The sequence below is a fragment of the Melopsittacus undulatus genome, chromosome 4 (genome assembly GCF_012275295.1).
Source record: "Melopsittacus undulatus isolate bMelUnd1 chromosome 4, bMelUnd1.mat.Z, whole genome shotgun sequence".
Classification (NCBI taxonomy): domain Eukaryota; kingdom Metazoa; phylum Chordata; class Aves; order Psittaciformes; family Psittaculidae; genus Melopsittacus; species Melopsittacus undulatus.
Genome location: NC_047530.1, coordinates 93820365 through 93964543, shown reverse-complemented (window position 1 = coordinate 93964543; position 144179 = coordinate 93820365). Strand labels below are relative to the sequence as shown.

Here is a 144179-nt window from a genome sequence, read left to right as displayed (position 1 = left end):
TTGTGAAAGAGAATGAGAAGTTACTCAGATATATGCTTTCACTGCTGGCATCAACAGCAGAGTATAATTGTATTTACACAGCTGGGCTTAGAGCAGCTGACATCTAACCTGTAGAAGATACACTATAGATACTGTCCTCTACTAGCATCAGGTCCAGTTATCTATACACCATAGAATGCAGACAGCATCACCCTTTATTTACAAAGAATTGAGGGAAAAGAAAGCCAACAACAACAATAAAACAAAACCCCCAAACCAACCAAACAAAACACCAAGACAAATAAACAAAAAACAACAACCAAACAAAAACCAGATAAAAAGATGCCTTTTAAGAACAAAGAGGAAAGTCCATTATACAGAAACTAAAACAACAACCACAACCCCATTAATAATTTCTCCAGGGCAAAACTTCAGAGAGCTTTCATTATATGGATCACAGAGAGCAAAGGCAAAAAGTGTTTTAAGACAAAGCTTAATATTTCAGGTTTTGATACTCTCAGTAGATTCTTCAGGGAACTCTCTAGTTAATGGGCTATTAAGTAATACAATCAACCAAAATGAGGAAGAAAAATGGTAGAAAATTTTAATTTCACTGCCTTCTGAAAAGATGCATTTTCAGGCCTACATTAAATAAAAAGACTGAGGAGTGAAATTATGAATTTTGTCATATTCTTCTGAGGTTTCAACTATTGTTTCCAAGGAAACATAAAACTAATAATAACAATAAAAGTAAATAATCTATAGCTCAGAGCTAGGAACAGCAAAAATAATGGCAGCTTGTTTTGCCCCACATAATGTAAGAGCAGCTTCACCAGCAGCCAGAAGAGAGCAGGAGGAGATAGGTGGAAGAACAGATGACTGAACCTGACAACTGAGAAAGCAAAATAATTTAATGTGGTGAAAAATATGGCTGGTATAGAGATGAAATGATAAGACAGATCATCATTCAGACAGACAAGTGATCAACAGGTGAAAACCAGAGTAGATACAAAGAGCTGGCTTTAGTACAGATGAGAAGTAACCACAATCAGAGTATATCTTGGAGTATGAATAGTTTGCAATAGTATGGTATTAGAGATGAAGTCATGGTTGACATATTAGTTCATTTCCACATCACTTCTGTTGCAGCCTGGTCTAAACCCACCATGGCTAATTAACATGTCAAATGATGTTCTGTTGTGATAAAGCAGGCCTTCAAAACAGTAACTCACATCACAGATCCCAACTTCACAGCCAGCTTCGTTACATTCTGCATGAACATAGCTACTAGATAGTGTCCATTTTCCCCACAACAGAAACTTTATTCACCTCACCCCAAGTAGCATACAGAAGCAGAACACCCCCCTTAATTTCTCAGGGAAGATAGCCAGAAGTCTGGTGGAAAAAAAAAAAAAAAAAAAAGAAAAAAAAAATCTTTCTGGTGTATTGGTCAGAAAAACTTCCCACAACAGCTTCCTATTAACTCAGAGTAATTACTCAAGCAAGTTTTGGCACCAGTGCTTTACTTACCTTTGATAGTACTAATCCACTGCCTACTGTAGCATTTTGCACTCTATTTTCCAGTTTTTGTGTCTTGTGGTCAATTTTTCCTTGAGAGAGTCATATCAAAGAGTTAACTATTCTTGCAAGGATTTAAGATTTAAAATAATGAGATGTGTAGGAGGGCGCTGAAAAGAAAGGAGTCTGGAACAGCAACATGACAAATGACTTAGAAGATCTCAGTGGAATTGATACTTTATAACTTACTAAAAATAGGTACCAGACAACAACTTATTTTTAATGTTAACTTTTATAGATATGTACAAACATGGAAGTTATGTGTTGTGATGTTCTTATGACTTATTTGAGTCACAAAGCTCTTTAGAAAGTATTTTAGAATAAGCTAAAAGGACAAAATAAAAGATTATTCACGTATGACGATAATAATTCTGCATATTGTCTCTTCATCTTATTATCTTCTACATAAAAATGAAGCAGAGGTGGTTAAAAATTTCTGATAAGGTTAAAAATGGAAAACATTGACAAAGTGGCAAAATGCTGAAATTTTTCCATGCAGAGTTCCACTTTCTCATGTCAGTAGCATCATATCACCATAGTCTTCTGAAAGCACATTAGCAGCATAGAAGCAGTGTGAAAGGCCAAAGCTTACCTTGGGAAAGGTATAACAAATTACCTACTTGTTCAAGGAGACCACCAATAACAAGATGGTTTGCAAAACTTCTAGTAACATCTTGAAGGACTAGAGCCCCGCTTTCACCCTGCTTTCTTTATTCACTCAGGTCAACCAAGACTCAAGATGCCAATAAATAACTACTGTCTCCTGACTGGGATTAACATGGCTATCCCTTTTCAGGGCAATGAAACAATGGATTTTAAAGGTTAGTTTCAGACTGATTAAACATAGGATTGTGAATAATGCACAGTCCAGAAAAGACTGGATATAAATTGGAGAAGACAGAATAGAAATTCCGGGCCAAGAGAAAATTGAACCATCATGTTATAAATAGATACTACTTTGCTGAGAGATGCACTTGCTCAACAGGGCTAAAATCCAGAGTTATGGTAGTAAGTTACTTCATTGGCACATGAGTTGAGCTAATATGTTATAAAATTATACAGAACACCCTCCACAGGTAAAGAAGTTGCATATCACTGCAGAGACCCTCTGCTAGAGATGTCTAGAGCCCAAAGGCTTGTAAGACTGCACCCTGTGCATGCTACTGGCACACAAAGAAACATTGCCTCATACATACAGCTGTCCCAGGTTTAAGAATGCCTGAAAATAACAGGGCTTGATGCTGGGGAAAAGGACATCCAAGAGAATGAGCTCTGGACACCAAGAGGTGTCATGAGATCATCATTTTACCTAGGTGTACAGTCCCAGCCTTTCAGGTCCTTCACATTCTACCATTTCATTACTTTCTCCTGAAGTACAGAAGATCTTAAGCAGAAGTCCCTGAGGATAGGAGATGGAGCTATTACTGGTATGAAAGAAAAAAGAAGGATCTTATTTCCTCACTCATTTTAAGACCAAAATTTCACTTAGTTTACAATTAAAAGAACCTTCCCAAATAAGACTTAGTTGAAGTTCTGTGATGATTAAATTTAAAATTAGAAAAAACATTTTATAAGCTGCTCCTGTGCAAAACTGCCATTATAGCCATATTCCCAGTTCTATTGAGACTTAATTTTTTACTTTAGCAATTTTAATGAAACACACTTTTTTTTTCCATATTCACTTAAACTGATATATTATAGAGTACAAAGCAGTAAATTTGTAAATTTTTAATTTTACTTTACATCATTATGTTAATGTAAATGAAGTGCAGTTCAGTAGTGTTGCTTACACAGAATTCATCAGGCAACATAAGACCATTTGGGATGAAGAGACCCCAAGGATGAACTGAAGTTTTTCCTGACCTGCAGACCAGACACATGCAGAACTAATAAAAACTCCAATCTGTGATTTTTGAGAACTTTATTCTGAGGCATAAACAGCCTCAGATGTGAAAAATATCGGAGGCATTGCACCTTAAAAGACAGCAGGACTAGTCTCTTGGCAGAGAGGCACAGGGCTGCTGCAGTGGTGGGAAGAATTGCACTGGTGGATCATCAGATATTCTGTAGCTATTGAAAGTTCACTGTATTTCATACAGGTATAACTGCAATACATGATAGACTTCCACCCCCTGAGGATCACCTATGACATACATGGACATAATACAGGTGATGGGAAGATCTTCAGCAACAAAGCAGAGCTGAATGGTTCCAAGCAGGTAATTTACATACAGGGCATAGTCAAAGCAGAAAAAATAGTGCGCTTCAATCAGCAATATAAAGGGAACATGCATTGTAAAAACATGTATTACCAACCTTTCAAGCAAAATATAACAGCTTATATTTAATTACTTATATTTTCATATTATAAAACTTGAGTACTTGGTATTAAAAATACACATATGCACATGTACACTCTGCTCTAGCAGGCTGTCCTGTTCTGCATTTGAGAAGCTACAATGGTATAAAGCACAGCAGCAGTTTTTTCCCCTTTCACCTCAGTGAAACTCTCCCCCAAACATATTTTCTTGCTCACTTTAAATATGATTTTTTTTTTCTGAAGAGCTCAAGTTTGGCTTAAATAGCTCAAGTAAACAAAGCCTTCACAGCAGCACTGCCAGAGCTTTTCCCCCCTCACCCCAGACCCAACAGCCTGTTGCACCTACACAAAAGACTAGAGTGCCAAGCCCTTCCTAGGAGCACTAGGAGGGCTTCTTTTGCCTCCTACTCCTACCTCACACAGCTGATAAAAGTTTATAGCTTTTTCTCCAGCTACATTGCAAATGGTGCTAGCAGTTGAAATGAGAGCTCTGAAACAAGGGGAACACAAAAATCATAAAATGGAATATATAAACATTTAGAATTAGTTTTAAGCAATGTTAAGTTTGATGACTTTGTGACAGTAGCAATGAAAAATTACTGAGGTGCATGGTACATAGAAAAAAAAAATAGAGTACAGCTAGAGAACATACAGGCACAAAATAAATTATTATAGTTGATGTAGTTTTAAGAAAAACAGTCTAGAAGAACAGGACACAAGGATAAGGAGTATCTGGGAATAGAGGGTGTCCAGGATGGGCTGCAGTTAAACTAACTGATAAGTAGGAGGTTAGGAGGATTATTATGTCTCTGGTGCTAACAAACCAATTAAACCAGTATAAGCATCTACTGTGCGCGCTTCAAAGGCTACCAAGATGATTGTTGGAAGAAGTAAACAACCCTCAGAGACCACCACCACACTTTTGTATGCATGCGGGGAACTTTCTGGAAAATAACATAATCAATACGTAGCCTCATGAATATGTATGTATGCCCAGGGACTATAGAAGGATGGGTTGTGTAGCAATAGACCCACGTTGGGAGGAGCTATCCCCTGCATCTGCCAGCGCCGCAATAAAGAAGACCTGCTTGTCAGCTTGAAAACTTTGTTGGCAAGTTTGTTCCTGGAGTTTTCTCCAAATCAGCTCTTAGGTAGTACTGATTTACAGACAAAAAGAGTCAAAAAAGGGGTTACTGATATGAATCTGAGCAGCTACATCCCAAGAGGAAATGCAATCAATATAACTCCACTTCCTAAACTTAATTAGACTAATTTTGTGTTTAGTAAGAATTTTTTAAAAAACACCTGCTTAATTCTCTAACCAACCTGAGCAAAACCATATGTTTATTAAATTCATACATGCAATATCCAGAAATTTATAATAAGGATGATCTGTCTGCTTCCACCCTACCAGCACTTGAAGGCACCTAAATGTTTCCACCTTTAGCCCATCAGCATTTTAAGGACTCCTGTCATGCAGTTAAGTGCCTATGCATATGGGCATCCAGATGAAGTAAAGACAACATAGGCAGAAAGATCAAGCTAACAATGTAAAAAACCAAAACAAACCCATAAATGCTTATTTTAAGAGATAACTAGAAGTATAAATAAATATGTAGCAACAGTAGGGTCAAATATCATTTAGAATCAGAACTGTGAATACTGCAGTTACCTAGGCAACATCTGCTTCTTTTTCTGTTTAGGTTTTCAACCATATAAAGGGATAAAAAAAGTAACTGAGGGTTTTCTGAAATTATTCAGATGTCTTTAATGGAAGCCATAATATACATGTGTGTATATATATGAAGTATTGTCCTGAAGGACAGATGTCAGATTTTATACACAAAAATGTGCATTTTAAAAACTTAAAACACTCCTTCACAAATTAAGAATAACAAAAGAACTTTAAAGCACCTGAAGTCAATGCCTAGGACAAAATACTCAAACTGTCTTCAATGCAGTGAGTAACATTTAAATGATTTATGTCTTGAATAACTAAAGCCAGTTCATGAATCAGGTCTACTTCTTCTCGGCATTTTAGATTTCTCCAAAACCAAAAAAAAAAATAAATAAAAACCAAAACAAACCAAGAAACAAAATTACTGCATCATGAAAATCTTTAAAGAGCATCCAAGAGCATGGCAGGTTGGCAAAGCTTCGAAATCCAGTAGGGTATACACTGAAATATTTCAGAGTTAATGAATCGGTCAAATCAACCACCTTTTGTAACTTATGTAATGAAGTATTCTACACAGAGAAATTCTATGACTGAATTTGGTTTCCTTCAACAGCAATATTTATTTCCATTAAAATCTTTAAGCTTAAAAGAAAGTGTTCAAAGGCAAATTTGTACCCAGGAAGACAGATTACTGCATTAACTGAAATTCACTAATTTGCTCTTGCTCAAAATGAGAAAGAGTAGTTATCAGATTGGAGCAAAGAACAAAATGACATTTCTGAGACATTAATCTTTATGAGATGTTAAATTACTTGTAAAAATCTCAAGAACAACAAAGGAATTAGACTTATTTTCTCAAGAAATGAGAGTGACTGAGCTAATTGGATCATGTAACATACTGAGAACGTAATTCTGGTAAGTCTGGTGAGTTAATCAGTGAGGTGCAGTAAGGAGAACTGTCTTGCATGGACAAACAACAAAACTAGAAAATACTATTTTTTTTCTGTCATCTGTTAATTTTGCCCATTTCATTTTGAACTTGGTCTTGAGCAATACCTTGTGATCCTGAAGAGCATATGAACAGGATAGCGCATGGGCTTCTAGAGCAAGGTGAAAGGATTTCACTGCATAAATTAATAGGAAAATAACCCTAGTTACGTGGAAAACAGAAGCAGCTAACTCCATATTGATATTAAAAATCCAAAACAAAACAGAACAAAAAGCCACACCACCCTTCATTTATACCTATACTGGTGATATCATCCTGTTTGTATAATCACTGCACATATCCTAAATCCAGGATGATCAATTTCTTGTCTGGCTGCACTTCTAAACCTTAATTATTCATAACATCTATTAGAGGCTATCGAAGTCTTCCCCCAAACACTATGAAGTGGTTTTATTTTGCTGTTATGAAGAGTTGACATTTGTCCTTTTCATCTTTTTGATAAGTGCAAATTATGGGTTTGAAATTGGCTTGTAATTATTTTCAGTAGTCCTGTTCCACTGTTTGCTGGTTATTGATCAACAACTTTTCTAGGTTATTAATTTTTTTTCATAGTAAGAGTTTAAAAAATTCTTTCCTTGCTAGGTCTGTTTGTTGTGAGGAGAAGATGCTTAATGAATTGTCTCAAGAAAACAGTGTCAAATGTTGAAATAACAGCAGCCACAGCAATGAGAGTTCTGTTTCCAAAAAAATGGTGGCTTTAACAATTGTTTTAATGGCACATTAGAGGGAAAAGGATACTGGAGGAGAGTGGAGAGATGAGGTGGAGGGAGCAACCTTCCCTAGGCCAGAAGCCTATACAGAAGGAAGCATGAACCAAGTGGTGAAGGTACCCATCTGCCCTCATCCCTCTCCATCTACAGGTGCACTGCATCAGCTGACAGCACATCAAAACCACTACAAACATAGCAATGTCTGAAGATAGACACTTAGCACCTTTATTAGCCTTAATTTTCTTGCTACTCAGATTCATCATCTAAAGCTAAGCCACACTGGTCTTGAAGAGTTCTGCTAAACCACCAGCCTCCACTGTTACTTCCAAAGAAAACACAGTGCTTCATCTTGGCTAATCTGTTAACATTTCAGAGATGCAAGTTTTGTCTATACAGACCAAACATCCAGCACCTGAACTGCAGCTGCACCTAAAATGCATAGTGCTTATGTATAAAATTTTCCAGCCCTCAAGAATGAGAGGACAGCACCCGGGACCAGCCAGGCATAACCAAGACAGCTACAGCGCAGTGTAGTCATAGTATAAGACTGTATTATTGACAGAATATGGAGGAGAGAAATTGTCAGCTCCTTCCATTTAAGGTGGGAGTATGCATGAGCAAGGTGGGATATTTAAAAATCACATAAAAAAAAAATCACAGCATAGTCACAGTTGTAGTTTAATGGACACAACAATGATTTAATGGATGTATTTTCTTACAGGTGTACAAGATCTTCCATTTTACAGCACTTTCCCTTGCAAAATGCTTAGACAAACAGCTCTATTAACTCAAAATTAAGGCTACCAAATGATATTTAGTACTGTTCCAGGATGCTTAAATTAAGCAGTATTCAAGTAGAAATATTATATTTCCCTTTAAACTCCAGTCCCTTTAAACCATATCCAAGAGCATTTCTATTGCCCACCTCCTTCTATCCATGGAAATAAGCCTCTGTACAATAAGCTTCATAATCGTGTTGATTCACAATGCCATCAGCCCACGTTACACTAATGCTTCCTGATTACCCATCATTACATTTGAGGTCCTACTGATCTGTATTTTTACCACTGAAGAAGATCTACAGGAGGCTCACCTCCACATCTCAGCAGCAAGGACTTGCAGCTAGTGCTTAAGCAAGACATCCTGTGTCTTCTCAGATGTCAAGCACACAAGCACCAAAACATTAAATTTCATTTTATCCAAGTTTCACAGCACTGCCATATAGCTCAAACCAATCTGGTAACACAGTTACACTCTATACAATTTCCTGCATGCATCCTGTTCGGCTGCCACCAGCTTTAGAGGGCATAGGTAAAGTTGGTTGAGTCCCTGTATGCCTCAGGGATTTCAAATATTTTATTCTTGCTGAAACTGATATCATAAATAAATACAAGGTTCTACAAAACAACTTTTACTACATTTAATGACACAGCTAAGGCAGATTTAGTCAAGCAGCAAAGCCTTTTGCACACACATGTACAACCTGCAGGCAAAAACATCTTTGTCAAATCCAGCTCTCTCCCTTCATGTGGGGGCAGGGATTTCAGGAAACACATGTACAGCTCTTGTCCATATTTCTTTCTTTTTGTACCACTTAATGTCTCAGCAGGTTTTGCTTTAGCCACCTCCTTAAAGTATCATCCATGGGTGTCATGATGGAAACACAGCTAATTAAGTTCAGATTCCGAATAGAAATACCTAATTTCATACTGGCAGGGGTAATACTAACAGAAACCAGACCTACAGAAAGCAATTGTGGCTTATTTGGCATAGCTGACTTACAGGTAGAACTGTCCTTTTTCCCAGCCTGCCCAAAGTTTTAATTCTAGCTCTTAGCTGTTTGTACTTTTGCAATTCAGCTCTTATGGCACTTTATCAGAAAGGTGGCAGAGGAGACATAGATGGAGAGGTGGCATAGCTTTCATGTTATGTGTTTCAGCTATCACCTTCAGGATTGCAGACTATCACATTTCAAGGAAACCATTGTTACTCCCCTCTTGAGCTGTTTGCAGTAGGTCAAAGGAATTACAAAATTAAACAGGTTTGACAGAAATCTTGAAAGACCACCACATGAAATCACCTATGGATCCTCCAGTTCCCCACGTCATTTACACTTCATGCAACTGTCTCAAAAACATTTCTCCCAAGTGTTTGTTTCAAGCATGGCCCTACATCTTGTTGTTCTAAAGACAGTCTTTATATAAGCAAGCTGGTGCAGTAATTTGCTCAAATTCACCACAAGCTGCTTGAGCAAACCTCAGGGTCAGCCCTCATGTAGGCAGCCCATTGTTCAGCCTCACCTGATCCACCTGTGTAACATCAGGCCAGACAGCCAGCCCATAACCTCTCCTAATTTCTACATTCAAGCCCTTAGAAGCACAGGCACAACAAAAAGCTATAAAACCTCCATCATTTCATGCCACTTTTACCTTGCCTGCAGCACTAACAAAAGTTTCTGCCATTGAAAAGAAACTAATAGTCACTACATCAAATTCATCATCACACAAAAAAAGAATGACCTCACAACCCTGTGCATCAATCTGACTGTGGCTGAACATCACAGTTTGACACTAAAACTTTGCTGTGCTAAATGACAGCTTTGATTATTTCACAGAATGGTTTGGGCTGGAAAGGACCTTAAACATCATCCAGTTCCAACACCCCTGCCACAGGCAGGGACACCTTCCACAGGACCAGGTTGTTCAAAGCCCGATCCAACCTGACCTTGAGCAGTGCCAGGGATGGGAGAGCCACAGCTTCTATGGGAAGCTCATGCTGGGGCCTCATCACCCTCACAGTGAAGAATTTCTTCCTGATATCTGGGCTAAATCTCACCTCATTCAGTTTAAGGCTATTCCTCCTTGTCCTATCCCTACCCACCCCTGTAAAAATTCCCTCTTCAAATTTCTTATAGGTCCCTTTTATGCCTGGAAGGTTGCTATAAGATCTCCCCTGAGCCTTCTCTTCTCCAGGCTTAACAACCCCAACTCTCTCAGCCTGTATTCATAGGAGAGCTGCTCCAGCCCTCTAAGCATATTCATGCTTCCTCAAGACTCTTTCCAAAAAATCTACATCCTTCTTTGTGTCTGTTGTGGTTTAAACCAAGTCCGCACAGCTCATTCACTCACTCCCCCCCTTGCTCCCCCAACTCCTGGAGAGTTAGGAAGGAGAATCCAAAGAATGTAGCCCCCACAGATTGAGATAAGAATGGTTTAATAACTAAGGTATAACATAAATCACTACTGCTACTACTACTACGAACAATAGTGATACAGCCAATAACAAGTGAAGAGAATACAACACCTCACCAGCCACCGACCCATAACTCACCCCACCCTGCCTGATCGAGCACCGACCAATACCTCCTCCATCCCCCCAGAGCTCCAGCCCTTCCTGGTCTCTCCCGGCTACATCCTGGGTATGACGTGCTATGGTATAGAATACCTCTTTGGCTAGCCTGGGTCAGGTGTCCTGTCTCTCCTTCCTCCCGGCTTCCCCTCCTCCCTGGCAGAGCATGAGCTCAGAAAAGGCCTTGGACAAACCAAATATTTGAGCAGTAACTCAAAACATACTTGCTATCAGCAAACATTCTCAGCCCGAAAGTCAAAACACAGCACTGCACCAGGTACCAAGAAGGAGAAAAAAATGACTGCTACTGTTCAAACCAGGACAGTGTCTAAAGATTAAAATGCAAAACATTTGGTAGTCACTTAAAACCATAGGGCTTAATTTCTGAATTTATAGTCAAGACTGGGAGATTTTTGAATAATACAGAATTAATCCTTGAAATTAACTAGTGTTCTGAATAGAAATACTGCAAAGTTATTGGAGGGGGTGGAAGGAAACAACTGTAAACACATGTGCAACGTGCAGGCAACTTGAGAGTAAGGCTGCAAAAAGTCACATTTTTCACATTAAAATACAACATGTCTGAATTTTATTTAGGATGACCACACAACTGGTTTCCACCTACAATTATATGAGAAGAGGCAAACAAAAGAGTTCTGTTTAATATTTAGTGAAATTCATATCCTTTTATGTCTTAACAGTGCCATAACATTCACTTACACATTTATAACTTTGCTTGCTGATATACAGACAAAACCAACATATTGCACTTGTGAAAACCCAAAGATTAACACAAGCTTAATGGAGTTCTCGGTCAAGTATTCACCTTCACAGCACTGAACATGCAGCTCAACAAACTAGGCAAATCAGTAGATCTTTTTATTGCTGCAGAAATAACTATTCTTTAAAACCACTCAGTTCAGATCTTATGTAAGCAGAGCACTCTTTGAAGTGAAATAAAGTTTCACAAAACACAGGCTAAATAAAGATCAGAGAACCTGGAAAATCTTTGGTATTTTTATCTCTTTCTGAGCCACAGAAGATAAAGCCTACATCAGAAGTAACTTCAATAACTTCCCAGACAAACAGCAGAAACACTTTACAGATTAGCAAAAATATTAACCTCTCAAGAAAAAGAATATTAAGTAAAAGATGTAAAAAAGAAAATAAGCACCCAATTCCTACCTACAGAGGACTGAAGCTGCACCCATTCATTCGATCCCTTCAGCAGGCAGAGTCCCAGACTTGTGCTCTGTAGTGCAAACCTCCATCAGCACCTGCTCCTCAGAGTTTTCCACCCTGCGTACCAGAGAGCAGACACAGCAATGTCATTCTGCCCAAACCCAGAAGAGCAATCTACCTACTGATTTCAGCTGTCCTTAATATGTCTCAGATAGGTTATCATTACCAATGCCTGAACAACACAGGCATCAAAGAAACCCTTCAGAGACACCTGCGAATTCTCACACCTTTAATGAATTTACCACAGTAAATACATCTGCTGAGAGTCCATAAGTAGTAGCAGTTTAGTTCACTGTTTATGTGCTAGAAGAATTCATATTTGCCTTTATATCTGTGATGTGAAAGACTTTTTCAACTTTACAGTTTTGCACTTTAAAACATGTAAACAGAAAGACTTCAAAATCACACCTTAATCTCTAAATAAGCTGCACTTTCATGTAGTTGAGCTGTTTTGTCAAAGCTGAAACATTTTGTTCCCATATTGATGCAGCATTTTATTGAATAAAGTATTTCTGAACCAAAACAAAATAAAACCCTCACCCCAAACTCAAGGTGTTTCTTCCCAAAAAGGTCAATTGAACAAACTGCATCTACCGTAAGTTTTCCATCCTTCAGCTGGTTCTTTGTGAGAAGGTTTTGCCAGCTCACCACAGTTTGGAGGGGAAGGCAGTGCAGGTCCCAGCATAATATTGTTAAGTTTTATTATACATCTTAGGAAGATATTTTGTCTCAAGACCAGAAAAGTCTATAGGTCTCAGCTTGTAATGCTCACACCCTTATCTCATGCAATTGCATAGATTGCATGGCAGACAGGATGCATTTAGAACGAAGAAATAAGAATCCCAGGGAAATTTATACCATGTAGTTTCTCTACCTGAACTTTGGCAAAGTTCAGCTTTAGAACCAAGGTTTGGAATTGCTTATATTGATAACAATATGCATATTGTTACAATTAACCCTTAAGAATAAGTCCTGTGCCACATCTTGCCATTTAAGGGATTGCCAGAAATGGTGGGAAAAGATATGTCAGTTCCTGACACTGATTCAAAACTGGTTCTACTGAAAAAGCTAGAAGCAGAACTAAAACTAGAAAATCATTCAGTTTATATTACTCCATGTCTTACCAGCCATGGGACAGAAGAGGGAGAGTCTGTCTTTAGCAGTGATAAGGCACTTGCTTCATTTAGTATTTCAAACACGTTTCACATAACACAAACCTCCTCAAAGTACAATTTCACACTTTTCTGTGAGCAAACAGACGATATTTATGTAATTTAAACTCCTCTAACCAATCACTTATTCTTACTAACATGGTATGAGATTTGATAGTCTTATTTTATTCATGACTGCTGCTTGTCTGCATATCCCATACTGTTACTCAAGTCTAGAGATCTGCCATGAAACACTTTTTCCTGATACCAATTGACTTTCACTAACCAATCTCCTAATCTATGTTGCCCTCAAGATGTGGACAAATAGCCAAAGCTGAAAACTCATAAGAAACTGCATCTGTCCCTCTTCCAAGCATTGCCCCATACACTCATAGCACAGTACCAAAGATTAACCTTTCCAGCTCTACAGTTTGTAGTGTTCTGGCAGGTTTAAAAGAGACATCTTACACTTTCATGTAAAGCATGGAGTTCACAGACTATCCCTCAGAAGAATTTCAATTCCCGCTTTACAGAAAATCAAAGCCTGAACTGATGGGTAGGTAATGTGCACGGCTCTTTCATAAACTGTGTACATGCATTAGAAGAAACTTTTAGTGTCTTAGGTTCTCTTTAAAAGCAAACTCTGTTAGTCAGCTGTAATTCACACCTACCAGATGTTCATCATCTTGGTCCTAAAGAATCCATCCTACTGAATTTCTACTGAACATTTCTAGTTCTCATATACTTCAAATTGTGGTGTGCAATTTTTGTTTTATTCGTTAGTTCAAAAGACAGATTTTGTTTTCATTTCTTAATTTTTTATCACAAACTAATAAAATCCTGTAAATTTTAAGTAATTCTTTTGAATCGAAGGTTTAGCATTGTTCAGCAAAAGCCTGATACTGAAACAAAAAGTAGTTCATCTGTGTCTATTGCCATTAAATTGCCATTAAATTAAATCTTGCCCACATGAACTCCTCAGTGAGAAAGACTGATAAGTAACTACTCAGAGCTCTGAGCATGGCACATCAGTAGCTCTAAGAAGGAAGCCATCTAGGGTGAGACTAGGGAAGTCTTACCTTCAGCTATGGTAAAAGCTATGGTAAAGCCACACCTTGCTTTCCTGAATTAAATAATCTCTAAATGTTCACACAAACTTGCTGAAGCATTTAATTCATGATGGCAAGGTTATAGTATAGACACGTATAGCAAGATTTTGTAGCTACTTTTTATGTAAATATTTCTAATGTAAGCCACTATTTGAGCTAATATATAGTCTAATGAGTTTGAAACCCATTTACTGCATTAAGAAAAAAGCTGTATAGATATCATATTACCAAAACACTGTTTATTCAAGTATTAATTGCAATGATAAGTTTTCATACGATTTACTGTGTTGTGACTTTCATCAGTATGGATTACCTGGTAAGGAAGAGATCATCCTGCAGTCTTTTCCTCTCTCTCCTCTTCATGAAACCTGTGAAGATGGAATAACCATGACATGTCTACCTATGTATTAAACAGTTAAGATGTGGACACATGCACATAGTACAGTTGTATAAAGTTTTATCTCTTCAGGAGACCAAGAAAAAAACAGCCATCATCTGCTGCTTCAGGTTGCAGAGATCACCTTCCTACAGCTGATCTTTGTCATGACTGCATCCCAGAAGAGCTGAGGGTAACTCCTGCAGCACCAAAGAAATCCATCTTCTAGAAAGGCAGATGTGTAAATCACTCAGCAGGCGAATAAATGTGACTTCCACCATCACCACATGCCCAGCTGCTGAATGCTAGGCTGCCGGCTTGCTCTACGAGCATGTTTTTAAATTTTGAGCCCAAGGAAAGTTCAGGAGTGGTCCCTGAGCAGGTGCCCTGCATGTATTGCCAGGGGTTTTAGATGTCAGTAGAAATGCATGGATACATTGACTTGCAAATAGGGGATCTTTCCACACTTCACACTACTGAAGGAAACAAGGATTTTATTATTTCCTAGGCAGGCATCAACACATTTTATGGTGTTTATTCCTTCTGATGAAAATATTTTAAAATATTCTTTATTCAAAAAGGCAAACAGAGCTTTCAGGCAAAGGCAGAGGGGGAAAAAACTTGAGAAAATGTAAGCTGTGAATAGTTTCATTTTCAGGAAATTTTAGCAATTTGAGGCATCTCTGGAGTTGTCTGGACATACTTGCTGAAAGCTTTGCCTTTCTTTCTGTCAGTGTATTCACATCTTGTCTTGCAGTACTCCCCACTCACAACCCCACTACCTCCTGCAAGCAGACATTCAGGCACAAATCACATTGTAAGAAACAGCAGCAGAGTCCAAACCATTTTCCTTTGGCACCTAATTCAAACAGAAGCTGACAGCTCATTCCCAGAGGTGAGATGCTCTGAATAAGCTCACATCTGCAAACCCAATTATTTTAAAAACTTACTCCACCATCAGTGAAAGCCACCTGCCAACGGTAATTAATACTTATTGATATATATTAGTAGTAAATAAGGGATAGATTAACCATCTCATAACCTGGAAACACAGGCCATTGCCCTATTCTTGCTGGCACTTCTATGACAAAAGTCCTTTTAGGACATTTTTTTCCTTCTTCTTTGTACTTTTATATAAAAAGAAGCCCTCCCCCCCCAAAAAAAAAATCTAACAGAAAGCTTAGGTTTTAGTCTTGCAGTTTCTTTAGGGAGAGGCAGAAATGTACCAGATATTTCAGTGCAGCCCTTTTGTAATTTATCAATCTCTGCAAGCATTGCTGACCCACTTCAGCCCTTTCGAGAACAGGCAGCATTTTGTGAAGTATTACAATTCACTGTACTTGTTTCAGATAAACACATAACAAAGAAAATTAAAAAGATAAAAATCTGAGAGTGGCATCTGAAGCCAAAGAAAGAAGCACTAAATGAAGGTGGGAAATTTACTAGAACCTTGTTAAAAAGTCTCCCCTCTTCTTCTTCTTCCATAGGAAGGGAATCATACCAATATTGCACTCAAACTGTTCTTCAGCCACAGTAAAAGCTCAGCCTCTTATTAAAAAAACCCAGACATTTCATAGCTGCCTAAAAACTTTTCAAAGGAAGTCAAGATCAGTTGAGATAAAGAAATGTGAGCACTTCCATCCATGCTTTCCACCATTTCCCAGAATACCAAAGTCTGGTTCTCCTTTTACCTGGTAAAATAGTCCTGGACTAGTTCCTATTTGCCCTTGCTTAAGCAAAGAGTCTGTCAGGGCACTCCAACAGTCCCTGCAAGCCTTGACCAGCCTCCACCAGGACTGCCTCCCACACCATGCGGTTGGGTGGGACCTGTCCCAGGATTAACAGAATGTCCCTCAAGTCCCCAGCCCTTGCCACACCCTGACAGATCTAGAGGGGGAAAGAGAAAGACATCACACTGTTCTAAGAAAGAAAATGGTAATGAAAGTGGGAGGGCCCATAAACTTGCTCCCAAGTGTTCCCTTGGACAAGGCACAACACAAATCAGATTCTGCAGAAACACAGCTGGTTCTGTGTCTGCAGCTTGATTTTCATCACATTTCCATAGGTGTTGCACCAGAGGATATGCCTCTATTTACCCCAAGGAGAGCAGTAAAACTGCAAGGGCAGCTGGCATTGCTTTTCTAACTTTAACATTCCCATTCCCAGCTCTCTTTTAGACACCTTTTTTTGCTGAGTCTGTGATATGTTTCATGACATAAAGATCCTACTCTAACAACATCACGAAGTGATAAGACATTTGCCCTCAGGTTCACAGCTGTCAGGTGAACAGTGATGATGATTTAAATGGGAGAAGACATAAACTGATAGAAAAAGTTTACTGGGTGTTCAAATTTGTTAATCTTACTGTCAAGGAATACATTCAGTCTACAATCAGTAAGTTACCTGGTGAGTGACAAGAACTGGGAGTATCACTAGCCCTGATAATTTCATACCAGAAGTGGAAAGCAGTGTTAAAAAGGGGCTCTTCAGAAAGCAGAGTATTTACAAAAGAGCACCCCTGGATACCTGCCTGTTGTCCTCTGTCAATGACATTTCAAACCATTGAACATATGCAGCCACTAAGCTGGGAAGGTAATTCTTACTGTGGTTCAAAGGGTTGATCTACATGAAGACATGGGGGTGATCTTCATGACCTGCACACTATCCTAGCCACCACTGTGTCCATCTACCTGCTCCTTCTCACCCCCACCTCTCCCAGTGAGCATTTGAACCATTCTTGCAAAGTGGAATAAAACTCCATAGAACAAAGTGAGAAGGGCATGTCAGTTAGGTCTGGGTTGGTTAGAAACGGAGAAAACTAGTGAACCCATGACCACTGGTAAAGAGTTAACTAAGGTGATCTGGGCCAGATGATCTCCACTGGTGCCTCTTATTTTGTAATTCTAGCCTTTAGTTTCCTTGGTTTTATTAAATATGATCCCAAATCAAGATGTTCTGGTTTACATCAAGCAAAATGTTATGTTATATGCAGAATAATGCAGAGGTTTGTTTATTTCAGAATCAGTAAGCTCAAAACTGATCTTAGCAAGGTGTTTTCCCTAATTTGGCTCCTACATTTTCATCACATCAATAACCATGTTATTCTTGCAATCTCAGTTCATTCACAAAGATATTCTCCATGAGTGTTCTGCTCAATTAAAAATAACTCTGCATAGTAATTTGCCTAAACTCAAGCAAGTATGTGACTGAATCAAGGCCTAAATGGACAAACAGGGTGATGTTCAGAACTGGCTTGGCATAATACAGTCAAGCTACACAAAAAAGAAGAGAGGAAGAGATTTGTATCTTCATCCTCTTCTTATATATAAATATAAATGTAAAACTATTTATAATTAAAAGCCAAAAAGTTTTTGAAATATATTTATTTTAAAAGACAATTTTGTTAATTGCAGATTTCTTTAAATAGTGAAGACTTTATATAGACAGTTTATAATATAGTTATTAACTATAATAGTTATAGAGATAAACTGATTTACATGAGAAATTACCTTTTTTTAGTAGCACTTCCCAAAACTGCTTGGGTTTATTATAAAATTAAGTCCCTATGAACATTATACCTAGTTATACCTTGACTGCAGCAGGGAACAGACACCTGGCATCTTTCTGGTTGTAAGAATGTGCTTCCAAACACATTGTTATCTACCTGGTAACAGCTGCTACTTCACACACGCTCAATGCATCCTTCATTCAAACTACAGTTCTTAATATACAGAGAATTACTTAGGAGAACCTTACCACCCAATGCTTAGTGTACTTGTCAATGCAGCTAAGCCTGGGTTTTCTAGACAAAATAAAATACAAAAATAATAGCAGTGTATCATGGGATTTTAAACTAGATGCTGGTTTGTATAAGAAAGATGCAGAAGCAGAGAGTAGAAATTTGAATGAGGCAGAGAAGACAAGCACAGAAAGTGAAGCTGCGAGTAGTCCACGACAGATGGATGCTGAATAATTGTAGAATTGTAGGATTGAAAGAGTTAGAAGAGCTTCTTTATTGATAGATCTGCCTGCCAGTTCAGACTATTTCCCTATGTATAGGTAGGCACTTCAAATTCAAACTGGAAAGGAAGTTCAAGGCCCTTTACAAAAAGACCTACAAGCTAAAAACAGCAGAATAATAAAAACAGCTAAAATTGCTTGTTAATGCAGTACAGTATTTACAGTATTTAATTGAACTCAAAACATTGTTTTACTAAAACATATTTTCTGGAAAGGCCTGACGACATAAGCAGGGAGCTTATATATTCCCAGAGTGATATGATAGATTACTTGAACCTTTTAAGTCTAAAAATGGATGTCAGTTTCCCATTTCAACTGGTTTTGGCTCTGTCCTCCTAAATATTGATTCAGGTCTTGCATTTTTCATTAAGTTCAACATACCATATCATGATGTCTGATATGCAACCCTGCCAAGGTATTCAGAGGCACTAAATTTCAGAAGCCGTATTCCCTTCTTGTAAGTGTGACCTTGCATGCATTGCTGCTAGGTGCTGGAATTTGCAGCTAAAACACATTTCAGCTGAATGGGCTCAGCTTAGCTCTGATTTACCTCTGAAAGCAGCAACCTAAAACTTTGTCAAAGATTTCATGTACCTTTGTTTTTTATAAAAAACACTGAGCTGTATCATACCTAACACTTGTTTTTACAGTTTCATTGGAAACACTGCTGTTTATCACTGATTTTCAGCTAACAAGGTGTCCTGGGTTCAGCAGTAGCAGTCATTTTTTTCTCTTTCTTAGTAGCTGGTGCAGTGCTGTGTTTTTGACTTTCAGCCTGGGAACAGTGCTGATATCATCGATGTTTTTAGTTACTGCTCAAATGTTTGGTCTGACCAAAGACTTTCTGAGCCTCATGCTCTGCCGGTGAGGAGGGGAAGCTGGGAGGAAGCAGAGACAGGACACCTGACCCAAGCTAATCAAACAAGTGTTCCACACCACAGCAGGTCATGTTGTGTATGTAACTGAGAGTTACCCAGAAGGGTTGCTGCACTGCTGGGGGGGAGGGGGGGGGGTGTGTATTATCGGTTGGCAGGTGGTGAAGTGTTGTATTCTCTTAATTTGTTATTTCCTTTATCATTATTATTATTGGTGGTAGCAGTAGTGGTTTGTTTTATACCTTAGTTACTGGGCTGCTCTTAACCTGTGGGAGCTACATTCTTTCAATTCTCCTTCCCATCCCTCTGGGAGCTGGGGAGATAAAAGAAGTGGGGGAGTGAGCGAGTGAAACTGCGTGGCTGACAGAGTTTAAACCACAACACAAGGACTTTTGGGGATCTGTCAGACCATATACTATTTCTCCTAGGCTTTGATACTACAATGCTATTTCATTTTGGGTGGGTGGGTTTGAGTTTATTTTATTTGAAAAGTGACACAGTGAAGTCCCCGGATACTTAGAAATTGCTAGAATGCCTTTGAGAAACATTACTGAATAATATCTGTTTACAGTCCATAAGAGAAAGTCTTCTTCTCAGGATGTTCTCTCACATAAAAGCATGTGGGTGTATTATGATGTCGCAAAATGCACAAACAAGGGGCATCTATAAACTCCCTCCTTAAAACACTTAGCATTTAAATGCTTCTACCACTTGAACTGCTGCTTAGGACTGAAATTATCATGTGAGTCCTGCAGGCACTCTAACAGAGGACTTTTCACTTGATTATTTGAGTTTCATGACAAAGGAAAACTAATCAGTGCAAAGAGATACAGTTGAATCACTGTGCCTAACACACCAGCTCAAAAATCAGTGAGATTTAGCCAAACATGGTGAGATCAGGCTGCTGTGGGAGAGATTAGACTTTAACACTGTGAGATACCAAGCATGGGAACCCAGGGCTGGAGCACATCTATAGGAAAGGAATCACATTGCTTCACAAACAAACTAGGGTAGCTTTATTTGATATGATAAAGCTCTGATATCCCTGTTTGAAACGTAGTTTGAGAGACTGTCTATCAACTGTAAAGAGAAACTGCTGGTTGATCAGAGACTGAATTCAGATAAATTTTCCTCTAATAGGAGAATTTGTTTTGTAATCACATATCAAATGATATCAGATAAAAGATGCAAACTGTTTTGGTAAATTGCCACCATGTTTCCCCTATATTTGGTAGATTAGAGTATTAAGAAGTATTATACTCCTCCAAAACAGGTGATAATTTCTCAGTGTTCAGGATGGAGTCAAGAGCCTTCTACACCCTCAGCCATGCTAGGGCTTCAGCAGGAGAAGGTACATCACCTCCCCATGTGGAAAGGTGTAAGCAGCACACAGGACACCTACTATTTTGTTCATTTCCTCATTGACAGGAGTTGTACAGACTTTCTGTGCCCTTCAGAGAAAGACACACAGCAACAGGTTAAAATCTTCAAGGGCTCAGTGCAAAAAATACAGAATAAGCCTGATGGAATGTCTTCTACAAATCCCCTAATACTCAAGGTACTATTTGAAGAGAGTCAACAAAGCCAGTTTCACACTATGGAGAAAAATCATGCACTCTTTGAGCCTGCAAACAGCCATTCTTTTTCATTAAAAGTCTATCTAAAGCTCCTTGTATTTGTATTTGGTTTGAATTGTACTTTGTCTGTTTAAATTGAATGCTTAATTCTCTGGTCCCCGTTTCCAACAGCACCAAGACCCTGTTAGAAGTAGAGACAACAATGAGCAGGGCACCTTGGAGTGAATGAAAGAACTTTTGGCTTTGGCCAAACACTCCATAGTTCTGGTAGCAAGGCCAGCAGAAGTCTGCATGAGCAATACCATACAGCATTCACTTTTTCTCTCCCACAGGTGTGGCAGATTCAAATCTAATTATTTTCCAGGAAAAAAAAATAGCTACACGTGAAACTACAGCTGTAAGACCAACTCAGCTCCAAAATTCTCAAATTCCGTAATAAAATGTGAAGTACCAGAAAATGGAAATTTCAGGGGTTACCATAAAAAAAACAACAAACAAAAACCAACTAAACAAAAAAAAACCTAAACCAAACCAATAAAAAACAAAACAAAAAAGAACTAAGTTTGGAAAAAATCTGTAATTTTCAGACTCAATGTAAATTATAACACACAGTCATGCAGTTACAGCTACTTCCTAATCATCTGCAGCTGACTGAGTTCAGGCTGCTTCTTCCTATCCTCCATGACATAGAGGGAAACACTCCTGAAGATCCAATTATTCCATACAGTGTAGCAGCTCTAATTAAGATGAAGCTTCATCTGTGCTCTGGATTGTTTAAAAGATTTGTGAGCAACTGGCTTAACTGAGAACAGCTGTAAAATTATGCTAACAAACCAGCCAGAGCAGATTTGGCAACTGTAATAGAATTTGGAGTTTAAGTCTTTTTCTTTCCAAATGCACAAACATGTACATTTAAGTTCACATCTTTTTTCATGCTGAAATATTCTGAGATGTAAAAATGAGTTTCATAAAATCTGAATTTAAAGAAAGTTCCAAAAACCTACTCTTAAATGGCCTCAGATTAACTCCTTTTGACACATCAATATTTTACAAGAATCCTTTCTTCCAGTCACTAATGGAAATCAGGACGCTCAATTCTTTGAAGGAGAAATTTTGGCTTAGGGTTGGGATTCTCCTAAATTTTTCAAAGAAAACCTCATATGGCACCTATAGCAGTTCCATCATAGTATCATAGAATAGTTAGGGTTGGAAAGGACCTTAAGATCATCTAGTTCCAACCTCCCTGCCATGGGCAGGGACACCTCACACTAAACCATATCACCCAAGGCTTCATCCAACCTAGCCTTGAACACTGCCAGGGATGGAGCATTCACAACCTCCCTGGGCAACCCATTCCAGTACCTCACCACCCTAACAGTAAAGAATTTCTTCCTTAATCTAAATTTCCCCTGTTTAAGTTTTAACCCATTACCCTTTGTTCTGTCATTACAGCCCCTAATGAACAGTCCCTCCCCAGCACCCTTATAGGCCCCCTTCAGATACTGGAAGGCTGCTATGAGGTCTCCATGCAGCCTTCTCTTCTCCAGGCTGAACAGCCCCAACTTTCTCAGCCTGTCTTCATATGGGAGGTGCTCCAGTCCCCTGATCATCCTCATGGCCCTCCTCTGGACTTGTTCCAACAGTTCCATGTCCTTTTTATGTTGAGGACACCAGAACTGAACACAATACTCCAAGTGAGGTCTCATGAGAGCAGAGTAAAGGGCAGGATCACCTCCTTCGCCCTGCTGGTCATGCTTCTTTTGATGCAGCCCAGAATACGGTTGGCTTTCTGGGCTGCAAGCGCACACAGAAGCTGGCTCATGTTAAACTCCTAATCAACTAACACCCCCAAGTCCTTCTCCGCAGGACTACCATGAATTTCCTTTTTGCCCAACCTGTAGCTCTGCCTGGGATTGCTCCAACCCAGGTGTAGGACCTTGCACTTGGCATGGTTAAACTTCATGAGGTTGGCATCAGCCCACCTCACAAGCGTGTCAAGGTCCCTCTGGATGGCATTCCTTCCCTCTAGGGTAACAACAGAACCACACAGCTTGGTGTCATTGGCAAACTTGCTGAGGGCGCACTCAATCCCACTGTTCATGTCACCAACAAAGATTTTGGACAAGACCGGTCCCAAAACCGATGCCAGAGGGACATCACTCGTTACTGGTCTCCAGCCAGACATTGAGCCACTGACCACAACTCTTTGCATGTGGCCATCCCACCAGTTTTTATCCACCAAGTGGTCCAACTATCAAATTTATGTCTCTCCAATTTAGAGACAAGGATGATGTATGGGACAAGTGTTGATCGCTTTGCACAAGTCCAGGTAGATGACATCAACTGCTCTACCCCTGTCCATCAGCTCTGTAGCCCCATCATAGAAGGCCACCAAATCAGTCAGTCAGGATTTCCCTTAGTGAAGCCATGCTGGCTGTCACCAAGCACCTTGTTGCCATCTTCTAAAAGAAAGATTAAATGGACTGAGATGGAGGTAGAGTGTATGATCTTTTCTGGAGTACTTCTGCTTGCAGAGTTAAGATAAGCAACCAAGGTCCACATTATGGGAAGTTGTTTGACCCATGTGAGCCTTCAATTTAGCATTGCTCCTTGGATGTTAATATATTTGCCTTTTAAGCCATAAACTCAGCAAGCCAATAAACCAGCATCTGGGTAGAATAGGTAGTACTTGGCTTAACCTCGGAGTAAGGCCATAGTAAGACACTTCAGCTGTCCTTTCCACTGCTTCAGCTACCTGTTGGTACAACCAACTAGAAGCAAAACCTGAAAACAGGTAGAAAAAGGAGCATATCTGTTCATCCCTAAACACTATAATAGAACAACTCTTCATGACACTGTTATCAGGCAGCGTCAGCAGGAGCTTCCTTGCTTTGTTTGCACTTTCAAATACCTCAACTAAAGCAAAAACTGCATTGGAAGGAAAGATTTTTCTTTGCAGAGTTTGGTGCAATTTCTCCTTCCTTCTGTATTGTTGTGAATAAGGTAGCTCAGGAGACAGGTCTTGATTTATGGTCAGTATAAATCAAAGAAGGGGCCATTTAAGGGCTGCACACAAACTAGTTCGTCTGTGGTTCCCTAGAGAGTTTGCTAAACACTAGAAGATTAGCAGTTCTCACTTGCTGCAGTGACAAGAAAGAGCCTTCAGCACTGATAAATATTGAGAGGCTATCAGCTGCTGACTGCTTGCTGTGTTTCCACAGAACTACAGGATCCAAGAGGGACACAAGCTTAAACTATATATAACCTGGGATTTCAACAAGCTGCAGGGACCGAGCAAGCCGCAAGTTTCAGAATTCTGGGAGACTTCTCACCAAAACAGAATTATAAAGGGCAGTACAAACACTGCATTTTCACAATAAGGTGCCTGAAGAATATCTTCTTTAGCACAAATCTACAGTTCCCACCTGTTCATAGTTATATTTCTATGTATATAGTGTTTCTGTAGACTTATGAATACACCACTGCTTACCTGAAGAATGTCAGAGCAGATGCTATTGTCTTCCTTCACCCCAGAAACAGTTAGAGGGTATCAGCTGTTCCGATTAAGACAGGAGCACATTAGCTGTCAGAAACATTAACTTTATTAACCATTTCAGCACTGAGCACTTTTTTGTCATCCAGTTAGAAGCGTTGACCATAATTCCAACTCTCTATTCATAACTGCTGAGACATCAAAGGCAAAACCTGTCACCTACCAGCAAGAAATTAAGAATGAAAATTTTACAAAAATGTTTCAGTTTTTACATGAAACTGACTGAAATTCTTGCATGAGTCAACTCAGATATCCAGATAGAGACACAGAGACAGGAAAATAAACACAGAGATAAAAATTAAGCTGGGAAAAGGGCACAGGCCTAATAACTTTCCAAGGTAATGCTCTTTCCATTATCTTCAATATACCTGATCCACGCTAAGAGGAGGCTAGCAACACTGCAGAGGGGAGTATTAGTTTTCACAACAAACATGGCTAGTACAGGGTAATCCCCACATTCTTCCGACTCTCTGGCTCTTTCATCCTCCTTAGATTTGAGGCCATTTGCTCCCTCACCAGACTAGGTAAGTGTGGTTAGATGTGCCTCTGCTGCTGACCATAATAGCTTTTTGAAACTGCAGCTTTAGCTCAGAAGCAGAGCTCAGTACTAATAAACAGGAAAAAATATCTTAACCTTCTTCCCCTCTGCTGCTGGCTAAGCCTCTTTGTTCTCTTATATCACATGTGGGGCCCTGTCACCAGCTGATCCTGCCCACTAAATCAGCAGAAAGCCATGTAACAGTGCCCACAGCAGACTATTAGTCAAAGCATCTTGAACCTCAGGCGTGACAAATCCAAGATTTGCTTTACAGGAGCACACTACAGCTGCTCAGAAACATCCATAGCCCACGGTACGTCCTGTTTGAAAGCAGAGATGGGAAGTTTGTAATGCTCTCCCATCACTCATCTTCAGCTGAAGCTATTCATTGAAGTGGAATCTTGTGGACCAACACTTTGACATTTGTAAGACAAGTGACCAGAACTACAATTAATAAACTTGTTCTGTCCTAGAAGAGTCTGGAGACAGCATATCTGAGAACTGATTTTTTTTTTAATGAAAAAAATCCTTTAGTTTTATCTTGCTTATATAGTTTATATTGGAAAGCTATGGCTGGAACACATCTTGCAACAATTCTTTTTTATTCTCTCTACAGAGCAAAATTATGCTCTGGTTTACACACAGAAAAATCCACCTCTTGATCAAAAGAATTATGTTCATTTATAGATTTTATTTACTGTTATGTATCCCTGGAGAGCCTGGAATCTTATTGCTAAAAACAAATGAATATTACTTTCTTAGATTTTCCTTGCAAGCACATAAATCTCATTCCATGTAGCAAATATTTTCCTCTAGAGAAAACACATTTAAGCTTCCTTTGAGATTACAGAAGCTCTGTTAAAGCAAGAAGCTATTCTATCACATCCAAAAATGACATCTAAGTCTATCCCACACCCCTGTGGAGTGGCCAATGCTTCCCATGCCCTCTGAGTTTAGCCAGAGCCCCTGATGCATCACAGGGCAAGACATCACCTGGAAGGTGAGACCCTGCCCCTACCTACACTTTATAGCCCACAGTGTTAGGTAAGGGATTACAGTACCCTGTGAAGAAAGATGCCGGCAGTCACCTCCAAATCTATTAGCAAGTGCCAGTAACAAGCTGCTAACAGCTCATAATGTCACCAAATAATTCAATGCTTTAGGAGTTTTTGTTTGACCAGTGTCCACAGAATGGTAGCTTTTTGTTGTTTTAGCAAACTCTGTCAAAGATTTCTTACTTTTCATTCATAACCCACAGGATGCATCTCCCACACGAAGCTAAATTCTCTTTGCAGGCAAATTTCCATTGAAGCCAACACAGCCATGTACAAGAGCATTTATAGACGGGTTTTGGCACACTTCAGTTACCAGTCAGTCAGGGCAGCTTGAATAATACAGCAGCTAATACAGACATTTTATTTATCACACAAGCAATTTGTTCCAATTCAATTTACAAATTATATCACCTTCCATGCTGGAATAGGACACTGACAAAAAAGTATGTATAATGATGTAGTCTTCTCTTTCTGCTTTAATCCTTAGCATATGTCTTTGAATTGCAGCATTGGAAAACAAAGCTGTGAGGTATGAAAAAAAATAATTCCATTATCTAAAGTTTTAAAATTGATGCATTCTCGTATCAGTATTCTCTGCAAAGCCAGTGTGCCAGTCTCATATCCAAGTACCTGATGTTCTGCACTGTCTCAGTTCTGAATGTGGTTTGGGGGTTTGTCCATCACTGCATCTGTCATGAGCTGTTCCAAATCATCTGTAGTTCACCTTACTATCACATATACTCACATTTCAACTGCCTTAATTCATGCAAGAAAAACTGACAGCAAGCAAGAGAAAAACATGTCAAAAGAAAGATAGAGTAAAAGGTAGTTTTGCAGTTCTCTGCCCACCATTAATTTAATTCACTGTTGTCCCTCTGGTAATAAATTAATTCCATTTCAGCCATTTAAATGTGGATGTTAAAAAAAAAGAAATCTTTTAGTGACTCACAGCATCTGGAATCTGATTTATTATTTAAAGAGTAAGATTTTGTTAATTAATAAAATTCAAAACATCTGAAATTTTTTCCATCAAGAAGATCATAGAATCATACAGGTTGGAAAAGACCTTTAAGATTGAGTCCAACTGAAAACCCGCCACTGCCAAGTCCACCACTAAACTATGTTCTTCCCTGGACAGCCTGTTCCAATGCTTGACAACCCTTTTGGTGAACAACCTAATCCTCCCTTAGCACAACAAGAGACTGTCACTTCCACCAGCAAAAACCTGGTACCAGTTCTAAATCTAAGACTAGTCCAGATGAACAATTTGCAGACAGTGGATTCAGCAATGCTGACAGGCAAATCTCCCCACATGCTGAAACAGATTCCTTAATGCTGTTCCATCAGCTATTTGGAAATACTTGTTTTGTGAATTTCTGTAAATATAAAACCACTACTGCTCATGTCTTTAAAATCTTAGTGCAAGAAACAGGCCTTTACTGTCAGCACTAAGATAAGGTAACATTCAATGAGACAAGCTATCTGAAGATCCAGCTTCTGCTCCCCGCATCCAAGACTGGCAAACAGACCTCAAGATCCTACTGCTAGAAGCACAACTCCAGACACAAAGTCAAGAGCTATTACTATAGTCAAATTCAGAAGTAGTTGCACACTCCTATCAAGCTATAAAGCCACAACAAGGTATAGTCATGCCTGTGACTAGGTCAGGCACTGCATCCTTGAAGTCCACAGACAAGTTGCTCAGGTGGTTTTGACTATGAGGAAGAATGAGAGTCAACCTGAATAAAATAGCACATAGCACACCACTTTTAATATCTAGGAAAGGGACAACAAATGGAGTGCTGGACATTAGAAAAATATATAAACATCAAGACTTAAAAGTTAACTGTAAAAATGACAGAAGAAGCAAAACAGAAGCCAGAAGAATGAAAAGCAATGAGAGAGAGTAGATAGCAATACTTCTAGAAGGTGTTCAAAAGAGATAATATTTAATGCAAAATATAAACTTTATTAGAACATTCTTGGCTAGATTGAAGAGCCCTGGTTTTCCCCTAACTTCATCTGTTCACTGGAGAGGTTAGAGTCCATAACCATACCAGTTAGTGTCCATCTTACTTTTTATCTGTAGAGCATTGAACTACAAACAACTTATTTTCACAGTGGCTTTAACATTAAAGCAATGCAGGGATGAGGAAGGTAATTTCATGAGGTTTTTGAACTTTTTTCCCAAGTAAAAATGAAATTTCAATGTCTTTGTGATGTATATTATAAATGTGTTTGAATCAAGCAGAACATTTCATTTCTGTAAATTACAAATTATAAGCAAATATATGTCTTACAAAAGGCATATATATCTTCTACTGGAACATAGATTTCTCCCTCCCACAACATTGAAATGCTTAAGTTATGAAGCACTTAGTATTTTGGCAATAACTGTATAACAGAAATATCTTCTTTCATCAGTTATTTTTATTTCATTAGCAAATAGGAGCAACTCCTTAAATGAAATTCACCTTCAGGGTTTTTCTTTGAAAAGCTGTTATGAGAGAGCGAAGAGACTGACTGTACTTGCTACTTCATCTTTTTTATTACTCATTTGCATCACTAAAGTCTGACTATATTTATGAAGTTTAATTTACAAGGAAGGAAAAACTTGCATTCGTGTGAGATTGTCCAAGAGATTTCCTGCTGGGAACTCAGTGTTCCAGCTTGGTTCAAGCAGCATCTGAAGGAATAAGCACTTCACTGGGCCTGTTTTACGTAAGAAGCTTAGCAGTCAATATTAGTAATGAGAGCATCTACCTAATTATCTTAACATTATTAATAAATGCTGGAGGAAATTAATGCCACACGGCATTTCACACATTGATATCATATGCTTAAGATGATGACATAAATTAAGCTCAAAGCATTTTCTCCAGAGTTTACTTCAAAATGAATGAAACCTGGTTTGAAAAACAGGGATTACCCAAATTTATTACCTGGAAAGCTACCTGTTCCAGCTGCTAAAGTACTCGGAAAGACAGACATCCAAAACATCTCACATGTTGACTTTTCACAAAGAAATCACTTCCTTGATTTCAGAATTATTCCAACCACTAAGAGTAAACACTAAGAGTAAACCAGCCAAGACTCTCTCTTAGCGGCTGTGGAGGGCCTAGTGCTCTGAAAGCTGCCTACCAGGTAATTTATGCTTCTTACGGGGAGAGCATAAACAGGTGACTGGAAAGTAGACTTTCTCCTGACCTCCCATCACAGACAAGGAAAGATAGACTAAAGATAGAGAAGCCAGAATATGTCCAAGTAAAGCATTTCCTGGAACTTTCTTTCTGTGTGTTTTCCTAGAAGGAATGCATCTTATTTGCATACCTGCACAAGCCTCGAAGTCAATGACAATAGATTAAGGCCTGTGACAATCCTCCCTGCCAGGGGAGGAATAAGTGACTTTTCCAAATTCCTGTGAACACAGAAGTGTACCTATAAAACCACTTTCCTTAGTAATTCTGTCATAGCCTTTATTTCATCACCTACCTATGCTCAAAGCCACAAGATTGCTCCAAAGCCACTTTTCCGGTGGTTTCCTGTTACAGAAGCAGCATGCTGTTTTTGTGGGAACCAAAGGCTCTTATCAGCATCTTAAATCTCAGACACAAAGATACAGATAAAACCTGTCCAAATGTGCATGGGTCATCAAGCTGGAGCTTATTGTGAAAGGGAGGGTATCAACCTGTGCAGCAGCATCTCAGCTACCACTGAAACTTATCAGTTCCCACAGATGGTCACAAAACCTTCCAATAAGGAAATACTCAGATCATGATTGCAATAGCTGTTTCAACTGAGGAATTTGTGACTTCGTGTGTGTGGAGCAAAGTCTGAGACCTCCAAACACCTCCCACATTTAGAAATCAAATAGCAGTTTTGATTTTCAAATTTTCCAATTTTTCTTAAAAATTATTTTCAGGTCACTGAAATCAGTGACATGGTATAAATTTCATCAAAAACATGAAAAGTAACATCATGTTAAATGCTGAGCAGCAGATGTAACTAGCAGTGAGTGCAGGTAATTTCATTCCATTATCACTGGACAATAGGGAGCTCAGAGATTTGCAGAAGCCACAAGCCAGCTAGTGCATCTACTCCTTAGCTTGTTGTTATACGGTCATCCAGAGCCCAGCCATAGGCACAATGCTATAGCATCCCAGAGAGAGAAGAGCCAGTACAGTCTAGCTTGCTAGGAATACCTAGTAGGAAGAGAGCTGTGCTGAAAAGAAGTTGTGTAGTAATAATGTCTCTCTTGCCCTCATCACCCCACAAAGCCTCAGCTCATATAGAAATCACTGACAACATGGTGTTTTAAAAATGTTAATGGCTTTCTAAGATACCCCATTAAGTCCCAGTGGTTAAATATCAGAGTTGTCAAAGTGATAAAATTGCTATGCTAAATGTTTCAATTATTTATTTTTAGGTGAAGCAACTTATTGTCCCTGCCTGCTGTGCATTATGAAAACTCACACAAATAAGTCTGAGACTCACCAAACACTGTGACATTTTATAAAAGGTCAATTTTGTAGCAGGAAAGCACAAGATCAGCACAATAAATATATCATTACTGTAAAAAGCAGCATAATATATACTGGGTGGGTTTTTTGTGCACTGAAAGCTGGCAATTAGACAATCGTTGTTATGATAAAAATGCTGTTTAAAAATAAAACCCAGTGCTTCTGTAATGTAATTGTGCATTATAAGGTATTTGATACAGATGAAGGCTCTCATATCTTATTTACCCCTACTTGCTTCTGCCTCTAATGTCACATGGTCAATAACCTGCACATTTCTGGAATGCAAATATTTGCTCAAGTAATTTGCATATTGCAGCTCACCAGCATCATTTTAATGGCCTCACAGATAATTTCAAGCTATAGTGTTTCATTTTACAACGTGGTCCTGAACAATCCTGCTGTCAATAGGAAGCATTTGCCCAGGTCTTGTTAACAGTGGAAGGAGATAACAATTTTTATCTGATTGAATTAATGCTGGCTAGGTACTTTTACCTTCCATGTTAAGATTTTTCCCCTTTCCCATGTAATCCTAAAACCAAAACCAATATAAGTAATATGGGATAAATATAGTACACACATTACCCTGCGGACCAAGAGGTTACACGCATCCCCTCAGAGTAAAATAAAATTTTGAAAACTGTTTTCTGCCAAAGTTCAAACAGTATTATCTTGTAACTGTGGTATGTGGAACAACTAAAAACTGGTAAGGACAATGATTTCAAATGCATCTGCTTCCATAAACTCCTTGTTTAGACACTTGTGTAGTAGCTGCCAGTCTCTCCTGGAAGTCATGTATGTTGTGTTCCTCTCCAGATCAGTACTGACTTGCAGGTTGGTGCTCACATGCAGCTATATCTGCCAGTCACCAAGCAGTTAAACTGCCAAATTTCAAGTTTTTAATGAGGTAATGAAATATAAATGCATAATTTCTGTGATTTTTTTCACCAATAATTTGCTCCGGAACACAAACTTGGATATCATAGGTCTACAAGCCAGGAAAAAAAGCTTAGTTGTAGAGCAGCAAATACTATAATTCTGACTCCAGAAAATGAAACTAAATTCTACTCAGATGTATTGTCAACTGTTTTCGAGGTAATTCACTCCTGTCACTCTCACACACTCATGCCAGCTTCCTTCCACGCTTCTATCTTTTGAGCAATCAATAGGAGATTGCATGGGGACATGCTGCCAGCCAAGAACATTTCAACTAGCTTGTCTGGCTACACCTGGAGTTTTAAAAGCCACTGAGGGGAGAATTAATATTTGGGATTTTGCACAGAGCCTGTGCAATTATTTCTGGTGTTGCTTTGAGGCATTGAGACATGTCAAAACAAACACTATTTAAGGGCTATTGATGACAGATGACATCTAAATCTTCCTTGATTAATAATGCACACAAAATTAGCCAGCTAGCTTTATTCAAGCCTGTAGTCAGAACTATCCACTTTATATGAGGCCTCCAAGACAAAGTATACCTGACTATGAGGTACTTTAAGGAAATCTAAAATACATATGCTGTTTAATATACTGATTTTATCTCTGTATGCTGCCTTTCCTTTATCCAGTTTAAGTCAAAATTTTCTACTCTCTCCTATCTGACATGAAACAGCAATGATGCATGAAATCAGCAATTTCTCTATGATTAAAATGACTCCTGTTTAAGAGCAAAGCACACTTAAAACAATTGAAAATGAACTGAAAGAGGTGCAAGCTCATTTTGCCTAAGTCTTCTAGTTATTTAACTAACTGGAAAAGTCAGTATTTTGGTTCAATTCAAAAAACCTGTCTGTATTCCCAGAGCAGAGTTTCAGAATTCATCTTTCAGCAGCAACCCAAGAATGAATGTAGGCCTCAGTGCACAGCAGGAAAGGTACAATTTGGCATTTCGTGTTGTAAAGTAAGCCACAGCTTGCTTCATAGAATAGTCATTATTCTCATAAATTATCAAAAAAATAAATCAATGTTATAGCACTTAGAGCAAAATGCATTCTAAGTCCCTATGGCAGAATAATGGTTTTGTTTAATGTCAGCATCTCAGGAGTGAGGTGAGGGAAGGATGAGGAAGTCCAACTTCATCCATCAGTGCAAAGAGCTATAAATATTTGGAAACAGCTCTTGAAATCAAGCTCTTCCTTCACAAATCTGATCTTATACTCTTAAGTCTTGGAGGAACCCCAGCTCTGACTAGTAAATTTTTCAATGGGACTATCCTTTATCTTTGTTGGAAAAGAAAAACACACTCTTGTCGAAAGTTAGTGTGCACAAATTTAGGAACAATTTACAGTAGACATCAGTGCATATAAACCAATACTACTTCTCAGAATCCTGATCTGAGAAACAAAACCATCTGTGACGGCTAGATGCTGATTGCTCCTGTGCATGGGTAACATCACTGTAGCAGGAAAAAAGATCTGGAAAATTAGGATTCTTCCAAGAGAATAGTCCAGCAATGGTCCGTTCTGAACTTTTTAGGAAGCTTGGCTAAATGAGATGAAAAGTGGATTAGTTTAAAAAGAAGTAAAACCCGCCCCTCCAAGCCTAGCAGCTGAAATCCGCAGTGGCGAGACTAGTGATCTCGGGCAGTGTCCCAGCGCCATCTCCTGGGAGTTTTGCTGGTGCTAGCAACACACATTAACTGGCTTTGTTTCAAGCATGTTTCACTAAAGCGCGTTCATTTTTCTTCTCTCACAGCACTAATCAAGTTTCAAGAACGTTCAAGTACTTGCAGCATTTACGGAAAAATCACCCCCACAATATTCTGCTCCCTTTTCTCACTTCAAGTCCTGAGTTACCCTCAATTCATGAGCTGTCTGATCAAATAGTGCCACTCTTCCTCTTTGTTTAGTTTTGCCAAAGAGAAAAGCTTGACTTATATGAAGGTCACATTTTCCTTCCAGAAGCCTTCATTAGGTCTGTAGTTGGATTGTCATGAGGATGACAAAAGAAAGCTCACCCCAGATTACCTGAAGTTAAGGAAGGAATAGTCTTTTCAAGATGAGCATTAACCATTGGAAAAGTTGTGTTAGCTTGACACAAGTACAAAGGCTATTTTCTAAGAATTATGCCTTGCAGCATGACACATTCAAAATGAACTATTCAAAGACAACAGTGATGCTGTACAAGGCAGTTTGCTGTATTCAGGTATTACACCAGAAATAGAACTGCTTCATATTACAAGTCTCCTTCCTCATGTAGGAAAACAGCACACCAGAAAAGCAAAACCATATCTTAAAAAAAAGGAGGCCATGTCTTAGAAGTCTGTTATTAAAGTTATAAGGATCCAAAGCTTATTCTCTTGGTGAAAAGAAAGCTTCATTTTTAAGTATCAGAAGTTTTCAATGTATACAATAGATCGATAAAGAATAAGGTTGCCCTCTTCCTGAATCTAGTTCAGAAACTAGATTTATTCAAATCTGGAGGGAGGACTGGAGCACAAAACAGTGGAAGTCACTGTGCTTATCCCCAACAAATTTTCCTTTGTGGGATCTGAATATCTTAGGACATCTGTACTGCATGACCCAATTTCCTATATAGAAATTCTTACCCCCTTCAGCCAGTGATGCACAGTAATACATGCATCACACCTTCCTACAGCCAAGTTCTGAAGAGAACATGGACAATTTCAGTATTACCAGATATCTTCATTTCAAAACATAGACAAAATTTCCATTAAATGGTGCTTATCTTAGTCTTTGCTAGGTAAAGAATTGACATCTCCATTAACAGACAAAAAACACTCTCTGCTCTGCAACTTAATTGATGAACCTTACACTAAAGCATAAGGTAAAATAAATGGAAGATATGCTCAGATTTGAGTTAGCTATGGTACTTATCAGGAAGAATCAGAAGGCAAAAGGCCATGAGGTCCTAAAATACCTTTTTGCTTTGTTCTCCAGAGGAGCTGATAAAAGAACAATACAGAGCTAGCCCCAATCTTAACTAGGAGGACAAAAAAAAAAAAGAGATATTCCCATTACTCCATTCTTTCTGAAGAAGTGAAAGTGAATATGCTCCTTTCTTGAATTATTTTTTTATTCCCTTTCTGCTCAGGAAATAACTGGAAAACCTGACATGGAGAAAGGAGATACACAAAGTATGACCCATTCTCTAGGCTGTCAGCGTATATAGGCTCAAATTTCAACTGTAGGAAGTACAAAAATCACAGTCCTTTGATCAAAACAAAAGGGAACGTGCTTTATTTCTGTATTAAAAATTTGTAACCATGGAGTTTGATGACCAAGCCTACACCTACTAAGGAAGTTAATTCAGTATGGCTCTTCCAAATGCAAAGGCTAATTTAAGGACAAAAAAATCGAACAAGTTAAATTTCATGCATACGTACATAGCTACTCTCGTGCTCAGGTTATAAAGACACCCATTCAAATGGCTCCCAGAAAAAAGTTTTCATATAGCCTTCAGATAGCTCAAGCAACACTGACTAAATTTTAGTAAACGGAAAAGCTCAGAAAATTGGCAATACAGGTTAAGTGCAGTAGCATTCCTAAATGTCAGTGACTTAACTATACTGAGATTCTACTTCCTAGTTAGCTGCACAGATAAATTGTAATTTACAGAGTAATCAAAGTAATTTTGTCACTTAGTTAACCATGAAATCAGGAAGAAGCACATATTACTTGAAACTATGAAATTTATATTTGATAAGGAGAAGAAACACTATCAATCTAGTAGCAATCTCAGTTACATCAAATAGCTGAAGATATTTTCTATTACTTTCCACACATTTAGATCAATAAAGAAATCAGACAAACAAGTAAATCAGTGCTCTTCTAATCCTCCATTTACCTTGCATGTTTTCTTGTTAAATAAAAGCTGTAAGGCCATTTGATGATTTAATGATAAGCAATCAACCTGTCATTCAAGGCAACATGATAGCATATGAATTTCACTGTAGGCAAGTGCAAAGTTGTACACAATGGAAGGATCAATCCAGCTGAACAGGCACATGCTGATGGGTTCTAAAATTAACTGACTATTCAGAAAAAAACAAGTTAAGGGTCAAGACTGAAGCTGACTGAAAAAGAACATCTGCTAAAAATGGGAAAAAAACAAGACAAAATGTTAAGTCAAAGAATAAATATCCCAGGTACTCTCCCATTGTTTGAGACTGTTTTATCACAGAAGCACATGATGGTTCGGGTTGGAAGGGATCTTACGGATCAGCTAGCTCCAATCTTCCTGCAATGGCCAGGGTCACCTTCACCTTGCACATTTCCTGCCTCCAGCTATAAAAGACTTCCGTAAAATGAACAACTTGCATCTACATCAGGTAACAATCTTCACTGGTGTGTTCTAGAGCCCTGAAACAGATCAGTCCAGGTATCTGGACTACAGATAGCAGAAGACAGAAGATCTGGAGAAAGACAAAGTATTCAAAGTATAAAATACTACCTGTGAAGAGATATTAAGTGGCATTGTATTTATTTTTATTTTAAAATTATCTGACCATACCTGGATTTTATATTTTACTATTAGAATGAAAAGAGGGAAGAAAGAAAATGGCAATACCAAACATGAGCTAATGAAAAGGAAATCTGAGTTCACACTCAAACAGAAGATGAAACGAAAAGTTGAAGAAATGGAAGAGGTGAAAGATTTGTGAATCAGGCTCACTTTGTCACTGTCAAGTTAGAAAAAAAAAAAACAAACCATCAATTTTTCTTTAAGGACAAGACATGGAAGAGTGTAAGGGTACAACTCCATTTCAGTCAAGAAACTAGATAAACAACTTAGTATGAGAATCTGGTCTTGCAAATCAGGATCTACAGAACTGAACTATGCATTATCCTTACAATGAGGCATTTCATGCTCAGACAGTCTACTGGAGAAGACTAAAGAAAGCCATATACAAGTTTTGATATGTAGTCATACTCCAATTGTAGATATACTGGCCACCTGAAAAAGCAACCATTTCACACAGGCATAGTACTTCCTGCACAATGGGTAAATTATGAACACTTCCAAAGACAACATTCCTAAAAAAAAAATTTAAAAAAAAAAAAATGGCCTCAGACACAAGCTTTCTTGAACAGCATTTCAGTTTTAATGACGTCAAAAAAACATCAGAACAATTCTATACATCTATATACACACTTCAGAGCATAATGAAATATCAATTACTTCCTATGTACAATCAACTGAAATAATACAACGGAAATATGACCTAACAAGGAAATACAAACATGCTGCTGGGAGATTATTTAGCTTGTTTTGATCGAAGCCGTCGCTTGATGATTAGATGATCGCTTTCCTTCTCTTTTTGTTCTATAAGGATCTGAAAGAGATTATATTTCAAAGGTTACTCAGCATTTCTTCAGAGAAAAATTACACACACTTCTAGACCCATGTAATCAACAATCTGTTTTTTCCCCAGAAGTTCTTTTCAGAATGAAATTTCCCTATTGGTTTTTAGCCAGAGGTCTCCAGTACAGAAAAACTCTTTTATTGCATCAGAATAAGCGACAAATACCAGGGACATACAAAACCTGTTTTTTTGTTTCTTTTTGCTGAAACAAATACTAAAGTCCAAAGCAAAATGTGATCTGAAAGCAGCTCTCACTTCTAAACTCTAATACTCATTTTGCAAAACACAAAGTTTTCAGAAAACATTTTTATCTTAATTTCCTTTAGCAACTTCTGATTTCCTGGGATTTGGTCTGTCACTTTTACTTCCAAGCTTCTTAGCTTCTTTTGCTTTCTCTCATTTTCTTCATCCTCATGTGAAAAACATTTTAGTTTCTGCTGTATCCATTGATACAATTTACAGAAAATTCAATAGCATATCTCACTATGGGCAATCATAGTTACTGTCAAAACCATCTATGTGGATTTCAGAAGTCATAAATCAAACCCTGGCCTAGAAGACCTGTTCTAGGCTGGCTTAGGGCAACACAATTTAAGCACACACAGAAGGCTATCTCAACTGTGCTTTGAAAAGCATGGATGTACCATCATCCTACAGTAACCTAAATATCAGCTGGGCATAAGTGGAATTGAAAGTTACCTTTGGTGCTCACTTGCCCTGCAAAGTTAATTGTAGTTGCAGACTTTTATAGCTTTAGTGTTTCAATTATGTTACTTCAAATCTATGGACAGGTGAGAAAAAGTAAAACAGCAGAGAGAAGACGCCAAAAGCAATGGCTAGGTAGAATCAAGAAATAAATCAGTATTCTCAAACTTTTTCTGCAACTTGATTAGACCTTCAGATTTGCTCTGTCCCCCTAATAGCGTATTTTAAATCACATTTCCAGAAGTAGATCACAGTGGACAGAACAGTAACCTGTATTCACTTACTGAAGAAGCAGGGATATCTAGAGGGCAAGAAATGTCTGTTGAATACAGCTTTCTCTTAGCTCGTTTTGGCTTCAGCTCATTTTCTTTTATGATTTCTGGTTCTGCAGAATTAGGAGAGCTTATTGTTGCAATCAGCTTCTTTGCTAGATGAAAATATTTAAACATAAATCAATGTCTTATTGTGTTTGTAAACCTCAAACCTAATGAACAAAGCAAGCTTTATTAAAAACAATTTAAAAATTAAAGATATTGTCTGCAGTTTAAATATAAAAATTCAGATGTGGTATTTGACTATCACAGTTTTCTGTGGCTCAAAAAAGTTTTCCATAGCTTGGGGTGCAAAAGCTTTAATTTGCTATTTAAATGTGTCCTTTAAAATCAGTTAGAATTCAGATTTCACTGGAAAAATAAACAATTCAAAGGAAGTTGAACAACAGGCTTAATACTTCTTTGTGCTGATAGGAGCACAGGCTAGTCAATTTTCTCTATATAGTTCTGTAGTTTTACCAAGGCAGGACTAGCTCTATAAAGAGATAACTGTATGCATATTATGAGCTAGAAAAGAAAGACATCCTGAACAATAGCAAGTTACATAAAAGAGAAAAAATATAGGACATCATAATAAAGGTTACAAATTAGACCTCATTTGCCCAGATTAAGTATTTTCAGGGTGAAATTTTGAGTAACCTGAATTTGGCTTACATGGATGACAGTGTTGTCCTCATGGAGCCAAATCTGACAAGCCTGGAATGTTTTAAAAATCCCAGTATCGTCATCTAGACTGTCTTACAGCAGGTAAGATGTACTCCGTGGCAAGTCAAGTTTTTCAGTTGGTATAAAGATCTTAATTTTAACCACCCACACTGAATAATGACTGATCTTGTTTTAACCAAACAATTGCACATTTTAGAATTTAACACAGGCAATTCCTTTTGCCCACTGCTAATTTTATTTTTGTTTTAAACACGCTAAATCAGAATTCATGTTCTAATATAGGAAAGAATAACATGTTCTTTAGTAGAAAGTCCCAGCAGTTAATCTTCCCAAGTCTATGCTTAAACTTTTATTCATTAGTGAAATCCATTAATCGTTTCATAGTCAGCTTATTGAAGTCTTCCAAATATTTTCATAAGACACCAGCTTTTAGGTTCTGTAGAACTAATTTTTTCTCCCACATATGTACATAAAAAAAAGCATTAATACAGTTTCCAAAGAAACAAAGTGGTGGGGAGGTGGGGTGTGGGTGAGGAGGGATCACTTATAGAACAAGCTTAGATTCAGAATCTGGATTCAGCTTTTTTCCTTTAGAGCAGCAGCACAAGTTCCTGAAAGTGCCCTTAATTGTTTTACTGTAAGCAAAACCGAAGTAACTCCAACATGTTGAGCTTAACAGTTATGTCTTTTATGATTAATTTATATGCATATATTCCATCCTGCATCCTTTCATTGCATCCAGTTTACCTTTCACAACCTAAACTTTATAATCATGTAGTCTTGGCAATAAAGACAGCCTTTTCTGCTCTGCAAGGTTGAATATAGCAGGCCCCAGTTTAGACTTCTTTATTTCATCAGGAAAACAGCAACTTGATGAAGCAGACTTACCATTTAACAGTATATGTATTAATAGGTTACAGTAGAAAAAAGCTATTCTGCAATGCCCAGAGAATATGCAATCAGACTTATTTGTTCTGTACAAACCTTTAGACTGAATAATAGTAGGAGAACTTTGGAAGAAATCTCCAATTTTTTGTAGTGTTCCATCTTTCTTTTTAGCCGAGTTCTTACTTGAAGTGGTTTCTTGCTTTCTTAAGGGGTATGGTTTTCTAAGCTGTATAGTAGACGTCTGTACAGAAATAAAATAGCATTGCTAAGTTGCAAATTGACTTATCTTAAAGTTTAATTCCGTTTTATTTTACCTTGGTGTTATTTTCAAATTGATATTTTGAGCTTTCCTACTGACACCTCTGTTTATTGTACTAATGATACTACCACAGCAAAAAACATAAACAGCCTTATTTTATACCCAGAATTAAAAAACATTGTCAAAGTTTAAGGGCATGAGAAATATAAAAAACGATTTCTTAAAAAAAATTGATTCAAAGTTGTAGGCAATTTCATTAGACCAGCTGTTCTAGTTATAACTAAAACAAGAGAAAACTGGTGGGGAAAATGAATCTACTATCCATCCTCTGAACCCACCCAGTTTACTACTAGTGCCTAAAATAATCTTTACAATTTTCATGCATATAGATGAAATAAACCTTGCTTTTACTTCAAAGGTATTGCCTATAACATCATGTATATTAACAGGATGTTCAATATGAAAGCACATTCCCTATGAATGATTGTATAGTGCGGCTAGTACACATTCCTGGCAAATACAGACTTACTCTTTTTGGTCAGCTTATTGAGTTTAGGAAGACAACATGTTTAGAATCCTACTCAAGTACATAGATACAGATAAGATACTTCTGCGTATGTCTGCTCCTTTCACAAGTCCACCTTTACAGAAAAGGCTAAACTAACATCAAAAATAGAATAAAATCAAACCGTTTTCTTGTTGCTTGTAGAAGGCGAGTTAGTCATAGCAGGTTTTGCATTTTTTTTGTTCTCACATTTCACAAAATCCTAAGAAAATAAATATGACAAATTTTACCCAGGATTCTTCTGAAAAAAGCAACAATTATTTATATTATAGAAGCAGTCACTGTTTAAATACTGTGACTAACAGTAGGGAGCCACTGGCTAACACTGGATAGAATTATTCAAATTAATTAAATGCTAAACAGACTTGTGGAAGGGAACTAGAAATACCTGTGGTCAAAACATTCAGACATTATTTTCTCCCTTCCATTGTTTCCTATACTTCTGGCTTTAAGACATTTGAGAAGCAAATACACAAATTTAAGTTAACTCAATAAATCTAAATGAAAATTCAAATTCACAGTGACAATTACAAAAACACGTCAGCGACATAGACAGCTTAACATGACAGTGTTAAGCTGTCATTAAAAGATGGCTTTTATGTCGTTAATTAGTGCCAAGAGATTTCAGGTAACCAACAGCCATACCAACTGATAACAGTGTCAGAAGAGAAAGAGAATTGCGTTCTTTAGCTAATTATAGAATCTCAGCAAAAGATGTGGGTTTTTAAAAACCAAACCCAAACCCCAAAAAATTCCAACCCCAAACTATACCACCTCTTAAAAAACAAAACAAAACAAAACAAAAACGAAGGGAGATGAGCAATACGTGGTTGAGCACCACAGGTTTCCCACCAGCCCTTACAGTTTTACTGCTGACAACATGCTTTTCTGTTTGAGACAATTTAAAAAACAAATTGTGTCTTCAGTAGCCTTGTGACAGTTAAAAGTTGCTGAATCCTTTTATAATCTATTTAGCATAACAAATTATATTTAAGAGTCATATTTGGGTGAACAGAACAGCAGCAAGATACTTTTAAATTTAGTTTCATGTTATTGAAAAATTACTTTGTCAAATGTTCTCCCATAAGGATATGAACACAAACTACACTGAAAGAATTTAAATGAGTAGGTAAAACAATCTTCTCTAAAAACACGAAGGTCCTCTCCAACCTTAACTATTGTATGATTCTATAACTACATTAGATTAAATATGGAAGAAAGTGGTCTTGAAACTTTGAAATGCATTGATTAAGCTCACAGACTTAACTTGTAATTGACCGTTAGAGGGGTTTATAATTGACATCAAAAATTGTCTAAACCAAAAGAAAAATTCTATAGAATTGGTCCACAATCCCACATACATCACAGCTGGAGGCAGAAGCAAATAGTACTTGTAGGGAGAGAGAAATGTAAAAGGTGAAGAAAAAGTGTAAATCAGAGACAAGGGGACAGAGTCTGGATAAACTGAAGTCTATCACCTTATACATCACAGGCCAGAGATTTATTCACTTGGTAGGGGGAAGGACAGAATGATGTTTGAAGAACCTTAAATATACTCTACATATATCTTTTGGGTCTCAGTGAGAATCAGAAGAATAGGATTTTAAGAAATTATTAGAGTACTAGAGAAAAGCTGCACAACATAGTATGCCAGTTGGTCTAGATCATACCTCATCCATCTCTTCACTTTTTCTTTTCTTTCTTGGTTTGAGCATTTTAACTGTAACTGGTATGGTGCTACCCTGGTGTTTCACCTCCATCTTACTGGGTTGCAAAGGTGTGAACTGGATTTCCATCTCTGGTTTTGGAAACCGACTAGTTTTTCCATTTTCTGTAGACACTTCAGATGAGTCAAGGACAATTTCAGAATGGTCCTGCAAGCATAGGAACATTTTACGAAAACAAGCTTTAAAACAACTATGACTTAAATGCTATAATACATATCCTTCTCCAGTGGATTGCAAAGCAAGCATTCCTTTTTCTAGTGGTCAGCTTTTGGAATATTTCTAATAAAAACGAAGAAATCTACCTCAACTACAACAGAATTTACCTCTTATTTTCTAAAATTTTTTTGTCAAATTTTAAAAAGTTAACATTTCCATACATGATCACAGAACTTAGTCTTCCTTGCTGAACTCAGCCTAATACTTTGTTTGCAAGTCATTTTCCTCAGGGACAGACCAGCTAGTCACAGTTTCCATAGCCAGCAGTAGTAGCATTGACACGATTTTACTCATTTTAACTCTGCTGCTTCTTAGGAGCTAAGCAGTAATAGGAGCTTGAGAGAAAAGCAGTCTTTCTCTAGCTTGTTTTCAGGCAGGTTTCCCTTCCCCTTCTACACTTACAGAAGTTAATTGTGTAAGTAACAAGGTTCGACTGATTCAAGCCAAATTCAACTGATCAGGACTTCCTCACTCTGCTTAATAATTAGTCACTTCATAAGCCTCAGCAATAGGTAAGTTTTCAAGAACACATGGTTCAGGTCAGATATAGTCACATGATTATGTCACACAACTTTTATTGCTACCAAGAGCAACAAAACTAGGTGATCTGATCATCAAGAAAGATTTACAGAAAAAAAAAACAAACAAAAATCAAATAAACAAAAAAGCCATGAAAAAAACAACCCCAAAACCTTTTAGAAGGTCACCATTAGGGCAACAGGAAACAGGACATTTTGAATCACTAAAATCTATTCACCCTAAGAGATTATAAGAAATGCCCTGCTGGATCTCAGCAGCACTCCATCTTGTTCAATATTCTGCCTCTCGCAGTGGCAAAGGGAGATGCTGTTATTGAGGGATAAGATGGGTTATCCCAGCCACATTGTCATCTGTTCTCTCCATATTCATCCAGCACTCTCAGTTGTTGCATTAGAGGGGTCAAATGATATACCTCTGCTTAATCCTCAGAGTACCCATTTGTGAATATATTTATGGATCTCAAATACAAGTTTCTCTATTCCCTGCTGATAGTACCTATCTTCAGAAGATCATTAGTGGCTTCAGATGGGAATAAGTTATTTTATTTTATTTGTTTAAATTCTCTTATTAGTTTCACCAGCAGCTGCCCAATTCTTGCAGGATTTTAGGAAAGACCGCTCTGGCTTTTGTTTACCCACCACAACCATGATTTCGTAAACCTCAGCTCCATAACTCTCCAGTAGCCTTAACCTCTCCTAATCAGAGTGCTATCTTCTTAGCCTCTTCTTAAATGGCAAGAGGCATATACCCTTAAATGCTTTAGTTTTATTTCCTTATCGTCAAAATGTTTCCCAGGAATTATTTGACTTCTCCCCCCAAAACTTCACCCCATGCACTTCCACACAAACAGAAGTTTCTCACATGATAATCCTCCTAGACACCACCGCTTACCCATAGGAACAAGTATTGTCTCTACTTCCTCGAGGTAAATGTCAGCACCAACTGTTCACAACAATTCTTCAATAACTATTTTAATAGCAAAAAAATAAAATATTTATGGTGCTCTCTTACCTGCTATTACAAAGCTGTGTAAAGCAGTAACCTTTCTGAGAACTACTCTGTCCTCCCTCATTCATCACAAGCTTTATCTATATGGCACTAGCTGAACTGATGAACTAGCAAGAAACTAGCCAGTCTTACTTGGCAGTAGATGGAAAAGAGATGTATTTTGTCATTCAGTCCAGCTCTGCAGCAAGGGGAGAAATGCATGTTCTAGCAGCCAGGGGAGGGATTGCTAGCAAATCCACTTTCAGCCCTGTTCACTATTAATTAGCAATAGAGCCACACAGCATTAATTCAGTTTAGCAGAACTATATCATTAAATAGTGTTCAAGTTAACACACAAGGGTTCAATCAGAATTGGAAGCCTCAGTAGAGTTGCAAGCCTTTCAATTTTTCCTTCCAGAAATATGTAAAGTTGATATTTTCTTTGTGTAAACTTCAAATATTGTTTTGGTTTTGTGTGGGATGCAAGATACTGTTTTGTTCTTCTGAACCATCATATAGGTTGGAAGCTCCTATTACAGAAATACTACAGAAACATCTCTATTACCACAGTATAGGCAATATCACAAAAGTTTTGAGCTGAAATTTACTTAGCATAATCAAACTGAAATGGCACTACAATGTCTTCAAATCTCTAGAACCTGGATTAGTTAACTAGTTTTCCCCTCAGGTATGTAAATTCTATAACATGTCAAAAGATAGTATTCTATTAATGTAGGTACCCTATTTCTGATAGCAAAAGCTGGAGACAAAGAATGAACAAGAACTCAGAACTGAAGATAAAGTATGAAAAACTATGAACAGTAAGTTTTGTCAGATTCTCAATATATGCTTCAGCAACATTGACAAAACAAAAGTTATTAAAAACTTATAATTAGTACATACTTTCCATAAAAAAAAAAACCTACCTCTTTGTTTACAGACTGATCTATTTCCTCTTCTCCTTCAGGTAAAGTTATTTTTGCTATAGGTGGAAGACTTTCATGGTTAATCTGCTGTTTCAGTTTCTTTATAAAGTCATCTTTCTCAGCCAGCTGTTTCCTTAGTTCTTCTATATCAGTTTCGTTATCCTAAAAACCACAGCAAAAAATGCCACAAATTGCAGGATTGCCAAAAGAAAACATATACACAAGCATCATTATTCGGAAGTATCAATTTCAGAACTGCAAGCTAAACCAGTCAGCTATTCAACAAAAAGATGACAATTTCATGTATGAGTGGTCACTGTTTAAAGTGAAGGGAAGTCATGTAACACCTGGGGAAGATAAAATGCAAATTTTTATTTTACTCTACTTATGTGGAGTTATAAATAGTTCACCTCCCATTTGTTCATTAAGTCCCTGGGGCTGCGAAAAAAGCAGCAGCTATGATAATTGTTTCAGATCTCCAGTCCAACTTTACAATCAAAAGATTAAAGAGACTTTAAATAAACCACTAAATGTTTTGAAACTTTGGTTACTGGTACAAATTCAGTTTCAAACAAAGTTTCTATTTTCAATGAGCTGCTAACGGCTTCAAGATGACAATAAGAAAAAATAGAGCCAAAACACAAAAAGTATTGTGTATTGCAGAATTAATGAATAACAAAGAAACAAAGAAAAAAATTCCCACAAGAACAAGAGAGAGAACCTTTCCCAAATTCTTTAGCGCAGCCTGTTTCAGTTCTGCTATTTCCTTATCTTTTTCTGTGGTGTTAGAAACCAAAGTCTTGAGCTGTATTTCCAAAGCTTCTACTAATTTATCTCTTTCTTCACGCCACTTTTGAAGACTGTTGTCCTTTTCTACCAGCTGTGCAGCAGCAAGTCTTTCCTAAATGGTGAAAAGAAATAGATTAGAATTGAACACCAGTTCTACACACTATCTGAACTGCTCTGATAGTTTGGTTTCACATAGTATTACTATTTTACAGCCTGAGTAAACTTGAAAGCCTATATTGATCTTACAAAGCTCGCATAAAACTATTCTTAAAAAAGACATACAAAAGCAGACTATGCTTCAATTAGAAAATCTGCATCTATATTTATACTCTTTGTTAGTAATAAAATCAGAGTGAGCAAGCCTCAGGCAAACAAAGTCACAGATAATATTGAAGTATTCTTAAGCTCCTAATACCCTCTTGTATTGATTGCAGGTCCAGAAAGTCATTGCCAACTATATCTGGATGCAAAAACAGTTTTAGATTGGTTAGATTCATTTAATAATTTTATATACTCAAGAACTACAACCATGATGCAGACTGGTGGACAGGCAAGGTATTTACCTTGCTATTAACTCTCAGTTGAAAGTGATACAGGAGCAAACCCACTAGCATTTTAACCTGGTATTTTTACTCTAAATCTCAAAAGAAGATTTTTTTTAACTTATGCTTTTAGGAAAAAGCCAAACAATCCTGTTTTTCAAAATATGTTTTCTTAGCTTTAATTAAGCAGCAATTCATGTAAGTGTAGGTTACTGATACGTGTTTTACACAAAAAAATAAAGTTTGAAGAATTCAGTGAGGTGGTGATAGGATAGAAAGGAACAGGCGTGTTAACTTTCATTACATATTATGCTTTTTCATTTTGTGACCCTCCTATTCTTCCCTTTTCTTAACAAGATGGCCTCATCGAGGCTTTGCCATGTGATAAAGTGAGAGGATTTTGACAAAGGTCAGCTACCCTCAAGCATCCACACTGTTAACACTTCACATGAGATTTGCTCTGTACTAAAGACACTAGAGGATTCAATACACTAAGACCTTCAGTTACTTACAATTTCTGCTTGTTGCTTTATGTGGTGCTCTCTTTCCTCCTCAAATTTTCTCATTTCTCTGTTGCGAAGCATCTCAGCTTCTTTTACTTGATGTATGAGTGTCATTTTCTCCTCCAGCCACTTCTTTCTATCAGTTTGATACTTTGCCTCATTTTCCTATTTTAATTAAACCAGAAATAAAACCATAAGTAGAGATTAAGGAAAAAAAAACCCACAAAACCTCAAAATCCAGATTACCATTAAACAGATCTCTTTCAAAAAGTTAAAAATCCTAACACAGTTTTACTCCAGCATATTCCCAAGTGTAAGTATTACATTCTCATATGTTCCTCTGTATTGGAAAAAAAAAAATGAACAATTTTCAGCATGTTTTACTCAGACTGACACATCTTCATGGAAAATTGTTTTTCCTCATCTAAAAATGTGCTGAGTGAGCACACTGTAGAAGTTGCACCAGAAGTAAAAAGACTCTTTTAACTTACAAATTCCCAATCTTTTATGCTGCCTTGCAGGACATGTTAGAAAACTTCTATTTCAAGACTGAAAGGCAAAGAATACAGTACAGTTCGAATGGTAGGCAGAGATAGGGCATACCAAGGAACATCGCCTTCAATCCACAGCAACCTTGCCGCCTTTCCTATCACAATCAAATCTCTTGTCAGACATTCACCTACATAAAAATGGAAAGCACCCGAACAGCTGCTTATGGGGGAGGAGGGAAATCTCCTCCCTAATCCACTGAGAATAAGGTTAAATCTTCAGGCTAACAAGAAGGGGTTACAGGTCATACAGCAAGAGCAAGATCTTGAAAGACTTTGATTTAGTTGCCAAAGTAACTGACAGGAAAGTGGTTTGGAATAGCTATCCGAAGTTAGATTAGCTAAGACAATTGTAAGAGAAGCCTAGCTATAGAAGGACATCTATGGTAGCATAATATAGGGAAGAGTGCAGTTCATTACGGGGCAGTGATGCCATATGTTACAAAGATATTGCATCCAGACTTTGCTGTGCTGGTGCACACCAGCTTATAGAGCTTTCCTTTACTAGTGTAATAACTTGCCATATGAAGCCCTAGCTCTTGAAGACAGTGACAGAAAAAAAAGTAGATTCCTAAATGAAAGTTATGGCTTTAAAACTAAGTATGAATTACATGACCATATTTTACCTTCAGTTCTTTTTGCAGCTTCGTTATTTCCTCATTTTCACTTATGTTTTTCTCCTCATGTTTGCTCATCTTTTGCTGCCAGTCATTATTGCTCTGGTTATTCAGCTCTCTAAATTTCTGCTTCCACACTTCCAGTTCTAGTCAGTACACAAAATGAAGTTATATAATATATAGTTTAAATGCATATTTGAGCACATTCACATCCTTATTCTAAAGTTACATGGATTTATCAGCTGTGACTGCAAAGGGACAACAGAGCCTTTAACTGTTAGAAGTTTGTTATGTACTACATAAAATTAATGCCTAAATAGCAGTCAACAAATAAAACCATAAATTTAAGGCATCTAATCACAATAGATCCAATATAATTTTGCCTCCCTGCTCCCTTTCCATAGATTACCCAAAACTAATCTGTTGGTCTCTTCTAGTTTGGCTTCAATCACTTCTTCTTGTTCAATCTGCGTCTGTTCTTGTTCTTCTAATGTCATCCGCATATCTTCAATTATTTTTTCCTTTGCACACAGATCTGAAGGTTTGAAAAATATTTACAGATGAGCCGTATCATGTTTCAACCTAGTTCAGGTCAGCTGTCCCAGCTGTGCTCCCTCCCAGCTTCTTGTGCTCCTTGTGACTAACTGAGCATGAGAAACCACTACTTAACACACTGATGTTTTAATTGTTGCTTTCAACATCAATCTTAAACTAAAAGCCAAACAGCATTGTATGAGATACTAGGAAGACAATTAATTATATCCCAACAGAAAACCAGGACAAGCCCTCTTCTTGTTCCCACTATTCTCTCCCAACGGGCCTTTATTAAAAGCCATTTCCCTGTTCCCCAAGATCAAAAGCTCTATTAGAAACAGTGCAACTCTACTGAACTATATGAATCCAAAATTCTTAAGTGATTCTCATGAACTTGATTTAGGCAAGCATTTCAGTTTAACATCAGACTGTGGCTTGTATTAATGGGAAACTAATAACTGTATAACTGCTAGATGCCTGTCAAGCCTGCAGAAACTGTTACTGTGCTAGTTAGTGTTTCAGTGTTCCAATTTGTTAAAATGGCTAATAAATACCAACATTTAATAAGCTGACACATATCAGCAAATTCACACTTTCTGAGCTCATATTTCTTAATCTGAGACTGACTGCTTTCAAATGTACCTGCAAATAATGCCTTAATAATATTTAGTTCTTGACTGTATAATTTTAATTCAGCCCTGTTTGAAGTTCCTAATTTTTTTTAAATATAAATATACAAAACTGTTCCAAGTTCATTAACAACATGAAAACTCATTACGTTGCCATTCCACACGAAAGGGAGGAAGTAATAAAACCAGCTTTTTCTGACCTTTACATGTTTTCTCATACTGTTTGGATATTTCTTCCAGCTTCTCATTATTCAACTGCTCCTAAAGCATTTAAGAAAAACAGTCCAGCATTAATTTTTTATGTGGTGTTAAGGAGCATTCAAGTTGATTAAAACCCAAAAAAGTTTAGAGGAAAACATTACTACTAACATATCTGTCACTAATCAGAATATCTGCAGGTATTGTGTGTAATAATTAGTCAGATTATTTAAAAACAATTTGACAGTGTCATGCAGTGAGAAATTCTGTAAGCATCTTTTATCCACCTATTAAAATTAATTTCAAACTGGCTACTCTTAGCTTTACCTCAGTTTCTGGAAGCTTTCTCCTGCTGCTTGTCCCATTTAAATTCATCAAAAAAAAAACCTAAGAATAGTAAAAAAAAAAAAACACCAACCTTTTTGAGTTGCAGAATTGTGCGCTGTTTGATGTCCATTTCTTCACTAAGCTGGTTTTTAATTTTCTGAAGTTCACTAACCTTGTTCCTCAGTGATTTCTCCTCAGATCGCATTGTACCCACCTGTAACAATGCACAAAGACATCAAGGAATGCTGGCATTTTGTATAAGCCTTTTACAACCTTTGCAATTTACATAAATAACTTTTAATTAAGAGTTAAATATTTGCAAAAAAGCTAAATTTCAGGGGCAAGGGGTTAAAAACAAAAACAAAAGAAACAAAACAAAAAAGACCTACAAGGAAATAACCTAATCAACCTACAAATTCATTTCCTTGCTATTTCTCAAACAAGGGATTATACACTGAAAGTTGAGTAGAAATAGATCCTCAAATTATAGGCTGCTGGGGAAGACATTCATACTTCAAGTCTTAATTTTCAAGCCCAACTTTTGTAATAGTCTTTTGGATTTTAAGTTCTTGTAATATCCCATGAGGTTCTAAGAAACCCTGCTGCTTGATAAGCAAATACTAACAATTAACAAAGTGATTCCATGTTTTCATTTCTTCTCCACACCTTAATAGGAAACGCAATTCAAATTTTTAAAAGTTCCTTTTTCTGAATAATCCATCTCCTCCTTCCAGGTATCAGTGTTTTATCCCTGAAACATCAGTCTTTGAAGTCAGAGCAAATAAGATAAGGCTACTGTTGTCAAAAGGATTATAAACTACTTGGCCATAACCAGATTAGCCATAGTTTTTACAAACCTTTTTAAAAGACATTAACAAAATTTACATCCCCCTTCAGTATCTGTATTAATCTGTGTTTTTTACATCTGGTAGTATCTTTAGTTTACAACTTCAATGGCAATCTAATTTAAGATTCACTGTTATGCTAAATGTATCACTTGAAACAGCTTTATTATTAACCACGTAACATTCATAGCTTGAAATTTGTGGAAACAGGTTTTAATAACAGAACCACAAACAAATTTGAAGAAACATTAGGCCTCTATTACCAACCTCTTCTTGTACTTGCTGAATTTGTTTCTTGGCATCAGAAAATTTCTCTCTCAAATCTGTATATTCTTCCTTTTTCCTCTGCAAGTCTTCTTTCAAACTCCGTACAAGGGCAGAACTTTCAGAAAGATCTTTACGTAGCCTTGTGTTCAAAATTAAGAGACATAAATGACATTAGGCTCTATACTGTTTTTATTCATTAAAATAAAAAAAAATCTTAGATCTATCAGATAGATGCCAAGCCTTACAACTTTACTTTTGGATTTCAGCTTATTATATGATCCTGAAGTAATAAACTGATCAGATTCATATCTGAACACTGAAATTTATTTTTAAGCAGACCAGAGCAACCATTTTTATCATTAGGTGTTCTTACAAAGAAAAGGAACAAGGTTAATATGAAGTTTAAACTTGATACCTACATTCCAGACCTTGTAAGGACCAAAATATGTAAAAATAAGAAAATAGAAAAAACAATAACATTACAACAAGTACTGCTATTACAAGGGCTACAAAATAATTAAGAAGTTTGATGAGTTCATTTTTAAATTATCATATTTATTTTTAAGTTTACAGTAAGACACCTTGGATTTTCACTTTAAAACTAACAGAAGGTTTTTCAGATTCTATAACTGATGATACAAAACAAGGACACACAACAGGAGGAACACCTTTCAATGTGGGGGATCCCCAGACTTTCATGTTAAGTTGTGCATCAGAGTATATGCTACAAGCTACAACTACAAGTATGGCACAAACGAAACCCTAGTAAGGAGAAGGGCTACATAACATCTTGAAGCTATTTTTTCTTACAATTGCCTTAGCACATAGCAAATGCAGTCTGTCAGATACATTTAATCTCTTATTTCTTAAAGATTTAAAAAGTAGAAGGGGCTGGGGAAAGTTCTATCCTTCTAAACCTGTTATTTCTTCAAGTTTTTATAGACTCTCTTCACCTAGAATAGCTATAACCAAAACCAGCTGTTTACTCCCTAAGCTCTTTAACTTTCTTCTTTTCCTTTTTAACATTCAGTCCTTTCCAAAGAAAACATTACCTGCTTTTAGACAAGTTACAGGATATAATATTAAACTATATGTTATTTCCTACAGTAAGGGTATGCAATATAACAATCTTAGAGATCCCCAAAGAATTCTTTATTTCCTTGCATGCTCCTGTTTCCCCTTGCAGTAGTTCCACATTGTATATTCTTTCATAAATATGCATCTAAATAAACAGGTGAGGAAAACATAAGCAGCAGAATATGCAACTGTAAAATTCAAGTAGTATATTAAAACTTCTTAAGCAGTTTGTTTTAAAAAGTTGATAAACATGCAAGTGTTATGTCAAAATAAACTGATGTTCACAGAAAGTAGCTTTGAGTCTGTTCTCAAAGGTCTAGAAGTTCTCAGTATTTACTTACAATTCTATAGTTTGTATTTGCTCATCCTCATTTTTCTCTTTCTCCTGAAGACTGTGTTTCATATTCTCCAAACTGTTCATCAACTGCACAATTTCCTCCTTCAGATTTACTTCTTTATCATTTAGTTCTTTAATGGTTAGGTCTGAATTGGCACATTTCTCTTGCAGAGCTACTGTATTAATTTCTAGATTTAAAATAATAGATTCTTTTTCTTTGAGTACTTTTTCTAATTTTTCTATGCTGTCATCTTTAGCTTTAAAAGCTTCCAGCAGGCATTCAAGCTCTCTTATTTTTTCCTTGTAGGTGGTAACTTCCTCCTCGAACTCAGCAATTACTCTGCGATCTTCTGCAGCCTGTTTTTCAAAATCCTGTGTTTTCTTCTGAATTTGTTCTTCTAACTGACTCATAAGTTCTCTTTCCTTTGAGGACTGATGATCTTGATTTGCAATTTCATTTAATTTTATTTTCAGTTGATTATTACAATTCTCAGAGTCATCAAGTCCTTTCTTTAAGTCTTCAACTTGTTGAAGTAGTTCTTGAATCCGCTGACTTTTTTGTGAAGAAACCCGTATAATATTTTTGCATTCTTCCCAAATGCTTTCAACACTGCTGTGAAAGGAGCCCTCCCATCTCTGATCTTCTGTAGAAGCAGTTTGGGACTGCATGCATACAGAACTCACTTGAGCTCCCTCTAGTTCACATTTTTGAAACTCTAATGAAGCTTTTAGATTAACAAAATCAATATCCACAGCATAAGACTCAGCTAGTGAGTGAGATTTATACAACTCATCTACTTTGGACAGCACTGCTTTAATTTGTGACAATTTATCAATTAACTTTTGTTTTGCACTTTCTACTTCGTTATTTAGCTGAATGATCTTTTCTTCTTGTTCCCTATTTATAGCTTTCTGTTTGTGCAATTCAGAAGCAATCACCTGATAATCAGCTTGACACTGCTGAAGTTCTTCACTTAAGCCAAAAGCCCTTTCTTCAGAAGCAGAAAGCTTGAGATGCAAGTTTGACATCTGCTCGCTAAACTCTTTTTTATTCTTTTCTTCAAGTGCAGCTAGCTGACCTTCCAAGGTTTCAGTTCTTTCCCTCAGTGTAAGTATTTCTGCAAGGTTTTCAGAAGTATTTGCTTGCAAATATTCAGTTCTCTTTTGCTCTAGAGTGTCATGTTCCCAACTCTCCTTTGTATCTCCTAAACAAGAAAAAAAATACAGGTCAGGTTGCTTAAATACAGGTAGTACAAGTCACTAGCAATACCAGATGGCAATTACTATACAGAAAGCAGTCACTACCTGAAAGCCACACCCTTATAGAATGGTTGAGGTTGGAAAGGACCTTAAGATCATCGAGTTCCAACCCCAGCGCCATGGGCAGCGAAACCTCACCCTAGACCGTATCACCCAAGACTGCCCAACCTAGCTTTGAACATTGTCAGGGATAGAGTATTTACCCATACCAATGGACATTTTGGTCTTGAAGTAGTTAAATCCCTCAGAATAATTTAAAATGCAACAAGTGCCCATTAAGCTTCTAGAAAGTTTGCAGCAGGAGAAATCTTAATACTTTTCCATGGCTCTATTCCAGCCTCCTACTCTGCACCACTAGTAGAAAGGCCCTTCTAGTTTTACTGATACATAGTGATACCTGTGAGCTACATGCCATTCACAGTCATATCTAGTTTCCACCTTCGCCAGTTCAGCAATGTCTCTAATACAACCAGCAACCACACATATCATGCTTAGAAGAGCTATGTCATATACATTTCTGAGAAGTTTCATTCATACATTCATTTTAAAAGTTCATACATTCATTTTAAAAGTTAAGCTAAAAATCCAGCATGAGTTTTTGTTTTTTTTTTTTTTTTTTTTGCTTTGTGGTGGGACCTTCTTCTCTTTTCAATTGGTTTCTAAACAACATATAAGGATAACTATATGCATGCACCTAATATCTTGCATGTAAAGTTCTCACAGAAAGATGGGTGAAATGTTCCACCCCAACCCCAGGTTTTCATAAATATTTTATTAGCTTAAGCCAAGTTCCCCCCCGCCCCCAAGTAATGAGCAATTCTAACTAAAATAACAGACATTTCATCACCTTCAAAATCAACTCCAGCTATGCTTCACACAAGCATTTTAGAATCCAGCAGTGTCCAATCAGTAGCATACATTCTATGTCTTAGTATTAAAATCAAACCTGACAGGGCGTTCTTGCAAGTATTGTAACTACAGAAAGGTGGAATTTGGCTGTCATGTTACCTTGGAAGCATTAAGTAAATAGGCACCGCACAGAAGCATCCTCCAAGCAGATCCAACAAGTCTTGTAGATTTAGCAACAAAAAGGCATACTGAAAACATTAGCAACAGTGTTCTCCATCTCAAATGAGATGGATTTCTGATTTCAGGTTTGTTGTTGTTTTTTTTTTTTTTTAATTATTTTTAGAGTGATCAAATTCCACCGGACATTTTTCCTTCATGCTTTTCTGTACTTTTCCTTTTCTATTCTAGTTAGACATATATCAAGTGCTCCTGCCAGGTCAGACACAACAGCAGCTTTACTTTGGCTTGTAAAGCCATGCTTTTGAATCCTATAAGATGAAAAATTCTGGGTGGGGAGATAATTTTCTTCCTATCCAAATGGTACATATTTTCACATTGAACATGAGTTTTACATAGTTCACCCTAAAAGGGAAAGGTGCCAAGGTACCTTAAGGTAAGTTTTGTGATGTAAGGTGGCAAGATGAAAAAAGTGGCAGATCATAGCCCAACACCTACAGTGAGTAGGGTATGATCATTCACAATAAGATTCAGAAATTATTTAGATGCATGGTATTGACAATCACATCCATGCAACAAAGTAAAATACTAGTGCAAGAAAACACGACATTTAGTCCAGAAAGTTTTTATGTAGGAAGTACTTAAAAAGAAAAAGCCCCACTCCAAAATATGGAAGGCAAGTTTTAAAGAAGAGTACAAAACCAGAAAGTTCAAAACAAGATAAAATTTATGTACTCTCAAAGTAAACTTCAGTCTTAGGCCATTAGCCTAAGTCTAGCTGCACAAATTGTTCTACTGTACATTTCACAAGAATGGTTAAATGTGAGCATATATTAATGAATGTCACAATTTTGGAGCTTCAAACAACTCAGTTTTAAAATCAGATGCCTTCTATTCTCAACACCCACAAAAGAAACATATTTAACATGACTGAATAGCCTGTTCTTCCCAACAGAAGAATCTCAGTGCGTATATTAATTGGCATTGATAGCCAATTTTTTGTTTTGAGTACGATCCCTTTTCTATTTTTGTTTAGATAAGCTTCAGTCATGATAAACCTACTAATATCTAGTATATCAACAAGTCTAGATGAGTGTCAGTTCCCACCCTTATATAGATGGCACCATCAAATGGCAATGCTATAATCTGATATTCATCCTAATCAAAGATAACAGAGCTGCATCTGGTACAGAGACAGAAGCTTTCTGTAAGTGTGACATTTATACATCTTCAAATAAAAGAGACTTCAAATGACAAATGCCCTAATGCATCACACACCATCAGTTGACATAGCCTAATATTTTACCGCCTTTTTCTAATGTTGTTAGGTCCAGCCACTTCCTACAGACCTTCCCCGACATAGAACAATTGGGATTGTTGGAAGAATATGGGACAGTATAACTCTGCTTAACCATTTCAGTATCTGTGTGTGGAAATATTAGCTATTAGCTTGTCTAATCATTTCTGGAATCTGAGAATCATCTGCCTCTCCTACCTTCTAGGGCAGAAAATACTAAAAGTTTATTACCCACTGCATGAAATGCTTTTTCCGTAAACTTAAACTAATCTTCCACTCAATAGTGTTCCCTTGTCCTTTCACTGCAGGGTGTGATACATGACAGTCCAGCATTTGGTTTACTCACTATCTGTATCCACAGATTTCTGTGAGCATGTGAATTTAACAAGTCTCCTTTTAACATGTTTTATCTCCTCTTTACAGACTTAAATGTTTTCTGTTTCCTATTTGTTTAAGTCTTATTTCTATTTTTCTATCCTATCCTCCCCTGGAACATTTTCTTGCTTGCATCTATTCTGCAGGAGGAAGGCAAGAAAGCAAGGGACAAAAAAAGGAAGACACTTCATTCTGCTTTTGTATGTACTTTTCCATAATTCTGAGAAACTGAAAGCCAGGTATGCCATCAAGTCACTTAGATGCAGGCAAATCTTACATATACCATTTGTACAAGATCTGTCCCATAGCTCAAATCTCACTGATTAATAGACCTTAATGAAATAGATAATTTAAGTGCAGTGTTCTTTTAAGTTTCACTCTTACCCTTAAAGGTCTTCCACTGTAGCTAGTTTATTCACCTCATTCTACGAGAACTAGTAAGCTCACAGATGAAGGAAGGAAAGTGAGAAGATTGAAGTGCAAACATGTGAGCTGCACAAAATATGTTATCTGTGGACTTGAAATAATTTTTACTTCCATTTAAGTAGAAAGTTTCTCTACTTTGCCAGCACTGTCACAGTGACGAAAGCTGGTATGTTCACAGCATGCATTCATAACGAAACAAAGTTTAACAGCTGTATGACTGAAAACAGTCATTAACAGACCCCTTTGATGATTGCTTAGAATATTTTAAAACAACTTGAGTGGGAGCTGCTACTCTGCCAGAAGTCCATCAAGAGCAAGTTCTGCACAAAACCAGCTGTTAAGAAATTTAAGAACTACAACTGAGTGCGCAAGTCCATAAACAGATGAGGAAAAGCAGAAGTCTAAAAACTAACTTTTATTTTAAACATTTAGGAGTGCACAGTATAGGATCTGCTGCAAGACAGATGAAATTTACACAAGTTACTTCCATTTACAGTTTAATATAGTAGATTTTCTCTTCATAATGCAATGTTTATGCTTCACAGCTTTTAGTTTCTGCTCTGGAATACTAATCAAGTTTTTTTGGGAGGCCCCCTCTTGAGCGATGGTAAAAATTGTACCTTTCTTTGTAGGTGGCTCTTCTTCCAGAGTAGGCCTATTTTCAAAGCAGCGTTTTCTTCCCACTTCCAACACAGTATCTTCACAATCCTTGAACTGACTGCTTTCAATCACCTGGTTAGAGTTCTTTTCTGCCATTCTTTTAAGGCTACTTACAGTGTTGTTCTGTGTTAAAATAAAAATTACTTTTAAGTTTTACAAAGTAAGCAATTAAAAAGCTTATTAATCTTTTATAACCAAGAATTTTCACAAAATTATCTAATATGTTTAGGGGTTGTGAGAGAACCCTAATGGTTACTTAAAACAAAAGCAGGTATGCTTTCAGATATAATGCAAAGCATTGTGCTTGTCTGAAGTACAGAAGCATAGCAAGAAACTAGGAAAGTACAAAATGCAAGACTTGCGTGTAAGAGGATTTTACTTCTTATCTAAAGCAGTGTCCAGTGTCAAAAGAAAATTCCTAATTCGTACAAATGGCAAATAGTCAGCTCTGTAAGTTCATCACTTCCTTGTCATACTTGGTAGTTGGAAGTTTTAACAGCTTTCATTCAGCAAAGCCACATACCATTTTTTATTTATCATGACAGATCTGCTGCAACTTAAAAGCCCAGTTAGACTGCACATTTGATTAACAATGAAGTTTTACTTTTAAGATGACAGAAGTAACAAGCCATGCTGGTTGCCAAGGACCAATTATTCATCTTAAAGTACTACCAAGAAAAAAGAAAAAAAAAAGGAAAAAAAAAGAAAAAAGAGAAAAGGGGAAATCTATGCAGGCATAAGGTTTGTGGTCATTTTAAGTTTTATGCCACACACTCTCCAGAAGCACTGGACAGATTGGAGTTATCAAAACTCTTGCACTCAGAACATTCACACTTTTGAAAAGTTAAGTTGCTGTGGGGCAGGAAACAGAGCAGGAGATTAAGTATATCAAAGCCTTAAGTCTACAGTGGAAGACAGAAATAGGTCAGAGCCCTGGCTAAGTTTAATTTGAAGGGTTCTCAGAACTACTTCAGGTTACTGGACATCATGCTCAAAAAAAAAAAAAAAAACTAACCAAAAACCCAAGAACCCTAAATGCAGGTATTGATGAGGTTTTTTTTGTTTATTTGTTTAAAAACCAGCATACATTTAGCCAAGCTAGTCTTTTGATACTCAGCAGGTGGTAGTAGACTAGCCAGTTGCAAGCTTTATTAACCATATCAAAAGCAGAGATGTCCTGGCCAACCACTCCCAGTTAAAACTCAGCTCAACATATTCATGTCTTCCCTTTAAAAGGGTCTGTGCATGGTGGGGGTGATGGTGGGAGAAACATACCATTTTTTCCTTACTAATTTAAGCAATCACTATCCTTCTCACATTATTAACTTCTTGACTTAAATAAAATTTGACTTTTTACTGCAGCAAAACCTCCTTTTTTTTCCTCTTCCATTCAGGCAAAAGTAAGGACAGTGACATAATCCCTCCATTCCTACTGTTTAAGTCCTCCAACTTTCACTTTTGTTTCCCCACCCACCTTTTCTTTAGGGTGGCTTTTCTAAGTCTCATCTCCAGCTGCCCAATAACTCCAGACCACTGCTTTTGAAAGTTCCATTTCTCCACACTCCCCACCCCCACACACATTTCACTGTCACTTTACTTTCAATGCCAACTTATCTGCTACCATTCAAGCAAGCAACAATTCCTTACAGAAAAAAATCAGTTTTCTAAAAGTTAAACCAGTTTTAAGATAGATTTACATCTTTGCATAAGGAAAATTGAGACGTCCAAGACTTACATAGTCTTTTACAGTTTCTTCTAAAAGGGAAATTAAATCTTGTAGTCTCATAATAGCATCATCTTTTTGTTCCACTATGTCCATTAGTTCTTGAATCCTTTTATTCTGTGTATTCATTTTCTTGAAAATGAAAAAAACAGTATTTCGGTGTTAAATTTTAACTACTTGGAAGCAATATCAGTTATAACAGAATTTTAAGCTACTGGAATTCTGTATTAAACCACATCATTTTGCACAAGTTTTTTCTTGAGATAGTTACCTCGGATGCTTCTTTAAGCTGCTCAGATGACTCAGCTAATTTTATCATCTGTGTTTCAATGTCTGTAACAAGAAAAGACTGTATCAAATAAGCAGCCAATATGCCATTTATTAGTCTATCTTTTCAGGTCTTGTGATAACTCAGTAGCTTTTGAATAAATTTATTTATTTCAATGTTGACATCTACTCATAAGACATTTTGGAAGTAGATTTTTTTTAAACAGAATTGAGCCTTGCAACCCATGTAAAATACAGATCATGCCAAGAGACTCCTGGTGAAACTGTATTATAAAGGTATTGTTACTTTTTCCTCTATGAACGTTCCACAGGGTAGCCAAAAACTGTGCATCAGCAGAATGTAAAGTGCTGGCACTACAATATCATGAAATCAAGATTCAATTTTGTTTTATCCCACGATTCAGAAGCCTGCAATAGATAAAATTAAGTTGTCTTAAAAATAGAATAACCAAGACCTGTGGAATTGCTCAAACTGAACATACATAAAACAACTGCTTACCACCTTGATACATATGATTTGGTTCCAAAATCCTGCTTAACTAGATCATTTGTTCTACTCAGAATCATAGAATAGCTAGGGTTGGAAAGGACCTTAAAATCATCAAGTTCCAGCTCCCCTGCCATGGGCAGGGACACCTCACACTAAACCATGTCACCATGTCACAAGGCTCTGTCCAACCTGGCCTTGAACACCGCCAGGGATGCAGCAGTCAGTAGTCAGTCCTTTCTTTTTTTTCTGCTTTTCACATCACAGTTACACCCAGCTCACCCTTGCTTTTCTTTGCCAGCTCTCCTTCAGCTTTGATTAGTTCCTTGGTTTTCATTGTCAGCTCTTCTTTGGTCTTAGTTAGCTCAGTGGTAGTTTTTCCCAGTTCTTTTTCAAGCCAAGCTATAGCTTTCTGTGGGTCCTCTAGACTCTCAATGTACTTCTGTGCCTCTTCTGCTTGCTGTTTGATATCTGCAATATCATCCTGCACAGAAGCAATAATGCCTTCAAGATCAGTGTAGGTACCTGGCTGAATGCTATGGTGTTCATCCTGAAAGAAAATTTATACCCATTTAGAAATATCAAATAATTACCCAATAGTCATTATTTCTACAGAAAAATCGGAAGACCATTATGAATTCAAACATATAAGTACAGTTAATTCCCGTTTCAAAACCATCATGTGGTTTTATCTGTTTTGATTGCCAGTTTTTGTCTACCTTTATACACAACTCGGCAGTATCAAGTCATAACTATTCTGACTTTTTAAAACAGCTAATGACCCACCACATTTCTTTTTACATCACCAAAAAAGCATCTCTTCCAAACTTTGTGCAAAAGCAGGTATTATTTTTTTTTACCTGAGAACATTGACTAAATACAGCAAGAGAACAGTTTTAGTAGGAATACATCTGAAATTTTCATATATTAGTAAAAGTTTGTACTGATTTATCAAATTAAGCTGTGCTTAAAACATTGACTACATCTTTCCTCTTCACAGCTTTTAGGGTTTTTTTGGTAGTTTTGAAGATGAAGGATACAAAGGATAAAGAATAAAAAGAATACCTTTGGTAGTGGTGGTTGTTTTTTTTGGTTTTGTGGTTTGATATGGATTTCTTTTTGGGGGGTGTTTTTGTTTATTTTGTTTGGTTTTCTGGGTGGGGGGAATGGGGGGCAGCTGGTTTTTGTTTTGTGGTGTGGGTTTTTTGTTGTTGTTGTTTCTTGGTTTAAAAACACAAAGTGTTCCAAACAAGAGCCACTCTCAAGTTGAGAGTCTAGCTATCACCTCAGTGTATACTCAGTTCTTATTGCCTCAGTTGTAGCTACAACAGCCTTAAGAGAAAAAAAAAAGTCTGAGAGCATGCCATTACAGTCTTTATATGGGGCCTAAGGAGTCATCTTCAAATACTTTAGAGCACCTAAAGCAATAGATTTAATATCTTATTTTTCCACACACACAGCAATTTCTTCAAACACAATAACTTTTACTTTGTGTGGCAGGAATGCAGAAAACCCCAAAGATGCTTAAATGCACACCCATCCAAGTCTCAACAACTACTATTAAACTGGATAAATACATCTTGCTGAGGATACAGTTACACAGCACAATCTCTGAAACCACTCTTCTAATCCCCAAGACATAATGGCCACAATGAGTAGCTAGTAAAAGAGATGTTTGAGCATGGGGTAGGGGGTGTGCAAAGGTAAAAGTACCAGAGGTCCAGCTTGCTCACTGCCAGGCGTGTCTTTGTATCCTTCATCTGTGTCTTTAATATAACCCTTTACAAGTTCCTTGAAGATTTCCAGGCGTCTTTCAGTATTCTCTTCATGTCGTTCTCGTTCCCGAGAAAGGCATTCTCTATATAGTAGGAAAAATACAGTCAGATAAAAGCTAGCTAGCACAAGATGCTAAGAAGTTATTAGTACAGTTGCTTATAAACAAAAGTTGTTTATTTTAGCACAATAGAATGATACACAAAACAGTGCTGCTACACCAAAATACAAGTATATTTCCCATGCCAAACACCCCCAGAGAATGAGGGGAGAGTAATATATTCAAAGACTACGGATGGCACTTAAAGTTTTTTAGTAAGCTTCTTGAGTCACAATACCTGTCTGGAGTACCCCCAAGACTTCAGTAACTAAAGAACACGCAAGTGTCCCTCTTTTTAATAGAAATCCTATGAAAAAAGCCTTTCTTGCAGGGAAAGCTCTAACGGAACAAACACCACTTACAGATTAGACATTTTCCCTGAACTCATCATCCAAATAGAAAAACTGATGTATTAACAGATGCAAGTCTATCAGACGAGCGTGGATGGTTTCTTTTGGCCGAGAGACAGGTTTACGAAACAAGTGAATTTTACTTTTTTTTTTAATCAGTAATTTTAAAACCGCTTAAAGCTCTCTTACTTGAAATCTCTTTCCCGTTTAGCAAAAAAATGTGTAAATTCCTGTGTGACTTCTTCACGAATTTTTAGTTCCAGCAGGAGCTTGTTACTCTTTTCAGCAATAAGTTTCTTCTTCAAATCTTCTATGAGATTCAGCAGTGTCTAGAATTACCAAAAGTTTTCAATAAACAGTTTCCCACAAGTGACATTTTTTCCCCTTTCCTCAACCATTACAGCGCTTTTAATTGGCAAAAGCTCTTACAGTTCTTTTACTAAGTCATTCATACAACAGGAAGATTCATGAGTAGATTGAACTATCAGCAACTTACAAGTTCACACAGAGTAGGCACCAGCAAACAACAAGCTTCTTACAAGAATTCTGGAAGCTGTCTTTAAAACACAGGCTTAAGCACCATATGATTTGGTTCTTGTTTTCCACATCCTCATTTTGGGGCAATATTAACGAATACTCCACAATAACCTCAAATCCCCTATTCCCTCATCCTTGTCTTCCCTAGAATTGACCAAAACTGCTGTTCTTTAAAGAATAGTTTTCAGATTTTTCTTGTACACAGAACACAAAGAAATAGTCTTCTGTATTGCTAGAAAACAGGTAGTACTACTTGCTGTGCATTGACCATGGGTTACCAAAAGGAGAGAAATAGAAATCTGCAACTCTTCTCTGTCTCTACAGTTTTCCCACAATAGGCACTAAGCCATGAGCAATGCCACTTTTAGATCTGAAGACCATATTCAAGTAGAATAATAGTGATCAGGAGAAAAAAAAAAAAAGAACAAAAAAAACACTAAAAAATCATGAGATGGGAAAATGAGAATACTACTTTGTTTCAAGTCTCCATTCTACACTAATTCTTAAAGAAGCCTTAGCACATACCATATAGTCTTCTTTTCCCATACAAACTTGATCTGCTTCATGTTGCTGCACTGCTTCTCCTGACATGTGCTGTTCCTCATCATCATCTTCAATCACATCTTCTAAGCTCCTATCCCACAGCATAGTAGTTCTTTTCCTTGGGATTAGCATTTTAGTGTCAAGTAGTGATGATTCTTTTCCTGATTTCTGGTCAAATGACTGAACTTGGGGAAGAATTGATGCATCCATAACAAAGACCTACCCAGAAAATAAAGAACAAAGCCACCAGTAATTTCTTAAACCTCTATTGGCACTTCCAGGAGACAGCTGTTAGAACTCTCCTATAGGTCCCCTGAGACTATCCTGTGTTCAGAGTCACTACTTAGATCAGTTCCCAGCTAGGGTACCAAAGACTTACTTTATAACCTAACCCTTCTTCTGACCCTAGGAACACCAAGTTTTACAAGCTGAACAACCTACAAGAGGGTTGCCACCTGACACACCAACATATTTCTATTTTTCCTATATTTAGAGTTTCTAGTTGCATTACATAAAAAAATAGAACTTGTAGGATAACATTTAAATAGCTGTATCACCTCTACAGTCTGCTCCTTCTGGTGTTGTACTTAACCTGCTTAGACAAGCCCACATGCCAAAGGCCTGGACCTCCCTCCACCTACCCACTGAAACCTCTCTTTCAAACTCTGGTGGTCAACCTATTTTAATCAATATTTCAGTTGAGCAATATTCAAATTAAGATGGCAGTAGTACATGGGGAGCTAGAATTGTTCCTAGGTGACAGCATATCATGACCACTGAAAGAAGTTTACCCAGCTCTCAGGCAATTTCTTCCAAATACAGCAAGTGTCTTGTTAGGCCGGACATTTTATAGTAATTACAGATTTTCAGCAAAGCAGTAAAGCCTGACTAGGAGTAATTAGAAAATATGATTGCAATGAGACAAAAATCCAGTAACTAAGTTTATTCTTACAAGTGAGAACACCTGCCCTTTAAATGCAAATCAGAAGTACTGATCACAAGATGAAATACTACACACTTACTTTTTGTGCAATGGCTGAGAACTTTAGCACATTGAGTGTTTCCTCATACGCTGATGCACACTGGCTTATATTTACTATCATATAGATCTTTCCCTTTCCATTGAAGAATCCTTGGAAGTAGTGAGTTAACTTACTTTCCCGAAAGGGTATGTGCTGCTGTAACCTTTGAAGACAGAAGAACAGATGACCAGAAGGTTAATAATTTCCAGTTAGTGTCAGAGCTATGCAGTGGAACCCAAACACTTAAATATTTATAAAAGTAATCTTTAAGGTTATTTTGGACTAGATAAAGCCATTTGTGAAAAGACTGTGCAGCTGATGCAAACTGCTGCTTTAGCCATTGTCTCAGATCAGCTATAGCAATGCATTTAGAGGGAACACTGAAACCAACAGCATGCTCAATGTACAACATAAGATAGGTCAACATGACTTCATGTTACCTCAAGCACACCTCTTTTCCTTTCCACATTCATGGAAAGCATATACTTAGTTCTAGGCAGTATTCAACACTACCAGAGACCCCCTACTCAGTATCCTGTTTCTGAAAACAGACAATTGCAAGAAAACAAGTATACATCAAACACATGGAGATACTTGTCAGAATTTTCCTAATCCCCAGCAGTTTAGCTTTTCCAAAATCAAAAGCTGTGACCCTGAACATAACAGCTGGTGATGTAGTTTTTTTCTTATGGTAAGAATTTTTATGAGAATTCCTAAGATATATGACTAAAGACACATTTGCCACTGAATAAGTTGGCTGCATTTTGGACACACAGTAGCTATTCAGTTATATGAACAGTAATGTAGAACTCAAGATAGTGACACTCCTGACAGAATACATGCACAGCTCATAAGTTGCTTTGCTGCAGGACTGAGACAAAACTCCTTTAAGAAAGTTACTGCTTCCAATCGAGCTTGCAAAGGGGCACACTTTAACATTTTAAGAGATCATGCTTTAGAATATTTCTTCTATATTGTTAAAATTCAAAGTTAAGATAAAAACAACAAAAACCCCACATTCTAAATAGACTAACAGCTTATAAGCAGCTGCCAATAGAAGTACACAGAAAATAGAGTTAGTTCTAAGGAATAATAGAAGGCTGAAAATTTGACTCTAACACAAGTTTAAACAACTCTTTTCCAAAGTTTGTTGGATAAGCCAAGCTCAGAAGCAAGTTAAATTGATAAAATCCATAACAGCATGTATAAAGGATGTCAAAATTTGAATGATATAAGGAACAAAACAAAGCAAGTTTAATGATAGCTTTCCTAGATCAACACAACTTTACAATACAGACTTTATATATCTTTTCTACCAAAACCTTAGTGAGAGCACTGTCCGTTTTAAACAATAGCTTTTACATGTGCTAGGCAATATTTAAAATCCACAACCAGTTTGCAATTCATAAGAGGACTTACTTTGACTGTTGACAGTTCTTGAGTGCATTAATACACTTGCCTAGAATCAGGAGAGAAGTGTTTATGTTTCCACTCTCTTTCAATCTATCACCTTCATTACGGGTCTTGGTACATCTTTCTGAACCAGCAAGATCACACAGTGACAATCTGAAAGGAGATAAAGAAATACACTTTATCTACCTTTGAGCACAAAGAAATTACTTGCTTATAAACCCACTTTTCTTAGAGAAAGAATTTCTTGCTGCTTCCCTAAACAAGTTTCACACTACTGCTTGCCAAACTCTTTCCCAGTAGGTTTCCCATTCCTCCCCCCCCAGTTCCTTCTGAGGATTTACATGAGTTCAGGAGTACAGCAGGCTAACTGAATCCTGTGTTGAACAGTGGAGACAAGATACAGAACAGCATTGACACCTGATGGCTTGAGGTAGAGGACCAAGTATCATATGAATTTAGAAAGTGGGGAAAACTGTATTTGCATGAGGCTCTACCAGGGAGTTCTGGGTGTGTAGTGCAGTACCAGCACATCAACATGTAAGATAACTGACAATATCATAAAAGAAGAGGGAGACTCAGCTCTGAACTTACTCATTGACTCGAATCACTTGCAGTGCTCCTGAATTTTCAATTTTCAATATCTTAACTGTGAATATGCTGTGACTAAAAGAAATTTAAATTAGTAGAGAAGTGAAAATATTTTTAGCCTCCATCATACCTGTTTAAAACACTGCTAAATCTACCAACATATCTAAGCATATACCCTAGCAGACAAACTTTTGAAAATATACTTATGTAACACTTATTTTGCTTTTTCCTCAAACAGATAGAATAAGAGCCGAGTGCTTTTGCCTGAAGGAGACTATTTGATAAAACATTGTTAGGTTTAGTAAATGCTCATCTTATTGAAGGATTTAATCCTTTTGGCTTAAAGCACCGCTAAAGCATGCCAAACCCTAAACCTAGATATCTAGATCTTCTTCCTAAGCCTAGACATCTAGACCTTCTTAAAGCTTCTTCCCTAGACCTTCAAGCCATATTTTTGTTACATGCTCCATCCCACACACCATCCTATGTCCAGTATTATTCAATGTTTCTCACCTCCTGCTGGAATAAGGATTTAGTTTCGTGCTTGCAACACTCTGCTGTTTCAACCCCAGTTTTAGAAGTCGAAAAGCTTCTTTAGAATCAGAAATTTGTACCCACTGCAGACCTTTAGGAAGAACAAACATGATAAGCTTGTAGATATCAAAAAGTAAGAAGGGCTTCAGAGATAGTATTACTCCTGGTGTGCATGCTATTTGGCAATTTGCAATATATTCCAATCACCTTTTACATATGAACATCCCTTGATGTCTTGAGCAAGGCGTAGCGTTCTTCTTTTCTTGTCATTTGATATAGGAATCAGGAGATCATAAAAACATTCATTGTAAATCTCGAAAAATGAAACCCAAACAGAAAACTTCACATTATTTTTCACAGTTGGTGAAAAAGACTGTCCCGAGTCTTTTAAGAGCTGTTCCAAATCTGCCAAGAATAAAGTATTAGAAGTCAATATAGGCCTAGTAAAGTGAATTTCATTTAAGAAAAAAATTGTAAGTGAAAAACAGCCTTCTAGAACACATGCTGTAGACAAAAACAACTGAGATCCCCTCCCCCTTTATTTAGCATCACATGCTTTCCCTATATAATTGCAAGAGACACTCTACCACTTCCCTTTCCACTTGCAAATTCTATCAAACACACACAGCTTGGCTGGAATTACTCAAGTCTCTCCAATATTTTTAGAAGATTTAATTCAATCAACAAGTACACTTCATTTTGACTTTTTAAAGTAAACCTAGGTAGTTTTTAAGTGCGATAATTGAATTACCTACAGGTACTCTAAAAGCCTGTCAGAACACCACTAGGGCCCACAGAATAAGTAGTACTGTTTTCTGCACAGGTAACTTGCTTACTACCCAATTCACAGGCATATAAAAATGCCAAGTAGTCATTTTATTATTAACATAGGCTGTAAGTCAGTTATTGACCTGAAGAAAGCTTCTTTGCTAGCTTTAACTATAATTCTTAATATTAAACATACCATTAGAATCAACTGGTGCTTTGCTGGTGGTGCTGTTTTGATGGTCTACCTATAAAAGAGAATAGACTTGAAGATACATTGTTGACTATACACGAGTTACTCCTGTAGTAGCTCTATTGTTCTACTAGATAGGAATGCTGCACAGTTGTAATATGCCAATACAAAGACCATGCCTACATGTTATGCCTAGTGCACCAGTAGACTCCTGATGAAAGGATCGTTCTTACTTTAATAATCATTCCTGACACTTCCCTTATGTCAGGCCTTATCACAGCATACAGCACTTCAGCTTGCTGAACCAGAAGAAAATGAGCCACAGAAAAAGAGAGAAGGGAGAGCCCACAGAGAAACAGGATTATTTAAACAGGATGATTTGCAGGAGTCCAGTTGCAGTTTACACATTATGCTTATCATGGCTAAGTAGAGTCCCGATTTTTTTTTTATTATTATTGACATTTTGTTAATCCAGAACTCCTTATCTTGCAGCTTATTAGGTCAACTCTCAGAAAGAGTTAAGTGTAGACTATATGTTCACTTAAGAAATTAAGTGAGCAATTTATTGCTTCATGATTCAACTGTGAAAGGTTTCTACAGCCTGTAATAAAGTCTAGGTCTTATGAAGGTAACAAAAATCTTCTGCTATGCTCGGCAATAAAAGAAAACCACAAATCTAGAAAAGATCAAAGAACAAATCAGAGTTATGAGCTTCATACACATATACTCCATTCCCAGTTTTAGTTTTGGGTGAATGATTTTTGTTTAGAACAGAACTGCCTAAAGAGAAGAAAACAGGCGTGGTTTAGGTCAGTTTGGTTTTGTTTGGGTGTTTGTTTTTTGTTTGGTTGGTTTGTTTGGGTTTTTTAATGTTTTGTCACAGTTATATTTCATCTAAAGCTGGAATTCTATAAAGATATTCCTGAAATAGTTAAATGGTTTGGTAATCAAACTTTTAGGTTTGAGCTTTATACATAAAAAACACCCATCAAAATCTGTCTCTTAATATAGATACAAACTTTGCCACCAAATTTATAAGACAAAGTATTGCTTTTTTAAGCACAGTTTCAGAAGCTAGAGGGAACATATATGTGTATTCAATGCATGTATAACAGGCTTTTCTGAAATTCTTAGACTGTTACAGCTAGATTTAACATGGGCCTGAGCTTTTGAAGTGAAGTTTTGAAGAATTTTGCTGCCACCTGCCTTCCACACTGGAGAAATCCAGTTAAATAAGATTAAAAAAAAAGTCACATATATTACAAGACACAACAGCCAGAATGCTTCATTATAGCCTAGCATACTGCTAGGGAGATAAACTAAGCATTTTCATTAAAGATAAAAAAACAGAGAGAGAAAAAACACCACAATATCCCTTCCTAGTTCAAATTGCTACCATACACTCAGGTTTCTTATTCCATCCATTTCAGAACTCAAAAAAAAAAGTCAAGAAAAAGGGTATCCTTATATAAAATAAAAATCCCTTATAACTATAATTAGACTAAACAGCTTCAGAATTCCAGGCAGCTCCTGAAACTGAAATGCATTTCTGGACAACTCAACAGTAGATCTGTTTAAGAAGGAAGCCCAGCAAAAAACTCATTTTAATTCAGATTTTTAGAAGTCCACTAGCTTTATAGCTCTGTGGTTAAAATAAAAAAAAAAAAAAAATTGCTTCTTCTGAGAATACCGGCCAAACAGAAAGAGGGTAACAACCTCAAAATCATTAATTTCAGTACAGTATCCTGAAGACAGTAATTCTTTAAAAGACCAGACTTACTAGTATCTCCACAAATGCGGATACTATTAGTGTACAGTCCTTTTTAAGCACCAGCAACCCTACAGGATAAATTGTCAGGTGCCCAAGCTACAGAAAAACACACCCTTAAGTTTATTTCCTATCAAGTATTCAGCTATGAGAGAGAAATCCACAGAACAGGGTTCATCAGCTCTACTGCCAGTTTACTGCTCATCTGAATAGCTGGCTGACACCAAATAGACATGTCCATGCTTAAATACAGTCTTTCTATTGAGAAATTAATAGGGTAACATTTGAGCTATGTAAAGATGTACATATTCATTGGTATAGGAAGAAGTGATTTTCTACCTCTTTTGTTAGGCGAAGTATTGAATTTTTAATAGCAATTTCTTCTCTCACTTGATCTTTAGTCAGCTTTATATAATCTCTACATCGATGGGGTTTGAGATCCATTGCCGTGTATAACTTTCCTTGAATGCTTTTAAACAACATATCCATAGTCCTTGGCAGAATACCAACATCATCTTCTGTCCCTGAAGGCACCATACAAAAGAAAGATTCTAATTATTACTGGGACCAAGGTAAACAGATAAATGAAAACAAAAATAAGCAATTCTAATCTCAAGGGATACATGAGTAATTTGGAGGCCATTAACAGCATCAGGCACTAGGGTTTTGTTTTTTGTCATTGTTGTTTGTTTTCTCAATATAACAGAAACATCATTAAAGTTTTAGAAAGTATTCAGAATTCAGCAACTGCTCATGCTCTATCTACACTTCTAACAATAAGGGGTAAAACATACGACAAAAAAAAACTGCTGAGGTATTCTCATAAGCTTAGCCTTAAAGGAAAAAAAAACCCACCCAAACAAAAATACTACAACCAACAAGACAGAGAACTGCAGTTTTTGAAATTGCATTTCACAAGCAGCCTTGACTCACTCTCTCAAGCAAGTAATCTTGAAATACAAGCCATTACTTATCTCTCAGCTGTTGTCCTGTATTAATTCCACAGACCCTACAAAAGAAGTACTAGAAGCCTTGTGGAAAAACACACACCTTCCCCTATCCCAGACCCTTTTCTCAGAGCTTACTACTTTTGCTCCTGAAAGGCAAAAAGGAGTCAAATAAAAGATTTTGTGCACACTCAATTTTTCTGAATCCAGATGCAAGTTTAAGGGTTCACTTAACTGATTTCTAAACCAGAGAGAACGTGACAAACTAGAAGAGAAACTACTGTTCTGTCTCAGACTCTGACAGCATTATCTTCCAGCCTGAGAGTTTCTGCTACTCTTGAGACAGATGGGCTTCTAAGAGTTACGGCACTAGCTGCACCACATAAATCAGAACTTATATAAAATCTAGGTAGCACTTGAAAACAAAGCCAGGAACTAAATAACATAGGAAATTAAAGTACCATTGCCTTATGTTTGTTTCTCATCATAGAATCATAGAATAGTTAAGATTGGAAAGGACCTCAAGATCATCTAGTTCCAACCTCCCTGCCATGGGCAGGGACACCTCACACTAAACCATATCACCCAAGGCTTCATCCAACCTGGTCTTGAACACTGCCAGGGATAGAGCATTCACTACCTCCCTGGGCAACCCATTCCAGTACCTCACCACCCTAACATTGTCTCTCTTCTCTAATCGTTTCTTGTTTATTGTGATGTCATTTGTTAGTCAACTTAACATGAACAAAGTAACACTCAACAGGCAAACAATAAACAGTCTTAAAAAAAAAAAAGACACAAAAACCCAAATGCTAGTCTAGCATAAAGTGACTTACACACCTTTCATATCCTGGTACATAGAAGGTCTGTTTTCCTAACTCACTCTCCTCCCTGACATTCTAGATGCTTCAAGGGAAAAAGTAAAAATCAAACAGCTAGTTGAAATTATTATAGCCTTACAGATCACTATATGCTTACTTTAACTCTGCGAGGGAATCCATCTGTTGGCAGCTTAGTGATATTTGTTATGGAAGGGGACTTGCAAAGGCTATTTATTAAGATTCAAGATAAGCTAGTGTCTAGGACCTACACTTCAAATAAAGGAAAAAGATATAATATTTCTGCTAGAAGCAGTGAACACTCAAAAAAGAAATATCATTCCAGGATAACTCATTTCTGCTTATACCTCGGAATGTGTAGGTTTTCCCAGCATTCGTAACACCATATGTAAAAATAAGGCGATTATATCCATCTAAGAAATCTTGCACTGGTTGCTTCATGGCACCTTCAAAGACTTCTTCTTGAGTTGATTCAGGTCCAAACACCTGAGCATAAACAAAATAAAGGTATCTCTTGGCAAAGCGATTATTAGAGGCTTCTAAAGAATCTTTTAAGTATTATATATTTGTAAGCTTAAAGACTTTTGACAGTTTAAAAATCTAGTTTGCTTAGTATTAAATAAGTTGAATCAAGTTTTTTCCACAAATAAATTGAAAACATTTAAAGACAATTAATTTACTTTTGAGAAAGTGAACTTCTGTATGGTCTGTCCAGCATTCTTTTCACTTAGTCGACTCAAACAGTTTTTGGGGGCCTTCAGTATGATGCTTGTTGAGTCTTCAAGTGAAACACAGTCCTATCAAAAGGAAACATAATCAATGCAGGCATCAAGAGAATAAGAGAGCTCAAATTACAGGGGAAAAAACCACCCCTATACATTTAAGGTATTTTTAAACTAATTAAGTTTCACACCTGGAATTCATTCTCTCTTTCCAATGATGTAAAAGGCCTAATACGCAGACAAACTTGTATGTGTCCCTTAGACTCCAAACTGCTCCTCTTAAGTAAAAAAAAAAAGAAATAAAGTTAGAAATTTGTCAAGATTCTCTGATAAGTAGCATGTTAAGGCAATTTTATTTTCAACAGACTATTTTGAACAGACTTATTTGATGACATGGGAAGCAAAAGTAATTAATTACATCGGTTTTTACAAGTGCTTAGGCCCCTGCAGAATGTCACTGCCGTAACTTAGTTATTAATCTATCAGCACCTGTATATACACTACATACAAGCCAACTAGATAGCAAGAAAGAAAACCATAAAAACATTCAGCGATTAAGCTGCTCTAAACTGGCAATTAGCCTCATTCATAGAAGACTGATACACTTTGCAAGGTACCAGTGCAGTGCCAGACTACTTAGTCTAATTCTATGCATTTTCTCCAAATTAAAGGCATACTAAAACCACTTTTCATCTTCTATGTAAAATTCTGATTATTGTTGTCAATGAAAGGTCTAAACTCCTTTAAAAGGTATCCAAACAATCCAAGCATCAAAATTTTCTTACCTGGCTTGTATCTGAGCTTGAAGAAACCAAAGAAAATTCAGTAGAGAGATCTGCTTTAATATCTTCCACATTTACTGGTCCTGTTCTTTGAGGTGGCTCAATACTAGAAATATAGGAGCGTCTGAAAAATCCCTCATTATCCAGTATTGGTTCCATCCTGCAAGATAAAACAAAACTATTTCTCTCTGATTATACAATGTAGAGCTCGTGAAGTCCCTTAGAATGCAATTTGAAGCCAATAGGTTCAATTTCTCCCAGGACAAAATTTTCTTTATTCTATATATAATTTACATAGACAGTTTCTGATAGCTAGGGAGAGGGTCCGCAGAAGGGTCAGCGTCGTGATGAAACAAGAGCAGCCATTCTTTCATTTTTCTTTTAATGGAAAGCAACTGCTTACCAGAAAAAGCCTTACACATATACCACAACTTTGCTAAAAACCATGTCTGACAAAGAAGATAAAATAAAAACCCCCACCAAACAAATCATATTGCTCCACATCCACTTGTCCATCATCCCATTATAGCATCCATTTCGAATACTCATTGCACGAGTAACAAAAAATTCATGGATATCTCTGCAGGACCTGATAAATTCCAAAGACCAAAAAATACCTTTAGCTATTAAGGGAACACTAGAAAATTAAAAGACATCATGTCACAGTAGGAGTTAAAGTATTGCCTTTTAGTATTTTTCAACCATTTTATGCGTCAGCAATTCATTTATAAATACATACTTTAAAGACTTTGGTCCATCTCAGAACCTGGGAAAATTTGCTATAGAAAATGAAATACATTAATTCAATGTTGAGTAGACAGGTAAATTTTAAAATAACTTTTTAAAAGTGCATTTAAAAATATTAGTATGTTTTGTTGGCATTTTACTCTTACTGCTTTTTCCTGTGGAGTTACAGATGTGGCTTGGCAGCTTTAATTACGGATCGAGTTTAAAATAACCAACTCATTGGGCTCATAGAGGATGGCAGTAAGCATTGCAGCAAATGGACACCTACTACGTGACCTCCTAGTTCTGAAACGAACGTGGAGTGTTCATTAAAGCAATGGACAGATCAGAGATGGTTCAAAGCTCCTTTGCTCAAGAAGAGTCGTGAAGAGTCGTGCCTATAAAGCAGTTCTAACTCTTTTGCTCCCCCCAGCATAAAACCTGGAACATGTCTGCACTTCAGAGACAAAACACTTCAAAGCTTAGTCTTCTTTCCCAGCCTGTAGAAGGCAGACACAGAACTTAATTAAGCTAGGCAAATGTCACCAAGCTACAAATGAGGTAGAGTTATAGGTAAACTAAGCGGCAACATTTACTTTATTTCTTCTAATAAAGAGTTTTATTTTGTCAGGCCTGGTATCAAAGCAAGGAAAACTTGGCCTGAAATACTATCACAGCTTGAACAAACGCCAACCTGTAACTAACCTACTACAGGAAACAAGCATACCTGTGCTTTCACCATCTAGAAGTCTTACTGATCAGATACAGAAAGTCACAGTGTAAAACTCTTATCAGGACTTGACAGGAAAAGGATTTGTTAAATAACTGACACCTTAGTTGCTTTAAATATAAACTTAAAATATGATTTGTGAAGATTCTTTACTGTTAGGGTGGTGAGGTACTGGAATGGGTTGCCCAGGGAGGTTGTGAATGCTCCATCCCTGGCAGTGTTCAAGACCAGGTTGGATGAAGCCTTGGGTGGCATGGTTTAGTGTGAGGTGTCCCTGCCCATGGCAGGGGGGATGGAACTAGATGATCTTGAGGTCCTTTCCAATCCTAACTATTCTATGATTCTATTATGCTCTTATTCTGTACCTTTTTACACAACTCAAAAAATACTAAGCTATCTTTGCAAAGCTGGAACTCCAAATGCTCATATGAGCCCAGCACTCAAACCAGTAAAGTTCAGCCAGTTAACACGGAAAACCCAAGATGCAGACTTATCCATCTCCACAGCGTGTCATACAGCACAGTAATTACCATAGCTATTCTTATGTCAACAGGTATACTACCTGGCTGTAAGCACCAAAGGGTACTTACATACTGGGATATGTTACTGTAACTTTGCTTATAGTGACAGTAGAGTTTAGAGCTGCAGGAGCCCTAGCAGAAAGGGATCCAGAAAGGCACACACAGCAAACTGTTGTTACAGTACACACACAGGCTGTGTACTTCCTTTAAGCAGCACAAGAAAGGATAGAAAAGGCTCCTCAGACTGTCAGCTTGACATCAGATATTACATGAAAATAAAGGAAAAACAAAAGAAAAGTAACATTTTCCCTCTCCAAATATCAACCTTTCACTTCAAGGCTCTGCACTATTTTCCCGGTTTATATAGGGCCCTGGCACATTGCCTTGTCAGCATCACGGCCCTGGGCCAAGCATTACCCGCGGCTTTCAAGTCCGGCAGCCGTACCCAGCTTCCAGACTCCCCCCAGTCCAAGACTTCCCACACACCATTGCTACCAGCAGGCGCCAGCCGCGATGAGAAGAGACCCCAGCACCGCCCCCCAGGACGGCAACCCACACTGCTGCTTCCCAGCTCAGCCACCCGCGGGCCGCGACCACTGCCTCCCTCCCACCTCAAAGGAAGGCCCAGCAGCCCCACCACCCGCACAACTTACCTGAGAGCCGAGGCTACACCGGGCGGGCGAAGCCCCCAGCTGCAGGCCCAGGAAAGCAGCCCAGCGCTCCACTTTCCCGACCCACAGCCGTTAGCACCGGTACCACGCTACCGCCACGGCCGTAGCTTCTTTTCAAATCCCACCAATGGCAGCACGCGGCGCCGCGCAGCCTGCTGGGAGTGGGCGTGTCTGGGCTAAAGGGTCGGCGGGAAATGTAGTCGGGGGGAGGAAGGGTGAGAGAGTGAGGCATTGGGTTTGTATAGCTTGGCCTGGTTAGTGGTGCAGTGTGATTTGCGTTCAGGGCGCGATTGGGCTTTGCTATGGCAGTAGGCTATGAGGGGGTGCTTATTGGGCTTCAGCTCTGTCCGCACCCAGAGCCGCCGGGACCTCGCCTACTCCGCGGCAGCAGGAGCAGGGCTGCCACAGGAAGGCGCCCTAGCCTCGTCGGGCCTACCTCTACCTGCTCGCCTCACCGCTTGCAGAGCTTGGGCTGTGCCTCCCTCAGGTCTGGCAGAAGGATGTATGTAAGTTTAAGCTTGCCGATTATGTGAGTGATTGCAGGGATGCTGTTTCCACAGGCGTTTTGCAGTTTGTGTATCAAACAGGATAATCACTGTTTGCAAGCAGTGAAAGAGAAAAGGCTGGATGACCTGATAAAGCCGCGGGTGTCTTATATCAGAGGGAGGATCAGCAGAATTGGGAAACTCTGGTTTTAAGTTCAGGCTGTGCTTTTTCCTTATGTTGGTTTACGCTACTGATAGAGTGACAGCTGTGGAAAATGCTTAGTAAGGTGCTTTTGCTTAAAACCATCCCCAGGTGGACAACACCTGTTTTGCAAGATGGGGATTTAATTTCTTAAACAGGGATGAGAGAAATCATTTGGCTTTATTTTCAAAATAGTATTATAATGCTGAACATCCTTTCTTAGAATGGCAGGATATGGAAATATACAGGGTTTGGTAATGAAAATCATCTTAAGTTTCTCTTTAGAAAATTCAGAGAGGAATTCTTTGAACTTTAATAAGGAATGTCTGCCTGCTTGAATTTGAAATTAAAGAAAAGTAACTTGAGCGTAGCCTGTAACTACCAAAACCAAATGTTTGTCTTTCATCTGATGAAAAGAATGCCAGCCAGTGCAAGCAATCCTATAAAAAGAATAATTCTACACAGATCTTGTATCAGCTGCTTTGATTAGGTTGTTTTTTAATATTAAATCCTATCTTTCTTTCTTTAAACAGAGGCTATGTCATATCCAAAAAGATGTATACTTAATCTCAGTTTGGGTGCAGGCTATGTTGCAAGAGTGGGTCTGTTGTAACAACAGAATATGACACAACATTGATTTGAAATTGTTGCCAAAGAAAACTGACAAGCTCTTGTAGACATGCTTTAAGACTTAAGCTTTTTAAATAAAAAGTATCTTGGTTTCTGTACAGAGCAGTAAATACCAACTGTTGGACTAAGCTAATGGCAAAGCACCTTTCTCACACCAGGAGGGGACTGAGAATGGCTGTCAAGGATATGGAAAAAATAAAAGCTCCTAGGAGCAAACCTGAAAGTTGTTCTCTAACTTGTTGGAGTATTTTACAAGGTATAGTCCTAAAAATGTTGGGATCTGTTTCCTGCAGAAGTTTGTTCTTGCTGAGTTGGAGTATAATAAACGTCATGATACAAGCAATATTTTGGTTTTGTTTGAATATTAAATTTCTGAAACTGTTTTTATAATGTTGCACATGCTGCATAATTTAAACTAGTATCTCTTTAAACCAGTATCCAAAGGACCACCAGCAACATACTGAAAGAGCAAAGTAAAACACAACCTAACATGCGGTCTTAGCTTCACACAAGCCATGATAAAGAAAGCATTAGATTAGCATAAACAATCCAGCCTGCTTTGGAGTGGGAGATGATGAAACTCCATCTATGTAAATAACTTTTATGGCTTTCCACCAATATCATCTCCTTAAAGTGGTCTGTGCAAGCACAGCCAGTTGCAACAAAAATATTTCCTGCCAAAACTGTTAACTCCTTCACCCCTGAAATTTGTTTGTTTCTTTTCAAATTCTCTATAACTTGTGGAGCAAGGCTGCCACTGCCCAAATCGGAAAAGATATTTTATAAATTACTTGCTTGAACTCTCACCATTACCCTTAGAATCTTATGCTCCTAGTATTTGGGACAGGATTCCAAGGTTGTGGATAGTCTACTCACCTGACTGATGAGATGATGCCCTATGAGACAGCATATCTCAGCTAGCTTTTTAATTACTGTCAGAAGTAATTAGAGACACAGCCAGCACTCGTGGGACTTGGCCCAACATCCTTCAGCACATCTGAGCAGCAGCCAAACCAGGACTAGCTTCAGCTTCTCTGTACTCAACTCACCTTCCCCAGGGAATTAACAAAGTACTTTAGTTTATCCTCAGCCCTCCTGTTTCTGCTGTTCTTCTCCATGATCTGGCTGTGCTGCCTTCCCATCATCTTTGCAAAGTCTTTCTGCAGGATTTGCAGCTGACTGTCAAGAAAACTCCTGTTCCTTGTCCCAGAGGTGTCTTGGAAGACAATGGTGTGTTGTGTTATCTTCTTAGGAGTCTGCCACATCAGCATATTTTCACCTCTGTCTTTCAGGGCAATGCTTGTCATTTATCTTGTTGCTTGCAGTTCTGTGAATGCATTTCACACTTCCTTTAATTTGAGCATATATGGTGGTACCCTCACTGTCCCGCTCCTATCGGTTGCTTTCATGTGCAATTATTTCTGATGCATAAACAACTGATCTTATGAACTCATGACTTTGTAGGCTGTTTGCTTATTTTTCTTTGGTAATACAGACATGTTTTCCTTTATCATCTGTTCTAAGCAAGGAGCTACTTCTCAGTCCCACATTTCCCAGTTCAATATTGGTTTTCTGTGGTTCACTTTTGAATCTTTACCTATTTGTTTGTTTCCTGCTTATGCCTCCTAAAACATAATTCTTTTGGTTTTCTGTAAAAGTTGGTGTTACATTATCTGAAACAGCAAGAAAAATATCTTGGCTTTGTCAGTCTAACTTAGCCTGCTTTAGTGTTGCATATGTTCAAGCTTTCCCTTGAACCATGTGCACAGTGGCAGTCCATCTGAAAGCAAACAAATGTTCACGTTGCCATCCTGTGCAAGTTGAATAGCACAGCGTTTGTTGCTTCAAACAGATACAAACACACATCGTATTGATTACAGATGAGGTGGTGTGGCCCTGAGTGTGAGGCTTGCAGTAGTGTCCAGCCCTGCTCAGTACACTTCACTGGGGAAGCCTCCTTGGCTGGGACTGAGACCACAGCTTGCCCTCCACCACCCTGACCCTGGTGGGTTCTCAGGCCAACCCCCAGCAGAAGACTCCCAGTCTAGCCTAGGGGAACCGAGTGCTTCTGCAGGTGTTCCCTGCCTTGTGAGATTTTGCCCCCGGTGCAAATGATGGCAGTGGGTTTGGGTGGTGAAGGGCAGCTTTCCCCAGTAGGGGGGCAGGGATTTTCTGCCAGCCACAAATGCTGCAGCTGTTTTGTGTCTGATTTGGTTAAGTAAGTGTGGGGTTTCTCTGGGAGGAGATCTTTACAGGAAGGAGCTTGTGGATGGGTGTGAGGCCATCTGGGAGCACAAAATACTGTTTGAAAAATGAATCATAGACCCACTGACAAAAAGGTTTGATGAGGAATCGTAGACCCACTGGCTTGAGGAGCACAATCCAGTGTGGGATATGCAGGTAGGAGCCTGGGGAGGAAGGAGGGGATTGCTGATGAGCAAGCTGGAGACAAGCCTGAGTGTCTGATGCTGGACCTGGGGCTTGATTCCTGGCCTCTGGTTGCTTCCCAGGACAAGGGCTGGTTGCTTCAAAAAGTAAGGTTATGGTTGTTTAAAAAGTCATTCCCTGAGAGAAGAAACAGGGAGCTCACAGCTGGAGATGTGGTTGTGTTAAGAAGGCTTGTTTAGGTATTGCCACATGTGTGCTTCTTATAGATGTTGTGAGGCCTCCTGGTCCCTTGCCAGTGTTTTGTGTAATGAAAATGTGCTTTATGTGCCCAGCATACTGTTTTTATTTGAAAACCTGTGCATGGCAAGCATAGTATCGCTCATATAATATAGTACTGAGCAGGAACTATGTTGTCTTAGGCAGGGAAGATCTGAAATAAATTTACTGACTTGTATTTTGTTCAGTTTGCATAACTCAAGGCTTAGTCTTTGAAGAGAGTACAAATGAGACAAAGCTATTGCTGTTCCGTCTGGATTCTCCTTCAACCTTCTGGTTATTTGTTCTGTCCCTCTTTTACTTATTGCATAATTCTCTGATGTGCTAAAGAGAACATTTCACCTGTAACCAAGCTTTTAATCTTGGAATTAAACAAAAAATTTTCAAAATCAGTTACTCTCTGTAATGCAGTAGTATAAATAACCGTTTTGAAAATGAGATCTAGCATTTTGAAATCAGAACCTTCTACCTCTCGTCAACAGGTTTAGAACATACCTATAATCATGTGTCTTGAATCATTATGCTTACTAAGTGTATGAGTTTTTGAGTTATCAGATTATTTTAACTTGAACAGCTCTTTAATAAGCATGTGTAACAATGTGTCTTAGTGTTCTACACTGGCTCTGGTGACTGAAGCAAGTAAATGACTTCGATATTCCAAGGAATTAGTAATGCAGTTAGGGATTTTTTTCAGTATTAATGTTGTATATTTTCCACCCACCCATATTTAAATCTTTTGTTATTATGAGCAGGAAACTTTTCAAGAATCACTAAGGGCTTTCATTACAGCAGCTGTACTCATGTTTTCCTAATATAGTGGGATTCTTAACCTCAGGGTTTTTTAATGAATAAATAATGATCAAATATGTTTCTTAAATGTTTCTGTGATACACCCTACTCATTTGAACTGTCAATTTGGAGTAAAACTCATTGGACTCTCAAGATTAATAATAATTGAGAAATATTTTGGGTATGTGAGTATATATATATATATATATACATATATATATATGATTTTGTGTGTTTTATTCCAAAGTAAACTGAAGCTTTACTAACTGGAGGGAAAAAAAAATTACTTCTTTTTTTCAGCCTTTTCTAGGGTCTTTCTGCAACTCTGGCAACCAGTGCTATAAGACTACTAGTGACAGCTAAGTATTTTGTTTTTTTGTTGCTGAAAGATGCTGAAGCATAGACATGAGTCGGCTGATCAGGCTAAACAACACAATATCATGTTAGTCAACGTAACAGCAAAAGTGGCCTCTGTTGGAGAAAATGGTAAAAACTGTTTTCAGGTTGTGACACAAGCATTTGTCTTATAAATATATCAGCTATCTGTCTGATTCGTAGTCATGCAGCAAATAATGTAGTTAGTTATCAGGTGTTTAAGATACGTGTTGTGAATAGTATAACTATTGTTTAAAAATATACAGTCAAAGAATTCTTTTGTGAAAGCATATTTATATGAGAATAGATGATTTCTTTTAAATTGTATGCTGTCTTATTTTCTTAAAACCACTCTGCACAGATGACTTTTACATACAACTGATTGCTAAATATGGTTTCTGGAGCATTTATGGTGTGCCCCAGAAAGTTAATTCCATTATAACCAGACCCAGTACTCTTACTTTGGTTTGTGATCATGCTAAATCATGTAAACCAGGCATTTTTGATCTGCTGATAATCACATAACTGGAAACCTTAACAGAAAATCCACAAGCAGGAAGACTGCTGGTTGGTATTGACTAGGTCTGTAAAATATTCTTCCCTCCTAGTCAACATTATACTGATGTCTCAGGATATACTGTTAGAAATGGCTCTACAGCTGGAATACTAAATTGAATCCCATATTTAGGTAAGTTAGTATGAGTTTTGTCACTGATTACACATAGCCAGAGTCTTACATCCCAGTTTTCCTGTGTATTTCAAGTGTTCGTATCCTTTGGACATAAAAATGGAGAGGTATTGTTGATACAGAAGGATACATTCAGTCCAGAAACATTGACTACTTCAGAATTTTTTTTTATGTTGCTTATATTTCATGAGGGGTGTTGGAAGTTTGTATCCAAATTTTGTTTTGTTTCCTAGATCAGTGCTTAATTTCTGCAAATATTTGCATAATGTCTTTTTAGCTCCAACTCTAGGCCTAGACCTATTGCCACTTTGCCATACAGGATGTTGATTATTTTCTTTGCAGGCCATGTTAGCTTATAACCTCTAGGTTAAGGGCTGGGGGTGTATTCCAGATCTTATTAGTAAAACTTTATTTCTCTCCATGTGTTGCTGATTCCTTTTCAATCATCCACAGAGCTATATAAATACCAAGATGGGTAACCATGATTTAAAAGTAAAATCTCAGGGTAGACTTTCCTAAAATGAAACATGTGTTTCAGTTTTATTTCAGTTCCAGGCTGCTTATGGAAATTCTCCATGGCATAAGAAATTCAAGCTTTAATTCTTAACAATTACTTTGTTTTGAGAACATTGTTTCTTCTTTTGTAGTGTTGCGTAAAATATGGGTTGTAAATAGTTGTCTTATGGTCCCAGACCCCTCAGAACAGCTCCAGAAAATTTTACCAAGACATTCTGTTGATCATTGCATTCTCAACGTTTGTTGTGTCATCTTATTAAAACAAGATAAATAAATTGGAACATTAAGTCAGTAAGTATCTAGAAAGTCTGAAATAGGAAAACTGGACAAGATACTAGGATCTATCTAATAGGTATAAGATATATAGCTAATAGCTGAAGAAACTGATGGATTTCCACTGAAGGGGGTTGTGTGTGTATGTGTGTACATGTATATAGATACACAGACATAAGTTCTGTGTAGAAGCCGGAAGACTGGACAGTTCTGTGTCCCAGAAATACAAGGTACCTGAAAAAGATGTAGTTCAAGAGGAAGAAGCTTGCTGCTCACGTAGCATGGGCTGAATCCAAGAAGCAGGATACATTACAGTGCAGCCATTACAGTATTTCAGTGTAGTATTACTCATCTTTCTGGCTCTGACACCCAAGACTGATCTTTTGTTCTTGGCAAGTGTCAACTGTCTGCCTTGACCTCAGGTACTAGTGCTGTTTGCTGACATTATGTACCATTCCTTGAAATGTCATCATGGCTTTGGACACTTGGAGCTTCTTGAACTCATGTGAGGATGCAATTGAAGTGGGACAGTCATATCACTGACCGTCAGGTTTTTTTACCTTAGGCTTCCTGTAGAGCCAGTGGTGAGAAATGCTCAGAATAGTTTAAGGCCTAAGTTAAATTTTTGTTCTGGAAGGGCAGTTATGCTACATGGTACAGGTAAGCAACAGAACTGTAATTGAACTACCCTCTGGAGGAAGTCAGGAATGAAGCCTTAGCTTTCTTCACTAGCCTATTAGTTTAGCTATCAAAATTAATGTCTAACATTGGGTAACACAGTTATCCCACAGAATGACAAAAGAGCAAGGAATTAACATCTTTCTTTTTTTAAGCTTGTATTTTATTGGTATTTCAGTCTTGGTATTGCCCAACCTACAGGAAAAACAAAAGGCAGAGAGCTTAATACACACTAGACATTTGCCCTGCACAGAATGAAGTCATACTCCTGAAAAGAAGAGCCTGTATTTGTGCCATGCAGTCAAGACGACACTGCTCTTTGCAGTCCTTGAAGAGAAACACAGTCTTCTTCCTTGAAAGTGGAGCAACAGATGAAAGATAATGAAAACTCGTGAAGTCTCGGTTGCTTCTAAAGAGTGAATTAATGAGCAGCTAATTTTTTAATCACATTTTATACCAATAGTTTCAGCCAAATAAGCAAGTAGACCTATGTGGCCAAACAGGTGCTGGAACAGCAGAAGAACAGGCAGAAATGCTGGTGGGACAGAAAGGCAGGGCTGCCTCTCTTCTGTTAGGCAGTCTTAGATTGTCTAAATTGCTTGTGAAGTTGCACCTTTGGCAATTCTTCAGCAAGGAATTAAATTGCAGGCAGCTGAATGAACTGCAGCCTTTGGGCATATCCAGACTTGCAGAGTTAGAGTATTTCCAAACATAGTTCCACATACGGTTCTCAATTTTATGCTGCCTTGCCTGATGTCACAACATGCTGCAGCCAAGGAAAAGCAGGTTGTGAAACAGGCCAGGCTTACTTAAGGAGAGTTTGCTCACAGCTGATATCCAAAGAAATAGGAAGGTTTCCACCAAAGTGAGGAGTTACCAAGGACTGTCTGATCTGACCTTCTGTAGTCAAAATAAACCCTACTGTGCAAAAACTGAGATGTAAACAGCAAAAGTCCATTGTTTGTAATTCAGTTTTGTGCATCTGAATTTCCCTTTGCTGTTTCAACAGATAATAGGTTCTAACTGCAGTTCTAGTCAGGTGCTTTTGTGTGGTGTTGGTGGTGCTCTAAAGAATACACACATATTTATAAAACACCATAAGATCTCTGGGTGAATGGCATAATAAAAAGAAGATAATTATTCCAACAATTAATCCAGCTAGTCTAAATAAAGCAGATTCTGGCATTGTGAAAATAACTAAAATGTGCAACAATTTAAGGGTAGGGAAGGAATCCCTTCATTTTAAGGATAATGTTAATAAAAATTAAAATGAGTCATTCCCTAACTCATTTCTGAGTGACTCATGCTCTTGGCAAATTAATTATCCAAGATAAATGACTCAAAAGTAGATGCTATAGTTTTATTATTGTTTTAATCAGATGGCTATTGCTGTTACACATAAACATGAGGCTTCGTTTTATGTGTAACAAATGTTGCTATACCCTGCAAATTACTCCTGAGTTCTTCTTGAGGATGTGTTATACATGCCAATTTTTTTTATGACTCTTTTGTTCCAGTTTTAGGTGGATGGTGTAGCTAGGTATTGGGCATCTAAAGCAGCCATGGTGACCAGGAATCTCCGCAGTGAACTTAGACAAGGAAAAATTAATGTGGTATGTATTTCTTTCCATCCAGGAACTGTGATTTACTAAAGCCTCATCACAGGAACATCGTATGAATAAACTTTCCATCTCAGAATTCTTAGTAAATTGTTTGATGTATACTGTTGAGAACATTGATAGGGGGATGATATGAACATCTGTGCCATCTTTACTTGGGGTGGATATAGTACTGTTGGCTTCTACCCTCTCTCTCTGTTGTGTTTCTGTTTCTCTCCATGCCCTTCCCCCTCCTCCTTGGCTGCAGTTTGCAAGGTAGTATCAAAATGTAGGGTTGATCTGATGAAACCACAACTAGTGCCAATGCCTACCTATGATGGGAAGAGAACCCAGACCACAAACTCGGGATTTGTAGCCTCTTACCAGGCAAGTTTGTTCCTCATCTTCCCCTTTCACCTCCAGTTTGCCTTGTTGCTTCCTCTGTATCATTAACTCACATCAAAGTTCAGTGTCACTGGTTGCTGGGAATATAGTTTCATTTAGCTAGACATACACTCTTCCCTGAGGAAATCAGATATTACTTCCATGTTGAACATTCATCATGCAATGAAAATATGGAACACAATTTTATTGTAATAGTTCTGAATGATTTTCAGTTGAAGTAAGGAAAGTCTGGCACATTTTAGTGAGATGTTCGTGTTTCTTAAATATGGTTCTTAAATTGGGAGTTGAAGTAACATTAGAAATTATTCATTTTTCATTGCACATACCTCAATATCCTTATCCTTAAAAAGTAGGCTACTTACTAGTATAGCTGAAATTAATTCCAGTACTGTGACAGGAGAATGTCTTAGGAAAACTGCATTGAATAGTAGTTTCTATTATCTTTATTTTGTTCAGCTGTAAATATAGTAGACAACAGATGAAACTACTGTTGACATAGAGAATAACACTGTCATAGTTTAAGTCACAAATTATGTCAGACAAGGTCTTCAAACATCGTGTTTTAAGGTCAGTAACCTGTGTGCCTAGAACCTTGATCACAGTGGTAACAGCCAAATGACACAACTTATGTGGATGTACCTACAAAGATAAATAGCTTTTCACTGAATTTTACAAGCAGAACACCAAATGACAGTGAAATGAAAATGTACGTTTCTAAGAGGCTCAGGGAGCTTCAGCAAAGGAAGCTAATACTGATGAGTTAATTTGCTGAAACTGCAGGCAAGGGGTTTGTTTGTTTGTTTGTTTGCTTAAACCTAAATGGATCCTGATTATAATAAGCAGCATGAAGGAGGAGTCTTTCCAGGGCCCTGACACATCAAATGGAAGACAGCATATTCTATCTGGTGAAATGTAAGTTTGACTGCTAATTGCTAGATTAATAGCTGATTTTGTTGAGAATACAACTTCTGGGGATCTAAAGCTGTTTCTTGGGTCTATGACTGGCTGAGAAAAACAGGAATTCTTTTTAAGAAAATCAAGATATTCTGATTTTTTTCTAACAGAAATCTCAGATTTCCATTTCAGGACTCACCCTCCCTAGACAAATGAGTTAAAAATCTGAAAATGACTGGAATACTGCAACTAAATTTTCCAGCTATGAGGCATGGGTATTGTAATTACCATTTTGGGTCAAACTGATCCAAATATGGATTTCATTTTGGAGATGAGACCTGTCTGCAAGTCCTTTCTCAGCTGGCTCATTACTTTTTGGTTTAGCATTGTTGCTTTTGTTTCTTTAGATGGGAGGTTAGAAGAGCAGTGATTCACAGTTTGCAAAATGTCTGAAGATCTGTGGCTACAGAGAAGTGCAAAGTATTTAAGTTCAGAACTACTTTATATCTTCTTCCTTTTTCCTCATGCCAGTCTGTGCTGTGACTGAAATCAACCTGCTTATAATCAAACTTAAACTTAGTTGGTGAATAGGGGAGAAGTAGTGGTTTGGATTCTTTTTTTTGCTTTTTTTTTTAACCACAGGCTTTCTAGTTCACTGAAACTGAGGTTCGAGCCTGATTTCTCTCTGCAGGAAAGGGTTCTTTATTTTTTTAGTGTTTTCACTGATTATGCAGTCTTTATTAATGCAATGGAAACAGTCATGTTGTGTCAATCCACTGCTGTTTGCCTCAGAATGTGGGAATTAATCTGCTCTAAAAATGACCTGGTTTATGTATGTATTGTTTATGTGTTCTGGGAGGGTAAGGTATGGAAACTGGCAATAGTAAGGAGGTCATAAATCAGACAACTTTTCTTGGGTTAGGATTTTATGTCAGACATATCAATTCTAGTTTATACTAGGTTACAGTTGTGCCTGTGAATGGAGACTAGATCATGTGGGGATTCTCCTATTTGCATGCCTCCTAACTACTGTGGCAGCGTTTTCCTCGTATCTGCATATGATGGAGTAGCTGTACCTCCCTTTCTGGCTTGTGTGCTTTTCTTTTTCCTCTTTAATTTTCCTTTTTTCTAAGAGGAAGTGGAATGAAGATATGATACATGTCTCCTTTGATATTTTAAGTAAATTTCATAAGTGGAGGAAAAGCAAATAAATTGGTTCTTGCTACTTCTAGAGCAGTCAGGCAAAAAGTATGAGAAGTCCATGTCTTAGCCATATCAGTTCTTTTCCTAGTGGATAAACAGAAGTTTTGTAAACAAAAAAGGTAACTTTGTCTCCTGTTTTATAGGAGATGCACAATGCTTTTGGTTTCTCTTCCCATATGTGAAATTACTGGCACCAAAAGTAACTGTAGCTCCTTTATCTGACTTACATGTCAAAATCAAGGACAAATACAACAAATCAGGTTAGCACTGTTCATGAGACCAAGGAATCTGATTTGCCATTCTGGGTTAAAAACAACAATAAATGTGGATAGTTAGGACTTTATATGTGAGTGTCAAAATAATGTTTTGATCCTGAGGTGTCCAGTCATATGTTACAAAATAATACAAAATTTTGTGCTCCATGATACTTGGCATATATGGTTTTTAAATTCTTCCAGGTTAATCATTGATTCAAGGAACTTGTTTTGTGACCCAGGTGGTTTCTTTGCATCTTAAATTCCCATTAGACCAACTGTGGTTTTGTTTTAGTTACATTTTATTACAAGAAAACAAGTATTTTAGTGACACTAAGATTCCTGCAGTGAAATGCAAGTTTCTTTCTATGCAGGAGAGACCCTGGAACTTACTTCCTATTGGTTTTCTTTAGCTTTGTTTTTTTTTCTTCAATGTCTGTAATGAGAAAACAGAAGTTTATTATTTCAGTTCTGTTTTTCTTTTGGTTTGTGTGTAATAGTTTGTATTGACCTTGTGAAGATCTGAAATCTCTAAACTGGCCTCTTGAATGTAACTAAATGCATTGCAAAGAACAGACTATTCCCTGTAGTATTTACTCTGGAAGGTCACTAGTCCCAGAAATATCAGAGAATGTAACTGTGGCAAACCAACCCAAGTTAGTATAATTTGTTTACCTTCTTTGTTACTAGGTAGTTGAAGCCTTTAGGAACAAATTTGTCATTTATGGCACAGCCCCTTCCCACATAAGTCTCTCATTCTTTGCAAACATGGAGAAAAAAGATACTTTTAAAAGTAAGATTAGCATTTGAGTTGTCTGTGGTTTCAGCTTAGTATCACAAGGACATATTAAATGTTCTTCTCAGCATCAAAAACCTAAACAAATCTTTGGCTTATCTATTTGAAAGCAAAGTCATATTATTCAAGTTTTAAAATTTTAACTCCAGATTAGTTGTGGTGGTTAGACTTAACCCTATGCTTAAATGCTCATTCAGACATACATTCCCTGGTTACTGAAAGTGGTTGAGGAGGAATACCAAAGGTGTGGTCTGTTTCTGTTTTACACTGATTCCCATCTGTGGACTAGTTTGGAAGAAGGGACATAGAAGTTCTGTGTCCTCTCTACCCTCTGACGGAAACTGTTTCCTTCTGCACTAGAGGAATAAGCCAGGTTTGTCTGCTTTGGAGATACATAGAATCATAGAATAGTTAGGATTGGAAAGGACCTCAAGATCATCTAGTTCCAACCCCCCTGCCATGGGCAGGGACACCTCACACTAAACCATGTCACCCAAGGCTTCATCCAACCTGGTCTTGAACACTGCCAGGGATGGAGCATTCACAACCTCCCTGGGCAACCCATTCCAGTACCTCACCACCCTCACAGTAAAGAATTTCTTCCTTATATCCAGTCTAAACCTCTGCTGTTTAAGTTTCAACCCATTACCCCTTGTCCTGTCACTACAGTCCCTAATGAATAGTCCCTCCCCTGCATCCCTGTAGGCCCCCTTCAGATACTGGAAGGCTGCTATGAGGTCTCCACGCAGCCTTCTCTTCTCCAGGCTGAACAGCCCCAACTTTCTCAGCCTGTCTTCATATGGGAGGTGCTCCAGTTCCTTGATCATCCTCGTGGCATGTTTAGCTAAAACAGTTCATACAGAAATTTTTTTTTATCCCTTCCCATTACAAATGTAGAAAGTCTGGTTCCCTGTTGTTACCTGGTTCGTAATCATTAATATCCATGAAGATTTCATGTCAGCATGTAAAATCTGGGAATACAGACCAAGGCAAGTGAAAAATCACCATACAGCTGAGTATTGATAGGAGAACCTGTTTCTCCTCTTCAGATGTAGCAGTGATGAATAACGAAGAGATTATTTTGTAATTGTCAGCCTTTCTGTCATTGTCTTTCAAAGTGCTGGTTTTGAAACTGTCACTTCCCTCCTGTTTGGCATTATGTAAGACCATATAAAAAGCCAAGTTGAAAAAAGTGAAGACAGCCAAGCAAAACCAGTATGTAAATGTACATGAGGGTCATTGTCTATGGGAGAGCAGTCAGGAGCAAAGGCCATTGTTTTCTCTACCAAATACTCTGCCACTTGTTGCCACTTGTCTGTGGGTTGTGAACTTTAATGTTTTCCAATTACATTTTGTATGTTTAAGTTTGATAAAGATAAGCAGCAATGCACCCAGCCAAATACTTAGGTACAAGATACAGTGGATAGGGTTAATTGACTATAATTGAAAAATTAGGTTTTTTACATACCTGATAGTTTAAATCCATTACCTGGCCTTTTCTTTTTCACAAAATCACTTTAGAATAGAAACTGGGCTGAAAAAAAAGATGATTCACCTCCAACACCTACTTTATCTTCACTGGCTTGTACTCCTAAGCAATAATTAAGGACTAGATTTAAAACTGAACTGAAGGAACTGAAGGCTTTTGTCCCCTATAAAAGAAGGGCACCAACAGCTCTGCCAGGGTTCATTTAAAGTTGTGGAGAGTAAATGCACCTGCAATTTTTTTTGTAATTGTCTAGTTGGACACAGAGAAACAAAAGTACTAGCAGGGAAATATTTAGAAGGAAAATATTCTCACTGTTTTGTGACTGCTGTGTGCTTTTTTTCAGTTGGGATGAAAGACAGCAACCGCAGTCTCTAACCTCATCTCAGAACTGCCCAAGGATAACTGCAGAAACCGCTTGGGCCACTGCAAAATCCGGCCACAGGGACTGGCAGGCTGGTAAGTCCAGACTACACTTACATTCTCTTCTGACTGTTATTCCCTAGTCCTGTATATATTGTGTAGATATACAAGTCATGTCCTAGCCCAGACAACTTTATCCAGATAGCATTCTTACTGCCTTGCCTGGACACTCAGCTTGGCCTTTGCACCAAGAGATCTGTCTATGCCCCATTTGTCAGCAATGAAGTGAAAGAATATTCCTCTTGAAGGCCATTCAGACTGCCAAAGCTAAGTTCCTACTTTGGCAGATTGTCTTTCTTTATCTTTTACTCCCTTGATGAAAGTGAAGAGGAGTAGCCTCAACTGTTTACAGGGGAGCAGGACGTTACTTCATTAAATCAACAGGTTTTGTTTAAGTGTCACAGAAAGCATAACTGCACGAGGAGGTGGGTGGGGAGGGAAGGAACTGATGGTCTCAATATAATCTTTCTTGGCTTCCATCTGGTAAAGATTTAGGTGTATGACTATATTTACGCCCTTCACTTTCTCTGTCATCTGCAGCCAGGCCCCCTCTCTCAGATGTGTTAGTGTTCAGGGAAAGCAGAATTCTCATGCTAGCTAGCTGTTGTCATAGCACGGCTGAATTTTCCTGTGATCACACTGACAATACTAGAGCCCTTTGGGTCATTTTTTAAATACTCTGTCATTGCATTTTCCAGATAAGAATTCTACACAGTTTTAGAGCTGTTTTGTCCCATTTGATTTATACATCTATAATTTGTTATTATATACGTATGTTTGACTGTTGATCTTCTAGCCGTGCAATTTAAATTAAGGGGAAAAGAGCATTAAAGTATATTTTAAATGTGTGTCTACCAAAGAGACCTGCAGAGACCAAAAAAGTGTGGGGTTTTTCCCAGTTCTGAAAAGAAATTGGGAAAAAATACTGGACTTCTGGAGTTGGCACTTTCTTTTTAATATGTGTAAAAGTGAATATACCTAAATCAAATCAACAGGATATTACTTTTTGCAAGGAAAGTTCTTAAAATTTTTATGTTAGTTTATTAAGCCATACAGTATTTGCTTTATTTTTAAAGGGAAAAATTTGAATAAGATCTAGTGTGATTGTCCTATAATATAGAAACAGGATAACCATAGAAGTAACCTGAATGGAAATAAAAACAGGAATGGCTGAGTGCCAGCAACCCCTTGAACATAAGTCTGCAGGCAGCTGTGCCAGAAGTCTGTTTCATTACACTTTTGCATTGCGTAATACAGTTTATGTAATTTGAGATGTGTAGATGCTCCTCATTACAACATCTCTCTAAAATGTGACCAAAGCTTTGTAGCTGGCTGTCTTTGAATTAGGGTAACACTGCTGGTGCTCTGTAATATCTGTTTGGTTCTCGGGTGATGGACATACATGTGGACTGCACCTGTTTTATGCTTTTTTTTTTTTTTAGCTTGTCCTCAGACCGGGAATATGTGAGCCCCACAGAATGAGGGAGGAAGAGCTAATCCTCAGAGTTCTTTACTGTAAGGGTGGTGAGGCACTGGAATGGGTTGCCCAGGGAATTTGTGAATGCCCCATCCCTGGCAGTGTCCAAGGCCAGGTTGGACAGAGCCTTGGGTGACATGCTTTAGTGTGAGGTGTCCCTGCCCATGGCAGGGAGGTTGGAACTAGATGATCTTAAGGTCCATTCCAACCCTAATTATTCTATGATATGTTCCTAAAAGTTTCAGGCCAGGTTGCCTGATTATAACATACCTGAAAGGGTGGGATGTTTTGTTTTGGGTTGGTTTGGTTTTATTTTCCAGTGCCACTGGTTTTGAAACAGTAAGGGCTGGTGCACAGCACTTTTGATCCTGTGGCATAGTATCTTTATCACAAGGTAATTGTTATTTTGTTGAAGCTGACTCATAGAAAATTGCGGCCTGGCTCTCTGTGTTTTCTAAAGAAATAAATAGAGGTAATAGAAAGCTTGGTGTCTGAAGTGTAGGCAGGTATCGAATAATCCATGAAGTGTTTGCCCTGCAAATGTGCGATGTGCAGTGAGTCAGTACAGCAGACTTGTTCACTGTTCTGAGTCTGTTCGTGTCCTGGATTCTTCAATATGCTATGTTTGTAGTCCTTTTCCCAGATTTCTGTTTTAAGTGAAGTATATCCTGTTCACAAAGGAAGACAGAAATATTGAGTAAATTAATATTGAAAGAACTAGAAGCATCCTTGATTTTGTCAGTACTGCATCTCTACCTGGATTGTTGTCTTGCAACTAAGATTGAAAACTGAACTGACTCATAGGGTTTGTTTAGAAACTTAGAGTAAAAGAGGAAAAGTTGAGTTTGGTTGCACCAAAGTGTTAGAAACTGAACCTGTAATACGTACCATTACTTCACTGATTTATATTCTACCTAGTCTTGATTTGCAACAACTTAAATATATATAAAATAAACAGAAATTAATATAAAGGGAGGTAGAGTAGACAGTACCATACTGGGTGTGTATATGTGTGGTGTGAAGGCAAGAGAGTACAATACCCATTAAAAACTACCTGCTTTCAGCCAGCTGTGCTGTGATGCATTGTCTCATAAATAGTATGGATTAAAAAAAAAACAGCAGTCAGAAGGTCTTGAGCCAGCTGCTCAACTGTGGGAGTAGCAGGGCTGTCTATTTCTACTTTTTGTCCTGTTTTAAGGAGATGACATTATCATTTCTGTCATACTTCACCTGCATCGTGTTTTTTAAGACAATCCAGATTTTGAAATACTGAGTATAACGCAAGACCATCAGCTCACCAGTTTAGCCCCTGTGCTGAATATTAGAAGAGCACAGGCTGTCTGCATCACTGTATCAGGCAATGAGGTTGTGAAATCTGCTGCTACCAGATTTCCACCTGTGGCTCACAGATTTTCTACCTGTGGCTCACTGCTGATGCAGAACAGGATAAATGGTTCATCCGCTCCCAGTTTCAACTTGATTAATGCAAAAGGCTCAGGTCTTTTTCCCTGAATGCCAAATGATTGCACTGTAGTCTGCTGGTGCCCAAGATAAACCATGCTATATGCACTGGAGGACATGAGATTTCATTTTAAATGCTTACAGGTGATCACATAATACATCATACATACTCTAATTTTATTCCCTTTGTCTAAGTTTACATTGTAGAATAGCTGGAGAATTCCAAAACCAAAACTAAAGAAGGTATGTTAAACTTTTTGAACAGCTCATTCCAAAATTAAACAAGTGTAAACAAAAATAATATGAAAAAGGTGGTATTTTGCAGTGTAGAAATCAGCTCATGTGAGATTCACCAATACAAAAGTCTGAAATAGGTTTGATAAAGCAGCATACTAGCTTGAAACTAAACCTCTAAACAATTAAACTTTGGAAAGTGCTTTCATCCATTTCTGCTGGACAGCTTACAAAATCAGGGAAACTTGCACACGTAGAAGTGAATCTGTCCCTCGATATAAACCCTGTCAATTGACTTGGACAGTCTTTAATATTTCTCCATTTTTATATTTTCTCCAGCATTATTTGAGATGACATTTGTTGTTGTTATATGCTATTGGTCTACACTGCCTCTGACTTGTCAGTGATTTGGATCATATCCCAACAGTATTTTCCTGACCTACCTCTTCTGTTCAGCACAGTCTAATCCACTTCTACCCTCGGCATAATTGTGCAGTATTTACAGTGAAATATTAGGGAAATATTTAATTAGAAATAAAATATTGGAAAGAACTTCAGAAAGATGTCCAGGCCATGCCTTGTTCTTGCTCTAAGTCAGAATCAGCTCTGAGACTGTTCCTCACAGATACTTAACTGTTACTAAAAACTTGCAGCAATTGACAACTGAGTCTGACAGTGCAGCCTGATGCTTGTCTGTCTTCATCCTAGGAAATGTCCACCTGAAGTCTAAAGTGAATTTCCCTTACTGCAGTTATTGGTTAGAAATCCTTTCTGGTTTCTCAGCAACTGTGATATATTTCCTTTGCCGTTACCTGTTTCAGAATTTAATAATCCCTTCAAGTCTTTAATTTTCTAGACTAAAACTTGATGTTTTAATTTAATACTGTTAGTTATTACAGAAGTTTAGTGCCTAAAATTTGGAACAGTACTTGAAACAACAGCATTCCATTGGAGAGTCAGTGGAAGGATGGCTATCCTGCCACAAGGTAATGTAAGCATGCAGTCGGAGTCAGGTAAAAAGTCGCCACCCTTAAGCTGAGATACCCTAACTGCTGATGTGTCTGCTCCCAGTTATGCTGCAACTGCAGAGAAAACCAGGTTCATAGGACTGATCCTGTTCTACATTGGGCTGGTTGGGTGTGCAGTTTCTGTGTCAGGATTGGAATGAGGGACAACCATTGCCACTTGGGGACAATAGCAGTAAGGTTTCCTCATGCTGAGAGAGGTATGAATTAACGGGAATTTCATAAAGCAGCCAGCTGCATAGAACTACCAACAAGTGTTGTGAAGGTCCCTGCAAATCCATGCAGCAGCCTTCTGGTTTTTAGGTTAAACATAATTCAGTAAGTTAGGGGGTCTTGAAAGAATTTCAGTTTTGGAAGCACTACAGTTCTAGCAGTAAATGTATGTAGCCTGCTTTCCTTCCTGCCCTCTTCAGGGCAGTTGGTTTTGGGTTGGCAATTACAGCAGTTGTTTATGCTTTAGGATATGAGGAAAACTTCAAGTGTTTTGATCACCTTAGAACATTGGTAGCTGTTTTTTAGGAAGAAAATTTTACTTGTTCGTTGTTCTCAAACACTTTCTTCATTTCCCCAACTTCATGTGCATGTTTTCCTGTGGCTTGAGCCTAGATATCTTAACATAATGTTTTGGTCCCAGACAAAAAGGGGAGATAATGTTGTGATACATCTCATGAAGCTATTTTTTAACACAGTATCCCTTTCTGGAGGCAATTAGAGTAGCTCTTCATTCTCTGTAGGTGTTTCACAGTGAAGGGCCTGTGTCCTGTACTAATTTTAGGTGTAGGGAGGAGCCATTACGTGACCTGTTTTTGCTTTAAGGACAATCATCTATGACTGGCAGTATGTCTATAAGGAATAACCTTCATGTGCAGGGGAAAATTCAGTTAGTGTCTTAGCTACACACATGACACACTGCAGCAGGGTTCACCCCTGTTTTATGTCCACATGATATTTAACACATTTCATTCAGAAAATGTGTTTTTACAGTTGGAGGGCCCGGTGGGCAGAGAGTAAATCACAGTCACAGGATTGCCAGTGCTGGGCAGGGAAAGTGAAGGCACTAAAATAGCATGAGGTCAAACACTCTCAAGGTCACAGTAGTCCCTCTAGGCTGTGCACGAAACACGTGATGATGTAGACAAAAACGTGGAAGCTGATGCCCGAGTAGGTGTGTGAGAGGTACAGGGCACACCTGGGGTCACAGGCCCGAAATGTAGATACCCGAGTCACCTGAGCGACCCTATGGACACCTTGAACGGAAAATGACAGGGGCGGGCCTGCCCGGTGTGCCGCACCGAGCAGGGCCGCGGGAGGGAAGGCGCACTGCAGCCGTACCGCTGCCCGTGCCAGCCCGCACCGTGCGAGCGGGGGCCACCCCGAGCTTCCCATTCGCCCCGGCGCACTCCTGGGCTGCGCGTTGCCCCGCAGGTGCCGGCGCGGCGGCCGAGAGTACGCACGTTACCCGGGGGATCGGGTAGGTGGGGGGGGGGGGGGTTCGCCGCGTCCCCGACGGAGGGCGGTGGCCGCCCCTCTGCAGCGCGCTGCGGGCAGGACGCCTGCGCCGTGCGCCGCCGCTGGCGGGGGACCTGGCGCTGCATCCCAGTGCACGGAGTTGCGGGCACGGGCGCCGGCATGAGTAGAGGCTCTGCCGCGCCCAGCCGGAGCTGAGCTGGGAGACAAAGGGGCGAGGCTGCCGCCATGGGAGAGCAGCTCCGCGCACAGCCCGCCGCCCCGGCGGGACCGCCACCGCCCACCGCCTCCTCCCGCTCGCCGCTCGGCGGGCTGCTGCAGAACGGCTTCCACCCCTCGAACCAGCCCCTGAGCAACGGCGGCTGCGGAGAGGCCCCGCACACGCTGCTGTTGCGGCCGGAGCTACCGCCGCTCAGCCACGGCTCCCCGGCCAAGAAATGCAGGCTACGCAGGAGGATGGACTCAGGACGCCGGCACAGGCCGCGTAAGTGACGAGAGTGGCGGCCCGGTCCCCTCCGTGCGGCGCTGCCGCAGACCGCCCTGGCTGGCCCCTGTATCGGCTCGGTGTCAGGCGGCCGCGAGTCCTGCGGCTCTCTCCCCTCTCTCCGCCCAGAGCGCTGCCCGGCCGGGGCTGGCTGCCACCCGATTGTCGCTCCGCAGGCATTTCTCCTCCCTTCTCCGCGGGCCAGGCGGGCGGAGCGAGGCTCCCTGATGCCGTCCAATGCGGCGGCGGCTGCTGGGCACGGCCCCGCTACCGCGTGGGCCGGGCCCGCCCTGCGCCAATGGGGCGGCGGCGGGCGGGGAGCGGCGGCCCGGCACGAAAGCGGACGGGCGGCAGCAGCTTCGTGCTAGCGCAGAGCATCGCGTCGGGTGGTGCCCAGGGTCCTACCGGTCGCTGCCGCCTCCCGGACGCGCCCATGAAGCTCATAGTGCCCAAGCAGTGCTGTAAGGAATGCTCGGGCCGGGTCGGTATGAACGCTGCTGTGCCTTGGGTGTGGGAAGGCTCTGCGGTCTTCGTGTTCCTTCGCCTTCCCCACGTGCTGTTAGAATTAAGAGAAAAGAAAACTTGGGAGTGGAGTGCAAGTTTTTCTGACAGAGAGCGGGGAGGAGAGGACAGTGTATTGCCAACAGGGTAAAACTGTAATATGCTCCTTTTGAACATCGTCTGTGGCTTTAGGTTAGTTGATTTGGGAGGTGTTAGTGAATTGCCTTTCATGTTTTTTCAGGCTGCGAGTCTCAAGCATCCATATTTGTAATGTACTTAACTGTATTAAGTTTGTTGATTAATTATATCTTTTACTTTCTTGATCATAGCTAACTTCTGGTAGGTATGGAGCCATTTAATAGTTTGATGGTAAGCTCTACAAGTAAAACAATCCAATGGATAAAGCACTCTATTTCTTTGCACTCCCACTTCACTAGCCCTTCCAATAAAGCCAACAAATGTTTGCTTCTTTGTTAAAAGTTCAGCATTTTCTGAAAGGGTAATCAGGAATAGTCAGGATCACAGCTACCCACTGCCAAAACTTAAAGATGTTTCTACTCAGTAGGAAGTAGTGTGCATTCAGCTGGTCTGAATCTCTTTCTTTCTTTCTTTTGAACTGAATACTTAAAAAACTTTTGTGTATAAGCAGAGCAAAATAGTTAGAAACAGCCTTGGAGAGCTGCAGCTTTCACAGGGCTACTTAATAGCTGTACCTTGTCCAGCTTTATAAATGTTTTTTGCAGAGCTACACATACCAGTTTCCCTTAGAATGTTCTCTGTGTTGATTAATCATGTAGTGTACCTGTTGGAAGTTAATTTACCAAATTTAACATGTTGATGACCAAATCATTCTCCGTCACAAACTGGGTTAGCCTTTGTCCAGTGTCACACTTTCATTCAGCAACAAAAACTGCAGAACTTGGACTAACTTACATTTTGATTTGGTGTAGCTAGGAAGTGTCAGCACTTGCATATCAAACTCTTCCTAACAGTAAAAAATACTTTGAAGCGAAGCTTAAGGCATTTAGGATTCATGGAATCAGTTGAGTAAAAAAGAATCTGGAGTTTGGAATTTTCTCCCCATCTTGAAGGGGTAAAAGAGCCCATCAGAGTGAAGAGCATCAGTGACTGGCTGTATTACCCGAGATGTGTGACTACCAGGTCTTCATTGTGGGGTTTTAATGAAATGAGGCTTTAGTGAAAACAGCAGATGAGGGAAGTGCTTTGTAGGCATTTTCTTTGCTAAATAAAAAGCATGAATTCTTGCTGCTATTGTACTTTTTAATTTATATGATTGTTTTTCGTTAAAAAAAAAACAAGCACCCTAATTTGCAGTTATTAGTCCTGCAGGAAAATATGATAGCAGACTGTCACCAGCTTAAAAAAATAATTAAATTATATTTAACTTCTCCTCTCTATCCATCTCCAGTGAATACTACACAGTCCCGTTTTACTGGTTTTTTGTATTTAATCCCAGCCTTTGCAGATGTTTGTTCTGTGTTTAAGGATACATTGCAAAATGAAAAGCAGTTGCCACATGGCATGTAAGACTTCAGTATTGATTGTGGGGTTTGCTTTGTGCTGTGGAAAAGATAATGAGGTAATTAGCATTTCCCAATATTTCAATAAATGAAGCCTATCTTTCTGCAACAATTATTCCTTTAAATCCTTATATGTTTTCTTGACCGCTTTTACTTTCTCCCAGCATGAGGTAGAGATCTATATTCCTAGGTCTGTTTTCTCTCTGAGAAAGTAAGATTCCCTGTGAAACCAGTGTGCTTTGCTGATTAGAGTACGGTGAGAATGAATCTGAGGACCAGTTTATATTCTTTTTGACTTGCATTTTGCTGAGAAGCTTGTCTTTGCTTTGTGTTTTCCTTAGCTGAACTAGGTGAGTTATCAGGGATATTAGGCTTATTTCAATTTTCTGGTTCCAATTACAAGTGCAGAGCCTTTGTGAGACTAAGGTCTGCATTACCTTTCTGCAGCACAACATAATGTATGCATAAAAATACCTGTTATGATGCCTTGCATTGTGAAGTGCTTCAGAAGATAATAAAAGTGTCAACTCTGCAAATTTCAAAAGCCTCCTAAACTGTCATGTTGTTCAGTTTAAACGTGATCTTTGAACAGAAGGAAAAAAAAAAAAGAGCAGTTGAGTGCCTTCATTGATCCCTATTGAAACAGCACTGTAGCCAAGTGAGGACAAAGACTTCAGAGCAGCAGTTAACTAGACTGGTGCTTCACAGCATTATTCTACATCAGACATAGAGAAGAAGCCAGCTGGGCATCTTAATGCTATTGCTTTTCTTAAATTAGTGTAAAGCTTTGGAGTCAATTCCAATCAGTATCTTAACTCACCCCGAATCAGGTGGTAGTTGTTAGGGGTCAAAGAATGTGCGTTTTGAGGTAGTGTGACTGTTTCCAGCTATTACGAATTATAGTTGTCATGGGTAATTTCTGAACACTTAAGAGTTGTAGCTTCACGGTAAAGAAGGCTTTTGGCCGATATGGAGGTTGTTAGTGTGATGTTTGGCTGTAGCATGCTTGTGTAGCACCACTTAAGAACAGGTAGAAGAGGAAGAAAACCTAGGCTTTTTGACATGTGGTGATGTTACATATGGATTGCTATGATTATCTAGTCTGCTTTAGTGAAGACCACAGGTGGGAAGATGGTTTTGATTTTGCTACTGTTTGATGTGGTGAATAAATACAATGTTATCAGTTACTGAAATTTTGTCCAAGGCATTGGAGTATCCCCCTGTCTTTTTAATCCTAAGAAGCATGTGACCTGAAGGAATTCTTAAAGTTAGTCTCCAGCTGCTTTTGATGTAGTTGGAAGTGAGGGTTGCTGAAGGAATAGGACTGGTCATAGCAAACTGAACTAGTTGGTGTGTTGTGGTCCAACATCCCATGAGTTAAAACTGTACATCCAATTTATCAACTAGATAATGCATTTCCAACACGAATGGGAGAATTAAATCTATCACTTCAATTGTGTTGGGTGCTATTAGATTAAAGAATGAGATTCTCTGTAGCTAATCATTGCTTCTTGTAGCTTTGCAAATCGGGTTTTTATTTTTCAGAGTTTTCTAATGAAGCTGTGCAGGCTAGGTGTTGACCTAGTCTCTTAGTGCTATCTTCAGAACTCAGTTTGTGATAATATGAGTACTTGCATGTGATAGTCACACTTGTTTAACAAACAGCTCTGTGCTTCCAGGTTTGTTGGGTTTGGGGTTTGTTTTTGTGGGGGATTTTTTTGGTTTCTTTCTTTCCTTTTCTGATGAGGAGGCAGACATTCCATAAGACCTTGCTGCTGAAAATGAACTGGAAGGCATCACCTCATATATATGCATGATTTATTTAGCTCTAGCTTTGTAAGTCTTGAAGAAACTTCCATTACTAAGCAGATATAATAATTTTTTAAGATACATACTCTGTTTTTGTTCAAAGGAAACAAATGCTTCCATTTTACAATTTATTTGGATTGCTCAAAATAGCTGTGTAAAATAGGAAGGAGTGATTGAAAAAAGAAGTAAACTGTTATCAGCTTTTTTAATAAAAAGCAGCTAACAAGCTGTGAGAATACTGTCTCATTTTATGTGTGTCTCTTGTTTTGATCTCCCCTCACCCCTTCACTATTTTTGGTGTTCTCTCGCCTCTTCCAATTAAAATGGGAAGTTCTTAGATCATCAAAGTGTCAAGCAATGCAAATGAAATGGAGTAATAGAATTTCATCATGTATGTGTCCAGGAAGAAAAGCATCTGAACCTAAGGCATTTTATCTGAGATATGTATGACTTAAGATATCAGAGTATTAATATCACCATTCAAATTATTGGTAAAAAAAAAATAAATGGGGATACTGTACCTGTATTTGAGAAAATACATATCTTGTAAGAGATGTGTAAGCTGGAACAGTTTTGGCAAAAGAATAAAACTGCTGCAAATTAGTCATGAGTAAATCTAGGAGCCAGGTAGAGAGAAGAAAGTTCTAACCAGCAGGATTCAGGCACAATCTTTAAGAGTTATGGGGTAAAAAGATTCAGCCAATCTTATGTTGTGGTTGTTTAAACATATGAAAAGGATTACTGTTGGTTATCCTGTTTAATGGAGGGGAGATGTAACTTAGGACTCAAGAGTTACTCTTCATTCTTGCTTCCCCTGAGCTGTTGTCCATGTGGATCAGATTGTGATTTGGTATTTACCCTCACCCCCCTCCTTACATTGTGTGTTAAAGACAGGGTTTTTAAAAATCAAATGTGTTCAATTGTGAATGTAATAATGCCTTATAGGAATAGCTCTCTAGGTTCATACCCTTCAAAGTTTGCGCAGAAACTAGGTTAAATGTGTCATGGAATTTCTCATGAGTGAACCTTTCCCCCAGATAGCACAGCTGTTGGTGTGCATCAGATTACCTAATTATGCAATGCTGTTGATACCTTCTGTTTGCATTGTCACATGCTTGTGCAGCAAATTTTGGAGTAATGGAGATCTTTATCTTAAGATAACAAACCAGTAAGTAGTTGGTGCAGCTTATTAGCATAAAGAGAATTGATTTTCTTAAGGTAAGTAAAGTCTTTGATTTATGCTAGGCTTTTAAGAATGCATAATTCACTTTGACACTTTCTGTATCAGTTCTATGGGACTTAGATTTTATAGTGATGTTATTTTTATGACCTACTGCTGTGTAGCAATACAGTAGAATAGGTCTGTTTTCACCACAATAATAGGTTGCGTTGATCCAATACTGACAACTGAGAAGAGAGAAATTGGCTCATAACAGTCTTGCCAGACAATTTTAGTTAAGCGCATTTTTTTACACTGTGAAAGCATCTCTGCAGCATATCCCTTGTCTTCAGTCTTTATGGTAAATCACACAATTTTGAATAACTTATCAGCCTAAGATGTGGATGTGATGGTTTTCACTTTCCCCTCCTTGTTTTTCTGGCTTTTAAGAATTCAACAAATGTTGAGTTTTATTCAGGTTTTTTTTTTTCTGGTTATCAATCAAATGCTGAATTTCCAATTAAAAACAAACAAAAAAGTCTGAACAACCCTAAAAAAACCTCCAGAATTTTCCCTTAAGTCTGTGGAGACTGTATCAACACAAATACCTTTCTTTCTTCATAATCCCAGTTTGTAGCAGTGAGGGCCCTAATAATTTTGGTGGCCTCTGTATGGTCTTACTGCCTGTATTCAGGGAGGCAGCAGAACTCAGGAACACCTTGCAGCCTGCATGTATGCTTCCATTATCACTGTATTCAGTGGTGTCAGGGAAGTTGAAGTGTGTACGTACCAGCTAAGGTGGGTATCTAAATATACTGAAAAGCACTGACAGAACTTCAGTGGTGCGTTTCATTTTGGAATGTGACAATAGTAACAAAAGGTACAATGAAGAAATCTTTCAAATAAACACTGGAATACAGAAGTCTTTCTACTGTCACTCCAGTTGTATGGAAGTTATATGAATTACAGTGGGACTTGTCAGGAGCTTTGAGTCTTGGGTTTTGTCCTAACTGGTCAACCAGTCAAAACAGTTGTCTTTGCTGCAAGTGAGTTCAGCAGACAGCTGGTGTGAAAAGCTCTGAAGAAAATAAAGCTGTTGTTCTGTGTAACCAAAATACAGGTTGTCTTGGACTGATCTTGTGCTCTTATTTGTGCTGAAGAAAACTGCTGTTCTAAGAGCAAAGTTCTTTTCTTTCTGCAGCTCTGTTTGGCTTGCAGCAAAATGAAAGGAGCTTAGATTCACAGAGAGTAGAATCAACAACAACAAAAAAGTGTTTTGGTATTTCTGCTTGCTTTTTAAATGTGAGCATTGTCTGTACCTCCATCAAGAACTGTTTTCTACAGCACGTATTCTTTGTTAATGATTTAGTTATGATTCCTCCAAGTGTTAAGATATAAAATAAATGTCTTGGCAGTCATTTACGGGCTCTCAGCTGTTAGTACTTAATGTTTTTATTGTTGGATGTGTGTTTGATAGGAGGCTGGAATGCTTCTTCCGTCTCTTAAAGAGTAAATCTACACTGTAGCTTTAAAGCACCTGTTGGTTCAGGCAGATTGTAGCAGATTTTATGCCCATGATTTTGAATATTGGAAGTTGGCTTACATTTAGCTACAGGGTGGTTCTGTATCACACAGTCCAGCCATGCTGCTTTTAAAATTAAACTTCCTGCCTACATAGTTAAGATATATCTGAGGAGGAGACTTACTGTTCCAGTGGGACAAGTAATTAAAGTTCTTAGCAGCTTAAATAAAGATTAGTGAAAATCACTAAAGCAATTGGCATCCTGAGCTCTGCTGCATTATAGTGTTGGTAGCATGGACCAGACCACTCTTGCTTAAATGTTTACCTTTTACTTCCAAAAGTGTTTGAGTTACAGGATAGTGCATGATAATTCCCCCCCCCCCCCCAAAAAAAAAAAAAAAACAACAACCTATTTTAAAAATATCTGGTTTACATTTTTCCTATTTCAGGGAGCTCTTGTTCATCTGCCTAGTATGTATCTTCCCAAACATCAAATGAGACTTCAGTGTCTTTGTGTCTTGCAGCTTGCAGGATATGGATAAAGAAATTAGATGTTAAAACAGATAAAAGTAGGTGCTTTTAGAAAAACTGAACAGTAAGCAAGCTACTTCAGGGGAGTTTATGCTTGTTGTCTGCCTTGTCCTTAGGGAAAGGGGGAGAAACTGATGATTCAATTATTCGGCATACAGCAAAGGAGCAAAATAACCTTTTTAAACATCTGACATTTAACGATTGGTTTAGGGAGTGGGGAATGTATTGACAATTGTGAAACTGAAATCTGAATTAGCCAGCCAGACAAGAGTGATGCTGAGACCTTTGTAAAAAGTAAAAGACTGTAAGCTCATTTCAGCATGATGTTGAGTAACCTAATAGTAATCTGTGATTATGTGAAGAAAACTGTGTGATTGTTATCTCCTGTGCTAGTTAAAATCTTTGCCCCAGATAGCTTACATTTAGGTTCACTGGCAGAAAAATCAGTAATGTATATAGTATTCGTAGTTTGGGGTTTGTAGCAACACTAAGTTGGGATGCCCTGGGTGGTAGAATCTCATTTCTAGTAAGTCTGCCTGATAGTCCCTAAAAGCAGGAAGGTGACTTATGTGAGTCCTATTTTAGAAATATATCTTAGATGTTAAGCCACATGCTCAATACTTTTAATTTCACTTCTCTAGAAACATTACTAGCTGTCTCCTTTTGTAGTACCTGTATGTGGATTTTATATTCTCACCTCTTACTGCTCTATAAAGTTTCTTGGCCTATGATTTGAAATGTGTGCTTGTATATATAAGCAGAGCAGGTAGACTAATCTGGTTGAGTTAGTGTCTTATGCCTGTGTGTTCTCCATACTCGTTTTCTCTTGCTGTTAGCAGAACAAAGGCTTTGGTTGATCTGGCTGTGGCAAATACATATATGCTGAGAAGCAAATAATGGCATTTCTTATGTAGTTGTATGATAGCCTAACACATACAGCAAAGTGCATGTTTCACATTTTCTCAAAACAATTGTCAGTGGTAAGTATGGAACTTAAATTATCTTATTTTCTCTCTGCTAATATATACAAGTGGTGTAGTTCCAGCAGAGCTGCTAGTTCTGGTGGGTTGAAGTCTGGAGACTCCCAGGATAATGGGAGTATTGCTGCTCAGACAGAGCTTTGTGACAGTGAAAATTCCATCTGGCCTTAGAAGGGCAATTGTAGATGTTATGCAGTGGCAGTGTGACTTGAGAAACCTCGTTCTCCTGTTTGGTGGTTTCTTTCTCCTCCTCTCCTTAGTCTATTCTAACAGCTGGTGCTGGGAGTCAATTGGGTGAAATGCAATAAATGTGCTCTGTCATGAGGTGCTGTCTGAGGAATAAATATTTTCCTGGGAAAAATATTTTCATTTTATTAAAACCCACTTCTACAGAGAAGAGTATCTTGAGATTTTCTTTATTCTTTTTCTTAACTGAGGTCATTTTGACTGCACTAAATTGTCCTTCAGCAAATGCTTTAAGAGATATGGGTAACCTCTATATTTATAATGACTTTCTCTCTCCGCTCATCCTTAGCATTTCCATGGTTTGGAATGGATATCGGTGGAACGTTGGTTAAACTGGTCTACTTTGAACCTAAGGACATTACTGCAGAAGAGGAGCAGGAAGAGGTGGAAAATCTGAAAAGCATTAGGAAATACTTGACCTCCAATACAGCATATGGTAAAACTGGCATTCGTGATGTCCACCTTGAACTGAAAAATTTGACTATGTGTGGACGGAAAGGAAACCTGCACTTCATCCGCTTTCCCAGCTCTGCCATGCACAGGTTCATACAGATGGGTAGTGAAAAGAATTTCTCCAGTTTGCACACTACACTCTGTGCCACAGGAGGTGGAGCTTACAAGTTTGAGGAAGACTTCAGAACGGTATGTGAATGGTTCATAGGGGTTCAGTGGGAAGTACTTTGGGGAAAAAATCGTAGGAGTCCTATAAGAATTTGCAGAGAACTTGTTTTGTAAGTCCATCCTAAGTGGTTTAAGACTATCAGAATTAATTCACATTTGTTGATTAGTAGTATTGCTGAGATCATGGAGTGGGCAGGAAGAGGGTATTCTACTAAGTATTAACTGTGTGCAAGATATCTTTAGTAAATGAGGGGTTTTTTTTAGAGTATAGCTGTAATGATCAGATGCTTCATAATCAACTGAGAGTGTGTTATGACAACCTAGAAGCTGAGACTGTGGGTGCTCTTTTCAAACTGGATAGCTATCGGAAAACCAGAAATGAAGCCATGCAGGCTGGAGATTAGCTTGAGGTTCCCTTCCCCTTGTACTGATCTTCAGGCAGACATAAATCAAGAACCTGGAAGACCAAGCATAGTCCAAGGTTTACTTAACAGTAAACCTCACAGAAAACATGAAACCAAACATTAAACAGAAACTTGACCAAATGTGAAAACCAAACTTAAACAGAAACCATGCTTACTTAACAGTAGCAGCTAGCTTTTGTTCTGGGCTTACATTATGAAGAAAAGCAGTTCATGAGATGATGGGGTCCCGGATCTCCTAGAAGTTAAAAATAACGTCTGTAGGCACTCCAGAAGGTGGTGTAAATCTGACATATTGGGATGCTGCTGTTTGTATAAACTTCATCAGTAGTCCTACCTCCCAGATGACTTCAGTGAGTGCACTGCAGAAATTGATTGTGGTGGCAGAGGCATAGAGAGCCATTGCACAAACTGTATTAGAACTAGTCATTTGAAAGACAGTTGCCTGTTGTGTATGTGTCTCAACTGGAGCATATCTCCATTTATTTTCTGTAAAAGAATGACTAATCTGCCTGCACCAGAGCAGTCTCACTAAGATTATTGTGAATGATTTACTTGACAGACAAGGTCTGATATTTATGTCTCTAACTTTTGACCTGATCTTGAGGGTGAGAGATGGCTGCTGGGTATGACAGGTTACATCAGTTCCTTTTTCTCTCTCTGCTTCAGTCCAGGGAGCTATCATACTGATTCAGAAACTGCAGTTGAGTGCAGTCCTTGGCATTGTGTGCTTCATGTTTAACTCCCAGCATCTATTCCTGCAGTGCAAGAGGTTTTTTCTTTGTGAATACCCCTCACCTAACAAATGACCAGGATCCTAAGGGGGAGAGAGAATGCTGAAGATCAACATGAATCCCAGCTGTTATAGTGTATAATAATCTTCAGTAATTTTTTGACATGGAAGCAGTTAGTCTAATGAAGTACTAGCAAGTTTCTGAATGGTTGTAGTAGTCCACTGCTAGTCAGAAATTTCTTGTCCTTTAGGCTGATTGCAAGTCCCTCATGTTATGGTCTGCTGATGTTGAGTCCTCCAAAGTATTAGTTTGTCTCACAATGTGTAAGAATGTTGGCAGCACATTAAGGAGGTTAATTCTAGTGCTAGCCAGTGTGGTATCAGTTCAGGTTTCCAAGCATCCTTCCACATGTCTGGGTAATGGTTCAGGTCATGTTCTGTAGTAACAATGGGAGGTCACTTTGAGACTTTCTGAAGAGGCTGACTGTCCCTCTGGAATGGTCAGTCTTCTCAAATTCCTCTCACCTATATATTGTACTAAGAGCTAGAGTTGCTTACTTGACAAGGAAGTTTATGACCCTTGCTCCCCCAGCAGTAGAACTGAACTGGAAGTTACCTGGTGACTATCACAGCTTGGCATTTCTCTCCATAGCTTTGGCTTTATCTGGTATAAGTATGCAGCTTACAATGAGGGACAACTCTAATCTCTGTTGCAATATAATTAATGTAGCACTGGAAGCCGTAATTGAAGTTGGGGCTGTTTTGCTAGCTATTGTACAAAGATGTGAGGTCATGTAGCAAATTACTGGCAGACTTAAGCACAGATCCTACATCACTGCAGTGTTGGTTAACATTCTGTGTGCTGCAACACTTTAGAGGTAGTTTAAGGAAAACACCATAAAAACTGTCTGGGATGTTTTGTAGTAGTCAGTGAAGTGTACTCACAACTGAGTGCTTTGGACAGCTCTTCTTACATCTACCCAGCTCCACACCTTCCTTTATAGGAAGTATTTGTTGGCTCACTGTAATACCCATAGAGTATTACAGAAGCACAATACTATCCATTACATGAAGGCTTGCTTGCTTAATCTGTCTCAAAGGGCTGAGTGTCCTGGGTACTAGCACTTAAATTGTCACACTTCATTAGCCATTGTAACAGCACCTGGCTATCTCAGTGTGTTCTGCTGACTGTAAATTGACATTGGACAGCAGCTTCAGGATTGTTCTTCCAAAGAGTTGAAATGTCTGTTCCAAATACTTGATCACTTTAATGCACCTGCTGAAAGTGGAGAGTATGTGCCAAGTCCTTCTGTTGCAGGATTCAATATTGTATAATGCCTTATATGGAAGAGACTTTAAATACTCCTGTTTCTGTTACTTGGAAGTAATGTGGAAAAACTAAAGTACATTCGTGAATGTTGATAGTTTCATGAAAAATTTTGACCGAATGTTATGAAACTCATGAAACTGATATAGATCATGTGCTTTTATTCTGGCTCTTGATTTCTCCATGTGCATGCTTTTAAGTTATTTGTCTTTTATGGTATTTCTAAATGCTTATGGGACTTTCAGGATTGCATAGGTTTAGGACAAATCATCCAACGTATTGCAAAATGGCATTCAAATCCTAAATAAGGAATCCTTTTAAAATAACAGCAACTTTTTCTCCTTAAAATAGACAAACAAGCAAGCACCCTGTTCTTACTCACCTGTTCCGGTGTCTAATTTCAAATCCCTAAAAGAGTTAAATAGGTTTGGTCTAGGCATCTCTTTTGTGTATTACAAAATAAAATAAGGAGGCATTTTCTGTTTACCTTAAGCCTGTCTTATGTGCCATAGAAAGGCAACTAAATCTACAAAGATAGCTAGGTTTAGCTATCTGACCTCCCTCTTCTGTGATCCACAGTGTTGGATAGTAGGAGACCTGGAGAATTCTCCATGAACTGTATGGTAGCTGCCAGCAATAACAATCAGTAGCCTGGCAAATCATTTAATTAATTCTTAATATCTGAATGCTTCCCCTAGAAGTAGGAAAACACTCTATTCATTAAACTGGACAACAGAAATCTTTTTTACCAACCATATGGTTATACTCATTGACCAACATCAGTAAGTAATGCACTGAAGGACTGTTTCCAGCTTAGAGTAATTTTTTGGTTTGATTTGGTTTGTTTGTCATTAGGTTTTGTTTGTATTTTCTTCCTTCCCTTCTGAATAACTGGTTTTTATGTCTGGCTGACTTTGCTTTCAGGTAACAGTGGTGTTAAAACACAGATGAATATGTTGATATGTCATCTAATTCTGATAATCTTTACCCAGTTACATACTGTTACCATACATATTCTGTAAATGCGCTTAAGTAACATCAGTTCTGTAAAAATAAGGAATATATATGCTTACATACCTGTAATAAAAATCTCTTTATACTTTGTGACTCCTCTGTCACATTAACAGCATACTTTTGCACAAGTTATGTAATGAGGAATAAATTATTAAGCTGTCACTCAGTTTTTTTAAAGCGGCTCAATGTAAAGGATACAATGGGGATGAGGGAAGAATGAACTAATCAAACTTTTGCATAAACCTGCTCAGTTGCAAAATTCCTCTATTCCAGTAGGATCTTTGTATTCCTTTACTGAACACCTATACAAATTTTACTGTCCTGTGTTGTAGGATGAGTAAGCTGTGTAACTCTAGGTTAGTAAAGTCACTCAAAAATCTTGTTGCACCTCACTTGCTTGGAGGAGACCAAGTGCTGCTCCTCAGGCCATAGATGCTGGCTTATAGTGTATAGACTGGGCTGGAGTTGAAAGCTGCATCTGGACAATGGGTGAAATAAGCCTGATAACTTCTGTTACAACCACTGGACTTCCCACCAATTGCTGCAATAGTCTTCAGTAGGAGTGGGGAGAAGCAATGTGTATCTCTTACCTGCCAAGAGAAGGAAGAGATTCTTACACCTATCTGGGCAAGAGGGCAGATTCTCTGCAGAAAATCAGACTAGTGCATTTTTTTATGCCTCAGCAAATGTTGGCCTTACCCTTTATTTGCATTAGACTTTGTCTTGTTTGAATGTGCGTGGCTGTTTCCCAGCCTCAGTGTGTGGAATCAGCTCGGGGAGTACCTCATTTGAGCTCAAAAAGAAGCAGGTTTAGCTGTTGGGGTAAAGACAAAAAAAATCTAAAGGAAGAAAAGTAAGTCTTAATGGGAGTAGAGGATTCGTAATGGAAGGGAGATGGAGGGAAAAGCTAGGCTGTAAGCTATTATAAGAAATACAAACTGGCACAATGCCCAGAAGACATATAAAAGCCCCAGTGGTATACTGAATGAGGCTGTTGTAATTGATAGTTACAAACTTGCAAGATGTTAGTTCCTAACAGTTTCTTACAGGAAAAAAAAATCATTTGTCTGATTGAAAGTTCAAGAGACAGATGAACTCATTGCTGCATCTAGGTTTGGACATTTCTGTGCTCATCAGAACTTGGTACCTGAAAATTCAAACTGACTGAAATCATGGGCTGGAATTTCATTGAAAAAGATGTCTGTACACCCGTGTTGATCTGTTAGGGTGCATAGATGTGTTCACTGCTTCCCTGCTGTGTTGCACCTGCTTGTAAGCATGGTTGAAGTCCCAAGTCCCTCCTTTTGATGGTGTTGAAGACTGGTGAGAAGTCCAAAGTGTTTTATTCTTGCCTTTCCATCAGTATTTAAAAAGCAGTCTAAAATAAAGAGGAATTTCTGCAGTGCAGAAAAATTGGTCTTATAAGAAATGTACATATGGTTTTCCTGTGACCATCATAAATTTTCCCTCCAGGGTCTTGTATGCTGCTTTGTTCTTCAGCTCTTCCTTGCATAGCACAACCTTCTGACATAAATCTTTTCTGGAGAGGCACATAGTTACAGGAGTACAGAGTAGGACAAGTTAACCATCATGCTCTCTGCCTTTGCATTAAGGCTTGGAAAGGGCTGCAAGCTATCTGCAAATGCATTTTGTAAAAAGTTATAAGAAAAAAAAAACCTTTAACATTAAAATACGCTTCTACACACAGCTCCTGTTTTTGTTCTGCATTTTTGCACCTAAATGTTTGTTCCCCACAAGAAGCAGCAGTTTGAATAACTGAAAGATGAGGACTAGTAGATTGTGGTAGGTCAGGTCATGGCACCAGGAAACACCCTAACCATTTGCCTAATCACACACCAGTTACCATGCTTATAGGCACATCTATTTTGTGGTGCAGTTTTGCTGCTTGAACAAAGACATAAATAAAGAAAAAACAGTTACAGATGCAGGGAAAAGTCTTGGGAATTGTGACTCTTATTTTATCATTACTTCTTTTGCAAGACTGGATTACAGCATTTCTTGCAACTATGCCTTCATTTGTGTTTAGAAATGAGAGCAGTCGTAGCTCACTGGGCTGTTTAGAGCCTCAGAGGTCTAGTGGCTGCAGAGTTCATGGTTCTCTGAATGAAGGTGGGTTGACATGGAATACTGATGCTAGTCTTGCTCCTCCCAAAAATGAAAACCAGACTGCTACAACAATGCAGGGAAATAGTTTTTCTGTCTGCTATGGATATCATACATGAAAGAAAGCAATCACAAGGCTTTTCTGCTTACAGTATATCAGCTGTTAAATATAGCACAGAGCTATAAAAAGCAGAACAGATTCTAGTATGTCTTTTTTACATGAGGGGCTGGACCTAATAAAACTGCTATGCTTAGTAGTTGAAAAAGAACATTTGATTAGGGTTTTTTGTTCTGTTCTTACTGGGTTGGTGGGCTTACTGGAGACTTCGTAGAAACCAGGATTTTGTCAGTGTTTTTGCACTGACACCAGAAATGTTTTCCTCTTAGATTTGTATTGCTGGCTCATGTCTCTCACTGATGGTTACCAATTTGTAAAGGTATAACATGGATGAGACAAAAGCAGCTTGTGGCTGTGTGTTTGGCTTATGGGAGAATGGAGATTTTGACAGTAGGGTCTTTAAATCTACTAATGACTTGTCTTTATATAGCACGATTCTGGTTCATAGCATGTTTATGCATGCTGTATCTATACAAGGTCATGTTTGGTCATGCTGCATCTAGCTTACACAGTAAGATGAGGAAACCAAATATGCAGCACATAACCTGGAGAGAGATCATGATTAGTATAGAATCTTTTCTTATTTTTACTAGCTTTGTGCAGTGTTAGTTGGGTTTTAAGAAAACAAATCCTGTAACAAGTAATGACTCATTGGGCTCACAATGTCCACTGTGAAAGATAGCGCATAAAGCATTTATTGTGTTAATGCTTTGTATTGTGTATCTCTTGATTGGAGCTTTTCCTATCAGTCTAACAGCAAGAAATTGCTGAAATACACAATATTTGCGAAGCAGCCTAAAGATTTTTGTAATGTTTCTTTAAAAACCTTTTCTCCCAGTTTGTGCTTATTCTTTTTATTTGTTGGCTAAATGGTTTAAGTCTTTTATGCTGCGCTTCTGTGCTTGTAATTTGTGTAGCCATGTGGTAATAAATGAAAATTATTTCAAGAAAAAATACAAATGAATTTTAAAAGTTGCAGGAAGAAATACTTAAAAAGACATTATTTCCACTTTCCTCTGTTTTCCTATGAATAACTGGATCTATATTGAGACTGCTGGTTGGGGGTTTTTTGGTTTTACTTCTTTTCTGTGGTTCCAGGGTTTGAAGATTAGCAAGTGTAACAAAAAGGCAGATGCAAAGAATAGAATGGCTTTCAGTTAAGGCAAGTTAGAGCTATGTTCAAGTAGAGAAAAAACTTAGGGGGAGAGATTTAAATAGCTCAAAAGAATGTAACCTATTGGCCGTGCTTGTTCCACAGAAATATCTTGCTTCTTTATAGTGACTTAATATAGCTTCCAGAATTAAAAATAGGAGGAAGTTAGCCTTGTAGATCTCATCCATTAGGTGTTATAAAAACATCCTGGAATATACAAGTGTTTGAGAACAGCTTTCTACTTACAACTTCCTTTTATTCCTAATACCCTGTAGTTTTTTCTGCTAGAAAGTGGAGTTGGGTAAGACCTACTTTTGGGGATACAAATGACCACAGGGTTTGGATGGACAGCTACTGTTTTATTTTTTTTCTCCCTCCCTCTCCTCCCCTGACATAAGTCAAACCTCAATGTCATCTGGAAGGGAGACTTTCTAAACAGATTGTCACTGTATCCTATTTCAAGAAAGGGATGCGATTTCTAATTCTAGTAAACAGATTGCTATGGCAAGTGGGCATGTCTGCTTAAATACAATCACAGATGACCTGTGAGATCTCAGAGGGAATGTCCTTTGAAGCTCTTATAATTGTTTTTTTTTGCCTTCTGTCACAGTTATATTTGTGTGAACATTTTGCTGGGGTCATGGGCCTGACAGTATTTTTGGTTGGTTGTGGGGTTTTTTACATTCTTTTTTAGCAAATGTGGGGCATCCTCTTTTTTTTTTTTTTTTAAATGAGGCATATTATAATGCTCACCATAATTAATAAAAATAGCTCTCTTAGATTACTGGTGATACATACTTGGAAAACATCAGATCATATAAGCATAACCTACTGCATATTTAATGCATATTAAAATAAACGTGCACTTTGTAAGGCTTTAATTATCTTCTTTAAGTGGAATTTATTGATCTCGAAGTTTCTATTGAAAATTTCATTGAATTGCTGGGAAATGTAGTTGGATGATAAGTTATAGCACTTTGCATCCTGTCCAAAAGCTGTAGAACACATATCCCCTTGGCATGGGATAAGGGAAAAGAAATTTAATGCTTTGGAATACTAGGGGGTGGATGACGGGAGGGAGGACGACAGGAATGTTTCCTGCTTGCAGAGCAGAGAATGTCTCAAAGGCAAAGGAACTAGGCGACATTACTATGCAGTATGTCATTGTTTTGGGAGGTGCCCATTGTTGGGCGGATAACAGACTTTTTATTTTGGACTTCATGCTTACACAGATCTTTGTACTATTTAAATAGCATAATGTGTTACTATTAAAGTGATCAAATTGCTTCAGCAGAGCCTTTTGTCCTGCTCAGTGTTGTATCATACTAGGAAGTGTTTGTTTATTAATTTCCTGTTGCTGTTTTCCAGATTGCTGACCTACAGCTTCATAAACTGGATGAATTGGACTGTTTGATCCAGGGCCTCCTTTATGTTGATTCTGTTGGTTTCAATGGTCAACCAGAATGCTATTATTTTGAAAATCCTACAGATCCTGAACAGTGCCAGAAAAAACCTTACTGCCTTGATAATCCATATCCGATGCTGCTGGTTAACATAGGCTCAGGGGTCAGTATCCTAGCTGTTTATTCTAAGGACAACTATAAGAGAGTCACAGGATCCAGGTAAATTTAATTCCATGTTCTTTTAATTCTGTTTTCTCTACTAATTGAACAGATAAAACCAGTCAGTGTGACTAGTAGGTGCAGCCCCAAATTGTGCTTGTCTTTTTATAAAAGCCCACCAGTACCAAGGCTGGAAATATCCTAGGATTCCTTCGGAGAAGGGTCTGTATCAGGGAAATCATTGACCCATTCAGCTTTAGAGCTGTCTTAGTCTCTTCTTGGTGTTCTTACCTACATTGTATCTCTTGCTCTGAACTACCAAAATAAAGCTGTCCTGGTAAATGAATCTTCTTTCCCCCTCTTTGATCCCCCAGAACAGCCAGAGCAGTGAAAGAAAAATTTTTGGGTTAAACAATAACCCCTTGCTTAGCAGTTAGGATGAATCCAGGATATAGGAAAACTTTGTAGAATTACCTGGTACTACTGGATTTCGGCAGACGGATCTCACTAGATCTCGTTTCCTTACCAATTGCACTAGTCTTTGGACCATGCTGGTAAATTAAGAAATGCTAGCAGGTAAAGACTAGAACCTGATTGTCTGTATTCTTACTTTTTCCTTAGCATGATTTTAGCCTGCCTTAGCTAGTGCTCTCTCAAATGATTTGTAAGGTACAGCTGAGTTGAAATTGTCTCTGGGCTACATTCAGTAATAAATTTAGATGTGACTGCTTTGTTTAGGAATTCAGTATTTCACTAGTGTGAATGCAGAATTTTGTTCTCAAGGCCAAAAACCAGCCTTAGGCATGTTGAAGTTCACACTATAGAGGTGGCAGCCATACTTACTTACAGGAAAACACTTGGTTATAAATGAGTCCAGACTAATAGTAGTAAAAATATCTATAAATCTAACCCTTTTTTTTCATACATGCAAACTAAATTGATACACTTCATTTTTAGTAATCTTGTAATCTTAAAAACAAACCACCAAAATGGAAACATAAATTAAAATACAAATCCCATTCCAAAACAACCACCAAAGAATCTTTTTGGATTTGCTGTAGTCCCTTCCAAACTGCATTCTGTTCTTCAGTGCATGGTACTTATAATAAAGCTCTTCCTATATAGTGCACGTGACTGCCTGTGTGTCTTCTGTTGGCTTATCCATGGCACATCTTTGCCACCATGGTAGCCATGAGCTGTTTTTATGATACCAATGAACCCAAGTTGAGTGGAAGAGGCATTGATGTTCTTGCAATTCTGATTGTTTTTCAAGCATAGCACTTTTGGTATCTGTAGATGTGCTTTCCACCTTTCTACCACAAAAGGAAAAACATGACTGCAGTAATTTGCTGGCATACTATAGATGATAAAATAAGTAGTCTTGTGGCTGGTGTACAGAGCTTGCTACTGTTCAGATACGGAATACATTACAGTGCTGCTAGATATATTCTGACTAAATGATGTTCCTATCTGACCTCCTGTACTTTCTTGTGAAGTACATGTGTGTGTCTCACTGGTCCTCTCGTTTAAAGTGGCTACACTTGGTGTGACTGAAATCAGTGCAAATAAGCTAGCTTTCTCAAGGGTTAAGTAAAAATGAGGAAGGATGTAGAGGTTAATAAGTTGAAGTTCATGTCCATTAAGACTAGAGAGTCCAAAGTAGAATTTTTATGAATCAGTTACCAATCTGCTAAATTTATGTAGTCAGTAAATATTGTACTTGAGCCTGTGAAGATACTAAAGTGACTGATATCTTCTCGAAGAAGAGCTCTTCAGAGGGCTGGGATGTTAACAGCTGATGCTAGCCTTACTCTGAACAGGAACCAGCCAGACTGCTTCCTGCCACTGGCTAGGGGGACAAGATCTGTCTTGGCTGCCTACCCCTGTGTAGATATATAGCTTTGATCTCTGTTTATTCTTTCATCACTGTCTTAAGTGATCTGCTGGCCAATTATTCTTGCACAAGGGCAACTTGCTAGAGTGCTACAAATAGCAAGCTGACATCTGCAGTGTTGAATTGGACTTTATTCTCAGCTAACCCTTTATTTAGTATGATTTCTCTGATTTAAATATTAAGGGTTTAAGAGCAGTTCAGTTAAAACCATGCTGGATGACATTTGTGTTAAATAGAAACTTAATTCAGGGTTTCTGTTTTCACTGCTCTGAAGGAGGAGTTATAAGTTACAGTTGGTAGCTGTGTAGAACGTGTTGCAAACAAGAGTCTGAAGAGCTCTGGTAAAAGTTGGTTCAAGCTGCTGGTCTGAAGGAACTGTGCTTTTTTAGTCTTGGAGGAGGAACGTTCCTGGGCCTGTGTTGTCTGCTGACTGGCTGTGAGACATTTGAAGAAGCACTAGAAATGGCTGCGAAAGGAGACAGCACCAACGTGGATAAGCTGGTGAAGGATATTTACGGAGGAGACTATGAGCGGTTTGGCCTTCAAGGGTCTGCTGTAGCCTCAAGGTATGTGTTAATTGAGCTGGTTTTAGGAGCTCCTTGGGAAACTTACTGTGCATGCTGAGCTGAGTGCGTAATCCCTGAACTATGTACTAGGTCCATGTGGAAATGTCACTCTGAATGTATCATGTTGTTTGCCCTTAGATCTCTCACCTACTTCCTTTTTTTTTTTTTTTTTAAACAGGTGTGAGCAGTGCTTGGTGTAGTTTGCTTCAATTTAAATTACAATTATTTTAGACATGTCTTTGCTCATTGTTGTGCCTTTCAAGTAAGATCCCTTTTCACATTTCAGGCCTGTCTCAAATCAATGGATATGAATTCCAAGCAAAGCTTACTAAATAATAAAATTTCTAAGGGCTTTTAGCACTTCTGAATAACTCATATTAAAAGGAATAATCTTCCTTATACAGCTTTGGTCATATGATGAGTAAAGAAAAGAGAGATTCCATCAGTAAAGAGGACTTGGCCAGAGCTACTTTGGTCACCATCACCAACAACATAGGTTCTATTGCTCGCATGTGCGCACTGAACGAGGTAAGATAGCATATTTATTATGAGCTTAAAACCTTTACAAACAACATAGTAAGATTATCAGAATACACAAATGCAAATTGGTGATATAGCAGGTGTGTAGCTGACCTTGGGAAATATGTATATGTTTAACAGGGTATCCTAACTTTGTGTTATGTGTATGCTTTCATGCAAGGTGTAAGGTACTTTGAGCTTCAAAGTTAGGGAGAAAAGGCAAAAGGTTGAATGTAAAGATCTCCTTGAACCATTGATGCCTAGAGCTGCTAAGTTGCTCTCAAGCTGTATGTAATACGTAGTGTATTAACACCTTTGTAATCAAAATTAATACTCCCAATTACCCTGTAGTTATTAACAGCCTTACCCATGACAGATACATTTTTAATAGTATTTTGTTTCGCTTCTTTCCATAGCATGATGGGTTTAAATTGCGTATTGTTTTAGATGTTTAGATATGAGATCTATTGTATTGGATCACAAAGAATAAAAATATAGTTTATTATCCTGTCTCAAACTCCTATCAAATGCTATTATATTATTTTTTTTAGAATGATAGCTAGAGATGAATTGTTCCATTCAGACACCTTTCCAGCTTCTAGCAGTTTAAAAAACACCCCCCCCCAGAAAAAAAAAAAAACAAAAGCAAGAAAAATAACGCCCCCAGAAAAGATTCAAACCAAACAAAACTCAAAAAAAAGAAAAACCCAAACCCAAAAAAACACAACCAATCAAACAAAAAAAACCCCACCAAACAAAAAAAAACCCCAAGTGCTTTAGCCACTTGTTTCAGCTTTACTATTATGTGGTAATTAATCTTTATCTGCTCTCGATTAAGTTATCAAATCTCTTTTTAATACTTAATATCTGGAGCTCCACAGCATTCTCTGTTTAGAAGAAAGTGCTTCTAGTTTGTTTTTTTTTTAATCAAGAATGCACCCACACTGCCCTCCAAAACCCCAATAAAACAAACCCAAGAGGCTCACCAAACTGCCATCTGATTACTTTATTGGGTCCTATCTAGCTTTTTGTTTTGTGAGAAATAACAAATATTGTTTTTGGTGGGGTTTGGTTTTGGTTTTTAGTAAACCTTTACCGCATCTCCCCTTAGACCTTTCCACCTGCTATTTTATCTTTTTAATATTTTATGGTTCTGATTTGGAGATCAAATGATCACATCTTAATGCAGTATTTGGAGTGTGTTTGGACAGTGAATTTGTGTGATGACATACTGATAAATTCAGTGTTCTGAGTTCCTCTAACAGTTCTTAATATTTGATTTTTGTGACCACGGATATCATTTTTAGGAAACCACCCACAGTCCCTCCACAGTCTTGACTGGGGGTAGCTAATTTGGAGCCTGTCGTTGTGTCTGAATACTGGTCTTTCTCTTCCCCCTTCCATTTGTGTCATTTCACATTTTTTTTAACTTAAACTTCATCTGTTATTTTATTCCTTGGCCACTGTGTGTCTCTTCAGCATTGTTGTGCTGTTAATTTTTTATCCTGACTCTCCTGAATATCTTTATATGCCAATACTTGTTATGTTTGTTGCTGATATTCCTCTGTAGAGCACTTTTAAAATAATACTGAACAGGACAAATCTTAGTGTCTCCCTCTATCAAATGCCACTGATAACCTCCCTTCTTTGTGAAGAGTGGCTACAGGCATTATTTTTTTTTGCCATTTGACTCTTTCAGTCAGGATGATTCTCTTTCAGTGTTCTCTTTGCTTTCAGCTTCTTTACAGTGTTGCCTTGTGGCATGGAGTTCAAGCAGCATTGTACAGGGCTATCAAAGCATGGAGAGTTGCAGCAGGGAACTACATGTGATGCATTCAGAGGAGGAAATGGGCTACTAATGAAACTAATGCTTCTGAGTCACTGTGAAAAAGTTCCTAACATCTTTGTTTTGTGGGTGGGCTTACTTAAAAACTGAACATGATCCACAGAATTTTGTGGAGGAATGTAGATGATATGTAAAGCATTCTTCATTTTGCAGACAATGTCAAAGTGTAATTTCTTCAATACATGCGCTAAGTTATCTTGTAGCTTTAGAGACTGAAACCTTCATTTAGTAGCTTTACACACTATTAAAAAATTCAAAGATGATATATCATTGCAAGTAAGCTGATCTCCAGAGAGCTTGCTCTCAGGGGCGGGGGAAGTAATGCTATTGTTTTCTAAATAATCTAGACGCCAAAATTGCTTTTGGGTGATGACTCTTACTGTCACCAAGCTTGATGAGTGAAATGCCTAAATAAGAGATTAAAAAAGCAGTTGAAAATGATATATTCTTCTGTGAAGTTTTTCTGTATTAGATTAGGGTTATGGTAAAACTCACTTTTAAGTTGTCAAAATCAATTTATGCCCTGAAGCATGAGTTTTGATAAATTGGTTTTAGTTTGTTATTTGGGGGTTGTTTTTTTGTTTCGTTTTTGGTTTGTTTGTTGGATGGGGGTTTTTGGGTGTGTGTTTTGGTTTGGGTTTGGTTTTTTTCGATGCTTGCAGCTTTAATATTGTGTCGAAAATTACTTGCATATGTGCAGAAAAAAAACGAGGCTGGGGAATAAATGAATTACTTTGTCTGCAGAACTTCAAAGCAAAGTTTGCTTGCACAAAGTTGGCAGTGGGGTAGAAAAATTCCATAGTCTGGAACCATTTGGCTGCACATCATTTGAAACAGTCTGTCTTAGGCACAGCAGAACTGCATAAAGGAAACCAATCTCCCTGGTTTATACTTTTCTTACTAGCAAAACATGTAAGTTGCATCTGAATGAGGCTTCTTGCAAAGACATGTGCAGGAGGGTATTTTTTATTGCATCTTTGATACAGATTCCCCTATTCAATTATATTGAAAATATGTGTGTATACTATATTGAAGCTATATTATAGCTTTCTTCTGTAGGGTAGTTGAACAAGTTAGCAAGACCCTACAAAGTGAATCTTTTCCATGATGTTGTAATTTAGTTAGCATAGTCATTTCATCACTATCAGTTCATCAGTTTAAGACTTCTTTCTTTCAGCTTTGAATGTTTCAGCAGTGAACAATTTAAAAGTAAAGTTGGCAAGACTCCTTTAGGAGATGAAAGTAGCATTTCTTCATTTTTTGACTCCTGAAATATGCCAAAGCTGGTTTTCATTCTGTTCAAAACCCTAGAAAACTTTTAGCCTAATTTTTAACCTAGTGAATTCAAGCAATGTTGCAAAATGAAATTGATACAAAATTTGCATGTTGATGTATACTCTGCTATTCTAGTAGGTATGACTAGTATTTTTAAATTTAAAATTTTCAGTGATTTCTGTACTCAGTGGTAGGTATTCAGTGTTGGCCTTTTGGTAACAGTAGCTTGTGTGCATTCAGCAAAAAATACAAATTCATGAAAATGAAACCCAAATGTAGATTCTAATAAATTTGGTGGCATTGCATTATAGGCAGTTAATTAGTTACATGTCCCTCCTTTGTCAGAAATTACTTCAGAGACGAAACTGCCTTGTCAGAGGAGGGAAGTGCTCTCAGCCCTGTTTAATAGTGGCCTGTTGAAAATTTAGAAGTTCTTATTTTCAGTCACAAAATGTCCCATGAAGAAGTATGAATGTGTTCCGTGTGGCTGTAGAGTCTTTGGGGATGGATGACTCTAAACCTAAATTATTTAAAGTTTGTGTTGATGTTTGGTTTGAGGACAATCAGACATGTAACTCAATCTGCAGGGAGAGTAATTGCTGCAGAGCCAAGTAATGGGCTTTATAGAGCTGAGTGAACATAGAGAAGCAACACTTGATAGTTCTAGCCTATGCAGATTTTTGATGGTAATTTTCAGCAGAGGACTCTTGAAGGCTCATTTGTAGAGCTCCTTCAGGACTCCTGTAAAAGCTTGTCTCCAGGACAGCCTTATGGCCTTCCACTGAGTCTTCTAGACAGATTTTACTGTATGGTGAACATCGTATGGTACACCAGTTCAAAATGCAAGTATGTTTTTGTGCATAGCAGGCAAAAGTGGGCTTGAGAAGATAGTTATGGGCATTGCTTAAGCACCCAAACTGTTGCTTGCATGAACTGATACAGGTACAGGTAATGATAGTGTGTGGCTTTCTTACTGACAGTGTAGTGCAGATTGTTCAGAAATCTTAAGCTTCTGTATGAAAACTGAGTACAAGTGAGCTTTGAAACAAAGGAATGCAATATATTCAAATATCATGTTGGCCATGTTTCACTTGCTTTTTGAAAATGGAACTACAGTCCAGATAATAGATAATGAAAGATGCTTCTTGCCATCTGTAACATAAACCTTCTTGGATACCCTTCAGAGGTTGTCCATCTGGATTTAATAATCATAGTGATCACTGAGAAGTTGCCTCATTTAACAAATGGGGGAAAGATGTCTTCAGTGCAGCCATGTCATAGTCATATATGATTTAAAAATACCCCTCCTACATGCACCCCACACACACACACCCAAAACACCCCAAACAACCGCAGCCCCTCCACCCCCCAATATACAGCAAGACACTCATAACCCTGTTCATGTTGGGATGGCCATGAGCTTTTAAGGAAATATTCACCATATTCACCATCTGTGATACCAGCCTCTTACTTTCTTTGAATAACTCTTTTTTTTTTTTTCTCTCTCACAAAGTCTCTACTTACCAGTCAGTAACTGTAATTAATTTTCAGTCTAGAGAATTTAAATGTTACCTAAAATTCCCATTTAACTTTATAGTGAAGGTAGAAGTACATGCTGGATGAGGCAAATAATGTAGCTGAATATAAATTTTCTGGTCTGCTTTTCAATTTTACAGAACATCGACAAGGTGGTTTTTGTTGGCAACTTTCTCAGAATTAATATGATTTCTATGAAGGTGCTAGCATATGCAATGGATTATTGGTCCAAGGGACAGCTGAAGGCTCTGTTTTTGGAACACGAGGTAAGGAAATACATGTCAAACTTACTTTTCTCTGTAACTCCAAAAATCTTGTGGTTCTTGGTGAAGTTAAAGGGGAGAGTTTCAATGCTATTGCTTTGGAGTGAATGCACAAACTCAAATTCAGCATCAATGTAATTACAAATTCGTTTGAAAATATCCCTTGTTAACTCCTTGGCTTGAGCACTAATGTTGTGGTATTTGTTGCTAAACATTGCACATCTCTTTATTTTTGCCCTCTGACCCTAGTTACCAGCAATGTTCTTTTGCATGATCTGGTATATAAATCTGAACTAGAACTAATTTTTTAAGCATAATTTTGAAACGAATATCAGATGGATGTGTTCGTAATGGGAATTGCCCTCTTTCAGTCCAGCATCATTATAATGGTTCTGTAGTTCCTTCTTTTTTGACGATTTTGGACAACTGTTTGAGATGTCTCATGGTGTAAGGCCAACTTGGACCTAAACAAGATCATAGTAAAGTAAATGCTTAGCACAGCAGTCTTATAAGAAAGGTCTTTAAATTGCCTTAACAGAACTGAAGACTTTACATGTTCATGCTTATGTCTTATTTGGGGATTTGATTGGTTTTGTTTTGCCTTTGCCTTGTTTAAAGGGTTATTTTGGAGCTGTTGGGGCTCTTCTAGAATTGCTTAAAATGACAGATGATCAGTGATGAAGCTGACTGAAGGAGATTCCTACTGCAGATGCTGCTGGATAAGAGTGAAAGCCACTACAAGGATGGAAATGAAGCCATTATGGTAGTTCTACCTGCTGGATTTGTAAATAATTTAAAATTCTTTTAGCTGATCTTTAACTTCTGGGTTTTGAGCTTATACTTAAGAATTCATACTGGGAATAATGAGAATTTTTTTCTGTGCACTGTATTTTTTAGGGGAAAAATGTGCAAAGCGGCCAAACATACAGATTTTATGGATTTATTTTAAAAAGCAGATACTGTTTAATATAGAACCTATGATATGAGGCATCTGCTTTTCTTCTGGGGTTTACTGATTAGTATGGTAATTATAACTTCATTTAGTAATCACTCTAGGAGATTTTTTTATCTTATTTTCATGACGTTTCATGATTTGTTCTTGGTTTCAAATGAAACTACAAAGCTGATGCATTTTACTGTGAAAACTAGTCATTGATTTTGTTTGCCTTTCCTTTCCTCATTAGATGAGACACTTTCTTATATAACATCTTCCCTGATTCCCCCCCAGAAAATAATTTGACAAACTTTCTGTGGCTACATGGGTTTCTTGGCAAGACTGTGAGAAAACTTGGTGGGGCCGGGGGTTTAGGATTATAATGTTTCCAGTAGTCATGACTTGCAGCAGGAACAGAGTGGTGACTGATTTGCAGGACTAATTCTCTATGTTAAAAACTTTAAACAAGATGTGAACTAAAATCTTAATTATTTGCTTGACACTAAAGTGAAATCCTGTTCCTGTTGAAAATCTCTGGTCTATACGAAGAGTACTGTAGTACAGATGTTATTTATATGGTACATACTTGGTGTTAGATGACAAAGGGAGAAGTTTGTTTTCATTTATGTGAAGGATTTTCTGTAGTCTGCAATTTTAAACTTGTTCTTAATCAAAACCAACTGATAATTGCATTATTCAAGGCCCAGTTTCTAAAATTAGCAAATACTGGCTAATGTATTTTCTGTTGTTAAGCTGAGGGTAACTTTCCCTCCAGGACATTAAGACTGAGTGGGTTTTCCAATACAGTATTTTCTACCTTTTTTTTTGATTTGTGGACTTCTCTAGATTTATTTTTTTTCCCCAGTTAAATTGAGACCCTTTTGAAACCTATGTCGTTAGGTTGCTGCATAGCATGTATAAACTTGCTGTTCTTGGACACTGTGAGGGCTCACAAATCAGAAGCTAAAAAACAGTCCATAAATTTTGTCTTGCAAAAACTGTATGTGATATCACATAATGTAAAGGGCTCATCAGAGGAACAGTATAAAATTCAGACACCTGTATTATCCAGTATATTTTTGGAAGAGGGTTTATTTCACTTTTTTTAATAGTCGTTAATTTCTCCCAAATGCTGAAATAAATTAATATCGACAAAAGTGTTAACTTGTCTGATGGAAATAAAGACCACTACTGTTTTGACTGTTTTAGTGTTTCTGTGGTATTCATTTCTTGAAATCAGTGATGTGAAATACATAACACTCTTTTGTCACATAACTAGTTATTTCCATGATAATTCTTTGGTTCTTGACATATTTTTTTTTTTACTCTTTGTTATATCGCTTTGGTCTATGAGGCTTTTTGCCTGCTTGAAGTTGACTTTCATAGACTGTAAACTACAACATGAGACTAATAGCATGTTGTAGCTGATGTTTCATCTAACATTGAGCTACAGGTAAGTGGGGATAGTTCTGCTCAGTGCCTCTTTTATCTCGTGTTAAAAAATGAAACTTTAAGCTCACTTGGTGAGTCTTGCCTGCAACTGATTGGTTTATATGTTGGGGCTTTTTAAGGAAGACTTCAGTGTTAAGAGGTAACTGTATTTCTTAAGATTAACAGTAGAGGGAAGCAAAACACCGACAGTGTAAACGTGCTTTGCTAAAGCAGTGGAAGTCGGGGCAGTTTGTGGACTTTGCTGGTTTGTTTCAGAGAAAGATTACATCTTTTTCTCCATGGTTAGTTTTTGAAGGGGATTTGATACGGGAATATTTATCACTGAGGCGTTCTTGCCTTTTTAGCTTTTGTAGTTACATGAAGGGAGAATATAATGCTAAGTACTCAAATATGAAATAGCACTTCTTTTTAAGATCCTCTGCTCCTCAAAAATAATTTTGAAACCCTAGCAAGTCATTCAGGAAAACAGATATGGACTGTATGAGATGCACAGACTGAGGAAGTGTGATTGAAGAAGGAAAGCACAATGCTGGTAGCCCTCACATTAGCCATAAGATTCCAGGGACTGTCAGGTAAGTTGATGACAGCAGCCCTAAGACAAACACAAAATAAAACTTTAGCTGCAAAATGCTGGTTTGAAATTTAAAATGCTCAATAGGCAAGTTACTATAGTTAAATGGCTGGGAAAATACTCTAAAATGCACAAATGAGTACATTTGTTTGGGGAAAATATTAGCAGACTAATAGGATGAAGAGTTTTGAGAATTCACTAAGTCGGAGAAATCAGTAAAAAAAACCCTCAAACAAACAAAACCCATTTTAAGTTAAATTCTTCCTTTCCCAAAGGAGAAAAGCCCACTGTAACAGTTATTTCTCTGGTACCTTGTAATCTACAGTTGACTTTTCTTTTTCTCCTTCCCCACCAGCGTCATCATTTGAATCTGCTGCCACTGTAATTTGCCTTTAGACTCTGCCTGCCTTCCCTAATCCCAACTTTTGTTTTCCTCCCACGTATCATGGTTAAGGTGGATGAATGACTGTAACTGATTTCTAGCCCTGTTCCAATGCTTTTGCTTTAGAGGAGCACTTTGGAGCTGTTGTGGGAGCATCACTGTTGTCTTGAATTTTTGTGATTGTATTTTGTATCCAGTAGCTATCTAGTCATCTGATGGGAGGGTTCTTTGTCCCTCTTCATCGTCCAGAGGCATCTAAAGAGTCTGAAAACAGTTTCACTTGACTACGTAGATGATCCTCTACTGTGACTGGTACAAACTAGAAATTTGAGCAAGCAAAGCTCAATGGTACCACTGTTGAAGGATTGTATTGAGAATCTAGAAATACCCAGATTCTTGGAAATGGTGAGGGTGAGGGAGCAGGCCTCCCTAAGGAAGATCAGTGAGTTTCCAGATTTAGTATGTATTCAAAGTACTCATTTTGGTATAAATTGATGAGTTATCTTAAGAAGTTAGGCCACATTAATCTGGATTCTCTTCTGAAACAAGGTAAATTGGAGCACAGTGGGATTACTTACTCTCTCCTGTGCCAGTTTCTTGCTTCTTTTGGACTTGGAATATTTGTTTTTCTTGAAACACATACAACTCTCCTCATTCTCTCACCCCTGCCAAGAAACCCTGATTTTTAATGGTTTTGACAAAAAGCTTAATTACAGCCTGTAGGAAGAAATTCTGTGTTTTAAAGTAAATTTGGGGACTAAATTACTTGGGAAAAGTTGCTGATGAGGGCTGAGGAGTGAGAGATGACTAAGATAAAGTATTTGCTTGATCAGATTTGATAAAGAAGACCAGCATGGGGTGTGTCAGGACAATGCCGAGAATCTTAACTTCTAGGACAAGTGGGGTGTTTGCAGTGCATTCCAACCTCAGCAAAGCTGTCCTGGTGTTTCACTGTTATCAGCGCTTAAGACTGTCACAAGATACTTGCAAGTGATTTTTGGCAGGACACAGCAGAATTTTAGAGATGGGAAACCATATGGGGTTGAACCGATGACAAAATAAACATAGATGATTGTTTCCAGTTGGATGAATTCTACTGGGATCTGTTTCTCAAGTACAAGGTGTCTTTGAATTTGGGATTAAATACAGGCTAATGAGAAAGACCACAGTCTGTCTTGTGTCTTGCTACCTCCCACTACCTGGGAGGTAGAGGACATCTCATCTCTAGGATGTCCTGAAAAAGAAGTGGTTGTTTAAGCCTAAAAAATTAATTAAGTTTCTGATTCAGTATTCTGATGCTGTCAAGACCTTACTAGCTGCGTGATTACTAGTGTGATTGGAGAAAAAGAAATGTAGAGGCCGTGCAGTAGGAGTCTGTTCTTCAAACTTCCCCCAACCACCTACCCCAAAAATTCTAAGTAGCAAATAAAAATCGTGGTTCTAATTGTAAAAGTGGGAGAACCTGCAAACTGCTTTGGGAGCTGAGATTCACCTCAAGTAAGAGGACATACTGGCACTTGGGGAGATGGAAGAGAAATGAGTGAGAAAAGTGGAGGCTCACAAGAGGGGAAGCTGCTGTGTCTAGGAAGGGGACATGGCAGCTTCACCTTTAGAGGTTTCTGGGGGTGATGTGAACAAGGTGAGAAGGGCACTGCAGGGTAAACAATGTTCTTTGTTAGTGCAGCCAGTGAGAGATGGGTGGCAGAGATGGGGAGGCCAGGTTGTTTGACACAATAGCAGGAATTGTCCTAATTCAGCAGTTAATGGCTACTGCTTGGGTCGAGCACCCTGTGTAAAATACTGAGAGACTTGTGCTGAAGTGTTGCTCTGTAGATGCAGATGTGCTCTCAAGTGTGGGGAAATAGCCTGGTCTCAATCATTGCTTGTCTCAGTACGTGAGACACACAGTGAGGGATGTACTGGCCTCCAAATGATTTTAATTATTCTTTTCCATCAGAACCAGCTTTATTGTATTGGCAGAAACACAGCTTGTTTCTGCTCGCCTTCAGCAGCTTGCTTGGTTGTGCACAGCTGTGCAAAGCAGCTGGTTGTAGCAAGGGGTCAGCAGCCTCCTGCAGCTTCCATCCAGGCTGCTTCCCAATGGCAGGGTGGTGCAGGCAGCAGAGACCCTCAGCACAGTGCCTTGATCCTGCCTACTGGATCCCTAAACACTGTAGGTGCAGCTATGACACCAAGTTAAAGGTATGATTTAAGGCAATAAAGGAGGGCAAACAGCCTGAAACAGCATCATTTTGTACTTAAAACAGCAATGTGTCACTCCCTGTTATTAATTGGGTTTGCTTATTTTGTTGTGATGAACAGAGCACTTCCGACTTAAAAAGTGCTTTTCCAAGTTGGCAACTTCACTGTTTTCCAGATTTTTGGCTGGATGACCCATCCAGTCTTGTTGCAAACTTAAGTCTGAGCAAATCTGAACACTGTATCTAAAACACAGCAAAAGATACTCTCTAACAAATGCTATGGTATACCAAAGCAGCCTTGGTGATGTGTGCAGAGCTGAGTTTACCCCTGTCACAGAGATTTTCGTTTATGCCCGTCCATGCGGATGTGACCTTGGCTAATCCTGTTGCCACTTTCTCGCATAATATATTTAGAATTGTTTTTTTCCGTCTGGCATACTTTCTGGGTTAAGTTCTTTCGTGAGTGGAACTTTCCCTTCTGAGGGAATATATATTCTCTGCTGCATTTAAAGCATCGAGGATTAATGCTTAGAGCAAGATAGAGCCTCAAGAACAGCTACTGGTTTGATAATGCAGATTATCGCAACGGAGACATCGGTGCTTCAAGCAGCAAAATGTTGTGGCCATTGGTATGTTCTAACTTGATCATTGGGGTTGTTTGGGATTTTAGTTTGCATTCATGTGTTAGCCAACTGCACAAAAATGAAATAGCCGCTCTCAGCTTCTAGGAGTTCCTAATGCAAATGCTTGGCTGGGTGGAATAGGGAGTAAGTGTGTGCCAGTAAGGATGAGGAAATTAATGCCTCAAGCTCATAGCAAAGATGTGCTGATGAAAATGTTCTTTCCTAGCAGTTCTTATAACAGTTGCATCAGTTGAGAGACTTCAGTCAAAGTAATCTTGTGTAAGTCAGTAAATCATTACCACCTGGCAGATGTAATACCATGTTAAGATCTTCACATTTTTTACCTACTTTGCTGAATCTGCCCCCTCTGTCCTCCCACTGGCATTACCCTATCAATATCCTGATTGGAAGCATACCATTAGCCCAGCATGCAATGGAGGCAGTGCAGTAAACATGGTCTGTGAATGTCTGTCTTGTGAAATTTAGTAGTATAATATGGGCAAGGTAACTGAAGCGGTGAGAAGCTTCTCCCCTGAGGAGGTTGATAGGCTTCACCTGGAGTCTGAAAGAAGTTATTATTGGAACTGATTTGAACAGTGAGAATGCTCTCTGGTATTTGAAAATTATTCTTACTATTTTTGTATTTTGAAAATTTAACTGTAAAGTAATGTATATTCAAAAGACTAAAATGAATTTTCTGTTTTCAAAACTGGCTGGTTAAATGGGTTGCAAAATGCTGAATGTACTTAAAAGTAAATTTTAGTTTCTTTTAGAAGAATTGTTTTGTTTTTTGAACAACCTCACCCCAGTGTTATTTGTATAAGTAAACAAATACGTGCTGTTCCTATGTCCTGAGCATCAAGCATGCTGTTACTCAGCTAGTGTCCAGCATATTGCACTTGGCTACAAAAGGCTGTGCATGAAAATATCCAGAAATATTTACAACATAAGCCAAAACACTCCCAAATTTCCCACTGTTTTAGTAATTTATTTTTCAGCTCAGAAATTAAGTTTTCTCTTCAAGTAGAAGAGGTTTGAAGTCAAGCAGATTTATCTGTGTAGTGTGGCAGCTCCCTGCTTCTTCTCTCAAAGGGAAGAACACTGCAAGGAAAGCTAAACCTGCTCTCTGATGATGGCTACAAACTGACCCATGACCCATCTCATACTACAGCTGCTTTTTTACAGGTAGGGCAGAAAATATCCAGGAACTGAACTTCTACAAGGGTTTTCTCTCCCCTCTACTCCATGCTCTCATCACATGAGAAATTTCATTTGAAAAAACAAAAATAACAAGGTCACCAACCCCTGCAGATGAATTCACCTTTTATTGATGGGAAGAATCACCAAGGGCAGCTTAGTTTTTGTCAGGAGCACTTCCCTTTTTCAATTTCTATATTTTCCTCCACTATTAGGAGCTTGTTTGTAACCTGCAATTGCCTTGTTCTGGCTCTCTTATCTGTAAGGGTTCTAAAACGTTCTGTGTCAGAGTTTCATGAACATCTGCTTCACAGCCTTATGAGATTTTTGAATTTTGTTTTGCATGCATTACTATAAAGCTCTTGGATACCAACCCTGAAATTTTAAGTACCTTCATCAACAGAGGAGCAAAAGAGCTGTTACTGTGGAGTCCCCTAACTACTGGTATCAAGACACTGCAGAATCTGGCTTTCCTATGCATGGAGATTGTTAGGCTTGGCAGCTGAAATGTCTTTATTCACAAAAATAAGAGAAGAACTGGCTTTTCCTTTTCTAGTCTATTTGCCTTGCAGACCTGTTGGAGGAAAGAAGATAATTTAGAATCAGTTCCCTTTCAGTCCCTGACCTTTCCACTTTGCCTGATATACTAGGAAAGTGATGGTACATGACTGGCAACTTGATGACGGAGCGTCTGGCCACCCAAAAAAAAAAAAAAGGCTGATTACACAAACATCAGAGAACTGCTTTTAAAGACAAACAGCAAAACTCTTCAATTAGTAAAATATTACTCAGGCTTGAATCAGAAATCTAGGCCAGCAGGACTAGTGAATAACCACCCTGTACTCGGCACTGGTGAGGCAGCATCTCAAATCCTGTACTCAGTTCTGTGTCCCTCACTATAAGAGAGACATTGAGGTGCTGGAGCAAGTCCAGACAAGAGCAGTGTTGCTGGTGAAGGGCTTGGAGCACAAGTCTGATGAGGAGCAGCTGAGGGAACTGGGGTTGTTTAGTCTGGAGGAGTCTCGGGGGACCTGACAGCTCTACAGCTACCTGAAAGCAGTATCCATGCAGGTGAGCACCACCACAAGTCAGCCTGCACCCGTGCCCCTCTGACCACCTCTGGGCACCCCACAGCACTGAGGGATGCCTGTCTCACAAAGACATTTCTCATTTCAAGGGGCTGCTGAATTTCCGTGCTAAAAGCACTGCTGAAACCCCTGAGGTACCTTGCTTAACCACTGCTGTGTGGGCAGGGGAAACCAAACCCTCACAGTGCTAAAATGGCAGCAGTATGGCTTTGCAGCTACATGGCTGGTACTGAAATGCAAGGCTGTGGAAAATCAATGTCATGATATTTACCAAAATATCTTGCTGCACAGAGCAGATAGTTTCTGATGTGCTTTTTAGCTAGCTCTGGTTTAGGTCTCTGTCCACACATGCTTAACTTGGAAAGGAAAAAAGCAAACAAATGGCGGGGGGGGGAACCCTTGCATACACACAAAGTAAAAGGAAAAATTAAGTTATCTGTAAGGTTTTGTGTTGCATAAGTGCCCTGGAAATAATCTGGTACATCTCCAAATACGACAGGAATCTGTGATGCTTGTAACTGTCTCTGAGTGGAATGACAGTAGTTTGTGTTTAATTCTGTAAATGTTTGCTGAAGATATTATCAATGGGCACATTTTATTTAAAGGAGTGTATTCAGGCTTAAAGCAAAGAAACTCTTTCCCCAACCACTGAACAAAACAAATGCAACGATTAGGTATAAAATCAGAATTGCAAGTATTCCTAGCTGTTAAGGTGTGTGTTTTACAGGTGATCTGGAACACACATCCAGAGGCACAGCAGACCCTGGGTTTAGTGAGGAGCTCTCCCTGAGAGCCCCATCAGTCAGCAATTGCCAGCTGGAGTTCAGTGGGAGGTACTGCCAAATCTTGACAAGTGACTTGTTTTCTGTGCTGTGGAAGTGTGGAGAACCAGGGATAGCTTACCATCTTTCACTTGGTATCGTGTGATGACTGGGGGAATAGGATAAAGGTGATCTGCTCTGCCTTCCAGCTTCAAACCCCAGTTCAGCCTTCTTTGGCTTGTGCTTTTCCCTGATACATGGAACAGGCGAGGGTGTTGGTGATGAGCAGGAAAAACTGCTAACACCATCTCTTCAGAAGAGCACAGCAAGCCATGCTTGTTATCCAGCAGGAAGAACAAAACCACAGTACCAGGAAAGGTTGCAAATCTGTGGAAATGGTTAGCTCTCCTCAGACTAGAGCAACATTACAGCCTATATTTGGTGTTGGATTCCTGTATGGATCGAAATAGCCCAACCCTCTTGTCCACAGTCAAGGGGATATGAAAGAGAGACTGGAATGACTGTGCAAAGGCTTACTTCCAAGTACAACCAATTCAAATGTATTATTCTCATGCTGTGAAAAATTCCAACATCCAATTAAGTTTTTCTTCTGATGTGAAATGAAATTTTGACATTTTGAAATTTCCCTTTTTTCCACCCAAAAAGTCTGCTAGCAGGAAGTCTAGCAGGCTGCCAAAACAATCATTTCACAGATAAGGGTTTATTTTAAAGCTCCTGCATTTGTACAGACAAAAGTTTGTTAGAACCATAGGACTTTTTTTTTTGATGTTATCTGTATTTTGTAGTAAAAAATTGTTGCACTGTAGAATTGTTGCATTGGCTAGCTGGAGTGCTGTTCTTTGTAAAACATGTGCATCAAAATCTGTCCAGAAAGCTTACAGTGTGTGTTTGAACAAAGGTTTTCAGTGACAAACCAGAAGGGATGCCCTAGAAAAATGGCAGCGGCAGTACAGCATCCTCCTACAGCAGGAGGTTTGAAATGTAATCATCATCATGAAATGTAATTTGTAATCATCCTCCTGTTCAACTAATAGTAAGTATTGCTCTACCTACGCTTACTTTATATCAGGAAAGAGAGGATATTTCTGCTAAAATTTCCAAAGATTCTGGAAGATGAAACAGGCAAAATAGGTTGCAAGACATACCTGCATGTAGTCTTACATTCCAAGAACTGCTAATATCCATGTAAAAGGGAGGAGGCCATGGAATAACAATTACGTACTCTCTCTTTTCTAACCCAGGTTCCATATAGGACTTATATATATGTTTATTCTGAGGAATTCACTGTAGTCTTTTGATCTTCTGCTAAAGCCCCTCTATGTTGGTAAGGAACAGAGCTTTCCTTCACCTTTGGAAAGGAGCCTCTGCTCACAGGTGGTGAGTATTTCACCTTCTTGCTCTGGAGTTGGCAAGTGGGGGAAACTCAGGGAACCATAGGGACTACAGTTCCTCCAGCCTGTGATGTCTTTGGCTGAATTTCCAGGGTGACAGGGCGTCCCCTTGGCTACAGGATGCTAAAGGTTGTAGATCCACATGGTAGTGACCAGATCTGAAAATGATACTCTGAGGATGCTGTTCCAGCGTATCCCTATGAAGTTGTCTGGCTGTAACACCAAGGGGAGAGAAGAGAGCAGAGGAAGGAGGGTAGTGGGATTTTTAGTTTACAACAGGTATTTGCATGTAAAGGTCCCTTTAAAGAACATACATACATTCATAGGAAAGCTATTCATGTGTCATGGCACCTAACCATCCTCCAAATAGTCAAAGCCTTTATTTTACCTGTTGAGTTCTATAGTGTTTACAGTTCCTGATTATTTCTGTGGCTTGGAAAGTGTAAGAGAGAGCAAAAGTATTATTCTTGTTTGTATAGGGACCAAACCAAAACAATCCCCTTGCCAGCTGTGTTGTCCTTTACCTGGTCAGCACACCAGGTGAGGGAATGTATACCTTTCATATCTTGGTTATAGCAGTTCTAGAGGAGCGACATGCATAGTCCTGCAGCCCTGGAAGGAATTCTTTACTGTAAGGGTGGTGAGGCACTGAAATGGGTTGCCCAAGGAAGTTGTGAATGCTCCATCCCTGGCAGTGTTCAAGACCAGGTTGGATGAAGCCTTGGGTGACATGGCTTAGTGTGAGGTGTCCCTGCCCATAGCAGGGGGAATGGAACTGGATGATCTTAAGGTCCTTTCCAACCCTAACTACTCTATGATTCTATGATTAAGGTCATTAGATAATTACAGGTAAGTAATAGTATGTTGCTTGTCAAACTGCTAGATGGAGCAGTGCAGTGACAATTTATGTGGTATTACCAGTTGAAACTTGCATGAGAAAATCTGTTTTAGCAGTAACAAGAGGAAGCCTGTCATTAATGTAAACAGAACCCTTGTATTTCTATTATGGTTACAGCATTGTTCCAGAGATCCAAATGAAGTCATGCATATTGTTTTGGTGACACCTACTTTGTGATGCTTCAGTGCTTAAAATGAATTTATGTAAAAATCAAATAGCACAAAAGTATTTTACAGCCATTGTGGTGCCAATGGCCAGGTCAACAGCATATGAGCAATGTTACTGTGTCTCTGTGTTTTGCTGGTATATACAATGCATGATCTGGTTCTGTGCTGCTCTGACCTTTCAACACCACAGAGAAGAAAGCATTACCTGACACCAAAATGTCAGCAGCCAGCATAGATAACCACTGTGATTCCCATTGCTGATGGGAGTTGTCATGGAAATGCTGCCAACCAGATCTGCAGAGGAAATTTGTGGCAATGCTGAGATCCCCACTTTCTCAAGTGGTATCTTAATGCACAGGCCATCTTGTTCAGAGCTGTCTATTGCCCTTGAAGCATTGCACAGCACAAACAAACTCTCTTGCAATTGCATTAGCAGTGCATTTTTGCAAGGAAAATCTTTCAATGTGAATCACAGTTTAATCCAGCTAAGGTTACAGATCTTTCCAAACTATAACAGAACTGTAAAAAGAGGAAAAAGTCAAAAACTCATCAAGAAAGTATGAGGAAGAAATTCTTCACAATGAGGGTGCTGAGGCACTGGCACAGGTTGCCCAGAGAAGCTGTGGCTGTCCCATCCCTGGCAGTGTTCAAGACCAGGCTGGATGGGGCTTTGAGCAGCTTGGTCTAGTGGAAGGTGTTCCTACCTGTGGCAGCAGGGGTACAACTAGAATATTTTTAGGGTCCCTTCCAAACCAAACAAATCTATGATTCAATGGAAATAAGAGCTACATTTTTTTTTCTCATTCCTGAACAAGTTTTTGTTACCTATGCAGTTGGTGGGGAAAACCTATCCCCTTTACAGCTGCTGCCACTGCAGGAAGGGGAGTGCTTGCTCTGGGGAAGATGTATGCAGGTGATGTGGGCTCCCCAGTGTGCAGCTTCATCCCAGAGCATGCAGAAGGAAGGTAAAACACCTCAGGCCTGTCTCTCACAACTGCCTCATGTCACTGTTGTGTATAGAGTAGCTGTTACCTGGTCAGGAGAGTTTTTTCCAATTAACAATCCACCCCGGAGCTGCCATGCTTGTCCAAATTGTGTGTATTTCTTTACATTGAAGGATTTTGAACTTAGCCTGGGAGAGCAGTATCACAAACACCTCCCTGCCACCCGCTGCTTTTGTACTCCTGGAAGCTTTGCACTTGCTCTTTACAACAGCACTGAAAGGCAGCAGGGTCCTGGGTGAAAGACAGGAACCAAGCAGCCCTTGCCTGGCGACAGTGTTTGAAAAGGGTAAGAAAAGATCTGATTTGTTTCATTTGTTCTCATGGAAAGTGTCACAGGATGTTTAATGTCCCTTCTGAGCAAAGACCTGCTGTTTTCCAGATCTTGTCTGAAAACCCATGCAGTATTCAGCATGCCACTTAGTTTATCTTCCTTGGATAAACAAAAGGCTGCTGGAATTTGAAACTTGCTCCAAAAGTCTAGGGTCCAAAGCCTGCTGAAATCTGTGTGAGTCCTTCCCCTGCTCCGGGGTTTTGAACCGAGGTTAAAAATTTAGACTAGCAAGCGATGGCAGCATGACTTCTAATGGTGTATAGGGCACGCAGGGCTGGTATGTGTGACAGAAGGCCAGCCATGTGCACAAGTTTTGGTGTTACTCCCACTCTTCAGTGTTTCCTGAGTTGGGAACAGTTTAAAAATACCTTCTGAAACGCCTGAGAACACTGATAACAGAAATTCTCAGTACAGGCTTTGCCTTGATGGGAGCGGGGGGGAACCCTCTCAGTGTGATGAAAGTACCTGTGCCACTGTTAGGACGCCTTTTTCGTGTTGGTGAAGGTACCTGGTCCCTCTGCTGACAACCTGACGGAGCCGGAGCCATGGTGAGCCCACCGGGGAGGCAGCGGGAGCAGGACGCGGGCGGCGAAGGGGAACCGGGCGGCGGTGAACCCGAGCTGCCCCCCTCTGGGAGCTGGGGGCTCCGCGGGGTGAAGTCCTGTTCGGGGCGGGCTCTGCCCCGGCCCCCGCCCCGCGCCCCCGGCACACACCTCCCCGGGGGGCCGCGCTCCTCGCGTCCGCCGCCGCGGGGGCTCCGGGAGGGCCGGGGGCCGCCGCCTGCAGGTAGGGGCTGCGCGGGGCTCGGAGGGTGCGAGCTCGCCTGGGGAGCGATAGGGCTGGGGGGGCACCAACAGTGTGGGCATTGCTGGGGGCCGCGGGCGGTGCGAGACCGCGGAGCGGAGCGGAACGGGGCGGGCAGCGGGGTGCTCTCCGGCGGCGGTGCGCAGCGACCCGGAGGGGGTTCGGATGGGTATCCTTGGTGCGCTGAGGCACCACAGAGCATAGAACAAACCGTGGAGCAGAAACGTTAATGAATAAATGAAAAATAAACGTAACCCCCAACATTACATTAAGAAATGGTATATATGTGCATACAGATATATAAGATGTTGGTTAGGTAGAATGCTAGTCAGTGAAAGAATAAACAGCATTTCAAGTTCCTAGGTGGTATGACAAAAACTTGACTACGTTTTTCTCTGTGCATACGGGCCCTCCTGGCCGTTACCTACGGTCACTCACATGCATGTGGAACTGGCCCCCAAAACTGCACTGAAGACTGAGGTGCAGACTCCTCAGTGATGGGTTGGGAGAGCTGGTCCATGGTGCTCTGCAGACAGAGCTGGCTGTGAAAGCAGCTAATTGCAGTGATTGTCTGATCTGAATTTAACAATGAATTTCCAGGACTTAACTGATGTGCAAAAATACACTTAAGCCAGGTGATATTGTAGGCATATGTCTTACAGGAAATCCTGTGTTCACAGACAGGCTGAGCAAGGTCAGGAAACTGTTCAGTGAAAAAAAAAAATATGCCAAAAGGTACGATGAGTAATATCCTTATTTTAAATGTTCTGTTAACTTGCCACTCCTTTATTGACTTGTTCTGTTTAATATGTCTAGGGATAAGTCATTAAATAGGTAATTGGGACGAATTTGGGTTTGTGTGGTAGCCTTTTGACTGAATTGATTTCATTAGGTTAACAAGCTGGTTGGGGTAGCTGAGTCCCTCTGTTGTAGTGGCAAAGAGGAAACATTTCCGTTAGCGCTGGGAAACTGGAGGATAACATGAAACTTAATGAAGTGAAACAGGATTGCATTTTGCTCAGAGTGGTTCTATTATGCCTCAGTTAGAGCTGTACTATTACTCACCTCAAATCATTAGCAGTTACTGTCTTTTTGCATTTATTTTCTTCTATATATGTAACTCACTATGTGTTTCTTGGTTTCTGTGGGTTTTTTTAAGTTACATTGTATTTAATTTTTATTTTTTTTTTTATATTTTGCAACAATGTAACAGAAGCTGAACTTTAATAGAACTTTTCTCTGGGCTACCCTTAGGGGTTTTCACGCTAATGCCTTTAAATTCAATCATTAACTTCTGCCTTAAACTCAAGTTGGAAAGTGACAGTGAAGGACAACCTAGTACAGTGTGCCACTTGATTTACAAAGCTTTATCAGAATTGACTTAATTAATATGTAAAAGCAGAAACCTCAGGAACCTTCTTTTCCTCCAGCTTGCACATTCACTTCAGTTCAAGCTGCATTTTGTTTACCTAGCAAGTGGCTCGCTGCAGTAGACCTCCTGACTGATTGGATTTGCTGGGTTGGTTCTTGCCCATGACAGCAAGGACAGGGACTAGGAGACCCCCAGGGATCCCTTCCGGATCTGTATTCCCAGGCCAAGATCCGACAGACTGGACACAGGGGGGGAAGATTTTTCAGATGTTTTGGTGCAAACACAATTGCTTCCTCAGGGAGAAATTTGGCATGTGTTTCCTTAGAGAACCGTGCTTGCGTAAGCAGCCCCCTGCCATCCTCTGAGCTGTACTAGTACAACCATTTGTGGGGCTGGTGGTGGACTGCATCGGGGAACTGCCACGAGTTCAAAAGTGCCTTTTCTTTGGTTATTGATTACTTTTAACTCTGATCTACCTGACTTGTGGCTGCTGTGTCAGGGCTGAGAAGGTGGCCTGGGAGGAGGGAATGTGTAGCAGGGAGCAGGAGGTAAGGGCTGTTTCTGCTGGCATCGCTGCTGCTGAAAGAAATAATTGCTTATCTAACTGTGGTCAGCAGTAGATGACATGTGGTTATGGCTGTTACTTGAAAAATGTAGCTAAATGCTCATATACCTTAATGCAATTGTGTGCACGTGCAGTTAGCTGCATACACAGAGAACTGACTATGTATTTCTGTTTTAATTCTGATTTTTCACCTAACGATTTTACTTTCATGATGTATAGCTATGTGTTTGTGTAACTTCAGGACACATTTCCTGCACTATTCTGTCTTGCAGTATGAGCATTTCAAAAGACCATTTTTCTGGGAAGTAGGTTTCAACATTGTAAGCACATGAATTTTATTAATCAGATGATATTCAGCTTGAAAGGTGTATATGCCTAAAGTTCTAAAAGGGAAGATTAAACCATTTCTAACAGGGTGCTTCTAATCCTGGAGAACATAATTGTCACCTGCATGCAATTTACACTTTCACATGTACACTAATGTTACATATCCTTTTGAATGTAATGTAGACCTACTGTTAAATTCTGACTGGCAGAAGTGATCGGGCATATAGCACCATTTTAATTGGTACAGTGGAACTGAAAAATCAGTTGAGTGTTTACTTCTTATAATCTCCACCACTTCTTTCAGTCTGGAAAGCACTGATGCTTTTGTGCCTTGTTTTAGGACTTGTTCTCATTCTTACTTCAGACACTTTGTTTCTCTGTCATGATCCTTTTTTAGCCAGCAAGAAAACACTTAGAGCACACAAATTCATGTGTATTATGTCTGCATATTTAGAGAATGATGGTACCCTTTCTTGTTCACAGAACTCGAAGGAGTAATTACTTGCCATTACAGTCTTTATTCAACAGAGAAGAATCACAGATTTCTAGGTTAGAAGAAAAATAATCTGTATTAGATTTAAGAACAATATTACCTTTATTGTTTGTCCTGTGGTGGGTCACTACAACTGCAGTTTGGATTATCTTCTTAGAGTGTCAAGAAGATTAAATAGAAGAAAACTCATTTTATCCATCCTTTCAAACAGGAAAAGGACTCCTTGCCAGCCATGTGAGAGCCAAGTGCATCTTTCATGAGCTATATTGTTGCCTGTGTTAATTGACATATATCGATGTGGTCTGTGAGCAGTAAAACTGCAAACTACAACTTCCCTGCAGGAGGTTGACTCTTCACCTGTCGTATGGAGAAATTTGGAAAGGTGCAATTCTTCAAGCCTAAACAAGATGTCCAGGCTAATTACTCAATTTTTCTTCACTGAAAATGAAGGTGTTTTCTTTTCAGCCCACGGGATTGCAAAGATAGTTTTGTTTTCTTCTTTGTTAGCTGTCTGTACTTCTTATGATGTGGTAAGTGGAAGAGCTGTTGCCAGTAGGACTATATATGAATTCAGCTGCTCTGAATGAAAATACCCAGATAGAGACTGTGTTTTTCTAGATTGTCTCATTGTCTCTCTTAGGGTTGTATGATGCTGGAGATAACAACATGAAGGGCAAGCTATGACTTTTTGAGTACAAAATCTTTGGAGCTAAGGTCTCTCATCCTTCTGCTTTTTGGAAGAAGCATTATCTGGTTTTGGTACTGGTGGGCACGTTGGTGCTGAGTGCCCTCGTGCTCAAATGAGGGCATAGACACCATGGTGACAGATCAGGGTTTAGCCAGGATGCATGTACAGTATCTTTCACTGTATAGACAAAAATCCATCACTTCTGTCTCAACAGCATTTTAAACTGTGCAGGCCCCTGAGGCAGAAGATTGTCACTTTGGCAGCAAGATAACTTATTCACTGGTAAGATTAGCCAGCAATTTGTGGCAGTGTTCTTCCCCAGAGCCTGTGGCAGTTAGGAATTACAGAAGGAATGAGACAATGTACCTCATTAGTGAGTTGGGTTGTGTTTAGTCTTTGTTAGTAAAACTCTTATCAGTTACTTTGCATATGGTACAAAAGTCATTGAATGGTTGGTTTCTCAGCTGCAGTTCAGTGTTGGACAATTGCAGGTTATCCACAAAACATGATCTTACTGCTGTTTTTCTGTGAGGCTTAAATGATGCAGCACTTTTTGTTGTTTGGTTTATGTGTCATATTTATTGATTTCTGCTTGTTTCATTTGATGGGACAATGACGTGAGAAGGCAGTAAATGAAGTGGTCCCTAGTATTTGCTTTTAGACAATGTTACCTCTTTCCACTGAAGGACTGTTGGTCTTTTTTTCTTTTTTCCTCCTTTTCTGGTGTTTTGTTGTAAGATGATCTTCCGGGCTTTGATGGGGGTATCGTTTCAGGGTGTCAAGTAAATAACAGAGAAGAATGAAGCAACTGTCTTTTTTAGATGTGTTATATTTCTGGTCTATGCTGTGGATGTAACTCCATACTTGAATGCACCAGGAAACAGGTTTGCAAGTTGATGGAAAATGTAATTTCGGCAATACTATTTAAGTGAATAGAGTTAAAATTAATGTAAAACCAATACATCTGAGAGAAACTGGGCTCCTTTTTCTATAAAATATTATTTTCTTTAACTGTTCTGCTTGTCACAAGAATCTACTCACTTTTTGGGGAATATTGTCCTTGAATGCTTTTTGAATGGTAAGCACATTAGTTGCTGCCAGAGGGTTGTCATAACAATGTCCAGAAATAATGGTAATGTGCAACCCTAGGCCATATGTGGGTATTTAGTTACAATGTACATTATTGTTCTTTTAACTGACTGGTAGGTTATTTATGGAGAAGTAATTTGTCACCCTTTTATTTCTTGTGCAATCTGGGAGAGACTGGGAGACTGGAATAAATTTTCCTTCTTCTAGATGAGGGCTGGCCTGTGCCTGTCAAGAGAAATGTGTCTTCTGATCTCGACACTTGGTGATACCATCAAAATGATGTCCATAGCTTTCCAAAAGATGTAAGCAGACCTCTGGGATTCCTCAGCTGTCTCGGTTTGCCAGTGTTCTTGCCTACACACACCATTTGTAGTCAATTTCTTCTGGGGTAACAGTGTACCTCATGTTTGGAAGCTTCTCTTGAATTCTTTTTAAGCATTAGGTAAGAGTGCAAATGAAAAGATGGTAACAGAAACTTCAGTTCTTGGTTGTAAAGTTCCAGACAGGAGACAAATAGAAGAAGAAAACACTGTCTTCAGATATTTAAAACATAAAAGGTGTTTCCCAGCCACTGCACAAGATCCTAGAGGCAAGTTTTGAGCACAAACCCCAAGATGTTTTAGCTAACAACCGCCAAACTCCTGCATCCCCTTTTCTGAATAGGACCTAAAAGGAATTTTGAAGTTGGGAATTTAGCTCCTCATCCTCAGTTCTCAGCAGGACAGTGCTGACCACTTTCTCTGCCTTTGTTCAGGATGGAAACAGTCTCCTGGCTTTCACTTTTTATAAGTTCAAAGCTTCCTTCCTGCATTTCTGGATTTCTCCCAGTGTGGATGTGATGACTCACATTTCTCAGATGTGAAATGCGTATGTGGAAGTGGAATCTTTCCCCTGACTCTCCAGGGGTTTCTCAGTCTGTGGTGCTGTTGAGTTTCTTAATGTGTCTCTCCTGATTCAAATGGCTTTCCTGCTGGCCACAGTGGTTTTGCCACTGTTACAGAACTTAGTAAGTCATGTCTTAGAGTGTTCGTTGCAATTCACACATCTAATACTTTGTTGGCTTTGAGAGCTTCTTGAAGATGGTACAAAACTTGTTAATTTAGTCCATTGACCTAAGCAAATACCTTCTTCTCCTGTCCATTTTAGGACTCACCTTATCAAGTTGTCATGTTTGGCAACATCAGACTTTCTACAGAGTGTTTGGAGCTGGTTAGTGAGCAGTTGAGAAGCCAGTAGTACAGGACGGTGCACTGCTTCTTTGTGGACCTTCTCTGCTCTGTCTTCATTTGCTGATACTGCAATGGGCTATCAGGGTACTTGGTTGGTAATTTCTTGGCTTTGTATTTGTTCCTCTCCTTTGATTGTGACTATAATCAGCCCTTCAAATTCATCACCTTTATTTCCCCATAAAAGCCACTAAAAGAACAAGGAAAAGAAGAGCTGAAATAAGAAGGATCAAAACCAGAAATGGTTCCACTTTCAAGGCATGTGCCAGCTTCACCTTTGTCACTGAAATGCTGCACCTGGTCTCTTAACTGTTGAGGTTAAAATTTCCTGGGCTAGGGGCACCACACTCAGCCTTGCCTATGCAGGCACTGCTCAGCATCACTGTTCAATAAATACCCATAGGAGGTTTTAAAATGTGTTGCAGCACTGAACTTAGTGAGAGCACCGGGGCTGACTTTTTCATCCTATGGGCTAACTTTTGAGTTTATAACCTAGTGTTCTGAGCTGGCACTTAAGGAATCGATTTGAGGTAATATTCCCATTTGAATGTGCTGATGTTGCTACACTTCTCATTAGAAGCAGCTTTTCATGTTTTTATAGAAAACTCCCCTCATTTCCGGTAGTTCACTTTCTTTTTTTAAGCACTGCAGCCTTCCAGATGAGCTCACATCAGTCTGGATAATGAACTGCTGCCCATCTCTTCTCACTATGATCATGTCCTGTGCTGCAGTATGTTCCTGGAGAGTTCTCTCCCTATTGACTATATCTGTTGGCCATGCTGCTTTCATGCCAATATCCCCTTAGACTACACTTTCTTCCATAAAAGCTTGAAAATTATACTATCTGTTTAGCCTGCTTAATCTAACAAGCCAATACTACTTGTTTTGGCTAAAAACAATAAGCATTTGGGAAGCTTCTTCATAAACTGTTCTCTGCCTGTTGATTCCCTTTTTCTCTCTTTTGCTAAACTTCTGTCACAGAGTTTATTTAATTAACTTGGATGGTCCTTGGGACAGCTATAGCATGATACTAGCAGTAGCCAGCAAAGGTGTCTTTTTTGAAGGGGCTGAAAAGAGTCTTTGTGTGGATAGAGAGACTATATGGGAAAGGAAACCAGTCAGAGCAAGAAGAGCCAGCTGAGAGGAGCAGCACTTCCTCTTGTGAAGGGACCGAGTTACTACAAAGACCAGGTTAGTTTCTCCACTTGAGTGATATTAGTGCTGTGCTCCAGTAGCATCTGGGGCTTTTTGTATAAAAGCTTTTCATTATTAAGTAAAGAATTAACATTTTCTGTTTAATATTTTCTGTTTCTTCATCTCAAACAGTTCAAACTATTTCTCTGTACAGCTGATATTTTGTATTAAAGTGGTCTAAATATTAAGTTTGGGAAATGCAGCTGCTATAAAATACAGCTTTATGACAGCAGAGAAATTTGCATTGGATGAAGAATGTACTGAATGCAGCAGCACAGCTGATCACAAAGGGCCCTCAAACAGTGAAGATCAGCAATTTGTGTCATTATGTATTAAGGGACCTGGCTTCCACCCTAAATATGTGAAAATTTCAGTGGTTAAAACAGGATGTAATTGAAGAACAATTAAATTGGTCAAATTTCATTTTTATTTTTTGCAGAATGACATGTGGCTGCAATTCAAATTGGGGAAAAAGAAAAGTTTTGTAGCAGAGACATCTCTGTGCATCCCAGCCAGAGCTGGCTTCCTACAGAAGCAAACACTGTTATTTCTACACCCTGTTCTTTAGCTCATTGGTACCCAGCCTTTGAACAGTTACCATTTTGGTTTGCTTAGGCATCATGATGCAGGGTATGTAGGGCAGTAGAGTAAGGCACTGTGAGCCAGTGTCTCATCTCCACATTTCATTCTATCAGTGTCCATTTAATTTAGCCTGATGGAGTAGCAAGTTGGAAAGAGTAAATTATCCCACACAGCTAGTTTATTCTTAATGATGTTCATGGAGTGGAGAATAATCTCTGTGGAGTAACAACCCACATGACATAATTCTGCCTGTTGCTTATGGTGCATGCTACATAGCCTGGAGAAGAAAAGGCTGCGTGGAGACCTCATAGCAGCCTTCCAGTATCTGAAGGGGGCCTATAGGTGTGCTGGGGATGGACTCTTCATTAGGGACTGTAGTGACAGGACAAGGGGTAATGGGTTAAAACTTAAACAGGGGAAGTTTAGATTGGATATAAGGAGGAAGTTCTTTACTGGAAGGGTGAAGAAGAAGAACTTGGGGGTGCTCGTCAATGAGAAAATGAACATGAGCCAGCTTCAGTGTGCACTCACAGCCCAGAAACCCAACTGTATCCTGGGCTGCATCAAAAGCAGCGTGACCAGCAGGACAAAGAGGGTGATCCTGCCCCTCTACTCTGCTCTTGTGAGACCTCACTTGCAGTATTGTGTGCAGTTCTGGTGTCCTCTACATAGAAAGGACATGGAACTGTTGGAACAAGTCCAGAGGAGGCCACGAGGATGATGAGGGGACTGAAGCACCTCCCGTATGAAGACAGGCTAAGAAAGTTGGGGCTGTTCAGCCTGGAGAAGAGAAGGCTGCATGGAGACCTCATAGCAGCCTTCCAGTATCTGAAGGGGGCCTACAGGGATGCTGGGGGTGGACTATTCTTTAGAGACTGTAATGATAGGACAAGGGGTAATGGGTTAAAACTTAAACAGGGGAAGTTTAGATTGGCTATAAGGAGGAAGTTCTTTACTGTAAGGGTGGTGGGGCACTGGAATGGGCTGCCCAAGGAAGTTGTGAATGCTCCATCCCTGACTGTGTTCAAGGCCAGGTTGGATGAAGCCTTGAGTGACATGGTTTAGTGTGAGGTGTCCCTGCCCATGGCAGGGGGGTTGGAACTAGATGATCTTAAGGTCCTTTCCAACCCTAACTATTCTGTGATTTTATAGAAACAGTCCACACATGGCTGATGGCAAAATGCCATTTGTCAAGAGTTTCCAAGTTCTGCTTGTTTGCTAGGAAGCACAAGATAACAAATTACTTCAAGTAAAAGCTCTCGTATGGGTACCTTGGGCATATTGGCAAGGTATTTTGCAGGACTCCTTTATCAGACAACTTTACTCTTTCACTTTTATCCAAATGAGAAATTAAATCTTGAGAGACAGTTGTGAAACCTGATACACGAAGCTGCTCCTTGGGCAAAGCCATGAAAATTGTTATTTTTATTGCATGTAAATGCAATGTAAATGGTGTTCTCAGTGCATCAGAGCCTCCTGTCAGGGAAGAACTATGCAGCTGGCACAGAAGCACTAAATAAGAGCTGGGTGGGGGGAAAATGGAAAAAACCTCAGAGGATGTGAAGGTGGTGACAGGCAGGATAATGCATGAAACAAGTGGAGTGTGTCTTAGGGTGGCTGAGGAGGAAGAAAAGGAAATCTTTTTGCACTTGAGGACTAATTGAGAATTGGGATTTTTTTTTTACTTTCAGGTGGATTTGGAAGTCATTTAAAGTGTGTCAAATGCAACCTGCCCTGCTGTGAAATGCCAGCTCAAGAGGTAAAACAATGCAGGATTAGAGCATCGAACAGAGCTGTATACAGAAAGGTTCATAGGCAGACATTACTAGCAACACCTTTCAGGTGTTTTTTCAGGCTGCCAACATCCACAGGTGTTACTTAACCAGAAATGGAAGCTTAGCTCAGTGAGAGACCTCTTGGCTGAGAAATAGATATGAATTTAATTTGACCTTAATTTTCCTTTATCAGCTTTGTTGTAGATCAGTAAGATTGTAAAAAA

At 38.7% G+C, this 144179-nt stretch overlaps 2 protein-coding genes across 7 annotated transcripts; one reads left to right on the top strand and one right to left on the bottom strand.

Moving 5' to 3' along the window:
- Nucleotides 1-36693: 36693 nt before the first annotated feature.
- On the bottom strand, nt 36694-75118 carry KIF20B (kinesin family member 20B). The gene is made up of 33 exons (XM_031044659.2): nt 75033-75118; nt 72406-72562; nt 71812-71898; nt 71579-71695; nt 71246-71384; nt 69452-69636; nt 67351-67399; nt 66594-66791; nt 66366-66477; nt 65856-65927; nt 65271-65417; nt 63852-64014; nt 62812-63048; nt 61939-62078; nt 61240-61384; nt 59809-60076; nt 59023-59084; nt 58764-58883; nt 56989-57151; nt 51989-53189; nt 50571-50709; nt 49550-49672; nt 49134-49194; nt 48180-48305; nt 47780-47916; nt 46615-46770; nt 45493-45672; nt 44772-44933; nt 42046-42249; nt 40500-40577; nt 39648-39792; nt 37950-38092; nt 36694-36930 (listed from the first exon to the last, which is right to left on the bottom strand). The coding sequence occupies exons 2-33, from the start codon at nt 72559-72561 to the stop codon at nt 36853-36855; spliced, it is 5493 nt and encodes a 1830-aa protein (XP_030900519.2). The 5' UTR covers nt 72562; nt 75033-75118; the 3' UTR covers nt 36694-36852.
- A 186-nt stretch (nt 75119-75304) lies between these two features.
- On the top strand, nt 75305-122958 carry PANK1 (pantothenate kinase 1). Of its 6 annotated transcripts, none has more exons than XM_013127756.3 (9): nt 75305-75552; nt 83868-83963; nt 89333-89445; nt 104136-104488; nt 112727-112980; nt 115204-115380; nt 115785-115908; nt 120697-120822; nt 121438-122030. In XM_013127756.3, exons 2-9 carry the CDS (start codon nt 83959-83961, stop codon nt 121495-121497), a joined length of 1212 nt encoding a protein of 403 aa, XP_012983210.3. In that variant the 5' UTR covers nt 75305-75552; nt 83868-83958; the 3' UTR covers nt 121498-122030. The 6 variants fall into 6 exon arrangements, with proteins under 6 accessions (XP_012983210.3, XP_030900507.2, XP_033917820.1 ...); XM_031044647.2 differs by having other exon boundaries at nt 75305-75556; XM_034061929.1 differs by lacking the exons at nt 75305-75552; nt 83868-83963; nt 89333-89445 and adding an exon at nt 95302-95557 and having other exon boundaries at nt 121438-122958.
- Nucleotides 122959-144179: the final 21221 nt, after the last annotated feature.

Bases quoted from the DNA above. Each gene is read 5' to 3' on its own strand.
- KIF20B (XM_031044659.2), bottom strand. From the start codon at position 72,561: ATGGAACCAATACTGGATAATGAGGGATTTTTCAGACGCTCCTATATT. The intron at 66,478-66,593 runs GTGATTGGAATA...TTCTTCCTAAAG, and splicing joins GGGATGTTCATATGTAAAAG to GTCTGCAGTGGGTACAAATT. The intron at 36,931-37,949 runs GTAAGTGAATAC...AATCTCTTTCAG, and splicing joins TAGATATCCCTGCTTCTTCA to ATCCTTATAGAACAAAAAGA.
- PANK1 (XM_034061929.1), top strand. From the start codon at position 95,302: ATGGGAGAGCAGCTCCGCGCACAGCCCGCCGCCCCGGCGGGACCGCCA. The intron at 95,558-104,135 runs GTAAGTGACGAG...GCTCATCCTTAG, and splicing joins AGGACGCCGGCACAGGCCGC to CATTTCCATGGTTTGGAATG. The intron at 112,981-115,203 runs GTAAATTTAATT...GTGCTTTTTTAG, and splicing joins AAGAGAGTCACAGGATCCAG to TCTTGGAGGAGGAACGTTCC.